The 140061-nt window shown below is 39.5% G+C and overlaps 5 protein-coding genes across 10 annotated transcripts in view; 1 reads left to right on the forward strand and 4 right to left on the reverse strand.

Annotated features, from left to right (window-relative positions):
- Nucleotides 1-25180, reverse strand: part of stox2b (storkhead box 2b) — a 37463-nt gene extending 12283 nt beyond the window's left edge. Inside the window, exons 1-2 of one of the 3 annotated variants that reach the window (XM_046859253.1) lie at nucleotides 23559-25180; nucleotides 339-491 (exon numbers count right to left, since the gene is read on the reverse strand). In XM_046859253.1, coding sequence (XP_046715209.1) covers nucleotides 339-491; nucleotides 23559-23736 — 331 coding nt within the window. In that variant the 5' untranslated portion in view covers nucleotides 23737-25180. Of the gene's footprint in view, nucleotides 1-338; nucleotides 492-5862; nucleotides 6097-6152; nucleotides 6257-23558 lie in introns of those variants that run through there. The other 2 variants (XM_046859255.1, XM_046859254.1) reach the window with 2 other exon arrangements.
- A 14559-nt stretch (nucleotides 25181-39739) lies between these two features.
- LOC124392346 (storkhead-box protein 1-like) lies at nucleotides 39740-50768 on the reverse strand. The gene is made up of 2 exons (XM_046859256.1): nucleotides 49191-50768; nucleotides 39740-39952 (listed from the first exon to the last, which is right to left on the reverse strand). The coding sequence occupies exons 1-2, from the start codon at nucleotides 49516-49518 to the stop codon at nucleotides 39897-39899; spliced, it is 384 nt and encodes a 127-aa protein (XP_046715212.1). The 5' UTR covers nucleotides 49519-50768; the 3' UTR covers nucleotides 39740-39896.
- Nucleotides 50769-50816: 48 nt separating this feature from the next.
- On the reverse strand, nucleotides 50817-69976 carry LOC124392686 (solute carrier family 22 member 4-like). Of its 3 annotated transcripts, none has more exons than XM_046859855.1 (11): nucleotides 69866-69976; nucleotides 69118-69479; nucleotides 63882-63985; nucleotides 62476-62630; nucleotides 60437-60608; nucleotides 60120-60261; nucleotides 59874-59959; nucleotides 59425-59639; nucleotides 56897-57079; nucleotides 53880-54015; nucleotides 50817-51875 (listed from the first exon to the last, which is right to left on the reverse strand). In XM_046859855.1, the coding sequence occupies exons 2-11, from the start codon at nucleotides 69451-69453 to the stop codon at nucleotides 51806-51808; spliced, it is 1599 nt and encodes a 532-aa protein (XP_046715811.1). In that variant the 5' UTR covers nucleotides 69454-69479; nucleotides 69866-69976; the 3' UTR covers nucleotides 50817-51805. The 3 variants fall into 3 exon arrangements, with proteins under 3 accessions (XP_046715811.1, XP_046715813.1, XP_046715812.1); XM_046859857.1 differs by lacking the exon at nucleotides 69866-69976 and adding an exon at nucleotides 69744-69776; XM_046859856.1 differs by lacking the exon at nucleotides 69866-69976 and having other exon boundaries at nucleotides 69118-69643.
- An 8429-nt stretch (nucleotides 69977-78405) lies between these two features.
- Nucleotides 78406-111652, reverse strand: trappc11 (trafficking protein particle complex subunit 11). Of its 2 annotated transcripts, none has more exons than XM_046859259.1 (30): nucleotides 111597-111652; nucleotides 109264-109499; nucleotides 109012-109181; nucleotides 108343-108413; nucleotides 106837-106951; nucleotides 106632-106731; nucleotides 105541-105614; nucleotides 105357-105453; nucleotides 104040-104173; nucleotides 103596-103743; nucleotides 93485-93578; nucleotides 92912-92991; nucleotides 92392-92470; nucleotides 91399-91453; nucleotides 91164-91309; nucleotides 91011-91072; nucleotides 90440-90572; nucleotides 88387-88517; nucleotides 88060-88218; nucleotides 87769-87956; nucleotides 86928-87076; nucleotides 86713-86834; nucleotides 86448-86567; nucleotides 86292-86357; nucleotides 85129-85285; nucleotides 84927-85038; nucleotides 84666-84757; nucleotides 82492-82625; nucleotides 81604-81771; nucleotides 78406-78910 (listed from the first exon to the last, which is right to left on the reverse strand). In XM_046859259.1, exons 2-30 carry the CDS (start codon nucleotides 109465-109467, stop codon nucleotides 78869-78871), a joined length of 3402 nt encoding a protein of 1133 aa, XP_046715215.1. In that variant the 5' UTR covers nucleotides 109468-109499; nucleotides 111597-111652; the 3' UTR covers nucleotides 78406-78868. The 2 variants fall into 2 exon arrangements, with proteins under 2 accessions (XP_046715215.1, XP_046715214.1); XM_046859258.1 differs by lacking the exon at nucleotides 111597-111652 and adding an exon at nucleotides 110607-110762.
- Nucleotides 111653-116170: 4518 nt separating this feature from the next.
- LOC124392827 (histidine--tRNA ligase-like) lies at nucleotides 116171-130297 on the forward strand. Its single transcript, XM_046860064.1, has 13 exons — nucleotides 116171-116327; nucleotides 119610-119651; nucleotides 119759-119878; nucleotides 120968-121063; nucleotides 121736-121861; nucleotides 122032-122139; nucleotides 125252-125350; nucleotides 125932-126025; nucleotides 126105-126232; nucleotides 126747-127013; nucleotides 127478-127594; nucleotides 128812-128958; nucleotides 130157-130297. Exons 1-13 carry the CDS (start codon nucleotides 116274-116276, stop codon nucleotides 130214-130216), a joined length of 1458 nt encoding a protein of 485 aa, XP_046716020.1. The 5' UTR covers nucleotides 116171-116273; the 3' UTR covers nucleotides 130217-130297.
- Nucleotides 130298-140061: the final 9764 nt, after the last annotated feature.

Here is a 140061-nt window from a genome sequence, read left to right on the forward strand (position 1 = left end):
TGAGGTGGCATGTTAAATATCCAGTGATCAATATAAAAGAATTGCAAATTTTAACTGCTCGAATACAAGATACACAAATTTGTATGGTCCTGTCAAGCAGACAAAAACATGAACATGAATAGGACATGTGTGGCTTTGCATTTTTAAAAAACAGCTGTTATTACTTTTGTTGCCAGCTATTTTGACAATAGAAGCTGTATGTTGAGACAGTAAATCTATACTGCTAGTATTGTCCCTTGAGAATATATATATTAAAAATGTTGCTATGATGTGAGGGGTGTACTCACTTTTGTGAGATACTGTAGATATAATAAACTTTAAGCAATATTAAGTAGAACCTGGGAAGCATGTAGCGAGATGTTCAACGAGGGTCTCCTGTGTGACGGTCTTGCGTGCAGAGTTCATGGCCGAGATGGCCAGGCACAGGATGTCCCCCAGTGGGATGAACTGGGACTGACTGATTGGAGACATGCTGATTGGAGACACATCACCTAAAGGACAAAAATAGCAAAAGGTCAGGGATATGCTGAGGTAAAGTGCCATTAATAGCTATATGAATAAAAGTAGTAACATGTTCTCAAACAAAGCAATCAATTAAACAGACATGTGAAGTACACCAAAATTAATTCAGAACAAACACCATTATAACTTTTATTTATATATTTATGAAGTATACATGACAAAAATTAAAAACCATAAATGTAATAACTTTGTGCACAGTTTATATCTAAGCATTGAACATCCATACGTTTTCAAACCAGTGCCAAAACAATGAAAAAGCTACTAATGAAACAGAAAATATTCTGCACAATCATATTAAAAAAACGTTTTTCTTAACACAATGCAAAATGTCCATTCTGACTGAGTCTGCAAAAAGAAATGGAGGGAGGGCAAAAAAAAAAAAAATCAATCTGTGCATGAATTTCAAAACAAACCCAGTACCCCTGTGATGAAAAGGAACAGTGTGTCCAGACTGGTTAAACAAATATTTCACATCATGCACAGAATAATAAATTCCCAATTACTAAACAATGACTAAATGAGCAAAATGAATATGGGGTGAATGAGTCATGGCTGCACATGCTATCTCACTCACCAATGGTGCACTGTGTATAGACTGTTTACCAAGAAAGGTTTTCACCCACTGTGGCTTATGAATCACTATTGGCAGACGAACAGAAACACTAAATGACTACTTTTGTAACCGTCCATTAATATAGTTAAATGTCCATGCCGTGGGTCAAACTTTGAGAAGACACACTGCATACACCAGGTGTCCTTTCGACCAAATGTTACAATGTCTGTTGGAGTCTCATACTACAAGAATTCCATTTGTTAAAGTAGATGCCAAGCTTTTAGTAGAGCCTTTTTGCAGCTGCACCTCAATCCCTCTATCATCACTAAATAGCATGTCAAATTTGAACACCTCCGTTGCTCCCAATACCACGGTGGGCAAAATAAACACAAATGTGTGTGGGTTTTTTTTGTTTTTTAAACTGATGACCTATGGGATGCTTGCTGAACACCACTTCTTGCTCAAATTTACTAGCTTTATCCTGGTCTCAAAATCATGGCAGAAGAATAAGGAACAGATAAGGAAAGAATTAGGAGATCCCAACCTGAAAAATCTGGAACACCACAGTGAGTAGCTCAGTGTGAACCTCAGGATATCAGTCAATCCTTCCACACAGGTTTACCGACAGAAATGCCAAGCTAAAGCACTGAATTTGGCCACAGAAAACAAAAGCTACTGTAAGCTGATTAGCCTGAAACACCCATGTTAGCAGAAAACACAAAGTGTTCTTGGTATGAATAACTGAACTGTGGGTGGCAGAAACCTAAAAACAATCTGAGCCTCTAGAGCCTCCAGGAAGATGATCAAAGATCAGTTTGACAAGGTTGCCAGAAAATGTGTATCTCTGAAAGCCGCCCAATGACTGCTAAAGTCCACTACCAAATATAATGTAATATTTTTACATACATACAACATAAAACAGCATGACAACATAACACCAAGGACATACAATGTTCTTATATAATTATATAAATACAGCATAAATGTGTGAGAATACATCAGTTCACAGACATCATAAATTTTAATATAATAAAATACAGCGCTACAGGACTCTCCATTCAAGGTACTCATGTGATTGATTTTATTTTATATATATATATATATATATATATATATATTTTTTTTTTTTTTTTTTTTTTTTTAAACCACAGTGCAGTTGTCAGAGGGTCTTGATTAATTTTCCATAAAAGCACAGGTTTATATCAAGGCACTATTTTAACACATGAGCATTTATAACAGCCACTTATCCATAGAGTCCACTTCATCCAATAATAAACTGGTTTGTCACAACAACAAAAAAAGCATAGGTCATTCACGTAGTGAATTGAAGAAGAGATCTAGTTGGCATTTCTGGACGGTGTCAAAGGTTTTAGGGTTTTGGTTCTGGGAATACAAATTTGACAGAAACTCAGGAATTATTTAGTGTGAAATCAATGCCTGGTAGATGTAAGTAAGTGATGTAAAAAAAGGAGCTACATAATTGAATGCATGTCCAGCAGCCAACTTGCAGCAGAAAAAGATCCATTCAGAAGCTGCTTGAGTCCATGGGAAAACCCTGGCAACAACACTTGGTGCTGGCTTTCTGGATAATCAGAAATATAATCCTTTATCAAAATGAAAGGTGGCTTTTATTAACAGCTTAGAAGCTGAACAAAAAAGAAAAATGCAACAGTCTCAAGGTCGTGCAACCTTGGATAAGAAATGTACAAGCTCCACTAAAGCAGAAGTTAGAAAATGAATCAGAAATGCCAAATAACATCCATCAGCCTTAGTGCACTAAGGAGGTGATCGATTATAAAATGACCGCAAGTTATTTATACTAACTACTAAAGCATAAACTGTCAAACAGTGGCAGTGATGCTCTGTCCCATGATTCCATTGCTCTTTGCAAAAGACAAAATAGTCCCTCTGCATGCTCACATATTTTTTTTCCTCGTTTCCTGAACTAAAGGACTTCAGATTGCCAGACTGGAACTGAGAAATTAATCACAAAACAGGAAACAGACATCAGACACCAAACACCCTGACTCTCTACTAGTCTGCTACATCCCAATTTACCTACTTATACTGTTAGAATTAAAACTACAGGTGGTCCCCGACTTACAATGAAGATGTGTTCCGATGACCCCATCACAACCTAAAGACGAGACATGGCCTAGCCTACCCAGGAGTCTTTAAAAATGGTGATCAGTATGGGAAATTATACTGTAATTACATAATTTAGCAATAGAGAGCTATTTACAGTACCATATTGTATAAACAATACAGTATATTTGTATGTGGCAGTGAGCACGTGGACGAGCGCCGGTTCGTGTGTGGAGGGCGGAGCATATGCTGCTACATTTGGCTGCTGTGTGAAAATCTAAATTATTACAATTTTGTCGTATCGCCATCACCATCGTCAGATCGAAAAGGACAAATACATGCAAATAATGCGAAAGATAATATTTGTATTTTTCTTTTATATATATATATATATATATATATATATATATATTTATTTCACTGAATTGACCATTCCCTTGATTTATTTTTCAACAAAAATTGTAGACTTTTGGGAAATATTTGCAGAAAAGGTGCTCATACATCCACAGTAGGCCATCTGGGTACCTTCGGGATGCTCATTTCTACAGAACACAATTTGGGACACACTTATTAAGATCTCAGGTACTATTAGACTTATGATTTAAAACAGATAATGATTTTAACAGCCAGCACAATCATTGACTAGGGTTGGGTGTTGATATAATATTTAGATTGTGATAAATGTCTTGATAAACCTTTTCTGAAATATCATTGGGATCTTATATATATATATATATATATATATATATATATATATATATATATATATATATATATATATATATATATATATATATATTTATTTATTTATTTATTTATTTATATATATATATATATATATATATATATATATATATATATATTTCCTCTGAATTCTAATCTCTCTAAAATTAGTTTATTGGACAAATTTTTGCTATCTAATGTATATATCGTGCTACACAATATCCTTGAAATGACATCAAGTATCGTGATATGATATTTTTGTCATTTTGCCCAGCCCCATCATTGATTATTTTTCTGACATATCCAGGTGTTACAATGCAGGATGACTTTAGAATTTAGTGGCTGAAAACTTATTTCTATGGCATGTTACATAAAAAAAAAAAAAAAAAACACACATTTCATGTCCTTCAGAGTCTCGGGTGGCTTGCATCTTACTCGCTAAAAACAAAGTACGCCCATATTCTGGCACTGACGAAGGCAAATCATTCTAATGTCAGTTTACTATTAAACGCCAAACTTTAGAACTTTTAAGTGTTTAATGATGTTATTAATTTGCTGTGCTGTTTGATTAACCACACTTTATTAGTCAGAAACATTTACTGCACTGAAACACCACTACAATATAACTGCCAACATGGAACACCACTGGGATCCTTATGTTACTCAGGTTGGTATCACTGTGAGGAAACGATGACTCCTTAAACACCCCTACATCTTGTTGGAAAAGTATACAGAGTTGTCACAACTCACTGAGGTTTCTGGTGGCAATGTCAACAGGATATGATCAGCAGTACAACAAACACAGAGAGAAAGATAACACTCTCAAAGGACCACAGGCACCTCTCTATGATCAGAAGGTTGCCTGGATTCACTACAAATTCAAACCAGACATGTTTACATGTGCGGCTTTTTTTTATCCAGATTGATTTACTATTTATTCAGGATTCAATCTATTTAGTGGATATAGCAGAGTGCTTAAAGAACAATAAGTAGCAGGTTCCAAGTGTTCACAACAAATTGTCACCTTAGTATTATACTTTTTGTTAAACATGTAAAATCATGTGTTTAAGAATGCTTGCTTTTGATTGGCCAGCAGGTTTTATTACATTGTGTGGCTGATGATGCAAAGTTTTGTTTGGTGTTTATCGATCGTTTTTTGAAAAGCTCAGCGCAAGATGTCAGTGCTTTGCAACCTTTTCTCAACGCGCTATAATCGTCTGAACTTAACGCTTGTTTTTATCTTAAATTCGAGAGAGAGAGAATGAAAAAGCTGGGGATGGAACGATTGGTTACGACTGTATCACAGGGAATAACTTGTTCTTGACTCGTAAGACATTACTGCTTAGGGCCTGCTAACGTATTACATCTTATTAGAGACTAGGAATACAACATGGGGTTATTTTTCTGTAATGTTTACAATCAAATCTAAAAGCTTTTCTTGAGAAAGCACTTCAAATAGGAAACCTAGATCCTGTCTGGTTTGCCAGACCATTCAGGGATCAAACATACTCTCACTCTCTCTCACACACAAACACCACTCAATCCTGATGCAATAAGAGCCAAGATTAAAAAAAGAGCCACCTCAGAAAGCATAGATAGTGAATTATGTGAAGTCTCAGAGAGAGAAAGAGAGAGACTGGCAGACATTTTTATTTTGTCCAGCTCCCTCCCCCTGGGTGGGTGAAGGGGACAGAGGAACAGCTGCAGAGGGAGTTCAAACAGTATTGGGTGCCATTTGAATAACTACATATCCATTAATACCATAAATTCTTCCTTCATGGACAACAACTGCTTCAACAAGCTCTCATGAGACAACCGTAACCTTTCAATGAACGAACCCTCAGCATAAGACGCAACTAAAAGAGACGCGCTAGCTACTGAAAGTCTGTGTGTGTGTGTGTGTGAGAGAGAGAGAGAGAGAGAGAGAGAGAGAGAGAGAGAGAGAGAGAGAGAGAGAGAGAGAGAGAGAGGGGGGAGACCTTGATAGCCAGATTTTCCTGTTCGGTAGTCGCAGCTGTCCCTCGACCATCTCTGAATTTGCTCTGGAAGCCTCAGTCATGCAATAGCAGGAGAGGAGACGCTCGCTCGGCAGTAAACAATCCTGTTCAGCCAGGCTTCTTTGTCCACGCATCTCCCGGCTCAACCCCACCCCCTGCTTTTGTGATTCTGACGACACGGCTCCCGAATCCTCCTCCTGGATGTGCCCTGGAGCACTACAACACACAAACGTAGTGCTGTACAGAAAAGAAAAAGAAAGAGGCTTCTCTACCTTGCTGTTTCCTCTGTAGCCTCGGTTCTTAAATCCAAAACACAACCTTCCAGCTCTCTCCCAACCTCCAGTGCACATTCAGTTAAGCCAGGGCTCCTTACCCAGCATGCTTCACTCCACACAAAGGCAAAGGAGGTGTGACCAATCACATTGTGACTGAACTCATTCCCCCCTATCGCCTCCTCCTCCTTGATCACTCACTCCAGCTGAATTGCCCATTGACACTCGAGCTAGTAGGCAGAGCTTAACCAGATGGTTGTTAGGGCAACGTTTACAATGAACCACATCAACCTGTTTTCTTGGTCAGTTTTGACTTCGTGTCTGGCTCATCACTCCTGAGATCCAGGATTATTTTTAAAATAATTCAGATCTCCTGAAATCTAAGTGGACAAATTATAATCCCAGAAAGTACACTACATCACCCATAGTGCACTGTGAACCGACTGTAAGCGACTGGTGAGAAAAATAAAGCCAGAGATGGTATGAGGACAAAACCTTAAGAAGAACCAGATTTAAAAGGGAACCCATCCTCATTTGGGTGACACCAAATACACATTATTGTTTCCTTATTGTTGAGGTTATCAACTGTTCACGTGCATTGTAGCAAACTTTCTTTTACATTACAGTTCAAATCCATTTTCACCCACATTTTTAGAGGGATTCTGTCAGTTCATTAATCACATTGCAGACACTTTTTCACGAATATACATTTGGAATTGTAAACAGGAAGCTCAATTATACACGTGTTGATAACAGTTTGGCCAAGTAATTAAAAAACGTTGACCATCATTGTCAAGTAGGGACTACTCTGGCAAAATACATTACACACCAGAAGCAGAAAAAAATTAAGGCTACTGATGTTGTTTTCTTGGGATATTTCCTTGCTCAACAAAGAAACATTCTTCCCTTTTCATAGCTTATGCAAAGCAAACAGCAAAAACAGTTAAATGGCTCAGCTATATATGGTTGAAATGACAATAAAAGCTTCTTGACTTGACTTGAAATTAAAATGACAATAACTTCAAATGAAACCAATTAATACGAATTTTTATTGATGTAATAATTACATACAGAATTTTCATCTAACTCATATCAAATGCGTGTTACTGTGAGAAAACCACGTTTCTCCAACAGTATCAATTTCATCAAATCTTTAATCTACAAATCGCTTTACAATGTTACTACGATTTATGCTGTGACGAATGTACAGCTTTGCAATATGCAATCAACTGTATCTTGATCACCCTCGTCTTAGTTCAAACTTGGTTAGATATAAAGCAGGATGTTAAGAAAAACTCAGGTCTTTGCTATCATTATTCTTGCTTTAATATTATTTCTCTTAATAAAAAACTATTTAATACTCTACTATATTTGGCATTAACTGTTCATGATAATCTTTCTGGGCTTTACAGTTTACTGACAATCTAATCTAAACAGAACACACGTGCACACTTTAGTGCAATTTACAAAACTTATACAGAACTGTGCCTCAGCTGCTGTTCATTTGTGGATATGAAAGGACTTGGACATGGTATCAGGAACAGCTTTGCCATACCAGAAAATTAGCTAATGTATTCTCCAAAGTCACTGGAAGTCAGCCGGCATCATTCTGCCCAGTCGCTGAATCTTAATGATCATTTGCAAATCAAAATGTATGGAAGATATTCTGAAGTTATGTCAGAATAGAAAACAATTGCTTACAGAAAGAAGTTTTCTGGTATGGTGTCAGAAACAATATTTTTACACTAAGAAATCAAACAAATTGTAATGGAAATGGATTAAGTCACTTTTTACTTGAATATTTTTGTTTTTATGCAACAAAGATTGAAACTTAATTTTTTTGTACCGATAGATAGATAGATAGATAGATAGATAGATAGATAGATAGATAGATAGATAGATAGATAGATAGATAGATAGATAGATAGATAAAAATAAAACCCCAAAAGAGCAAAAACATGAGCATGTAGAAAAACAATAGAGAGCAGCGATTGGTTGTTGACAATAATGACAAGTCAGTGATGTTTTTTGACAACATCGTGTCACAAATGTGGGTCGAACCGAACCTGTTTTCTCAACTTACAAAAGCAGCCCAATGAAGTGATGAATCAAGTTCAACCTTGTCGCTAACATCTGTTCAAAAAAAGTGAGTACAGTCGTCAAATATTCAGCCCAGCAACAAAGTAGGCAACAATGATCAGCTTAGAAACTGTAGTGAAGCTGTTAAGGTGACAATGGCGTGTGAGAGGAGGAGGGAGGAGCGAGGGAGATGGGGTGAGGTAATAAGATGGCCAAGGGGGTGTTGTATGTGTGTGGGGGAAGGGCAAATCTTCTAAAAGAGACGCTATGTGACACAAAGGTCCTCTGGTTTATTCAGATACTCTTTATGCTGGCCCCCCAAACACACACACACACACACACACACACACACACACACACACACACACACACACACACACACACACACACACACACACACACACACACATCTCCCTATGACTTTATGTTCCCACGCCTGGCTGCCCAAAAAATGAAGTGGGGCCAACAATCAGGAAGCTGAAATTACAAGACAAAACTGGTTTCTTAATGACAATACTATAGTCACTGTGCTCATTACTGTAATTAGCTTCAAACAAAAACAGCCTGATTGGAGTTCGGTGACTTTAAACAGAAACATGCTGATGACGATAAAGATGATGATGATGATATATGGAAGCCCTATCGTAATCTACACCTCATGGACTGTGTAATCTAAAAAACTAAATATTGTACCATTTCTTTCCCTAAACATGGATCACTGTAAATTACGAATTTTAAACGTGTGTACGGAACGGAAGGAAACGGAATGAACCTCTTGGGCGAACTTAGCATAGTTACTGAAAACCAGACAAAAAGGTTAACCATCAATTTTCCAAATTCGAACTATTTAAATGGCACTATAAAAGGACCAAGCGGTGGGCCTCCAATCCATCATGGCTGACAGCGTGTTACGGCAGGGAAATCCTCGGCATGCTGAGCGTATTCCCTCAGCCGTGACTGAGCATGCGCTCTTCCCGCACTCTCTGCACTTTAGGTCGTTACCTCCTGATGTGTGAAAACACAGAGCAGGTGCTGCTTCGACAAATCACCAGCCAAGAGGGAGCGGCTGTAGGCCACCACGCGCCTTCATGATCACAACCTGGAGTTCGTCAGAGTGCTGAGTTTTAACAACCCTCAGAGCTGCATGCACGGTACAAGAGCTGGGGGTTTAGCCAGAGTATTAATTTCTCCTAGAATAAAGAAGGAATTTAGAGAAAAGATAAAGAACTGACTCGTGCTGTAGCAACTCTTATTATGATTAAAAAAAATTGAAAAGTCAGCAAATACAGTAGTGTGCATCTATCACACTACACAGCAATATCACAAATCTAGCTTTGTATTATGATTAATGGGTATAAAGCAAGCAGTCAATTTAGGAGGTGTCTTGAGGGTACAGACATCACCTTAGTTATATCCTAAATTAGACCATGTCATATATTCCATTCTAAATCTTCAGAACACTCGAAACTGGTCATATATAAAGTGCTGGGTCAGTTTTTGATACCATACCAATAGTTATCATTTCTATAGTAACTCGTTCACAGGGATTTGTATGAAATATGAGACACACAATCCAAATCTAATGATAAATATTTAAAATGTATGTATTGTTTAAATAATTTCAATGTGGAATAGGTTTACTTTTTAAAGATCATAGAAAGAGTACTGTATACTGTAAGGAGTCTCCAGTGTCCGGAACAAAGCTGTTTCTTTACATTTTCTACCATGGGAAAGTCTGCAGGACAGACAGCACCGTGCTTTCCAGTTTCTCAGCGGACTACATTTTTGTCTCCAGTTCAAAAGAGAGATGAAAAAGAAAAAGAAAGAGAGCGAGAGAGAGAAAGAGGCTGGTGACTGTTTTTCACTGATATAATGCAAGTGATAACAGGAACTGACTCGCTCACTGGGAATCCAACCACATTGAACGGAATTATAAATAGATGGCAGCAAATCATTCATTCATCAAATTTAATTAAATAATGGTTAGCGTTGGCAAATCTCTCCAGTGAAAGGGAAACTTTTCAACATGCTGTTATACAAAAGTCAAAAATAAGAGGGGCTGTACAAAATGTGCAACAATGAGTACATTTACATTTTAGGGCATTGGTATCTAGAGCAACTTGCAATTGATCTCATTCATACAACTGAGAAGCAAAGTGGCTGAGGGCCTTGCTCAGGGGTCCAGTAGTGTCAGTTTGGTGTGGCTGGGATTTTAACTTGAGGCCAATGCCTTTACCATTAAGCTTGCACCTTCCCATCAGAGTACTCCATCAGCACAATAAACACAAGAAAAAGTAAAGCATTTTCCACATATACATCACCATATCCCTCCTTGTCTACCACCATATTCATCATTGTGCAAATTCAGAGCAAATGTGCAAAATCCCCCGCTTTACCGAGGTTGGAATCTCGCACCCCCGGTTTATCGCGGAATTGCATTTGCCACATAACTAATTAGTTTGGCTGATTTCCCCAGTCTCTCATGGATAGCACTATAGACCAAAAAACTTATAGGGAATTGTTTTTATGGAGTGTAATGTTGAAATAATGAAATGTATTAATAAAAATCGAATTATTAATTATAAAAAGTAGTTAAATGTTAATACTGTACAGTACATGTACTCACTATAAATGTGAGAGTGTACTGTATATCTATGAATTTATACAAAATTCCTCGCTATATTCTTGCAAATGTTTTCTGTGTATAAAGTGTGTGGGAGGATGATTTACAGCTTATACAATAGGAAAAAAAAAGCATTTTAGGAGTGGCATCCGTTTACTGTGGTTTTTCGTTTCTGGAAACTTAACCACCGCGATAAACGTAGGATTACTGTATATTTCATTTATTATTACACTGCCTTAGAGGAAAATCTCGACTCTGATCTGCCCTCTTGTGGAGACTTAAAATCCTACAAATTGTGTGCAAACATCAAGGATAAGCCCAGTAAACATTAACAGCTGGTTTTGATCCGTTTTAGAAAGAAGCTAAGACAACTAAACTAATAAATCTGATCAATGAATTTCTTTAAGGTTCATAACCCTTTTTTGGGTCAACCTTAAACCTAAATTATTTGTTTCAAGTAGCCTCAGAGATGTTAAATTATTCTTTTGCTCTTTGCCTTGTTTAGGTTCTTGACCAGATGTTCATGTTTAGATTTCAAATGGCTTTTAAAGTCGGCCGGCTGCGAACTTTCATTAGAGAAACGCATCAAACTTAGTGTCCATTCTTATAGATTTGCACAAATTCTGTTTGGTTAACTGCATGTACGTTTCCTGATTTGCTTGGATGTTTGCCTCATGATTTTCAACACGTCTGTCCATTTGAAGTATTTATAAGCTGAAGAGTTCTACAGCTAAAGACACTTTTAGACATGTATACTGATTTAGCTAGCCCACAGGCTAAAAGGAATCTCATGACAAACAATGATCAGTCCTGTCTTTTTTTAACATACAATTTACCCGACATTTTTAATCACCGTCTTGTGAACCCCTGAAACAAACCCTACACCATTCCAAACCTGTGTCATCAATGGATCAAAAAGAATATGGGACAAACTATCATATACACTAGCAGCTGCATTTATGTGCTTCAAGTATGTAATGCTACACTCGGTTCATGACACATTTCCTCCCAGTATCAAGGCTGCTGTACATAAAAGCTGTACCCCTTTTGTTCAATCCAGAAAAAAAACAGAACATAAAAATTTCGGATGTCATGTGTCCTTTCAACTATTTGATCGCTGCTCAATGTGTGTTTACATTATCTACATTTAGTCTAGCTACAGTGTATGTTAGCTGTCAATGTTTCTCTTTTAACCACTTAAGTTTTTAGAGTGAAGTCGACTCCGTAGCAGCACTTCCAAGACAAACCCCCAAAAAAAAAAAAAAAAAAACACTTCAGGACATAGCAGCTCCGAAATAACAACTCTCTTCACATTTCCCATTAAATTTCATGATGCACTACGGGCCACAACAACAAACTATTATAAAGCAACCGCATTATTTGCATTGAAACCCAGAGCTCGGGCTTCAGCGTATGCACTTTCATCTGGTTCTGCTTTATTATTCAAATCGGCTTACTGTGCACACACGCTACAGAAACCCCCCATAAACAAACAGCACAGAGTGGCAACGTGATCCCTGAAACTACCTTTTTAGATCTAAAATGAAATACTGAACAGACTGGATTGAAGAGTTCTTCCTACCTGCATTGGGAGGAATCTCTTAAGAGAGAAAACATGTACATTTGTATGAGGGAGATAACCGCGTGGCCGTAATGCAGGACGGACCATAACCCGTAGACAGTTATGCCTGCTATTCTAAACGCAACAAACGCTCAACCGTTAACACGTGGCACACGAACACTCGCATTCAAATTTGTTAACCAAATCGCAACACAAACGCACGCCTCAATATATCGGTTTTCTTAGATCCTTCACAGGTCTTCCCTGGTACAGCAGGTTTAATACAATATTTATTCCTAAAAGACATCCTCCTACATCCGTGTACAAGCAGGACCAAAGTTTCTCAGCATCAAAAGGCAAAGCAGTTTATGTAACCACACAAGTGACACCTCAAACAAAATGCTTTCACAATTTCCACTCAGATTTCCATTAAAAAGTGACAACCACTTTTGTGAACACCATCAAACTGACAAAGTAAAAAGGACACCAGTAAAAACCAGCAGTCACATGTTTAGTTCATTTTTCTAACCAATAGTCAACCAGCACACAAGCTATGCTACATCCAATGTAACAAACTATATTCATTACATGTTAATTCTTTGAAATGAATAATTTTGTGAGATTTGTTACAACGTGTCCCAGCCATTACTTATGATTCTCAAAACGTTTCAGTAAAACAGCATAGAAACACCACCTCCATCTGTACAGAATGGCTCTGTGCCCTGAGAAAGTCATGGAAATAAAATGTAGTTAAACTGTTAAACAAGTTACAAAAATAAAATATATTGCATGCATGCGATTTATGAGGACGTTTCCGTTTTGTAGTCAGACATTTCCTCTCAAGGATGCAGTGAGAAAAGTGTGAGAAAGACAGAGAGGGAAAGAGAGATGAGTGTATATATATATATATATATATATATATATATATATATATATATATATATATATATATATATATATATATATATATATATATATATATATATATATATATATATTTTTTTTTTTTTTTTAACACGCATTTTTTCTTGACGCCAATGCGTGGCGCACCTTCAACTGGCATCCTCCGCCTTTCCCAGACATATCCCTCTCTCGCTCTGTTACATCCTGCGTAAACAGGGCCATTTCTAACCTTTTAGAACCCTGGGCAAGATTCCCATCATCACCCCCAGTGCTCTGCCCTCCCACCGCAATGTTCCACTCCTACACCATACAAATCATTATCAATCTTCTATTAAAAAAGCTTAAACACATTTAATAATAAAGATTTGCCTGAATTCAAGTATGTAAACATGTACTGTATCTTAAACTTCAGCAGAAAAACAGATTAATTATTAAATTGTCGAGGGCAGCGGCAGGGCGTTGTTCGTTTGTTTCGATAAAATGTTTCAAAGATCTTATTTTTGTGAAATTTTGTGTTTTTATTTATTGTTTTATTAAATTCAGCTGTACCTTTGAGAATTTTTATTTTTTTTTACATTAATGCAAACGTTATTTCATTTTGAAAAGCTTTATAGTTTTACAAATACACATTTCAGCATCATCACTAATCTGTGTGCAATTTCCTTGATAACCAATCAAGTGAGCTCATGATACCAATTATTATAACGCAATATTGACCACAATAATCTTAACATGACATTTTTCCCCAAATCGTCCAGCCCTATCATACACGAGTCAAAAAACCAAAGCCTGGTTAGATAATAGGGGAACATTCAAAGAAAAAGGTTAATTTAGATGCCTTAAGCCATATGCCTGCATTTCTAAACAAAAGAAACCTTATACTTGTACATGGTGGAAAGGAAAACACAGATTTCCGTATACATGCATACAACCGACCAGCAAAGCATACCAACGTCATTTTTCACAGCAGTAAACATCCTTGTGAAATTCATACTGAAATGAAATACGTTAGCCAGCCCAACAAATAAGCATGAAATGTTTTCAATGCTTAATATGAAGGTTTCATAAATTCTCCCTGGTCTTCCATTTGTATATTAGAAGTGGGAATTATAAAAATGTTGAAAACTTTACTTTAATTTTAATACTCAAATACGTCCTAAAATAAGGCATTGAAAATTCCCCCCACACACACACTGGGCCATAATTGAGTGCTGAAATCATTATGGATCATGACCATGAGCTGCTATGGTTGACATTTCTGTTTGACTTGTAACTGAAAACAAATTAGCAGCTACTAAGCAATGTGTAACAAGGTTTACATGCTCTATTAGCTTAGAGATCTTCAAGATGGAGCGGATCATTTAATAAAACAGAAAGGAGGTCACTATCGATTATTTTGATATCCATTTCCTTTGACTAATAATCGAGTGGTATATATTATATGGTGTATGTATACTGTAAATGGCATATACAGCTAGATTTTCTCTACATGCATAATACATACAAATGCTATACTTGCTATAGCATACTTCTTATCCCTACATTTTAGCTAAATTACTGCACCTTGTATAATGTATTTACACTTTTTCTAAACAAGGCATCGCTTTCCTGGAGAAATATACCTATCTGAAGTCTTCTGTAAATGATTAAAGGCAGAAACCAAAAAAAATAAAAAAAATAAAAATCTTAATCCAAGTATAAACTAAATCTTAAATATTTTGACTGACACGTGATAGCCAAGTTACATTTTCAACATTTGGCAGGCAACCTTATCCTGAGCGACTTACAATTAATTTATTTATACAACTAAGCAGTTGAGGGTTAAAGTGCCCAGCAGTGACAACCTGGTGGTGGAGAGATTTGAACTCACAACCTTACAATCAGAAGTCCAACACCTTAACTGATGAAGTAGGATGATCCATTAAAACTACGAAAGTAAGGATTTCATATTGTTTTTGTGCATTTAATTTTTTTTTTATTGCTCTTTATAGTTAATTTATAAAATCAATTTTGGAAACCATTGGATTTTTTTCCCACCACGATTCTTAAGAATAAGGGAGATATGCAGACATGCAGTAACTACAGGGGAATAAAGTTGATCAGTCACACCATGAAGTTATGGGAAAGAGTAGTGGAAGCCAGGCTGAGAGAAGAGGTGAACATCTGTGAGTAACAGTATGGTTTCATGCCAAGGAAGAGCACCACAGGTGCATTATTTGCTTTGAGAATTTTGATGTAGAAGTACAGAGAAGGTCAGAAGGAGTTGCATTGTGTGTTTGTGGATTTAGAGAAAGTGTACGACAGAGTTCCAAGAGAGGAGTTGTGGTATTGTATGAGGAAGTCAGGTGTGCCAGAGAAGTATGTGAGGGTGGTGCAGGACATGTATGAGGACAGTGTGACAGCAGTGAAGTGTGCAGTAGGAACAACAGACTGGTTCAAGGTGAAGGTTGGACTGCATCAAGGATCGGCTCTGAACCCTTTCCTGTTTGCAGTGGTGATGGACAGGTTGACGGACGAGGTCAGACAGGAGTCTCCCTGGACTGTGATATCTGCGGATGATATTGTTATTTGTGGTGAGAGTAGGGAGCAGGTTGAGATGAGCCTGGAGAGGTGGATGTACGTGCTGGAGAGGAGGGGACTGAAACTCAGTAGGAGTAAGACAGAGTACATGTGTATGAATGATAAGGAGGGCAGTGGAGTGGTGCAGTTGCAGGGAGAAGAGGTGGAGAGGGTGGAAGAGTTCAGGTACCTGGAGTCAACAGTGCAAAGTAATGGAGAGTATGTTAGAGATGTAAAGAAAAGAGTGCAGGCAGGGTGGAGTGGGTGGAGAAGAGTGACCGGAGTGATTAGTGATAGAAAAGTATGTGAAAGAGTGAAAGGGAAAGTTTATAGGACTGTGGTGAGACCTGCGATGTTGTATGGTTTAGAGACAGTGGCATTGAGTAAAAGACAGGAGGTGGAGCTGGAGGTAGCAGAGCTGAAGATGTTGATGTTTTTGTTGGGAGTGACGAGGATGGACAGGATTAGAAATGAGTTCATTAGAGGGACAGTGCATGTAGGACATTTTGGAGACAAGGTGAGGGAGGTGAGATTGAGATGCTTTGACATGTGCAGAGGAGGGACATGGGGTATATCGATAGAAGAATGCTGAGGATGGAGCCACCAGGAAGGAGGAAAAGAGGAAAAGCCAAGAAGGAGGTTTATGGATGCGGTGAAGGAAGACATGCAGGTAGTTGGTTTAAAAGAGGCAGATGTAGAGGACAGGGGGGTATGGAGACAGATGATCCACTGTGGCGACACCTAATGGAAGAAGCCGACGACTTTGCTTCTGAAATGCTGCCACAAACAACCTTCCCATGGTCAAATTCACTCCATTCTGTTTTGAGGTTTGTTGTAAAAATAAACTTATTTATAGGTATTGCCAAAAGTTTGCAGACACCTGGTCATAAGTACTGTATGTGCTTTTTGAGCATTGCATGTACTGATGTAGTGTGAGGAGGCCCGGGGTACAGTCAGTGTTCACATTTATCACAAAGCTGTTCAAAGGGGTTGAGGTCAGCACTCTATAACAGGCCACTCAAGATCTTCCTCTCCAAATCATGTAAATCATATCTTCATGGAGCTCGCTTTGTGCACAAGGGCAAGTGAATGAAAAATGGTATTATTCCACATCCAAAGCAGTCCTAAACAATTGTGTGCCTTCAGTTTTGACCACCTTTCCTGCTTATGCTAGTAAGACGAAATAGCAAAAAGAGAGATCTAATTTAATACATGCATGAGAAGAGTTCATGCATGTGTAGACACTACACGTTGATATTCCTCCAAACACATAGTGGGAACCAAGCCAAAATGTAATTATCCTGTATAGCACAAAAGACACTCTAAAAACAAGCTTCCGCTGTAAATGTGCATAAAAAATGTTTTTGTCCTGCAGAAAGTTCAAAGTCGGCAACAACAAATATTCTGATACCCAGAACGATTAAAAGGTATGCAAATGAGTCATTATGTAAATCTAAAAGCACTAACAGTTCACACAAGTTTCCCGATCGCTTGAGGAACACAACCCCTACTCTAACATTTTACAATAGAAGTGGGATGATGAACTGCAGGCACTCACGCAACACTGATATGAAAATGGCCCTGCTATTAATCATGCCACATATACGCTTATTAACATTCATAACACGCCATAACATCTTATATTGTCGGGAGCTTTCCACACGGTATACACTACATGATTATTAAACGATTGGTGAGGGAAGAAAAATCAGAATCTGGACATTAAAAAAATGCTGGGAAGACACTCAGCAACCCCAAACAATCCATCTGAAGAAAAAAAAAAAAATACAAATGGAAGTGACAACATTCGTCTCTGCATCAAAACACTTTTGCTTTACGATACTATTTTTCCCCATTGAAGATTAATGTGATTCCTGAGCCAAGGTGTTTTAAAAAAAATAAATAAATAAATAAAAGAAGAAAGCGGCCACAGGATTAATACCATGTCTGCAAGCATCACCCCAGACACGGAGTGTACGCCAGAAGGCAGACGGCTAAGACAGGCCGTGAAGCAGTCACCAAACGCGTCAGTGTTTATAGGGGGATTCTGGAAGTCTAAGAGAAGTATAGCAGATTGCAGGAGGCTCATAAAACGCTGACAGCAATACAATACATTTTTATTATGACTTACAGTCAGCTGGAGGACATGAAGACGGGTCATGGCAGGGAGATGCATTCTGGTGGTTTACTATCGTGAAGTGTACGTTTACATTTATTCGTTTGGCAGAAGCTTTTATCTGAAAAGATTTAAAGCTGAGACACGCTGTATAATGTGAGCATACAGATGAGGTTAAGGGTGTTTACTCAAGGGGGCAATAGCAGCTTTCTAGAAGCACAGGGATTAAAAATAAAAATAAAATAAAAAATGAATAAAAAACAATGGCAAGGAAAGGGGGAGGCGTATGGTTCAAGTTAATATTATACTACATGCAGTGAAATCCGCGCCGCTAATTTGATTGGTAACGCAATGATCTAAAAGTGCCTATACTGTAGTTCCTCCTATGCATTTACCACAAAACAAAAAATTCATTAGAAAAAACCAGGAATATCCAAATCATTGTGAGCTAGCCGAAATGCTATAAATAGAACATGGTTTAACACCAAAGTAAAAATTAACATGTCACCGACTTATTAATTTCTTGTTTATAGACTGAGAGCAAGATCACCTTTGTAATTCAGTATAACCTCACTCTCGCTTTTGTACATTTCTTAAATATGAATTACACTTAGCCAAGCCACCTGTTTTTGTGTGAATTTTTATGTCCTCCCCATGTCCATGTGGTTTTCCTTAGGGTTTGCAACATTAATCTGAGTTGAGGATTGAACCTGGGATCCTGGAGGGGTAAGAAAGAGGTGCGCTGTGCCACCATGCCATCCTAAATGTAATATATTTTTTTTTAACGGCTGAAAAAAATACAGGCGTCGTATTGGGGTTTTTTTTGTTTTGTTTGTTTTTAGTTACTGGCAAAACAAAAAGATAACTTTGTCCAGATTCGAACATGAAGTTTTTATGGATGAGTCGACTGTAATATTTATATTTTTCAGGTGTCTGTAATAAAATAATAAACTCAGACTGTGAATGAGCACAAGCCATAGGTTTTCCAGCAGCTTTCACCCAGATATTCTGTCACAGATGGCAATCACATTATTTGGAAGGTCGACCTAAAGTCAAGGATGGTTTAATGAAAAAAAATGGATTGATTTAAAACAAAAGTGCATTTGACATTTAAACGTGCCCTGTTTAATATTTTTGAAGGGGACTGTCCTTTTGCTAAAAATTAAAATGATCCTGTCTAAAAGTCTGTTTGGTATGAGTATGATGCGCTTGATGAGTCACCGTTGTGATCTGACTAATATTTTAAGCAGTCATTATAGAATTGGTCTAAAATTCCTCTGTGAAGGTTCGATTTGTGTACCCAGTGAGAGAAAAATAAATGAGAAAGCATATGATAAAGAAAGAAAGAGGTCCAGAAAAGTGATCGGAAATTGAAACTGACTTCGGAACATCGCAAATGATGAGCCAACAATTCAGACACGGCCAACCAATGAGAAAACAGCGAAGAAAGGCTCCCTTGTATTTCAGTCAACTTGTCTCTGTGAGGGTTCGGCTCGGAGACAGTGCTCGATTGCTGACGCCAAGCTCGCTACACAGCATCACCGCCAGGTCAAATTACTTCCAGCGTAACTCAATAGTAGCTCAATTCGGCAATGATGACTTTACTGTGTGCTAAGCTAACACACTGTCATCGCAGACGAAACACCGATGACTGAAACCAGAGGAACGCAGCTTCCCCATTCACAACATTGTTAAGACTGTCAGATGCAGTTTTAAGCTTGTTTGACATGGAGCAGACAGTAATGGCGTAAAAATTGACACACACGCTGTCAGTCCCGTGTGTCGTCTTGCCCTAAAATGTACAAATATTTTGATGGATCTGGAATATGCAAAGCTTTCATGATTATTATTTGTTTTCGGAGAACATGAATGAACACATTCTGATCACCTGAAGCGTTCGGTCAAATATGATTATTTGGACAGATGCATGCAGAGATAAAGCATGTTTTTTTTGTCCTGCCTGTGAAAAGTCAAGCGCTACAAGACTTCAAGCCCAGGCAGGCCGCTACTTATACTCAGGATTGCCCTTCAATTTATAAAGGACTTCTACTGTGCATCACTGAAACCACAAAGATGATGGGTTGGGCTCTTTAATGCATGATTGTACACTGTTTAAAAAAAAAAAAGAAAGTAAAGAAAAAAAAATGTATTCAATGTAAAAATAAATGGACGGCTTATTTATTAAATGTTCAAAGCAAGCTTTTTATGCTCAAGAAGTTCAGCTTGGTTCATTTGTTTAAAAGTGAGACTGGATTTTCACATGCAGCTTGTCAAATCCATGGAATCTCCTTATAGGGACATGTGTAAATTTAAAGACAAAGTTTCAGACCGAAACAGGAAAGGATAAAAATGTCCTGAAATAGTCGTGATCGTTCCAGGCCTTCTTCAAGATTCTCTGGCCTTCTTCACAAACCTTTCTCTGGCCATCTGCACAACCACAGACATCCTCCTTACTGCCATGAATTAATGATGCATTCTCAACCTATACATTCCCTCTAGTTCTCTTGCTCGCACAGACACTGTCAATCTTCCTAATGGATCTGGGACCTTCTCCAAAAAGCCCCTGTTTGTATAATTTTAGGTTGTGTGATAGCCAGGTGAGATAACGCAAGCTCAAAAACGCGATGACTGGAAAAATGAAACACCCTCAAAAACCGTTATGCATGCAGACTGGAACACTCTTTGTTCGCTAGAATAGCACAGTGGAGACTCGTTGAAATGTATGCCACAACAGTCCGAAGAACTGCAGCCAAAAGACGTTATTCAAAATAATTACATGGAGATTCTAAAGCTGTATTTCATCAGGCTGCAAGATATCAACCAGTATGGAAACCCAAATATTCTTCGACTTAATCTGGAATCCAGCACTTCCTAAATTGTCTGAGGCCAGCTTTGCCAAAAACAGCCACGCATGATGATCACTGTAGATTAGCATCATTTCGAATATGGTTGTTAAAACCCAGACTATTTTTGAGAGATCTAAACTTAGCCCTAATCAGCAGCATTTAACTCCAAGTTGAAAATCTGCAGATCTAAATGATCATTCAGATCCAAATCTGAATGACCTGCAGAAACCTCCTAAATTGAAATTCAATTCCATTCTATTTGCACAGCTTGAATGATAAACAAAACTGAGATAAAATGACTTTAAAGAAATCAGGATCTAGTTTGAGATCCCAATTGAGCAAGAATCGAAGGCATTACCCAAGATGATACGAGCAAGAACCCTTAACAGGAACCGGACTCAAAAGAGAACCTGTGCTCTCTGGGCAACACAGGACAATGGGGTTAGATCTAGTTATTATACTAAACTGCAGAAAAGTAGAGTCAAACAGTTCAGAGTGTGTTGAAAGGATGCTCAGTACAGATCTGCAGATTGGTGTCCCCTAAAGTTCTTCAGCTTTGCAGGCTCATGAAGAGCTGCAGCTTTAATAAATCCTTAAGATCTACAGATCTGCATACTTCAAAACCTGATGCAGCTAATAAATATTAATGAAAGCAATAACATTAAAAGGCATATCTTATTAGATAGCCAGCTAAATTCTGTGTGTGTGTGTGTGTGTGTGTGTGTGTGTGTGTGTGTGTGTGGAGATAAAAAGAAACCATGCAAAAATGGAATAATTACAGTGATGAGGCAAAGAACAGGATGGAGGTAAGCCTGGTTCACAGCTTGTGTGCTACCCCAGAGCTTGCACTGCTGATCTCGCAACAATGCTGCTGATTGTGTGGTCACTGCTGAACAGATCTTGAGCCAGGAACCTCTTGGCATGGCGCAATGCAAAAGTCACAATCCGTATGCTTACTCGACCAGCAACGCCACCACAGAACCATGTGAGCAAATTCTGACAGATTTATTATGTTGAAGTCATGCCATTTAGCAGGAATTTAATGTTTGCATGGTTTTATTTTAATAGCTACAAAAGAATAGCAACTCTGTTTCTCTTCGGTTTGACCATTATTATTTCACCTCATTCAGAAGTTATATGAAAACAACAGGGCCTTCGATTGCCTTAGAACAAAACTGGCCTCAAGCCCCACTCCCCAATCCAGTTTGGTTGCCAGTTTGAAAAGCAAAACACATGATTATGAACTCAATTTATAGAAATCAATAAATCAAAACTGTGTCTTACTAAACTGTACCTTCCACTCATTGCTCAACAGGAGCAGTTCTGTTTTCAGTCTTCTATCCCCAGTCATTTACTCACATGCTAGTGCTTTGTAATCCAAATCATACTCATTTTCCATAATGGCCACATCATTTAACCTCTCACCCTTAATGTTGCTAGGAAACGTGATGAGTAGCTGAACCAATGTAAACTTGGCAGCTCAGGCTGTGCATCCATTCAGCATTTTTCTCTGTGCTGAAAGTGCCCTCTGAAGCCGAAATCCCTTCTTCCCTATGCTAAAGTAAACTGATCTCTAGCTGTTATGATGCTGCCATGCATACATTTTAGCTGGACATTAACCAGCAACAATTCGTTTTCTGTTGACACTGGGCACAAGTCAAGCGAAAGGCATGGATTTCCAGGCTCAGTGTATGGAATACTGGTGAAAGCATCACTCCTAAAGACAGCACAGGGCACTTTTGGCTCCAAGTTTTAGCTTCAAGCTGACTGCAACAAGAGGGCCTTAAACTTCACTGGTCTCCCATGCATCATGCAAATCAAGCACAAATTAGATAACACCACCAATCTTTTTTCTAGGGCTTATATTTGCAAGAAAGGAACTGTAAATGGTTGGGTTGAATCAAAACAGAAATAGGAGGCTGGTAAAGATTTTTGGTTAAGGTGTGGTTAAACTAAGCTAAGTTTAACCAGAGACCTATGTTTACATTCAATGGTTCACAGTGTAGCTATAATTTTTATTCAGAGAACATGACCTTCATGATTGTATTTGCATCAATGCTAATAAAGCTTTACTAACGCACAACAGAAAACCCTGTATATCTAGATAGATAAAAAAAAAAAATCCGTCTTTGCATGGTACAGGTATACAACAACAAATTGCAATTTAGCATCTACCAGCAATGCAAATAGTAGTTGTTCCAATAAATATGCACATATATGTATAGCGTGTTATAGATGGATCGATAGAGCAAATAAATCTAAAGTTTCTGCAGGTAAAAAATGTGCTAGTGTTGACCACTGTCAGGAAAAAAACAACGAACATGACCTAAATCATGCTTGAGTGAGCGATATCTTGGGTCAATTTTCATACACAAACTTGGCATGAGTTTGTACATGCCATGTCTTACAGCAAATGCTTAAATGCCCTCCATCGTTTGCTGTGCCACACTAACAGATGCTGCAGCTAAGGGAAGGACTACAGACTCCTAAAAGTAGGTGACCTGTATCTCCTGGCCTTGAAAGGCATGCTTATAGCAGAATACCACTGGCAACTAAATCTCCTGATGCCAAATTATTTAGTTTACTTTCTAAACTTATTACCAGTGCTGAATCTTTCCCCAAGAATAAAAATGTACAGCCAGAAATATACAGTAACCTACGAACCAGTAACCTGGAAAAAGCTGCAAAATGCATCATATGGCATCATAAGTAAACCCACCTGTAGGCATGTATATCCGAGGCGATTGTGAGACTGAGTAGGTACTGAAGGGCTTGGGGTAGTGCTTATAAAGTCTGTAGTCCTTCTCGCTGCGGGAACGGGTTCGTTCCGTGGCCCGGTCGGAGAAGTCCGAACTGGGCCAGGCCCTGCGTAGAGTAGTGCTGCGAGTTTTCTTCATGTCCGCTCGCCCCCACCTCCTCCACAGAAGTGGTGCTTTAGCGCTCTCCCTTCCCTCCCGTGCCGCATGCAAGGCGATTCATTCAGACTGCTCAAATCTGAACAATCCTCAATCAGCAAATTGTCCTTGTCTCCTGGTTAAGCGTTAATTTCAAACAGACATCTTCAGCTGCTAAATAGATTCCAAATCCAGGCTTAGAGTTAGAGGTTCACATGCATTTTCAGGCAAAACACACACGCACACTTCAGCGTCTCCACCATAAGAATTGAAGAGGAGGTGTGTAGGGGGATCGGTGGGGACAGATGAGGGGACCAGGGAGGGAGGATGGAGGGGGTGGTCTTGGTTGGTTTAGGGGTTGCAGGGGTGCAGGAGGAGCTCAATGTCTGCAGCGTGAGAGAACTCTGTTCAAACAATAGCTTAATTCAGCAAAGCTACGCTCCACTAGCTGAGCATAGCAAACAAAAGATTCCACTAAAAACAAATTAGACTTAAAAAGAAAAAAAAAAAAACAAATCAACACTAATGTTCCTCCAGCCATTACAGCCGATAAGTATTCTCTCACTAAATAGTCAGCATGGTAACTTTTTGCAGTCCAAAAGGAAGCACTAAATCTCTTCAATCAGACTTCACTGTAGTCCGATAATATTGCATTCCCATGTGAAAGGCAACACCGGGAGGTCCAGAGAGCACTTCCCATGATCCGATGCACTGGTGACAAAAAGCAAAAAACACTGCTACATGCACGTGTGGCTTTCTAAAAACGGACGGGTCTGAAGGCACAGCTGGGTGAAAACAATTCCAAAGCAGTACACACCCCCACGCATGCTCTCTTGCCTTCTCGTTCTTCAGGCTGCCTCGTTTGGTTCAGTGCTGCACTCAATTCTACCAATGCCAGCACACACATCGCTTTGTAGTAGACTTTTATGTAGGAGATTTAGATGCCTTTCTGAGGAACTGTCTCATGTCAGACTTGTTGATCTAGTCAGTCAGTGGTGCTCAAAGTGCTCTACCTCCAGGGTTCCACTGCTGGCTTGGTGCCCAGCCTATAAGAGCGCTGAGCTTTATTTACACACACATGGCCTGTCAGTATGCAGCTACTGACAGCTTGAGTGTTTTAAAAACAGGAAGGCGAGAGTGAAGATAAACCACCTCTGATGCTGCAAAAGACAGGACGCATCAAGCTCCCATGCCATCCACTGCTAGGTTCCCCTTTTGTTCTTTTCTCTTGATTCTGTCTTTCCTCTTTAAACTGGTCGTTCACAAATCCCAACAGTGTCCTTTGGTCCGAAAGCCAGACGCTGCACACGGAGCGAGAATGCTATTGAGATCCGAGCATGAAATGGCGTTAGAAGGTTGCAGAGAGTCAGGAGAGCACCATTTAGAGCGCTTGCTTTTTCTCGCTTTGGCTCTCTCCCTCTCTTTCGTCCTCCCTCCCTCTTTAGAGTTGAGCGCTTTTGTGCAGCTGCTCGAGCCCTCACAGCCAATCACTCTCTGACAGCAGCCTATCGGCTTAGAGCGACAGAGAGAAAGAGAGAGAGAGGGGGAAGGGGAAAACACTAGCCAAACACGTATCCAAACCCACGCTGAATTATTTACTCAGGAATATGCCACGATATCAGAACACAGTGACAGAAAAAATATCTATACAAGTCACTATATTTATTTGGCTACACTTAACCTTCGGTGACCCAACAAGTCTCCCGAGAATATGTCCTGCTTTCTAGGAGAGGTATATCTCACGAGTCCTTAACAAATTTTAGAATTTCACAAGTTAGTGTGCAATGACTAGAAAGCATGAAGTGTATGTGGTTTATTGGAAATGTCAGTATTTTGTGATGAATTACTATTTTATGGATGCATTTTTCACAAGATGTCTGTGTGAGGTTTTCTAAAAATGGACTGCCATAAAAATCTGTGGTTATTAAGTAACTCTACTGGACCAGAAACTTTTCCTCTCTCTTTCCTGCAGCATGCTATTAATCATGTGGTGTACTCGCTTCTTCTGACCAGTCGTCCGAGCGGCAATGAACTAATGTTTTTCCAGTAGGCCACGTGTCAAAGGTCATCAGTATATAATAAAGCAAACCCCTCCATCCTCTCAATCTTTGGGTCCATTCTTTAGTCTCAAATCAGCAAAATCGTGTCCAGCAAGTTCTTGGGAACAATTTCCAGAGCACCCTTAAAATCAACAAAACATGGGAACAGCCATGGCACAGATGGACTATACTGAGGTACATCTGAAGAATTTAAATTAACAGTTGCCTCCACAATTAACACCAGAGGTATCTTGTCTTTGAGAAAGCTGCTTCATATTAGTCAAACAAATTAGCCTTGACCAAGAATTGTTCCTGCATTAGAATTTGGGGCGGTGGAAGATTGGGATCTGAAGCTTCCCAGATGGTAGGTGTTACATTACAGTGCCTTGTAATCGATACACATACAATCCCGGAAGCGAAATATCTGCACTAGCTCAATGTCACTCACCCTAAGCTCCTTTTGCATGTCAGTGCTGTGTTGACTTTTTACCCAGTGAGCTCACTAGTGTGTCTTATTTTTCAAAAGAATTGACAAATTAGGAAAGTAAAATTAAGCATGTGGAAATGTCAATGAATTGCTTGCAGTCTATAACGGTGCATTTTATTCTTTATTGTACAAATGCCATACTGGCATTACCACAGTTTGTATTATGACCAATACACCATTAGTCCTTTCTGACTAGGAAATGTTTTGGATGGAATATAAACTGCAGTCATTTCTTTAGCATGACTGGAACATCCCTGCATATCTATGCAACCATTACATGCCTTGTAACAACCAGAATTTTTTACTCCATGTGTTCCAGAGGTATATTTCTCTTATTCCTGGCCTCCCTTTCCTGACTCTGTTGAGGAACCTCCCCTCGTTATGCTTCATGTCTCCGTGTGGGTTATGTCAGGGCTCTAAGTGATGAAAGGAATGCAGAAAAAGGCCTGGCAAGCAAGTGCAAATTGAAAACAAAGGTGCCAGCTAACAAGAGAAATAACACGTTTGACCCGAGAATACAAGTGTTTCATGTCAGCATTCGTTTTGGGCTAGTTTTAGAGAAACAGCTACGGGAGTCGCACCTCTTACAAGCTGTCCATCAGAAGGATCCATTTGGACTCTGCTTGCACTCAGCTGCTACATGTAGAACCAATGAACTGGGATTACCTTTGGCATTTTGTGCAAAGTGGTACTGTGTTTGACATGCAGGTCATTTTAATCTTCCACCATATCTTCAATGTTTTGAAGACTTGATCATTCCACCTCTGAAATGCCCCATATATCATAAGCCCTCCATGTTTAGACAAGGTCTGGTCCCTCTCTTGAACTGAACTATACATTTGCAGACTGTTTTTTCCTCTCAATCAGAGAAACTCATAACACACATCCTATGTAGACCCCAGACCTCCTCCAGGCTGTAAGAAAATGTGTTTTGAATTATCAACCCTTCCCCCATTTTCCATCTCTCTCCATCTCTCGATCACCACAAGCACCCAGTCCAACCACAGCATGCTGTACTTTAGACCACACTCCCCCCTACATCCCCCACAACTCATTAATGCTATAGAGCTGCACATGCCAAAAAATGTATCAAGCTATATGGCCTACTGAATCCCAGAACCCCTAGAACTCTCTGAGAAACTCAACAAAATTTCTAGAAGACCGGAATTACACTTGATGTTTCCAAATGAACCAACAGATGACCTCATATTATCAGTGTTGGTGTAAGAATTAGTGTGTCAAACCTGAGACAAAACAGACCATCTTTTATTTATTTATTAAATTATTATAATTTTTTTAAATCAATGCTAACAAAAATTTGTGTGAGGTCTAAATGTGAACAAGTAACAGGAAGTGTGTTAGGGTGTAAAACGAATTAACTAGAAATCATATATAATGTGTTAAAAAGTTGCTTGGAAAAAGTGGTTTCTCAAGAATGAACAAAATTCAACATATTCTCTGTAACCGGAAAATTATTCTCCTATCACGTGGAGTCTTAAAAGTCTTTCCTGGCCATGCATTACCTACAGAACCAATGATGCTTAGAATCTGTTCCTGTTGCCATCTTTTAAACATACTTAGAACCCTTAGAAATGGTTTGCTCAAATGTCTCTACTTGAAAATCTCTTTAAAAGGAAGTCACTTTGTTGACAGGTTCTATAGAAGCACCTTTTGAGAGCTAGTTTGAAACCAAAGATTCTAGCTATTTCAGCTCATTTATAAACTCTGATCAAGCACCTTGGTTGAACCATAATATTAATAATAATGGTTTAAGTGAAATGCTTTTTAACACTGGTTAAATTTGGAACATCTTTGGTTCTACACTACATGGTTTAGATCTTAGGAGGAAAAACCCAATGTGTCAAAAACAAAGGAATCGTTATGGCTCTACATGGAGCCCTATTTTTTGTGATTGTAGTCTTCTAATCACCAACTGTGTATGTTCAACAAGCAGCATGCTGGTTTGTTTTGTCCCCGGAAGCAAATAAAACGTGTAATGATATAACCTGAGCAAATTGGTACAACGGTGAAAATTGCATATAAATAAAAAAAATCCATCTTTTTGAGGCTTTAATACATACAAGGTTTAAAACTTTTTTTTAAACACTAAAATGTTAAATCCAAATACATCAGGTTCAAATGAGATATTTTTAAAAGCACCACATGGCTTCTTCAGTGGGTAATAAAATTCTATTGCCAATGAGGTCAGATAGCATCACTTTTCTGCTGTAGCCTAATTTCTGCAAACAGGACACAGTTATGGCTCTTAGCCTAACAAATGCACATCTCATCAAAGCCTTGGCCAAACTACAACTTTATGACCTCCATCCACAACAAAAACCATGCATGAGCCATGCATGATGTAGACATGTAACTAGGGTTTAACTAGACTATGGATTAATGGTGTATCGGTTTGTTTTGAACATTTAAGGGTTAAAACATAACAGGAGGCGGAGCTGGAGTTAGCAGAGCTGAAGATGCTGAGATTTTTAGTGGAAATGACGACGATGGACAAGATGTAGGACATTTTGGAGACAAAGTGAAAGAGGCACAATTGAGATGGTTTGGACATGTGCAGAGGAGGGACATGGGGTATATCAGTAGGAGAATGCTGAGGATGGAGCCACCAGGAAGGAGGAAAAGAGGAAGACCAAGGAGGAGGTTTATGGATGTGGTGAGGGAAGACATGCAGGTAGTTGAGTTGAAAGAGGCAGATATAGAGGACAGGGGGGGTATGGAGACGAATGATCTGCTGTGGCGACCCCTAACAGAAGCAGACGAAAGAAGAAGAAGGGTTAAACAGAGAAGAAACAAAATTGTATACCATTTAAGGCAATTAGTTAATAGGAATTGGAAATAGTTTCAACTTGATTTATACCACCCATGGTATAAAGTTAGTTAAGGTAAAAAAATATATATGTTATAAAAGATTAATGGTAAATATAAACCGTTTTCTTTTCAAGATATCTTCAATAAATCAATTTAAAACAATAACATGCATGCAATTCACCACAATAACGCCGACAGTGCGGAAAAACATGCATTAACTTTAATCTAATTTTCATATGATACACTGGATACATTAAGACAAGGTGTAGAACCACCTCGCAGACATTACGACACCGTTGTTTTCATTGTCGAGGCATATAGTTTAAATCCTTCTTGGATAATAGATTGCAGGAATCGAATGAACGGAACAGTCTGCGTCTGGCTCGCTGCCATTTCCCTAAATGCAGTCTTTGTAGGGGAAATGACAACTGCTATTGCTTTTCTGCGACCCCCTAAAGATCTCACATTCATACCCATTTCCACTGTGTCTCATTCAACAGAACGGCTTGATAGAAGTCATTCTGAAGCCAAGACACCACAGGCAAAAAGACAGCAATTTCGGTCACGTCAATCATTTAAAGTTTTTATTTTTGTATACATCGCATGCATAACATTTCCGTCCTTGCATTTACCTTAATGAAATGAAGTTAGCAATGCTTCCTGAAATGTCAAGTTCTAGGTCATTATGGAATGTCTATCAATTTCCTTTATATACCTTATAATAATTCACAAGGAGAGTGTTTTGCAGCTGAGACAGGGTAGTTGGTACCAGATGGGCTGGATTAAGTGTTGTAGAATGTGCTGATTTCCTGGGATTTTCAAACTCAAACAGGCTGTAGAGTTTACACAGAATGGTGTGAAATACAAAAACAAACAAACAAACAAAAACATCCAGTAAGTGGCGTTACTATGGGTTGATGAGAGAAATATGGCCAGACTTGTATGAGCAGGCAGAGAGGCAACAGTTAACTCAAACACTTAACCGTGGTGAGCTGAAAAGCATCTCAAAACCCACACAATGTTATATATAAAAAAAACAAAAATAAATAAATAAAAAAAATCATGTCTATGCATCTTTCCATTCTTGTCAGTGAAGAACCACAGACTACAGGTGAATTTGAAAGGTGAAGAATAAAATAAATTCTACCTTTTTTACATTACAATCTTAAACAGTCTAGATTTGGGTTGTCATGTTTAGTTATACAAAAAAAAAAAAAAAAAAAAAAAAGCTACTAAGAACGCTTTGGGGGAAAATAAAATGGGGTAGTTCAGTGGTTAAGATGTTGGACTTCTGATCAGAATGTTGATAGTTTAAAACCCCAGCATCACCAAGCGAACACTGCTGGGCCCTTGAGCAAGGCCCTTAATCCTCAACTGCTCAGTTGTATAAATGAGATATGCTTAAGTTGCTCTGGATAAGAGCGTCTGCCAAATGGTGTTAATGTAAAATAAATAAAATAATTAAACTAAAAACAGCACAGTATTTTCCTGGTTAAACAATAAAGAAATGGTTTTCTATCCTTAAGAATCTTCAGTGAAGTCAGTCATATAGTAGATTTATATTTTTATTTTATATATGACAAAAACAGCACTAAATCATGTGCTAAAGGCAATAAATATGAATATATAAAAAAAATACATATAATTAATAAATTACACTTACTAAATATAATGTAGCGGAACCTCGTGTGTGAAAAAACAAACAGCACATGGCATCTTGTAATGAAAGCGTATCGGAAGCCGGAAAAACTATTGGTATGGGTTTTTCCCAATAGTCCAGCAATCAGTCAACCTCTCGTAAGCAGCTGCTGAATAGTAATGGTGACATCTATTGTCTGGCACTACCTGTAATATCTTCCCATAAAAATGTACAAAGTGCAAAGTAGGTGCTTGAACAAATCAGACAACACAAGCAGCTCTAATAATGCATCCAAAAGATCCTCCTATTAAATGCCACAATATTTCCCCACCAAAAGGTTCGCTACTGCAAAAATACGGACACAAAATTCAAAGCTTGTACAAATCCAAGAATAACATCAAACCCGGCGAAAGGTTAAAATGCGGCCACGTTCACAAAGGCACCTCTGTCAGAAGCAAACTTTTCCATCTATAAATTAATCCCTGCCTGGCTGTATGTCTTGCCTGTTTCATCACATCTAAACAGCGCAGACATACTTCACCTGAAAAACGGTCAAAAAAAAAAGATGACATGAGATCAATGGCTGGCATGTTGCTGAACTCTCCTCGAACTCTTCAGCTGAATTTATGCAAGTAGGTCGATGTGTGCCGGAGAGATAAGTTTCACTCGCCGTCGCCTGCTGCTCAAGACGAAGCAGCGCTCTCCGACGCTTCATTAGAGAGCTCTGCGCAAGCATTTCAAACACAATCCATCATACAGAGAGGACTGAAACCCAAGCAATTAGGCAGGACACCCCTCTGTTCCTCAAAGCCGATGAGGAACGACTATAAAGCCGTATCTCTATTACTCATGCCTGAGGAATGGCGGCTATGTCTTCGTCGAGCTCAGCTCTTGCAATCGCTGTGACATTCTGGCTTTGAGTTTGTGGTCTTGGACTGGACTGGCAATAACATCCCAGTGCACTGCAAACTCAGTGCTTAGCTGGTGGGGAAAAAAGTCTCGAGTCTTATTGAGGGCTTTATTTGCTAATAATGATAATGATTATTCTAAGGCAGGGCCTTATCTAGAATATGAAGCATTTATAGAAGCAAAAAAAGACCGTAAACTGAAAATTATAGTCTGTCTAGTGTATTAAAATTTATTCCATCAGCCCACACAGCATCTAATGATGTATAAATAAGGCTTCCTCAGCTAGGGTTACAGACAGCTGGATATCTCTGCCGTTTTCACCATGTCCTCCTCTCAGCGCTGAGCCGTATGTGGGTACTGGCACACTTCCCGTCAAAGAAACATGTCACGATTTGAGCAATATAATATGTTAGTAATTTATTGGTGGTCTGCGAGGCTGTGCGCCGGTCGTGGGCAGATTTAAGAGTCCCCACTCTGCTGTAAGTCAGGTGTGGAAAGACTGGAAGTGGGCACTCTCCACTCAGCTGTGTGTAATTTGGAAACGCATTACAGTGACTGAACGGTGTGACTTGAAATGAAAACAAAGCTCAGTCAGTACCAATTTAAAACAACACATTCCTCCACATTTTCTATATGCTATACACATGTGCGAATGCTCAGGATTCATGAACTCCTTTTAAACTTTTCTTTAAAGTTTCCTGGTCTGGCAAATGTCATCTGAAGCGAAATGCAGGTCATTGTTAGGAAACTGACGAGACTTAAATTCTGAGAGGCAGCATCTGTTTTCCGGGTAAAGGTAAGAGAAAGACGCCACGTTTGGCACGTCTATTGCACACGTGTGAAAGAGTGAAATCAGAGATAGAAGACTGGCAGCACACCTTTTTCTCAATCCCAGCTTTAATTATTTGTAATACACTGTGCAGTGGACTGAGATACAGATTTCTAAAGCAGGGGGTGGACAGATTAAGAAGTGCCAGAGAAAAGTTACTGTATGAAGAGTCTACATATGGATCAGGTTTCATCAGCACTGGTTACCTCGTTGTCCAGATCATCATAATCAACATTATTGTAAATTCTGCCTTGTATACTTGAGCCTAGCCGACCTGAGAAACTCAATAAAAAAAAACCTAAATGATCTGCTCGGATTTCTTTGGTTTTCCTTGCATTCATTCTTGGTTTAACTAGCACTGGTTCTTAGTCTGCACAGCAGTTTTTGGTTTGCTTAGCATTAGTTCTTGCTTTGCTTTTCACTAGTTCTGGGTTTTCTTAGCGCTATCTTAGGTTCCCAGGCAACAGTTCTTAGATTTTAGTGCTATTTCTTTGTTTGATTAGCACGATTTAATGGTTTGCCTAATACTAAATTCACAGAAACTGACAATTTCAATTAACAGAAGCCTCCCACTGACATTACAATGAACCACCTTCTTCTTTCGGCTTCTCCCGTTAGGGGTCACCACAGTGGATCATCTCCAAATATTAGAATTAACCACCTATAAGAGAGAATACACTTGATCGTCTCAAATGCGGAACACACCACACAAAGTTAGACTCGATTTTCCAATCACAGGATACATTTAGGGCTTTTGAAGAAATCTGATTTAAATAAAAGCAAGCAACTCAGAAAATGTGTGATTTGCTTGCCGACAAAAGACAACGCAAACAGTACATACAAAGTGCCAATAGCACAATCGTGTGTATTCACAATAATCTTATCAGGTATTGTATGTAGTATTTTAGTTGTATTATAACATTTACAGCACATTTGGCACCAGTTTGATGATAAACAGGGACAAGATGCAGAACAGTAAAGTGTGTGTGAGATTCATACACAACCATAAGCATTTATAGCACAGTATATAGGCATTTACTGTACAGTGCAGCTAGGACCAGATTTTGGTCCAGATTTGCTGATTACCCTCAATCTGTGGGTCTTAAGTTTCTTAACCTCAAATCTGTTTCTTTGTGCTTATATTGGAAAAAGTTTTTGAAAGACACTCCAAAGTCTTGTTGCTAATTCAGAAAAAAAACCCAAGTGCTAATTCTACAACAGGCCCACACGGGGTCGACTGTGACTGTATATTACAAACCACATATTTGAAAACCATTTTTTAGACCAGTGAGCAGAGACCACACATCATAACCCAAGATGATGCTGGCCTTAGGCAATGAAGCCACCATGACCATTTTTGAGGGTTAGTCCAAGCTTTAAATTACAGCTCTTTATTTTCTTTGTTTTAAATGCAATTTCTGACACCAGGAGGGTACGTTAACTACAACTGTAGAAGCCCACCCACAAGAAGCAACCCTATCACAGAGCAAGGCTCCAAGCCTGCCAGAATATACATTAATCCAAGAAAGCTGGCATGAGAATGTTATGCTAGGTTCGGCTTCCCTTGAGACGCATTGGTTTCATTAAAACCTCATGAATTAACTTGTTCTCACTGTAAATAAATCCACCGAGACAGATTCCTGGTAGAGCCTTGTCAAATGCATTGAATTACCTTATGCTTTATGCTGTAAACTGGAGGTTTTCCAATGTGCAAAACCTCAGTATACATGCACCGATTGACTGGACGCGTAACTCAATTGAGATCAATAATGAAAGTAGGTCAATCATGTTTATTTTTTCCACTCTGCCAGCTCGACTTTGTGTGCTAATATTGAAAAAAGCTTTACAATGAAATGCTTCTTAGCCGATTTAAAGCTCCAGGAAGCAGATACATTTGTCTAAAAATACTACTAAACAACTCCAACCGCTACCATATACACATTTAAGTGACGAATAAAGGGCGAGTACACAATATAGACTGAGTCAGTAATCTTGGAGCTGTTCCTATACAGGCTACACTCATGCTTTTCAGTTTCCTGACAAGGGATTCCAGGTTTTCTGCAAACAGACCATTATGGTTGACATTTTAAATGGTTCAATGGCTTCTGTCAAATTCATCAACATTTGGTTCTAACAGCCTTTTCACGAAGGGTAACTTTGACCCCATTTAACAAGTTTTTGTATTCGGATTATAGATGATTTTAACCACATACACTAAATGTGTCTAAAACTGGCAGGATTCAAATGCAATTAATCCACGTTACTGCAAAATTTGTAACATCAACTCTGACACTTTTTTTTTTTTTTGTTACTTTATGAATAAATGTGTGGCAAGGACTTGATTTCAAAGGACAAACACTGGTGGTTGTTCAACTTAAAAATGAAAATCTGATCGCTTTATTAACGTGGATAATCTCATTACAGATATTCTTCACACCATCAAACATTCCCGACACCTGAAACAGTCATTATTCTATAGCTTTTTTTAATCTGTTTTTCCCCTCATTAGCTATGGTTTTGCTTTAGTTTCCTAAGCCAAAAACTGATATGCCATTAGTCTTGGTTTATCCCACCCAAAATTAAAAAAAATCAAATAGAGATTAAAAGGATGTGTTCAAATCTCAGCAAAGCCAAAGAATCACTGCTGGACACTAAAGTTACACTCAACTTTTAACACTGCACATCTCCTATTTGTATTCTTTACTTCGCATTGATTGAGAGAAAAACTACACTGAGCTTGATCGGTAATGAAAACAGGTCATACATATGGATAGATACGCCGTGTTAAGTGTTGAGACTGCATGAATGCTGTTTTAAAATTCCTCGCTGAGTCTTTACTACACAGGCGGCTCCAGGCTGCAATGTTTGAGCTCTCAGTAAATTGTTACAGATGCTTTCAAATAACAAAATACCCATCAGCCCCGACCACTAACATATACAAGGTGTGCACCATGACCTCAGTTAGTAAACTCGAACCTGTTCCTGTAAAGGAGGTCTTGCTCATATGTATGGTGTAGTAGCATACTTAAGTAGGCAACACCAAGAGTCTATACACACACCAGTAGATATCCTGAAAACTAAGGAAACTTTAATCTATTTCTAATTACTTATTTTGTTAGCCACTAATGACATTACATTCTTATAATGTAAACTGTTCACATTGTTGAATTCCCAACGGAAACTTTCTACTAAAATTATTTTTCTCCCTTAAATGTAGAACAAGCCTGTTTAATGGTTTGCCACAAATTAAGTACAGAAAATGCACAACATAATTGAGGAAAACCAGAGTTTCTGCAGTTTTTATACTAAAACATATGCAATGTGGACTATTATTAAGTGGATTGGTTGGTGTTTAATGATAATGAAGGCGAAGAAAAACATTCTTAGTGAACAACTCAACACAGGATTCAAGAAATAGACTAGAATTGAAGAAACATTAACACTATTCATTTATTTTAATCTTCAGAAATCATGGCCATGGTGGAGCCAGAATTTAAAGAACTGATCACTCGGCTTGTGCTGAAACCACACAGGACCCAGAGCACACACATTTAAAACCTAGGGTCAGATTAGCTTAGCTGACCAACCAAACATACCATCTTGGGAGGAAACTAGAGAACAGGACAATGTAATCTCAAATGATGTTAATTTATTATCTGAACAAAGACGAAAATAATTTTCTCAACCAGGAAGTTAAAACGAAGTTCAAGACCAGACTCCAGCTCACAATGTTGAAAATAAATTATCAAAAGTGTGCATGTTGGTTTTTCACCCACATATGCTTGGATGATGGAATTGCCAAAGATCAGTAATGAAAATAAGACATGCATAATTTTTGCATCATTTCTTGTCACTGGGCTTTGATTGCTGCTGTAAGCTTAAATAAAAAATGTACTATGAAACTTGTGTTAATCCACCAACGTGGTTTCAATTGCAGACTTCAGACTGCTTTAAAAACCCTATTTAGCAAATGTGTCAGTTGATTTAAAATCAACATCAGAAAGGTCTGGACAACGCTGATACTAAACAAGTCCAACCAGTGACATATACAGTGTAACCGCACTCCATGACGTCAATTAATAAACTCCGAGCTGTTCCCACAGTGGCCATAAAGCTTTTCCAGTTCTTGACATGGTTTTGATTTCAAATGGTACACAATTATTTTTCCAATGTGACAGTTAATTTTCAGAAATATGGCACACCAACGTCTTTTTTTAAGAAGCAAAAAGCAGCATAGTTCTTTGAGTCCACCACTTCTTCACCCACATACTCAATGACTTGTGTCCTTGATCCATCAGAAAGCTCAGTTTTTGGGCCTCAGAGTTAGCAAGAAACCATTTCAATCCAAGTACCTCATTTCAGCAACTTTCTCTTGTCCCACTTTAATGGCTGAACAGAAAAATAGCCAGTGCCCCAGTATTCTGACTGATATTGAAGATGGAGATGCCATTTGGAGATGCTAAAGCAGACCATTCAAAATTAGTGGGCAGATAGAATTATGTAAAATGTTTCTCTACTTTTATGCCACATTGTTCTGTAACTGTAACATTCCAGTTATTTCAATCACGTTGTACTTTTTTTATATGATTTTCACTGATCAACCTCATCCACCCAACATACCATGTGATACCATTACATGCTGCATTTTCCTGGTGCCTAAAAAACTGTTCCCTTAAACTGGAAAAGTACAGTGGAACCCGGTTATGTCGATGTCCTAGGGGGTCGCCAAAAAGCATCGAGGTAACCGATGATCGAGATAAACGAAAATCAAAATGGCGGCAGTATATTAACGTGCTTAAAATTTCTTTATGTACATGATGTGCGTTAATAAATGAGAATGTGCATGCACGTGTTTTTGAATGTTTTTTTTTACACAACAGCGTTGCCGCGATTTGTTTGATGAAGGCATGCTATAAAAATACATACAGTACATGTTTATCTGTCAGGAATCCACCTGCCACGCCCCCTTTGGCCCTCTTCAGCGTGTCAGGTGCTTTCTCGGCCGCTTTCTCACATATGGTGCTCGCTTATCATCATCACCAGCTCCTATTTAAACTTCGACACTCTCACTGCCCGTTATTGTTGGTATATGTTGGTTCACGGCGGTCGTTATCGCTCATGCGTTTCCCGGTACGTGTCTTCCCACCGGCACTCTCTCAACGGCTGCGCTTTTCTTTCCAAAGCCGCGCCGCGCCCCTACTAACACTACTAACACTAGCACTAACTAACAGCAGAGATTCACCAGTATACAATACAACACCTGTAGCATCTGTAAGGCTTGATTTTTCCGCCACTTCCGCGAGTCCTTCTGCGGCTGCACGGAGATAACCGACGTTAAATGGCAAATTTTTCTTCCTTCTTGCCAATGAAGGACTTTTTTATATTTAAAAAAATAAAAATAAATAAAAAGTGCAGTGACTTTAGAAACACTTTTTTCTATTCCAGGCTGGGAAGATCAACCCAGATTTGTCGATCCAAAGCTCCAGATTTCAGTTTTTCAGGGAGATCTTTAGACATTGCCAAGCCAAATGCGAGATATAATCTCTCCAGTGGGGCATGAGTTCACAACGGGGTCCTCATCCTGTGGGATATGCTGGGATAGAGCTCAAGCCGAGTTGACCAAGCAGGAGGCACCCTTGAAAGGTCTCAAACACCTTATCTAACTATGCTTAAACTGGCTCTACTACAAGACAGTTATTACTCTAAGGCTTTCCCTACTTTCCTCATCCCATCACATAGATTAAACAAAGAAACCCTGTTGAAGAGCTTCATTTCAGCTAACTGTTCTTGAGAGCTTTTTTTAGTTGTTTCCTACCCACAGATCGTGCCCATAGATGAGGACAGAGGCATGGTTTGACAGTAAAGACATCATAACATATACACCATCATCAGCTCACACATTAACAGCCATGCTTCTTTTTCACACTGATGCGTTTTTACTCAGTAATCACTGTGTGTCAGGAAGAAGGGTGACTCAGCATCCACGAGATTCACTCCATCAGCTGAGAACTGGGTCGTATTCAGCATCAAATAAGAGATTATTCACTAGAGCTGAGAGGATTACACAGTTACACAGCTTTCTGAGAAAAATGTGAACGCATCTGATGTGGACTATTTGGGCTGATCGTTGTCATGTTCATAAAATAAAAAAATAAACATAAAATCACTTTGTTTTAAGCCAGAAAAATTGGGACAAGATTTTAGTTGTTATCTTCGAGACATAACCACATAAGATCTTCAACACTGAAATCTCACACTGACTGATTTGTGAGCACAATCAGTTCGCTCGTGACATAGTGATAAATTCAATTAAAACACTAAATCTAAAAGCAGCAAATAACAGCAGCAGTAAACAATCACATTTTTAGTCACTGTTGTGGTTTTCCACAAATTATGCATTTGTACACCAATGCATTTCTTTTTAAGCCTGTTTGCTGCATTTCTCCATTTCATTCTCTTTTTATAGCATTTGTTTGCTACAACAGTAACAAACATGATTTTTCTGCAGCTTGACTATGTTTAAATGTTTGTATACATTTAATTTATGCATACATTTAATAATTATGTGTTTAATCATTTAATTATATCTTTAAAAACTAAATAAAATGTGTATTTTTTAAGCACGGTTAACTTGCCATCTGCAATTATCATTAAGTACTGATAAGCAAAACATGTAATTGTACGATTGATCGATTATCAAAATAATCATAGTTGCAGCTGTAAAATCCATGACAGAAACAGTATTCTGACGATGGTTTCGTTGAGTAACACAATAATGTGTTAGCCATTTTATAAAACACTGCACATTTCACAATATTCCCTGATGCACTTTCCCCATCATGTGTTCCTGCTGCCAAGCCTGAAGTAAAAATATCCCTGTTCTATTTAACCACAATAACAGGACACCGCCTGTATAATGGATGGAGAGACGTGACTGGCAAACCCTTATGAAATTCACACCTTATGAAGGTAACGGGAGTTTTTGTCTGAAAAATTAAAGGAAACATTTTACGTTCGTATCAATTTCCAATTTCAAAAAGCTCCTCCGACATCTTAATGAAATCGATTTTGCCTCCACATGCCCAGTGACAGTTCTCCTCCAACACTACAGATCCTTCCCCTAAGGGAGCTCCTTTACTGTTATTAACTCGACATCACCTCTTGACAAGCTTAATAAACATGATACGCTGGCGAATTCACATGCCTCTACACTGCACTACTGATTGTGATCATGGGATCATCTCGATTGAAAAAACAACCATCTGCAACAGTTGTACGTTTAGCTCAAGTTGTTTTTATGACTTAAATCAGAAGCTTGACAGTCAATAAACCAAGAGACTTAATTGGGGCTTAATTAAAACACTGCTGTCACCTGACACGTGGGAGGTGGTAGCTCAGTGGTTAAGGTGTTGGACTTCTTCAGCCATTAGTTTAAATCCCTGCACCACCAAGCGGCCACTTCTGGGCCTTAGCACTCGACTGCTGATCTGTAGAAGTAATGAAAGGCTCTAAAATCAGAGTATATGCCTTAAATCTAAATGTTAATTTAGTCTCCTGCTCAATATAAAGGAAAAGTTTGAATAGAACAAAGTTTTGAATAGATTAGAATTGACATTCTGTTTAACACTCGACATTTATAATATTTTAGCTTTTATTAAAAAAACTCTTATCGAGATAAGGTTATACTTAATATTTAATATTATACTTAAAAGTAAATAATAAAAAAAATAAATACTATGTATTTAGACCAACAAAAGCATGTGCTTATATAAAGCAGGAACATAAACAGATGCTTAAGCTCATTTGAATTGGATATATGAATAATTCAGTTTGATGCTTGGTGAAGAGTCCAAGCTACTGCACGTGATGGGAATGAACAAAACGAAAAGCTTCAGTTCTGTGCAACCCTGCACTCTAGTGGTGGAAAAAACAAGCGCACTGATTATCAGCCTGCAATTCCACTGCTGTTGGATCCCAAACAGGGAAAAGATTGAAGTCTTTAAGTCATTAGCAGCTTCATGAAATGGATCAACACACAGAGACTGTACAATAACTCAAATATTGCTCAGGATAATTCATTAATCCTCACCGAAATTTTTCAGTACAGGGCTATCGGTGAAATCCTTTTTTACGTTTGGAACTAGATAGTTAAAATCTGGCTGGGGGAACGCAAGTTTGTTTAGTCTCCGCCTGGCACTTTAAGTTCATCTTCTAAAATTTTTATTAATAAACTTGGAAGAAAGAAAAAAAAAACAATGCCATGGATATAATAAACTAGAGTTAGCAGAGTGTCACCGTGGCTACTCACTCCTACCGAAAATAAGATTTGTATTGCGCATGCATTGAAACACTAAAGAATCAATATCACTAGCTTTAACCGCTAACCAGGAAGTGGCTAACAACTAATGTTAGCGCTATGAATTCTTTAGCATTTTATGTCCAGCTTCAAGAATTTTACTCAGGAGAAAATCCATGCAATTAATTGAAAATTGTTTTAAAAAATGTAAACTGTTGATGTTTACAAATGCTGATAATAATAACCTGCATTAATAAAAAACGACAAGCAACGCTTCAGCTTGAGGTGATGAACAGATGGCTAGAAATTCTCCCTCAGGATTTTTTGGTAAACAGCAGAATTCATGGTTCCATTTATCACAGCAATTTTTCCAGGTCCTAAAGCAGCAAAACAGCCCCAGATCATCACACTACCACCACCATATTTTACTGCTGGTATGATGTTTTTATTTCTGAAATGCAGTGTTACTTTTACACGAGGCGTAATGGGACACACACCTTCCAAAAAAATGTTCAACTTTTGTCTCGTCAGTCCACAAGGTATTTTCCCCAAATGTCTTGGGGATCATCAAGATGTTTTCTGGCAAAACTGAGACGAGCCTTTATGTTCTTTTTGCTCAGCAGCGGTTTTCGTCTTGGAACTCAGACCATTTTTGCCCAGTCTCTTTCTTATGGGGGAGTCATGAACACTGACCTTAACCAAGACAAGTGAGGCCGGCAGTTCTTTGGATGTTGTTGTGGGGTCTTTTGTGACCTCTTGGATAAGTTGTCGCAGTGCTCTTGGGCTAATTTTGGTCGGCCGGCCACTCCTGGGAAGGTTCTCCACTGTTCCATGTTTTTGCCATTTGTCACTGTGGTTTACTGGAGTCCCAAAGCTTTAGAATTGGCTTTATAACCTTTTCCAGACTGATAGATCTCAATTACTTTCTTTCTCATTTGTTTCTAAATTTCTTTGCATCTCAGCATGATGTCTAGCTTCTGAGGATCTTTTGGTCTACTTCACTTTGTCAGGCAGGTCCTATTTAAGAGATTTCTTGATTGTGAACAGGTGTGGCAGTAATCAGGTCTGGGTGTGGGGAGAGAATTTGAACTCAGGGGTGATCAACCACAGTTTTAACAGGGGGGCAAACACTTTCACACGGGACCATGTAGTTTGGGATTTTGTTTTCCCCTCAATAATAAAAACCTTCATTTAAAAACTGCATGTTGTGTTCACTTGTGTTATCTTTTACCAATATTTAAATTAGTTTGATGGTCTGAAACATTGTGACAAACATGCAAAAAAAGAAGAAATCAAGAAAGAACACTGTCACACCACTGTGTAAAATAAATAAATAAATAAAAATAAAAAAGGATTTGATTCACTGCCGTTTTTCATCGTAGGTACACCTTATCTGTGAGACAGAATCTGGGGAAAAAAATCCAGAAAATCATATTGTATGGTTTTAAAATAATTACCATTTTATTTCATGAAATTAGTATTCGATCACCTACCAACCAGCAATAATTCTGTCTCTCACATACCTGTTAATTTGTCTTTAAGAAGCCCTCCTATCCTCCACTCATTACCTGTATTAATTGTTTGAACTAGTTACCTGTATAAAAGGACACCTGTCCACACAATCAGACTCCAACCTCTCCACTATGGGCAAGACCAAAGAGCTGTCTAAGGACACCAGGGACAAAATTGTAGACCTGCACAAAGCTGGGATGGGCTACAGGACAATAGGCAAACAGCTTGGTGAGAAGGGTTAGGGTTAGTAAGTACTTTTGAAAATAGTAAAAATAAAATTAAAATCCAAAAACATGGAGCCCATCAGTGTGTCTACCTGATTAATCCGTGCATCATTACACCATGGATTAGATCATAAGAATTAAAGAGCACCACATCAGGCCAGATTGTGTTACTGCACATCTGCACCAATAGAAGAAACGCGTTCCAATACCACACAGCTGCTAAACCAGAGCTGATACAGAAAAGCCGCCCTGAGTGGATGACATCAGAATTCATCATGAATCACTGCCTTGCCATGACCCCTGGTGAAAGATTGATCACGACGAATCAACTCTGCCATCCTCAACGATTTTCCTAAAGCTGAAGGTAGATACGAGACCAAAATTTCATATCGTGTTATCTGAAGACGTTCACAATATACATGAACCATGAATTTAGTTTTGCCAACAGGAGGCAAATGCAACAAACCTTCAGGAAAAAATAAAAGTAACTAAAGCTTTTAATCTCTTACACACCCTTTGTGAATTTGCTTACAGTTTATAAAATAGCCTGTAGGTTTTGTTTCAGCTTAAAGAAGACCTGGTACAGGTTTGTACACTTTTGTAGACAAGATTCAGAATCGTAATAGATGCAGTTAAGCTGCACTTCTCTATGTGCAATTCAACACTAGTGTCCACAACATATTGATCAGATCAGTGCCAGAAAATGAGTTTTTTCCGAGCAGGACATCAGGCGGAAAAAAAAAAATGTTTTTTAAACAATTAGTAGCAAATAAACATAGGCGGACATTTAAACCACCTTTTTCTCCTCCTCTTTATCATCAATGTTTATTTTAAGAAACCTATTAGAAAGCTAAAGTCCTGACACTTAACAACGGCAAAAAAGAAATCATTCCATGGATAGTTTTTTGCACCGGCACTATAAGATGTCGTCAGGACCGATCTGTGAGGCCATTTATTATTCAACAAAGCATGAGATCATTCGGTTCATCTGGGGGTACTTTGGGGTGGATCTACATGGTAAAGGACGAGTTTGGGGATGTGCCAGTTCTGTAAAGATTGATGCGACAAACCTGAAACCTGCTTCCCGGCATGTATTTATGTGATTTATGTTCTCTCGCCCCCACACTCTCTAGCAGTGATCTGTAGTGTGCGTGCAAGTGAGAGCGAGATGTTGGTAGCGATGAGACGAGACGGCATGGAATTGCAGCAGCACAGAGCAAGCAGAAAAGGAGGTCTTGGACACACTGGGGGACCCCAACAAAATGAACGAGCCTAACCTACTTATATATATATATATATATATATATATATATATATATATATATATATATATATATATATATATATATATATATATATATAAAAAACTAATTTAAAAAGCAGGTCCTCAGTTACTTTTTGGATCAGTATCCAAATTTGGAATAAAACTTGTAATGTTTCGCTATTATTCGGAATAGTGAGTAAACTCTGATATCAGTTCGGCATCGAAAAAGGGACAAAACATTACAAGTGCAAAGATGTTCCTGAAGCGTTTTTAAGGTTCTCATTAAATATGATTCACCGGTGACTAAGATGGAGCCGTCTGTACAACACGCATACCAGCGTCTGCATCCGAATGAGCAAGTCACAAGCTGTTTCCTTAACAACAATAAACATCCCTACGAAACAGTAACCGATGAGGCTTCAAAGTTACATCATGCATCAGACAAGAGAGTGGTGAAAGTCAGGAAGGGACATGCCCTTAAGTGCAGGTGTCACGTTGAAGTCGATTCAGTGCTCAGGCTAAGCGTCTGCTAATTTATGGTTGGGGTAGATTTTTTTTTTTTCTTTCTTTCTTCTGAGATCTGTTTTGTGGAGCTTGTGTGGGATCGGCAGGAGAAAAAAAAATTGTGATGTGTAACTGGAGGATGATTTATGCACAGAGCATTGGGGGCATTTCTATTTTTCTCTTTTCTTCTGCTCGGACCTGTGCAGACACACACACCTGAAACACAGCACTAGTGCAAATATGCAAGAGACGATGACATACACACCTCAGGGTACAACTAGGTCCACACACACACAATCACGTTTTCAGCAGCTCATGTTGCAGAGGCACGTCAGCCAGAATAATGGCCCATTTATACCAGCCTAATCCTCACTCAGCTATAAATACTTTGGAGGCTGTTACAAATTTTTGATGTTAAAAAGAGTCCTTCTTAAAAAAAAAAAAAAAAAAAAAAAAAAAAAAAAAACACACTTGCTTTCAACCGATCTCACTAATCCTCTTCAAATTATCTTGTGCAGGTTTTTATACTGAAATTCTTGGGTGCTTTGAAGCACCTAAAAATGTGACCACTTACTAAATCCCTCTCCTCTCCCGTCTCCCCGTCTCTAAAGATCCATCAGTGTCAGGTTCGAGGCCTCCGCACTACAACACAAAGCCGAGCTTATCGCATGACATGGACACAACGGCTCAGGAAACGTCTCACTTTGCGGACTCGTAACGAGGCGATGTTAATTGTGTAAAATGAGGAATTTTGCGGTAAGGAAAAACAAACAGACAGAGAAGGTCCCTGTCCATTAACGGAATGAGGGAGACGTCCTCGGAGGCATAAATGAGCCGCTCTCGTTCCGCAAGATGAGACAAGCACAAAGACACTGAAACGGCTCTCCAGCCTGCTCCATGCTGATGGAGAGAGGACTGAAAGACGAGACGAGGAAGAAAACCAGCCTGTAGTAACGCTGCGTAATGAAACCTGCTGAGATTTACACAAATGTACTCGTAATGGTTCTGCTGTAGCTGTGTGTCCACTCGCTAATGTAATGGCTGATCTGAGACAATACATGGAGCTTAACAACAACTGACTAGAAACTGTACAACAAACTCTACTAGAGTTTCTGCTCTGATTTGGTAGGAATAAAGAAAGAACATATCGCTGTTATAGACTTTAAAATGTTATGCTAAGATTTTAAAACTAAAAAAATTGCAGGCCACATCCAAAAAACACCGTGTGCTATAAGGCTAAAATAGGCCAGCCGGGTCGTTTTGCTTAGTAACACGAGCTGAAGACTTGGCGTACCACGAGGCCCTGTATTTAAAAGCACCCGTGATTTTTCTAACCTGCTCCAGATCAGCTTATACTTTTAAAAGAAAAACTTCCAGCTTTGATGTTTTAAGTTCTCATTATGCACCTCTCGCTTTATTCCAGATCAGGGATTTTTTTCTTTGTTTTTAATTAATTTTTAAGCACTTTTTGAAACCACACTGAACCTAGTTATTCGGGATTTATTATAGTACATGTCACAATGCATTTTTACTCACTAATTTTACTTCTATTATCCAAGCGATGGTCAAACTATGTATTTTAAAGCAGAATGAGAGAGGATGAAGACATGACAGGTGTCAAGAGAAAAGTACCACAAAATATTTTAAAAATAAAATCATACTTAAAAAAATCATAATATTGCTTTATTTCTCAACACAACTAGACTAATAAGTATTACAATTATCATTTGCATTACCGTGCAACTTGCCTTGGATATTTTTTACCTCATTTCTCTGCACAATGCACCTTTATATTTGCAAATTGCTTTTCACTCAACTACCTCATACCTGCACTTTTATACAACATAATATACTATGTATATTTGCACTCATTGTGTAAAGCCAAGTGCATTTTATTGGCTCTGACAACAATAAACGCATATGTATGTAAACAATTTAAGAAACAAAAATATCAAGGAAAAAACAAAACAAAAACAGCATCGCTACTTCCCCATTACTTACTGTAACCTATGAGAAAAGAATTCGTACAGTGTGCACATGGCGAGTCTATGGTAAAAAAAAAAAATTAGGAAAGAAAACAAACTGGGAAAGCTGTGAGCAAAAATACAAACGCTCCAATCTTTCAGAAACAAATGTCTAACATTAGATTCTCAATCAAATTTAATTCCAGACCACCAAACAAACATTGAGTAAACATATAAAATGAGCACAAGCATGGCTGAACGTGCCAGTCACACATAGGACATGTTTTTCCACACTGTTTTGTTTATGTCTGAAGTCACCCTCACCTCAGGACTAGAAACAAAGAATAACTATTGAACCATCTTGGGTTTATTACTTTAAGTATACACTTAACTTTACCTCAGGATTTTGGTTATTTTAGTACATAAAGCGACAAATCACAAGCAATCGTTCACAAACATTAGCTACATTTAACGCATATACATTTCTTAAAATAATAATGAAAACATTAGCTGGAAAAGAGATCAAGAAAACTGTTTACATTTGACAAGGATTGTGCAGTATTTATGCTAATTTTAGATTTAATCCCAGATAAATAACTGAAAATGCAGGTAGTAGATCGGCATGGATGAACAGACAGACAATTCCTAACATAGTGCTGTAACAGTCTATTCTCTCTACAGCCAACCTGTAATGAAATGCTCTTTGACTTGTGTTGCTCACTAAAGTAACTAGCATATCGATTTGTTGATGGAAAACAGTGTTATTTAAAGTGCACTTAGGAAAAGAAGGCTTGGGCTTCACAGGGCCTGGAAAAGGTAAACCACTGCACAAGTGTTTCAACTGCTTCAGTCATATTTCAATCTTCACGAGGTTCAAAAAATCAATAATCAAAAGATAAACGGCTGAATCGCTGTATGATTTATACAAACTTAACTGACCCAGAACTAAAAAAAAAAAAAGCAGTTATTGAAAGAACAGAAGCAGCTATAACGCCGGTCACTGACTGATTTCATGTTCACATGAACCACAGAATTTCACATAAGATGATCAACATTTATCAAAATCGATATAACTATTGTTCTGAAACAGTGGTAGTTAAAGAGCCTGGTGAGGTGAAAAGGCTGCAGAGATTGTGATTGTGGTTGTGTGGATGTAATTGTAAATGCATGCAAACCGTTTTCTCGAGTCTCCCAATTTATATACACAATACCGACCGGTTAACAAGTTACTTAGACTTTTAATATAATATCCATATTAGTTCAGATCTAAAAACCTTTCTGAAATGCTATCCGTCTACACTTGTGGTTTAAAACGCTTCCCAAAAAAACGCTTGTCCATAGTGAAATGCCTGAAAACGTTTGCATCTCTACACTTAAAACACGTACAAAAGCAAAAAGCCTTGACCTGCAACATTTCCATCGGGGGTAGGTTCCCTTTCATTCTCCTTTATTTGATGCGATTGTGAACACTGGAAAAAACATGCAGCTTGAAGCTTATAGAAAGTGACATTAATCTTTATCGGCCCTAATAAACTGAACAGTAGGCACAACTGCAGTACAAAATCTTCCACCATCTTGTTGAGTTGAATTGGTCAAATGACTAAAAAGGTTCAATATCGTTTTTTCTAAATCGCCGCTTACAACATGAAAACGCTGTTTGCTACATTTCACTTGTTCACTAAAGGAAAAACACTGTCAGTGTTGACTGAAGACCAAAACAGAGAGAGAGAGAGAGAGAGAGAGAGAAAAAAAAAAAAGGCTTACAAATGTGGTTACCAATCGAACCGAGCAAATCTTCTGTCTGTACAATCACAAGTATAGAAAGCAGCAATACTGTAGATTTGCACTAATACATACCACCTATTGGAATGGGTTTTGGAGGTCGGAGCAAACCAGAGAAAACCAAGAAATTCCAAACATGCACAATAAGAACATGGGGAAAATTTCTACACTGATCGAACGAATGAATGAATATGATTGGCATCCATGTACTTGTGCCACCTTTTATCTCCTCATAATCCACTGTGAAGCACAGTGGCCTGGTTCTGATTTCAGCAGGAGCATGAACGCACTCATAAGGCATATTTCATTTGATGATCGTGACCATGCCCCCTGCAAATCCACACCCCCCTGATAAGACAAGGGGAACTGCGAACAATGCCCGAAAGCACCACACTCCATAATAACCCAGATACCTGCTGACCATACACCCCGACAACAGTGTGCTCAAGAACCCCATTCCTGAAGTACCCAGATACCAGCAGACCACGCCACCCAACAACATGCTCAAGGACCACAACTCAAATACCAGTAGGCGTGACCTGTACAGACACCAACACCACCACTAAGTGATTACGTCAGCTCATAGCCCTGATATATGCAGAACACGCCCCCTGACAACAGCATGCACAAGGACTATAATTCTCGATATGTGCAGACCACGCCCCCCGACAACAACAAGCATGCTCGATGACCACGCCCCCTAATAATCCAGATGCCTGTAGACCACGCTCCTTTGCAGCATGCACAAGGACTACAATTATCGATATGTGCAGACCACGCCCCCGGCAACAAGCATGCTCGATGACCACGCCCCCAATAACCCAGATACCTGTAGACCACGCCCCCCACACCCACACACAACAGCACGCTCTAGAACCATAACCAAGATGCCTGTAGACCACGCCCCGGACAACCGCACGCTCAGTGACCACGGCCTCTGACAATCTACGAAAAAAGTCGGGAATTGAGTTTGTGGAAATTTGCAGCAATTCCTCTGTTACGATGAAGCACGTAAACAAAATGGATGACAGAATACGGCTATAAAGGCTGCGGCCTGGTTTCCCCCCCCCCACACACACACACACACACACACGACAAAGCGTCTGCAAAAAAAAGTAATAAAATACACCTGTAAATGTGTTTTAATAAACAGTACCGCGCTGCAGGTGCGCTCATTACCGAGGTACTTGATGTCAAAGCCGCGCGGCGCTTTGAGGGACCTCCGGGTCCAGGCCTCGCGCAGCGCCTCCAGGTGCTCTTCTTTGCCCTGGATGAGCAGCACGTGCTCGTCCAGCCAGCCGAGAAAGAACGTCTCGGCGATGGCGTCTGCTACCATCTTGTTCCAGAAGTGCTCAGTGTTGAGCGCCTTGAACTCGGCAAACACCTCGTAGCCGGTGTGGTGGCGCGGCGGCTCGGCGCTCTCGGTCACACCGCGCGACTCCGCGGGCGCGCGCCGCGACAGCACGATGGCCAGCGAGTGCGGCGCGAGCTGCAGGAACGGCTCCATTCTCCTCCGGGGCTGCGCGCGCGCGCCGACCGGGATCACCACGCGCGCATGTCTCGGGTTGTTTATTTTTTAATTAATTAATCTTTCAATAAATAAATAAATAATTATGAGGAGGATAATTTTTTTTTTACGCCGTTACCGAACAAAGAGCGAGAGAAATAGCGCTGAGTTCATCATATTCGGTGTGCAGGCGCTGGGACATGTTTCCTTTTGGCGGATGCGTTTATTTCAGCGCGTTGCACGGGGGGAAAAAGCACAAATAACAAGCGCGCGGGACAAGGCGTCGTTAATGCGGACAGCGTTACTACGGCTCTCCGTCGATGGCGCTTGATCTCATCCGCCTTCTCACCTTCAGCAGCATCATCGGCACGGACACCGTCAAGCATATCAACATGAATCACCGTGAAGGACGGGCCGCACGACCGCCAGGCCGGAGAGCTACCTCCAAACGCCAAAATGCAAGAGAATGACGGAAAACCGAAATCCAGAGAATTCTTTAATATATATGTCTATAAATAGCTGTTATTCCGACGAAACGGGAGCGCTCGCGCCGGCGCGTGCCTTCGCCTCCCTCCCGGTGAGTCACTTTATCACCTAGGCGCGTGCGCTGTGCCAGGTGTTTGGCTCCACGCGCCCCCTGTCTGTGGCGCATTGCTACTGCAACTGCAACTTTGTTGCTTTTTTTTTTTTTTGCATAAACATCCTGGCAAAATATTCAATTCAGTTTTCTTTTTTATAGATAGATAGAAATTCATTGTAATTGCATGGTACAGGTTAGGGATTTATACATCTCGTTGCATAGCCAACGATTATGATACATTAAATGTACATTTAATAATTGCAGCAGCAACCTATGCGATACAATACGATTCACCCCATTATGTTGCAATGGTCCGATTTTGATTTGATTCAATGCAATACGATGCAATAAAGAAAAACTATACAATACAATATAGTACAGATAGTTCACTTTTATTACTTGGTTCAGACAGACAGCAAATCATAAATGTTCCTAAGTGCCTTCTGAATTCTAATGCATGGCCCTTTCACAAACAGGCCTATGTTGTGTAAAAAAACAAAAACAAAAAAAGATCAAATAAAACCCAGTGGCGGCCCGTGCATTCGGTACCTGGGCCTTCAGTCACCCAACTTAATCCACCTCTTAATACCACCACTATGATGTCGCAATTATAGAAACCATCAATACAATACAAAAACGCGTAGCATTACAGAAAGAGAGAGACATTTCACATATGGAGGGTGAATACCATTTTACTAAAGCAAGAAACCCAGTTAAGACTCAAAACCTCTACACTACAACCACAACTGTGCACCTACATCATCTGGAGCAGTTCAGAATCAATATTTGTCTAATAACATGACAAAAACATAAAAAATGTAAATAAAATACAACCTACTCACCAGCGATGCAGACTCACAATTTGCATCGCTCCTCAGAGTATATACAATATATTTATTGATCGGGATTTCAAAGCACTTTGTAGCCTGCTATGCCAAATGCCTTAAATGTTGATATAAATGCAAAGTTTAATGATAAAATATACTACCGTAAGAAAAAAATAATATTAAGGATTTCGTTTGTTTTGATAGATGAATTGATGTATTAATGGGTGGATGAATGGATGGAAGGGTGAAAGGAAGGAAGAAAGGATCTCTTTAAATAAAAATCAGTGGTTAAGACACTTTGGGCCTCTAATCAGAAGGTTGTGACTTCAAATCCTCAGCACAACAAAGCTGCTGGGCTTTTCAACAAGGCCCTTAACTACTCATTTGTTTAAATTAGATCATTTTAAATTTATTCTGCCCAATGCCATAAATGTGAATGCAAATGCCAAATAGTTATAGACCTCAGGCTGATTATAATTGGAGGTTGTATATGTATAAACAGGACCATGTCACATTAATTTGGGACCAACAACTTCCTTTTATTAACAAGTCTATTTATGTAATCATTTCTCTTTTTTTTTTATATCACCAGCACAATAAAAAATATATACACATATAAAAAGTGTTCTGATCTTCTTTTTATAAAAACATTTGCATAATTATATCCGAATATATTTCAAAATGTGCAAATCTGTGAACTAAAACAGCTGACGGATCACTGTGCAATCTGACATAACAAAAATGCAGAGAAATTGAAAAACATTGTGGTCATCACAGGATGATGGATGGTAGTGTAAACCTACTAAATACTACATAAAATGGGATTTGCATAACGGTCAAGTATCAGAAAGTGCACGTCACGACACAGGGACACTCCAGATCACATCTTTGTTGCCAGACATTCATGTGTTTTCTCTGCTTTCTGACGATTCCTACACGAGCCACAGCACCTGAGTAAGAACACACGTTTTTATCACATAAATGCGCTCGTTCTAATACATCAATTCCATACAAACAGCTCAATCATTTGCACTGTATGGCAGACACGCCTCATAATCCAAACCTTCTAATAAATAAGATATTGTTGATATGAAAACATTATACATTAACATTATTACCGTTATCAGGAATAAAGCTGTTCTGAAATGGGAAACGCTCCAGAACTTTTGCAAATACCACTGTCTTCATCACGTCTGAATTTTTTAAATGCATTTTACTTCAGAGAGATAATGAGTGAGTAGTGAGTTTTATTGCAGCTATAAATGTGATTAAAGAACCGTACTTGTATGAGGACATTCCACATCGTTATTATAGAGAGTGAAAGTATATATTATATACAATCTACAATATGGGTACTTTCAAGCCAAACATTAAAAAAATAAAAAACACAGTTTAGAAGTCTTGAAATCATTCACATGGCTGGATCAAAAGCTGTCACAAGATTGCAGTACATTTCACAAGGAAAGATCATGAGCAATCAGACATTACACTATTTTCTATGTATTTTGATTTTAGATTTTATCCAGGTATATATGCATTGTGTATATATATATATATATATATATATATATATATATATATATATATATATATATATAGGGCTGTTACGATTGATTGCATGTTTGGCATGAGTTAACTCACAATTAATCGCAATTTAATCACACATTTTTTTTCATTTCTGTTCGAAATGTACTTTAAATTAATACTTCAAGTTTTTAAATACTCTAATCAACATGGGCATGGTAAAGCATGGATGCTTTTCGCAAATGTATGTTTAGTATTAGTAAAACCAAATTTAACACAAAGCATAGTTGGTTTATTTAAAAGCAGACGTTTCAAGCTTTCTATTCATATATTTATTATGTCTGTGAGGAGAGTATTCACTGAGTTTTAGGTTGTTTTATTTATGCGTTTGTGAAGGGAGACGACAGAGACGGCAGAGAGCGCCCCCTGTCTGTTTTCTTTATGTTACAAAAGCACAAGTTTTGACGAGTTTGTCGACCACAGAGGGTTAAATGCTGATGTGTGCACACAGAGGGTTAAATCACGGCGGATTTTCTGATTTGAGATTTGGCCCATCAGTAATGCAAATGTTTACTGATTGAAAAAACTTTTTGGGTGGAGTTATTTATTAAATTTTATATCTGAGTAAAGAAAGGATGTTTTAAATAAATGTATGTTGGGTTGAAGGTTTTAATTTTGCCTCTTTATTTATTTATTTATTTATTTTTTTTAAAAAAGGTCAAACAGAAATGAATGCCGTTAAAATTAATTTGCGTTAATTTTGACAGCCCATTCTTCGCTTACAGCTTCCACACCGTCTGCTTAACTATCATGGATTATTACAAACTGTGTGTGTTATATGAAACAATGCAGGCATGTCATGCAGCAGGCAGAGTGCTGCTACCTGTTGAGAGTAATATTCTGCCTCGACCACAGCGATTTGTCAATGATTACGATGTTTGAACTCTTTTTCACCAGAGACCAAAACATCTCACATTTCTTTAAATGCCACACTTTGTAAAAGTGATAAATTGTACATATAGGTTTTAAGGATTTGTAGTTTTAGTTTTTTCAATCAGTGTACTAGGTTTAAATGCTAGAATTTAATTGTCGCTGCTGTATACCCACATTAACATGCTCCTAACCGAACTAGAATCCATGTTTAGAATAAATGCAACGGAAATTTTCACCTAAAAAATCTACAGTTAATGTATGTATAAAAATAAAGGAACCTAGAGGGAATCAGCAATTCAGATCTTGTTTGCCTGACATTTCCGTCCTTTGATATTTCCGTGTGAAATAAACAGGAGTTTAATTGGAGGTTTGATATATGGACGTCAGATTGGCACAAGAAAGAGTTCTTTTCTTCTACAGGTAATAATTACAGCTGAAGGAGCTGCACCTAAGGCTGATTGTACTGGTCTACAGCAGTGTAGAAAAAAGAGACATACCAGTTTAGACTCTGTACTTGTGAGAGGGCCTCGGGGAGGGGAACGCCTCGCGTCTCTGGCATCAGAATGCTCAGGAGTCCGGCAATTACTGTCAGTACTCCCATCAGAATGTAGGGCAGAACTTGATCATAATGACCTGAAAAAAAAAAAAAAAATCAGCACTTTTAGTTTTCCGTTTGCCAGATAATTTTAGCTTCTTGTTATGCAAAACCAGGAGCTCTATAGCAGGAGAGAGTGAATAAAAATAGAGCTCAGAGGCTGAGTTTCTGCCAGCACAGCAACCACAACTATACAGGAGTCTTGGAATCATTAGCAGTGCTCAGGAGATCACCAAGATCAAAACAATAAAACAATACATATCAATACATAAAAGTATTTTCGGACACTGTTATAGTAAAAAGTAGACAAATAAATGTTAGCCTCCTTTTCAATTTGATGAAGTTCAATCCAATTTTATACATTTTTCATTGTCAAATGTAGATTTAGAACAACCCTTAGGCCACAGACACAAGGAGTAACTGTCAGAGATGACACAAGAAAAAGGCGAAGACTCTATAAGTTGGACTGGTACTTTAAGTTCCTGCCAATTTTTGAAACTGCTGTTGTATTTTAAATCCAATGTGAAGGTAATGCAAAGTAAGAACCATTTTTGGTGAGAACTTGAAGCTTATGAATCACTCAGTTAAATTGAACTCATAGTATGTGAATTGGAAAACCATGGGACTGATCGGAAGGCCATGAGCTCAAATCACAGCACCATCAATCTGCCACTGCCACGCTTTAATAAGATCCTATAAGTCACTCTGAATAAGAGCATCCGCCAAATACCATAAATGTAAATATTATGTTCAATCATAAAGGTAAGCTATTTCCCAAACAACACTTAACTGTCTAATACACAAACTTGAATTCAGTTTTGTTGCTTTCAATATAAGCGTCTGCCAAAATGATAATAAGTGTAAGAGATACAAAGGCTCTAAGCATCCATTGCGTTTTGAGCCCATGACTACATGCAGAACCATTGACCGATGGAGATGTAAACGATACACGCTCCTAATGCATTACCTCATGAACCTCAGCGCGAGTGCGCTGAATGTGCAACGTGCTTCCTTTTGTTCAAGAAAAGACATCTCAAATTACCACTAAGTGCTGTGTGTCAGGTCAGCTGAAATTTTAGACCTCAGTATGTTTAAAAAACCAAGGAGATAGAAGCCCTTCATAGATAAATTACACTGGGGAGTGATTTTCAACTTACTGCAGGTAAAAACAGCCCACAAGAATAATTTTCAGTAGGAAATAATAAGCAGTCATGGTTTACAATTGCAACAATCTAAGACATCACATTGTAATGGGTTATTGTTAGGGTTTTTTTGTTTTTTTTTTTTACAGACAAGCTCGTTTTGTCTCATACTAGATTTAATCTGATAACCTTTTGTATTCAGATTATAATCATATTTATATGAAAACCACGAAGTCTTGTGCAAAAAATGAAAAAAGAGGAAAAAAGTACCCTTGAGAGGAACCAGACTTAAAAGGGAACCATCCTAATCTGTGTGACACTGAATGTCTATTTATTATAGATCAATCACTGTAAAAGTAATGAACACTTGAGAGTTTAGCAGCTTTATTTAGCTGGTTTTAGGCATACATTTGTTTAAAGGTGTTTCATATAACAAATACACAAAGCAGAGGTAATATTAGCCAGGGAGGCCAGGTACCATAAAAACTCCCAATCATCTCAAATACAACACAGAAACCCTGATACAAATGAGCAGTGGTGGGTCGTGCATTTGGTACCTGGGCCTTCAGTGGGGACCTCTTAATCCTCCACCTCCTCCACCACTTAATACCACCTATATCACGTTGCGATTATAGAAACCACCAATACTATACTTCACATATGGAGGGTGAATACCATTTTACTAAAGCAAGAAACCCAGTTAAGACAACTCCAAACCTCTACACTACCACCACAACTGAGCTCCGGAGTTAGCCAACCTCGCCTCACGATGTCTAGCTTTTCTTGAAAATTTATTTTTAAGTATGTCCAAGACCAAATCAATTTCTCTCCCTGCCAGGTGTAAAAAAAAGTCTAACTCTGATGTATTCTCTGATGAATTCTCTGACCAACCAATCAGAGGACGGGAAAATTCTGGAGGCGAATTTGAAATCTGATTGGTTAAAGAAACAGACCCGTTGCTAATATTCTCTATGGTCAAATAGCCAGCAGTATTGACTTTGCAGGCTAAAATCTGATTGGACAAAAAATCTAACATCCACATACATGTACTGGAAGCAGTGCAGCCAAGAGAAACGCTACGAAAATGAAGAGAATAAACTGTTGGGAATAAATTAATATAATTTCATGGAACAAATAGTAGATTTTAGGTTGTAAATGTAGGTCAGTGCTTCTGATAGTGTTTGGGCCAGCAGAAAAGGCTTTGCTGACTCTGACCGCCCACAACTGCAAATGAGCATTGAATTATCTAAAAGTTTGTCAGGTTTTGAGAGAGGAAACTGGGCCTGTGATGCACGCATATTTCTGGTGTAAATAGATTATCCGCATAAATCATCTTCTCCTTCTCTCAGTTTTTGCAATATATCTTAGAATAAAAATGGCTCTGTACATCACTGTCTGCACATAAACAATTAAGCTTTGTTTATATAAAATGACATTAGATTTTCAGGTATTTAAAATAAAATAATCTAGTTGACTACTAGTTACCTTACTAGCCAAAATTAGCATACAAAACGCATTACCCTCATTTACTTTTGTTGCAGTTTTCAGTCCACTAGGTGTAGGTATAAAACGACAAAGCCAAATAGAGCAGTTTGCACACTGCCCCATGACTGCACATTGTGTAGAACAGCAAGCAAGTCAGCGGACCATTTGTTTATATTTGTCATTTTAATAACTCTTGCTCAAAATAGAGAATTAGCACCCACTAAAGCTTCACTGTAGCTCAGTCAGTAATGAGTGTAAAGGACATGCATAAATGTATACAAAGGCTATTTACCGAAGTAGGGGAAAAATGGAGAAATGGTGCTGCCGATCTTTGAGCACATGCTGCAGATTCCCATTCCCATCCCACGCACCACTGTGGGGAACTGCTCCGCCGTCGAGATGTAGAGTACGGCAAAAGCCGCTGTGACCCCCAGCTTCCCCAGCATAGCCAACGCTACTGTCGCACTGCCATAATCTGGAATGTAAAGACAGATTTCATCTCCAGGAATTCAATTAAAAATACTAACATGTCATTCTTTTTTAATATACACTATATGGATAAAAGTATTGAGACACCTGACTTTTTCGGTTATATGTGGTTCTTCCTCTAAACTGTTACCACAAAGTTAGAGGCAAACAATTGTATGAGATATCTCTGAATGCAATAGTATTACATTTTTCCTTCACATGAACTAGGAAACCCAAACCTGTTCCAGCATGACAATGCCCCTGTGAAAAAACGACAGGTCCATGAAGATATGCTTTACATGTTTTGGAGTGGTCTTGAGTGGCCTGCTTTAAAGTTCTGACCTCAACCCTGCTGAACATCTTTGGGATGATTTGGAACGCTGACTGCACCCCAGGCCCCCTCACCTCACCTACATCAGAGCTTAACTTTACTAATACCCTTGTCACTGATTGATCACAAATCTCCACAAACACACTTCAAAATCTTCCCTACAGAATGGAGCAAGTGAAGCCTAATGTAGAATGGCTTTTGTTAATGGTGTTAAGGATTGAAAGTAGGTTGATTGAATGTTCTGACCTGGAGGGACGGCCGGAATAAGCAGCAAGGCAGGCCACCGCTCAGCAGCGGGCCTGTAATGAGCGCTCGCCTCGGCACCACCTTAATCAAGAGCCACGTCATGATGTATGCCGCCACCTCGGTTAGAGCCGAGAACAGGCAGTTCAGATCGGGTCTCCGTTCATGTTAGAGTGCTCAGACACAAGCCAAAGTAGCTGATGGTGATGGTGAACCTGAAAAAAAGAAACAATATTTACTATAAGATACTGCAGTTATTGTAGCAATAGTATGATAAGTCCTAAAATTAAATAATGTCCAATTCTAGTTAGTCAATAAAGATAGGGTATGGGGTATGACTACTTCTAAAGGTTAAGGCACCTGTGGAAAAATATGCAAATAAATATATTTATTTATTTATTACATTTTATTAAATATTAATGATAACTGTAATAGAATAATGATTTTACCATACAACACTGTTCAAAAGTGTGATGCTCCTTATTTTCTGAGTTCTGATGAGGTCTAAGTATGTGTACGAGATAGAATTTGCAGACTTCAGACACACAAACACACACACACAAACAGAGAGAGAGAGAGAGAGAGAGAGAGAGAGAGAGAGAGAGAGAGAGAGAGAGCGAGAGAGAAACTACATTAGCATTCATATGATTAATCTTTGCTGTACATTTAAAAAATGATCACACTTCTGACTTCACCTCAGACTTAATCAATTCTGAATCCTTGAATATAACCTCAGGTGGAGTGATACCATTTTTCCTCGCAGCGGCTCTAATGATGTCCTCTGCTTCCTGGACACGGCCTTTAGACAGCAGCCAGCGTGGGGACTCTGGAATAAACCTTTATAATAATGAAACAAAAGAATAGATTAGACAAGTTGTGTGAAATTGAGATGCTTCCAGGAAAGTTTGTGAATAAAATGAGTATCTGTATCCATAACAGAGTCTGAGTTTTATATATAGCATAATTTAGAATATTTAAAATGGGTGCTGCTGTGGCTTTGCTGTCATCCTACCACCAGAGGGGAATGTAGAGCAGTGCGGGCAGAGACAGGGTCATGAGCAGGATCCTCCAACTCCTCAAAAAATAGGCAAATAAGGGAAGTAGAGCATAACCCACTGCATAGAACACACATACACCCATCACAGAAAAGGCCAGGCGCAAATTCTTCCCCAGCAGCTCCGAGCCTGGGAAAGAGGAAAGAAAAAAAAACAGTACTGAAGTCTTTATAACAAAAACCAGAAAGAATCAAATTAGTTACATTCGACCTTGGATTTGTCCACATCACTATCAGAGTGTACTCACTCCCAAAATATTGTTGTCTAGTTCCATAAAAGGATTTATATATACTGTACTTAACATAGAGCATGAAGACTAAATATTCTTGTAAATGTCTGAAAGTAATTATGGTGTTTTAAATCACATGAACTAGGAAACCCAAACCTGTTCCAGCATGACAATGCCCCTGTGAAAAAACGACAGGTCCATGAAGATATGCTTTACATGTTTTGGAGTGGTCTTGAGTGGCCTGCTTTAAAGTTCTGACCTCAACCCTGCTGAACATCTTTGGGATGATTTGGAACGCTGACTGCACCCCAGGCCCCCTCACCTCACCTACATCAGAGCTTAACTTTACTAATACCCTTGTCACTGATTGATCACAAATCTCCACAAACACACTTCAAAATCTTCCCTACAGAATGGAGCAAGTGAAGCCTAATGTAGAATGGCTTTTGTTAATGGTGTTAAGGATTGAAAGTAGGTTGATTGAATGTTCTGACCTGGAGGGACGGCCGGAATAAGCAGCAAGACGAGGCCACCGCTCAGCAGCGGGCCTGTAATGAGCGCTCGCCTCGGCACCACCTTAATCAAGAGCCACGTCATGATGTATGCCGCCACCTCGGTTAGAGCCGAGAACAGGCAGTTCAGATACGGGTCTCCGTTCATGTTAGGAGTGCTCAGACACAAGCCAAAGTAGCTGATGGTGATGGTGAACCTGAAAAAAAGAAACAATATTTACTATAAGATACTGCAGTTATTGTAGCAATAGTATGATAAGTCCTAAAATTAAATAATGTCCAATTCTAGTTAGTCAATAAAGATAGGGTATGGGGTATGACTACTTCTAAAGGTTAAGGCACCTGTGGAAAAATATGCAAATAAATATATTTATTTATTTATTACATTTTATTAAATATTAATGATAACTGTAATAGAATAATGATTTTACCATACAACACTGTTCAAAAGTGTGATGCTCCTTATTTTCTGAGTTCTGATGAGGTCTAAGTATGTGTACGAGATAGAATTTGCAGACTTCAGACACACAAACACACACACACAAACAGAGAGAGAGAGAGAGAGAGAGAGAGAGAGAGAGAGAGAGAGAGAGAGAGAGCGAGAGAGAAACTACATTAGCATTCATATGATTAATCTTTGCTGTACATTTAAAAAATGATCACACTTCTGACTTCACCTCAGACTTAATCAATTCTGAATCCTTGAATATAACCTCAGGTGGAGTGATACCATTTTTCCTCGCAGCGGCTCTAATGATGTCCTCTGCTTCCTGGACACGGCCTTTAGACAGCAGCCAGCGTGGGGACTCTGGAATAAACCTTTATAATAATGAAACAAAAGAATAGATTAGACAAGTTGTGTGAAATTGAGATGCTTCCAGGAAAGTTTGTGAATAAAATGAGTATCTGTATCCATAACAGAGTCTGAGTTTTATATATAGCATAATTTAGAATATTTAAAATGGGTGCTGCTGTGGCTTTGCTGTCATCCTACCACCAGAGGGGAATGTAGAGCAGTGCGGGCAGAGACAGGGTCATGAGCAGGATCCTCCAACTCCTCAAAAAATAGGCAAATAAGGGAAGTAGAGCATAACCCACTGCATAGAACACACATACACCCATCACAGAAAAGGCCAGGCGCAAATTCTTCCCCAGCAGCTCCGAGCCTGGGAAAGAGGAAAGAAAAAAAAACAGTACTGAAGTCTTTATAACAAAAACCAGAAAGAATCAAATTAGTTACATTCGACCTTGGATTTGTCCACATCACTATCAGAGTGTACTCACTCCCAAAATATTGTTGTCTAGTTCCATAAAAGGATTTATATATACTGTACTTAACATAGAGCATGAAGACTAAATATTCTTGTAAATGTCTGAAAGTAATTATGGTGTTTTAAATTACATAAATCATCAGAACACCAAACAGAACCTTTGCTGTTTCCACACGGACGGTTAATGAGGTGATACCGGAGAAACTGTACCTCTTCTAACTTTTATACGTATTAAATAATCAGAGAATATTTGTATGCAATGTGAATATTTGTATGAATAAGTAGACAATTCAAGCTTTCAATCCATATATTTATTATGTCTGTGAAACAAATATTTACTGACATTCAGGTTGTTTTATTTATGTGTCTCTGAAGAGAGATGACAGAGATGGCAGAGAGCGCCCCCTGTATTTAACAAAAGCACAACGTTTTTGTTATTATGAGTGTACAAATAAAAGTAGACCCCTTTACAGATTCGAATGATGTATTGCTCTTATCTGTACGATCGAAGACAGTGTCATTTAAGTTCGTTTCAGCGCTATAAGGGAAAGAAATGCCACAAAGCGCGCCGGTGCATTTGTCGAACCCCAGAGAGTGAATTGTGTGCATCATGTCAGATTTTGGTGCTGATTTGAGACTTGCCGCATCAATAAAAACCAAATGTTTACTGATTAAAGATTATTTTTTGGTGGAGGATCTTTATATATCCTAATACTAATATATAAACGAAAGAAAGGACACCGCAAATAAATGTATGTTGGCTTTAGCCTCTTTTATATTTATTTATAAATATTTTTTATAAAAATGGTCAAAAAGAAATGAATGCTGTGTTAATCGCACGTTAATAAAATGAGTGCCGTTAAATTAATTAGCGTTAATTTATTAAAACTGGCACGCTGAGGCAGGTAGGATTGGTTCGTTAGGAATTATCGGCAATTATCGACTACCCTGAATCCGAATGGTAAATACTGAACCTAATAAGCAGTACAAAGAACACCATTCCTGTCCCTTTAGGAAAAGTTAAATCCCCTGTTAAATATTACTTTAGTAAAAACTCCTCCTTTTACATTTCTTCTTTTAAATGGACTTAATTATCAAAAGTAAAAGTTTCTAAACCTAATCTAAAATTATGTTGTTTTTTTAATCAAAGTCAGTCTTGTAGTTTAATGATTGAAGTACAATCCAGAACTCAGCTACATATTTTATAATATACAATATGTTTCATATTTATCAGTTCGAATGTTTTAGATCATGTAGTGTGGCCCAGGCCTTAGAAAACTAGAAGAAACTTTTTCTCTCATAATTGTAGCACTCTGTGAGCTAGATTAGAATTATCAGAGGACACTGAAAGATTTAAAACACTTTTGTGTTTATGGAAAACCGTGTTAATTCTATTATCAGCTGAAGTACTCCTTTAAATTTTTGCACATTGTCAGCCTTGTTCAAAAGGTGTAACACTAACAATCTTCCACTGTGCCCAATTTTGCAGCAATCAGCTATAATGTGAAGATCTGTTATTTGTCTCTAGATTACAATAAGTCACAGTGTGTGCTAAAACGCAGCACGTTTGCATGATATTTGCATGAGTCTGCATGATATCACTGAGGAACTGGATGTGATTTGAGGGAAGACAATATACCAAGCAAAATTCTGTGAATATAGACTTCTATGACTCTTGACTCATCGACTATATGTTGAAGTGGAAGTTGCTTAAAAAAATATTAAATAAAGATAGTAATAACATGGTTGCCTCTCCACTTGCCTAACACAAAGGCCGCCATGTAGTTGGAGTTCTGTCCGAAGCCAGTGAGGCAGAAGAAAACGATGAACATCTCCCAGTTGACTGAGACGCACTGAAGCAGACTGCAGATCAGCTGAGTGGCCATGGTGGCAAACAGGACCGTCTTACGTCCAAACCTGCAGCGAGACATCATCAAAGACCTACTCATGAACCTTCTTTGATTGCAGTGAATTTCTAGTCTTTGGTCTGGTTTAAGAATTGTAATAGAATAACAAAATGTACTGTATTTAACTGCCCCTGGTTTATTACATCAGCATTACACTCAAAAGCCTGAGATATAAAACTTTGAGATTGTTAGGGATGATGTATTTTAGTTATTTAGCCCACTAAATAAAAATGTAAAAAATAAATTCCTGTCATTTTTCCACAAATAAACTAAAATTCATTATACCATAATAGTGCTGAATTCTCTTTTCTGATTAGAAAAGGGCGGATTTATATTCGATAAAAACACCTTCCCTGGCAAATGCACAAAAAAAGTCTGTAAGTGGTTAATTTATGTTTAAGTTTAAAACTGTGATGTTTTCCTCTGTAATGAGATGCTTTTTTGGGAATTTTGTAAGGAGTCTCCAGTGTCTGCACTTTCTGACAGTAAACCCTAACCTTGACTTAACACAGGAAAGTCTTCAGGACTTTTTAAGGTAACATGACAATCTGTGGTGTTTATTTTAGTAACTGTCCTGTCATGGTGAAGGAACAAACAATAACTTAATCTCTTTGCACTGAATCACTGCATCTCTCTTTACCCTAGACATTTATTTCAACAAATTCCCCAGTATCGCGAAAAGAAGAAAAACAGCAAACTCCAAAGTTTAAGGGCAGTTTAACGTGTAAACAGCAACCTGCATATTCTTGCATATTCAGCTAGTAGAAGAAATAGTATGGTGATCTATTAGTTATTGAAATGCATTACTTTTTGCATCTTTACAGCTTCTACTTTGTAAACAGCAAAAGGTGTTGGACTTCTAATTGGAAGTATGTGAGTTCAAATCCCAGCAACATCAAGCTGACACTGCTGGGCTCCTAAACAAGGCCCTTAACCCCTTAACTGCTCAGGTGTATAACTGACATAATTGTAAGTAGCTTGGGATAAGGGGCGTCTGCCAAATGCCACAAATGTTAATGATTGATGGGGTTATGGAGACCTTATTGAGTTAAAGTGCAATATAATGCATATTAACTCAAAGCCTTGCTGATATCATTGTCTATGTAAGCTCAGCGTCCTCTGAGCAAAGTTTGACCTTTGCCTAGCTTGCCTGACTACACTTCTCACTTGCCATCTTCCTTTATTATGTTTTCCAAATCCTGTGCCTTAAAATTACACCCTTTTGAAATGATGCATTTTTATACCATATCTTTCTTTGTACCTGTCAGACAGTTCTCCGGATATGAACGACCCACTCAGCACTCCCACAAAGAAGATGGACAATGTGAAGGGAACCTTCCAGGCATCTCCGCAAACCAGGTTCCACTGTAAGGATAAATACAGAGACACAGCCATTCAGGGTCAGTTTTAACAGATCACCTGAAGAAAAATCCTATTCGCATTTATATTTATTTATATATTTACAAGATAATGAAACTCATCCAATCTTTTCAATTCGAAATGTATGGGATTTGACAATAAATCTATTATGTATTATACACTGAACAAAATTATAGACGCAACACTTTTGATCTAAGATATGGATCAAAGATCTAAGACTTTTTCTATTTACACAAAAGGCCTATTTCACTCAAATATTGTTCACAAATCTGTCTAAATCTGTGTTAGTGAGCACTTCTGCTTTGTTGAGAGAATCCATCCACCTCACAGGTGTGGCATATTAAGATGCTGATTAGACGGCATGATTATTGCATAGGTGTTCCTTAGGCTGGTCACAATAAAAGGCCACTCTAAAATGTGCAGTTTTACTGTAATGGGGGGGGGGGGACGATGAGGACAACCAGCATGCAGATGAGCTTCCCTGAGATGGTTTCTGACAGTTTAAACAGAAATTATTTGGTTATGCAAACCGATTGTTGCAGCAGCTGTCCGGGTGGCTGGTCTCAGACAACCTTGGAGGTGAAGATGCTGGATGTGGAGGTCCTGGGCTGGTGTGGTCTGCGGTTGTGAGGCCGGTTGGATGTACTGCCAAATTCTCTGAAACGCCTTTGAAAACGGCTTATGGTAGAGAAATATACATTCAATTCACAGCTCTGGTGGACATTCAGTCAGCATGCCAATTGCGTGCTCCCTCAAAACATCTGTGGCATTGTGCTGTGATAAAACTGCCTTTTATTGTGGCCAGCCTAAAGCACACCTGTGCAATAATCATGCTGTCTAATCAGCATCTGACCTGTAAGGTGGATAGATTATCTTGGCAAAGGAGAAGTGCTCACTAACACAGATTTACACAGATTTGTGAACAATATTTGAGAGAAATAGGCCTTTTGTGTACATAGAAAAAGTCTTAGATTTTTGAGTTCAGCTCATGAAAAATGGGGCAAAAACAAAACTGTTGTGTTTATCATTTTGTTCAGTATATATAATATACAATTATCTTGCTTAATCAACTCTGTTTATGTAAAAAAAAAAAAACCTCTAATGTTACTCTAAGCACATAATTTCAAGAATGATATTAATTGGTCAAAAACTGATTTCACAAAAGGTAGAATAATTTACTTTAAAATGTTGTGAAGAAACGGAATTACTTCAGTAAAGTACAGATACGCAAAAAAGCTACTTAATTACAGTAACGAATTACATTACAGTACTTCCTTACTGTCCACCACTGCTAACAATTGAGCTACTTAGCATAATTGGGTGTTTTTGCAAACACTGTGAAGGCAAAGCGACAGTAGAAATTAGGCAAAACCATTGGAAACATTCACAGTTCTTTCAGTTGATTTGTGCTGGTGAATTACTATGAAAAAACTCAGTATGACTAAAATTACACTGTAATTACGCCTAGCATGGACCACAAACCAAACCTCCACCAATGTAAGTTGTTTGTAACTTATAAAGTCACAAACAGAACAACAGTTATCTGTTTGCCAGATTCATGCCACAGGACTATGCTTCCCACAAAAATAATAATAATAATTACTGCCAAACACCATGTTAAATGTTTGTTCTTGCACCCAAAACTTCACACTGAAAAGAACTAATATAAAGATACGCCACACTCTGTGTCTCATGTTTGTCAATGTGGTTGTCTTTGCTCACGTTCAGGTTATGTTTAATTTGTTCATCTATTTAGTCTTTTTTGTGTTTTGTTTCTCGTGCTTGTGTTTAATGTTTGTGCATTGATAGGATTATTTTTATAAACCAAATAATAACGTTTTATAGACATTCCCTGTAGGTTTTTTTTTTTTAACCAAACATTAGCCTTCCCTGAACATTCTGGAAACCAAAAATTGGGTTCCTGCTTAATATGACACTATGGATGTATAAACTTCAAGCAAACATTCATAATACACCATTTCTACTCAGCTAAGTTCATAGTTTGGTTGGTTACATATTTATGTTACTTTGACAGTATATAATTAGTGATGCAGATTAATGAGCATATATAAATTGTACAATATTATACTACCTGTAATGGGGTTCGATGTAGCGCACCTGGTTTTCTAGTAAGTTATAGGGTGTACAGGATTGTTAAGAGCATCTATATTTTATAACATAATGCTTGTATGAAGTAATCAGATTTGTGAAAGGAAACGCTCTGTTTCCTTCAAATCGTAAGACTAGGACAGGTGTGTCTGTGCTGCTGAGGTTCACGGTGCTGTAAAGTTCATATGATACTGTACTTGGGGCGGCATTTCAGAATGTGAGGAATGCGAGGAAGACAACAATGGAGCATCACAACTGCTGGTTGTGCCAGCTTTGCTTCTTCTCATGCTTCCCACCCTGTGTTTTGAAATGCTGTCATTGCAGTCACAGAGTTTCACAAGCCAGTTGTGTAAAGATGCTTACGAGGTCATTGCGTTACATGTTGCACATTTTCAGTCAAATACCAAACGTTGTTTAATAATAGCAATAGCTCACTACAGCAACTGAACACGCTTCATACAAAGGATCCACCTGAATTCTTGTTAAACATGTATGAACTCCTCGTTTGCAATTATCATCTTAAATCAGGTATCTGCCTAACGAATAATTGTACACCTGCTAGAGCAGAGGGCTCTGTGGCAAATGGTTGCGTGACAAGGACTGAATGCATTGAGTTGTATTTATAGTGGACAAAGGGAAGCTTTTAATCACTTAAGTATACAACCGTATGCTTGTTCTAATTTGTTTTGAGGAAAAGTGTCTTTCAAATTTCTTACAATTGATGTAGTTCCTACAGTTGATGCAGGGTATCGTTGAAGGTCTTAAAAGTGATGTTCAAAATTAATTATCTATCTTGCAGAAACCTAGAATTTATTCTCAAATGAGTATCCCTTCCCAATTTGCTTGTGGGTGCAGGTTGGTCTTGCTCTTTGTTCTACATGTGCCTTTGTTTTGCCATGTGCCCCTATTTCCTGCCCAATTGGATCACCTGCAAGTTCCCACTGATCAGCTAGCCAGCTCTCAGCTACCAACTGGTGAACGCTAACACATGCTTTCTCCAAGGTTATATACCAGCCAAGTTAAACTTTTCAAACTGCTTCTCACACTGCATCACAGGGCAGCATAAGACACTCAGGGGATAGCGCTTTATGCATTCTTCTGCAGTCATGATGTGCCGATGATATTGCTCTGATTAACAGAGGAGAAAGAAGTGCATATGTCATCCCTCCCTTGTCTTTTTTGACAGAGGGCTCTGGCAGCTCTAAAATTTAAACCAACAATGACTCTATGATACACTTGATGTTTTTTTTCCTTGCTACTTGCTTTTGTCTTGGCTCTAGTCCAGGCTCTGGTTTGTTCTCTAAATGTTTGCACCTCTTCTATGTTTAGCCCCTATTTTGTCTATTTATTAAGGTGTTTCTTTTCTAAGTCTTATCATGTTTGTTTTGTGCGTGTGTTTGTTTTACCAATAATGGCTCCAGTCTGATGGACATTTTAACATATACAGACACAGCAAACATTGAGAGGTGGTAGCTTAGTGGTTAAGGCATTAGAGCTTGTATTTGAAGGTCATGAGTTCAAATACCAGCCACACCAAGCTGCCACTCCTGGGCCCCTGAGCGAGACCCTTCACCCCATCGCTGCTCAGATGTATGAGTACGATAAATGTAAGTTGCCCTGGATAATGTTTGTCTTCCATGCTGTCATGTTGCATGCTCCAGGTTATGCAAATCTCATTTTATTGTCTTTTGTCATCTTTGATTTTTTTTACACATGCACTTTAATTAAATATGCTACTAGGCAACAACAACCTGAGGAATACTTATAATAAAGTATTCTTATAATAAAAATAAATAAAAATTGTTTTGCATGATACAACGTTGTAGAAAATCATCCAGATGGGTGTTAACCATCGCAAATCAGGCAGTAGATCTAAAATCTATACGCAGATAATAACAGCATTAAGAGTATAATAATTCGCCTTTTATTTCACACAGTCAGGAGGATGGTGAAAGAGAATTAACAGTTCAACAGTTCAGCAGATTCCTGTGCATTTCAGATTTGCAAATAGATTTTAAAATAAAATTTTCAGAACAGCTTGGAAGTGTTACAGACCCCCAACCCTCCCCCCACCCCCCAGAAGAATTTGGTTGTTGTGGCTCAACAAGACCATAATCAAACTACTTTGTCTTCCACACACTCAGCAGGTTCATCAGGTCGTACCATTAAAGTGCACAGAAATGTACGGAAGAGATTTAAACACTTATTAACAGACATAAAATGTAATTGCAGCAAAAAATAGTATTATGCAACAAATGAAACAGTGCATACCATGCTATTGTTGTTGTTGTTGTTTATTGCAGCAAGTGGAACTTTTTTCGAAATGGCCCTCTTCTACCCACAAAATTGGGTTAATTGAACACTGGGGATTTTCCAGTTTGCTCTTCAATATAATATATTTAATTAAATTTCCACTTCCATTCATGTTTATAATATTTGATGTATTTTATAATCGATTATATTATAATTTAAGTACTAATTGTTTTTATTATTATTTATGCCTTATGTACCAATTTACTCAATATTCATACACATCAAATTTATTGCCTGATATTAAGATAGAAAGGTTTTTTTTTTGATGATGCAAAATGCAATTTAAAAAGCATCCAAAGAATCTGGAATTGCTTGAATAATAATTTGGTCTGAAAGTTAAATGAATTAATTATTAACTTAAAATGATATCCACGATATCCCAGGTAAGGACATTATGATCATATATATTTTATATCAATGCCACATAATCATCATCAAATTACTCTCTTGGATCTTATTATTATATTTTATGGATCTCTTGGATCTTGTATCATCATATGCAGTTGATACCTTGGATCTCTTATCGTCATATATTTTGGATCTGTAGACCTGGCTCATATATAACTTGTGAATGAAGGCAATATTAGTTAATACTGACACATACGAACAACAACAGCCAGACATAAAGAAAGCAAGGAAGAAAGGTGTGTGTGTGGTAAGGAGCGCAAGCGCGAGCGCGAGCGCGAGCACCTTACCTCGGTGACTATAGTGTTGTGGTAGCGCTCGGCGCTGTACTCCCAGCCGCTCGCGCACGGCCCGCTGCTACCGTTCACGCGCTCAACGCAGCCGTCCAAGGTGCCAGTGACGTTGGTGGTTGTGGAGGCGCGCGCGCCGCCCTCCGCTTCCGCACGGCTCGCGTTCAGGTGCGGCGACAGGCAACGGAAGTCCGGCGTATCGCCGAGGAAGACCATGGCCATGCCGGCGTATCCGTTGGGCACGATGCTGAGGCTGAGCAGCAGGAAGATGCCGAGCTGAAACGGACCCCATTCTCCAAGAAACGCCGTTACTTCTTCATAGTCCATAGACGCCATGACTCTGAAGAGCGCCGGGCTGCAGGCTGAAAGCGACCACGGGACTATATTAATGAATAACTTCTCTCTATATACACAGCCGAAGAGTTTAATTTATTATTAACAACAACAAGTCACTAATGCATTATTATTATTATTATCATTATAATAAAGCGGAATTGTCATCTCTCTCTCTCTCTCTCTCTCTCTCTCTCTACTTATTTTTCCACAGCAATTTTTTTTTATTTATCAAAAACCAATATCCTTCTATTATAAAAAGCACTAGAATAAACACCATCCCAATAATTCACCGTGTATTCTATGTGCCCATGATGCAGTGCATTACAGAGCAGAAGTGTGTGTAGTCAGTGTTTAACTAAAATAAACTCACTGAGCTGAAATTTGTACAGAGAAAAAGAGACCTGACACTTACTGTCATTAACGGGAGCGCGTGCACGTGAACTTCCGTACTGTCTTCATTTTAACTGAACCAGTGGAGAGGCAGCTTCTCTCCCCATCCCACTACCGATTACCGTAAAATACCGTGTATACACACACACACACACACACACACACACACACAAGAATCTATGAATTCGCACACACATAAACGCACAAAGATACAAAGAGTCGCTCTTACACCTACGCAGCACAAGCACAAAGATATAAACGTGACACATACATGAACAAAGAGACACAAAGTCTCTCACTCTAACACCCTCTAACACACACTTTTCCATTTTGCCCCTATAAATGTATGTGTACACACACACACACACACACACACACACACACACACACACACACACACACATGAAAACTGAAAATAAAATTGCTGATGAGCACAGTGGCACAACCTGCACACTTCAAAGAGTTGGTCATCTAGACTAAGCAAATAGAGGAAAAGTGCTTTACTAAGAGAGGTGACCAAGAACACAATGCTTACTTTGATTAAGCTTCGGAGATCCTGATGGAAATGAGACAATGTTCCAATCTGGGCTTTATGGCAAAGTGGCTAGAAGAAAGCTTCTCCTCGGTGCAAAACTCATGGAAACCTGCTTGGAGTTTGCTAAAAGGCACCTGAATGACTCTCAGACGGTGTGGAACAAGATTCTCTAGTCTGATGAAAACAAGATTAAACTCTTTGGCCTTAATTCTAAATGTTACGTCTAAAAGAAATCAGGCACTTTCCAATACCTTTACAAAAGTGAAGTATGATGGTGGCCGCATCATGATGTGTGGGACTGGGAAATTGGTCAAAATTTAGGGGGAAGCTGAATTAAGCAAGATACAGAGATATCCATAATAAAAACCTGTTCAACAGCGCTCAGGACCTCAGTCTGGGCCAAGGGTTTACCTGCCTACATGACAACAACCCTAAGTGCACAGACAAGACAACACATGAGTGGTTTAGGGACAACTCATGTCCTAGAGTGGCCCAGCCTGAGCCCTGACTTTAACCCTATGGAACATCTCTGGAGAGACCTGAAAATGGCTGTCCACCAACGGCCCAGATCCAACCTTACAGATCTTGAATGGATTTACCATGAAGAGTGACAGAAAATCCCAGAAAAGTGCTTCAACTTCGTATTGAGTAAAGGGTCTAAATACTTGTGTAAAATAAAATTTATTAAAATATTTTACTACAGAAATCAGTGGAACAATGCAAGAGGCCCATGTAGGACAAAAAGTCTAGAGATATAAGTTATGTACATATGCACCATAAAATAAAATAAAAATTAATATAGCATAAATAAAAGTATGTTGAGTGTGTATAACTGTCCAGTAGAATGTGATCAGATCACAGTTTATTATGCTTTTGCTTTGCTTCAAACCTGCTGGAAAATTGTCTTAGAGAAGTTTTTAAAATATATATTTTTTTACATTGATAATATGACCAAACAATTCTGTCACTTTATGTTATTAAATGTATCACAGTGAGGGAAGAAATGTGCTGCAAGATTAGTAAGTTTGAGGTTGAGACAGAGGCACACTCTTTCTTACTTTAGAAGCTAAGATTGCTTCCCCAACACACTCATACACACAAACAATGAAAAGTTTAGTTCATTTTCAGTTCCAATAAAAAACATTCTTTTTTGCAAAACCTTTTTGCACAGAATTTTATATATGCTATAATATAAATTTTAAACTTAATCAATTGATGTGAACGGAAATCAGACTCTGTAACAGCCCAGACTGCATAAAGGAAGAAAGAAACCTAACACTGATTATATCTCCAGAATGGCCCCTGTTAATGGGTGGGACATATTAAGCCTCAAGGGATCATTTTGTCCTCAAAGTTAATATTTAAGAAGCAGGAAAACAATTGGCAAGCATAAGTATTTGAGCGAGTTTGACAAGTACCACATTCTGATGGCTAGACGACTGGGTCAGAAAACACTGTACAAAACTGCAGCTCTTGTGGGATGTTCCTGGTTTGTAGTGGTCAGTATCTATTAAAAGTGGTCCTAGGAAGGAATAGTGGTAAACTGGCAAAAATTCATTCATGCCCATGTGCTCCAATCCAAAAGACAAGCTACTGTAGCTCAAATTGCTGAAGAATTTTATGCTGTTAATGTTTAATGGGTCAGGAATGTATTGGCAGAAAATGGGGGACCCACACAATGTTAGGCAGGTGGGCATAATGTTATGCCTGGCCGGTGTAGGTGGACAAATGAAGTATAAAAAAAAGTTTAATAGAATGGCATTAATGAAAAGCAGGCTGATTTTATATGTTTGCATAATGTTGCCATGATGTTTTTTTTTTTTTTTTTTTTTGTTGTTTATTTTTGAATTCGTTCTTAACATAACCCAGCTTGCTCGGAAACTGGGGTCGGAGTGCAGGGTCGGCCATGAAACGGCGACCCTGGAACACAGAGGTTTAAGGGCCTTTCTCAAGGGCCCAAGAGCGGCAGCTTGGTCGATACTGGGGCATAAACCCCTGATCTTCCAATCAGTAACACAATGCATTACCACTGAGCTACCACTTCCTTATCCATCCATACTGAGTAAACTGTACTCATTTTTACTGTATACTGTATATATACTATACTCTTAAAGTTATTAATATAACAAGATTGCCATACACCCAAAGTGCTTCAGCATGTCAAACTTTTGAAAACAATTACATAGGTGTAGCACATTTACTCACACACCTCCTCTCCATCAGTCAATTATTCTCCAGCTTGCTTATGCACTCTACAGTATCTGCAGTTAAAATTATACTGACACTAATCCTGTTTATCGAAATCATAATAGCTATCTATTAACTAAAGCACTGTGTGATATAAAAGTGACCTGTGATTTCCAGCAAGGAAAATACTTTGGTTTAAGATATGGATTTATAAAGTGTTAGAAATATATTGTTTTAGACTATTCTAAATATGTTCACTGAATATTCTAACGTTAATGTTGTAGCATCTGGAGAATCAAAGTTTTGACCAAAGATCCGTATGAGCAGAAAAGCATCTCAGAACTCAACACTTAAGCATTGAAATTAAGACAATAGGATCATAATTTTACATCAACAGCATGGTGCTGAGAATGTTTCCTTTAAAACAATAATTGATTTTGTACACCGTCTGTGTATCCCTTCTAGGCCACAGATCTTTTTCAGCATGACGATGCACCATGAAACATAGCACAACTTGTCTCGGCACAACTGGTTCCATAAACATGACAATGAGTTCAAAGTACTTTAATGGCTCTTCCCAGTCACATGATCTATATAGGGCGTATGGTAGAATGGAATGTTTGCAGCAGTTATATGATTTCAACATAGACCAGCATCTCAAAGCAAAGTTTCCAACACCTTGGTGAATTCATCTCACAGCATATACTATTGTAGATTTAGCCTCATGATGTGTATTGTGAGTAAATATGTTTAGGGGACTGGTTAAAATAGGGAAATTGTCAACATGTGAAGTTTCTTTAAGCATTGAACAAGATTCCAAATGCAATACAAGTGTGCCAGAAAAATGGGAATATATTATTTCACAAAAGCTCTTTTTATTGATTATATATATTTCAGATATCTTTATATGAGACTCTCACCCTCTCATGTGCTTCCACAGCCATTTACCTCATGCACTGCAAATGAAAGATACAGCATGTAGGCCTGTTTGTTAAAAAGGTTGTTAGAAAGAGTTCGAGCTGCCAGGGGAAGTCGGGCGGGATTTGGCAGAAAATATGTGCAATTTATGTGTAATGTGCCAGATCAGATAAATCAAACAAGATCACGTTGCAAGCATGGGCACAAAAGAAATCCATAGAGAGTGACAGAAAAAAGCCAGCAGAGAGAGTGAGAGGCTACAGAAATAGGAGTCAGAGTGAAGAGTGAATATTATACTATATTATTGGAATAGTTAAGTTTTAACATTCTTCTTGCTGAATACGTTTTTATAATTTCTATGTTATATGCATAACATTATGACCGTTGAGTGAACAGCACTAATTATCTCCATCATAGCACCTTTGTGCTTTAGCTCTATCGTGAATCTACTCTCTTCTGGTAAGGTAGGATTCTAACTTTGTATATCTATTTAACTCAGTTGATTCTATAGTGTTGGTCTGTATAGCTTATTAGTTCTGTCAGGTAATTAATCAAGGGTAGTTTTAGTCTTACTTTAGGTGTGAATTGTGGGAAGGGCTTGCTCACTTATATTGATGGCATAGGTTAAAGGTTGTAGGTAGCCCCACTAAGGCCAGTAATGCTTAGTGTTTATTTAAAATGCATTATATTTTTACTTTTTCTTTTTAAAATTCATACATTGATCTCAAATTGGGAGATCAGTCATGTGTCCTAAACCCATCTATGTAGTCACCTCTTACAGACACAGACGGTCACATCCACAGAACAGAGATCACATTGCCAGTAACCTCATCTACCCTCCTCTGGTGTTTTAATCTCAAACAGTGGTGGTAGGTGGGCTCTGGAATTGCCAGTCTGCTGTAAGGAAAGCTGACTTTATCACAGCCTTGTCTTCCCCTTGCACCTTTGACTTTCTGGCACTTACTAAAACCTGGATATCCCCACAGAACACTGCTACACCAACTGCTCTGTATTCTGCCTATCTTTCTCTCACTCCGAGGAGAAACCGGTAGAGGTGGTGGTACGGGTTTTACACCCCTTCTTTTGTTTCATCTAACCATAATCTTTTAAAGTCCATGCAGTTTAAGTTACCTCTCCAATCAACCTCTTCATCATTGTCATCTACTGCCCTCCTGGTCCCCTTGGAGACTTCCTGGAAGAGATGGACACACTCCTCAGTACTTTCCCTTCTGACAGCACCCCTCTGACAGTTCTCAGTGACTTCAACCTCCCATCTGACAAGCTTCAGTCATCTTGCCTCCTGACTTTTCTGAATACATTCTCCTTGACATTTAACAGCTGCCCTCCAATACACAAGGGAGGAAATGTCCTGGACCTGGTCTTCACCCACCCTACCCCAGCTACAGACATGACTGCCACTCCACTTCCAAACTCTGATCATCACCTGGTTTCCTTTTCAATCTCTCTTCCTATTCTACCGAAAAACAATTTACATGTCTCTCTTATCCGTCCTAACCTTTACTCCATCTCTCCCTTCTCTGTAGCTTCCTGTACTCTTTTATCTCTTTTTGACCCTGACTCCTTTTCCTCTCTACCCTTAGACTTTGCTACTGACTCCTTCCTCTCATCTTTTTCCTCAATCATGGACCTCCTTTGCCCCTTGACTACAAAACCCAAGAAGACTTCTTGTCCCACACCCTGTCTGTGGGACAAGCCAGGGTGCAGCAATCGACGAGAACTCGGATCAGCAGAGAGGAAGTGGTAAAAATCACAACTCGCTGTAGACCTCGCATCTTACCGTGCACTTCTGACCAAGTTTTCTTCGGATGTGACTTCTGCCAAAACTGCCTTCTACAAGGAAAAGCTCAAGGCCTCTGCACAAGATCCTCGTAAGCTTCACATCATCTCTTTACTACTCAACCCCCCCATCACACCTGCTCCATCCTCCCTGACTGCTAATGACTTTGCCTCCTTCTACGATTAAAAGACTTCCTCCCCAACAGTGACTACACAACACAACCAGGAATCTACTACTTCTCTGTTGTCAAGCTTCTCAACCTTAACAGAAGATGAGATACTGCAAGTCATCCAATCTTGCAATCCCACCACCTGTCATCTGGATCCAATCACTTGAACTATGCTTCAGACCATCACACAAGATCTCCTGCCCCTCATCTCCCCAATCATCAATGGGTCCTTAACATCTGGCCATGTGCCAACTACCTTCAAGCAAGTAAGGGTCATTCCCATCTGAAAGAAACCTGCTCTGGACCCACCTTCAACAACTACAGACCGGTATCACTTCTCTCCTTTCTTTCTAAATCCCCGGAACGCACTGTTTTTAACCAACTGTCTGTCTATCTCTCACAGAACAACCTCCATGATCCAAACCAGTGTGGGTTCAAAGCGGCACATTCCACAGAGACGGCCCTTTTGGCTGTTTCTGAGAAACTGCATGCTGCTTGATCAGCCAAACTGTCATCTGTGCTTATCTTCCTGGAACTTTTAGCAGCATTTGACACAGTCAACCATAAGACTTTCTTGTCTACCCTCAAGAGCCTCGGTATCCGCGGAACAGCATAGGAATGGTTTGCTTCCTACCTGGAAGGCCGCTCATACCAGGTAACATTGAGGGGATCCACATCTGCCCCGTGCAGACTCACCACTGGTGTCCCACAAGGCTCAGTACTTGGTCCCCTCCTTTTCTCCCTCTATACCCACTCCATTGGTGAAGTCATATCCTCACATGGGTTTTCTTACCACTGCTATGCAGATGACACTCAACTAATCTTTTCTCTTCCTCCATCTTGATACCACAGCTTTCGCTCGGATCTCGGCATCTTCATGGATAAGTGCTCATCAACTCAAACTCAACCCCAGCAAAACAGAACTGCTGGTCATCCCAGGTTATTCATCTCCAGGTCAAAATCTCACAATAACTATTCATGGCTTTCTGCTCTCCCCTTCAGCCACTGCTTGTGACCTTGGGGTAACTATGGACAATGAACTGTCCTTCTTCCCACATGTCGATAATGTGGCTCGTTCCTGTTGATTTCATCTGTACAACACCTGAATGATTCGACCATTTCTGTCCACACAGGGTGCCCAGGTGCTTGTTCAGTCTCTTGTCATTTCAAGACTTGACTACTGCAACTCTTTGCTGGCAGGTCTTCCCCTGAATGCTATTCGTCCACTGCAAATGATCCAAAACGCAGCTGCACGACTTGGACCACACCACCCCACTGCTGCGCTCCCTTCACTGGCTTTCAGTAGCTGCACGTATTAGATTCAAAACACTGATGCTTGCCAACAAGGCCAAAAATAGACCAGCACCATATACCTAAGAGACCTCATCACATCTGCACTGCACTCTGCTGCCTGAGATCCTCCAGCACTGCTCAACTGGTACCACCTTCTATCGAATGAGAGGTAGGTATACTTTAAGGCTCTTCTCTGTTCTGGCACCGAGGTGGTGGAATGAACTTCCCCTAGATGTCCGTACAGCGGAGTCCCTGGCTATCTTCAAGCGACGATTGAAGACCTACCTCTTCCTGAAACACTTAAATTAGCACTTCACAAGTTTGCTTTGTAGAATTCAAGAGTTATATTTATATTAAGTTTGTTTATATTAAGTTTTTGACCTTTTTAATTTATGAGATTTCGTATTCAAATATATATGAATTTTTTAAATTGGATATTCACATATAAAGTATACAACTCATTCTTAAGTAACATTTGGAACCCTTCCCAGAGGATGAGGGTAATGAACAATTTACAGAGTGACAAATATAAATTACCATTGTGGACTCCGTGCTAGTTTTGTAGTTTTAAAAGATATGTCAATTGTGCAGGATTTTTTTGGGTGCAATTTTAATATTAGCAAAAGGTTGTGACAAGCTAGCACACCGCCACCCCCTGCACACAAACATAGTAATAAAGTGCTATTTAGGTAAATATTCAGAAATTCAACATTCTTTTAAATGGCGGCTTTTACAAAACAAAAAAAAACCTCCAGAACCGTTTTACTGGTAAAGCGACTCTCATTGTGTGAGTGAGATAAAAAGGCTTGGGCAGAGGACACCTGTTATCAGCAAAAACCAAAAAATGTTTGGGCGTGTACTTTTACTTACAATCTTGACAAATTTCCACTGCATACACCAAATTCCAAGAAACTGCAATATTACAGCATACATAGACATTCTGGACAACTGTGTGCTAACTTTGTAGCAACAGTTTGGGCAATAACCACACAGTTGGGTCCACATAATTTAGGACATATGATGGGTTATTACGGTTGGTTATTATAAAGGGGGGGTGGTGTGAAATCAGGAGGCCCTGGAAACCTAGTAAAGATGACATAACAAACATGGACATAAGTTGTAATTGTAAATATAAACATACAAAATATAGCTGCTTGGGGTTTAGTTCGATCTTCCAGCAGAACAATGATATACACTTAAATCCCATTCCACACAATTGTTCAGTCACCACAAGCTTTGACATCCCAAATCTAAACCCTACTGAACATCTGTAAAAGAACAGGCAAAAGTTAGGATTTTTTGCTCTGTCTTCTATCTGATTGAGTAAAAAATTCAGTGGTCAAAGAGAGGTTACTTAAAAGTACTAAATCATGGGGTTCTAATAAGTGACTCTCATGCTGTATTCCCAGTGTTAAATTATGCTACATAAGATCATATTTTTTTGTATATATTCGGTACATTTTTATGTGCTTTGGCTGCTGCTCATTGGCCTTAAAATGACTGAGCTTTTTAATTGATACTTAATGATAAAGCAGATTAAATGATAAAGCAGAAGACTTAGGGAAAATAAAAACTTGTCAATGTCCCAATTTCCAATTCCCTCACCAGTAGCAAAAACCCTTGCAAAAACCCTTTTTTTTGAAGAAGAAGAAAATGATCCTGTGCATGGAATAATCATTTATTTTATCATATAATGAATTTACATTAGTAAAAGTTTAGATTAATTTCAATTAATTCATTACAGCAGCAGAGGCAACACTCTTTAAAGCACACATTTAAATAAAAACCAAACAACAGCAACCAAGCTGATGTACACTACACCGGATACATGTATTACATCATTACACTGACCACATGCTGGATTTTTAGATCTGTGGCCATCACAGTGTAAGAGAAAGGGAATGCCTTCATCTTGCCATAGAGGAGAAATTCTCTGGGAGGAATCATTACAAGTGGCAGATCAGTCTTCAACACAGTCATACAAACATATCCAATCAAATCTTAAAGGTCTGGCTTCACCGTTTTTTTCTAACCAGTTCCCTCCACACTAATTACAGCTTTAATCGTTAGTCAAGACAAATCAAGCTAAACTGGTCTGAGACTTAAAACTTCTGCAGCACATTTGTCAGGCAGCTGCAATCGAAGCATCTCCATTTCTTCCCTGAGGCTGCAAACAAGAAGAGAGAAGATTTGGGGTTTAATATTACAAAGAAAAAATAAATAAATCAACAGTATGCACAATTACTATCACCTTAAAGCAATACACTTTTATTATTAATATAAAGTAAGACATGCCACAGCATAAAGCAAATACAAATATACTGTATACATTTGTGTGAAAAATAATTCACACCCTCTTTCAATTCTATGGTTTTACATATTAGGACATAATATAAATCATTACTTCCTTATCAGGTTGTGTGTCAATACAATAGAATAATTGTTCCCGCACATGGCTTTCCAATTTTAGCTTTCTTTTTTGGTGAAAAAAGCATCTGGACGCTACTTAATTCCTCTTAATACTTATAGAAGGCATAAAGGTGTACCTAGGTGTACCACACAAGATTTTTAGCTTAATGTTTTTCTAAAATAAATAAAGCCACAGTGTAATATATCATTTGTTGTTAATCTGATGTTGTATTTACCCAATTCCAATCCTAATACCTGATTTTGTTTATGTCCCAATAAGTAAATACATAGAATTCAAAGAGGGTGTACTTTCTTTTTCAAATGCCGTGTGTGTGTGTGTGTATTATATATATATATATATATATATATATATATATATATATATATATATATATATATATATATACAGTGGAACCCGCTTATCTCGACCTCGGTTATCTTGACAACCCTATTAAGTCGACGTTTTTGAAGTGGAACCGCCAAATTCTCGCTTTGTCTTAGCATTTTTTATCGGTTATGTTGATTCTTTTATGTCGCCGAACCCTGATATCTCGAGCACAAGGGGGGAAAAATTTGCCATTTAACGTCGGTTATCTCGGTGCAGCCGCAGAAGAACTCACGGAAGTGGCGGAAAAATCAAGGCTTACAGCTGCTTCAGGTGTTGTATTGTATACTGGTGAATCTCTGCTGTTAGTTAGTGCACATATGCCTTTTGTTGTTAAATGTTATGTGATGAACGGGGGGCGAAAGCCGCGCTTGGCGGCGCGGAACGTGGGATAAGCAGCAAAAGCATAGAATAAACACCGGCAGGATCGGGGGGGAATCCGCGGTGCGCTTTGGGAAGAAAAGCGCAGCCGTTGAGAGAGTGCTGGTGGGAAGACACGTACCGGGATACGCATGAGCGATAACAACGACCGCCGTGAACCAACATATACCAACAATAACGGACGGTGAGAGTGTGGAAGTTTAAATAGGAGCTGGTGATGATGCTAAACGAGCACCATATGTGAAAGCGGCCGAGAAAGCACCTGACACGCTGAAGGGGGCCGAAGGGGGCGTGGCAGGTGGATTCCTGACAGATAAACATGTACTGTATGTATTTTTATAGCATGCCTTCATCAAACAAATCGCGCAACGCTGTTGTGTAAAAACCCTTCAAAACACGTGCATGCACATTCTCATTTATTAACGCACATCATGTACATAAAGAAATTTCAAGCACGTTAATATATTGCCGCCATTTTGATTTTCGTTTATCTCGATCATCGGTTATCTCTATGCTTTTTGGCGACCCCCTAGGACATCGACATAACCGGGTTCCACTGTATATATATATATATATATATATATATATATATATATATATATATATATATATATATATATATATATATATATATATATAGGAGTCACCAAACTTTTTGAAACTTAGAGCTACTTCTTGGGTACCAATTAATGTGAAGGGCTACCAGTTTGATACACACTTCTCAAATAACAAATTTGCTCAATTTACCTTTAATTATATGTTAATTAATAATTAATGATATTCATCTATATCTAGTCATCTATATTTTTTAAATTGTCATTTTTAAATTCACACCAATGCAAGTGTGATTTTGTCAGGGAACCACCAGCCACGCCTCCATCCAAGGCTCAAACTCTCACTCAGCCTCTCCCTGCTCTAATCACCTACACCTGTTCCCCACTAGCTTTCCCTTTATAAGCTCCCGATTCCACCTCACTCATGGTCGGATCTACTCATTGCCATGAGAGATCCACCGGAATTCCTACCACTAGAATTTCCCGTACTTCCTACTTAGTTGTTATATACACCGACCAGGCATAACATTATGACCACCTGCCTAATATTATGTTATCCCCTGTTTGCTGTTAAAACAATCCTGACCAATCAAGCATTAACATCTACAGGAGCTCATCTGTTGGATCGGAACCACACTGACCAGCCTTCGCTCCCCACATGCATCAATGAGTCTTCGTCCGCACATGACCCTGTCGCCGGTTCACCATTGTTCCTTCTTGGACCACTTTTAATAAATACTGACCACTGCAGACCAGGAACATCCCACAAGAACTGCAGTTTGGGAGATGCTCTGACTCAGTCATCTAGACATCACAATTGGTCAAACTCACTAAATCCTTATATGCGTGCACATTTTTCCTGCTTTTAACACATCAACATTGAGGGCAAAATTTTCACTTGCTGCCTAATATATTCCATCCATAAACAGTTGCCATGGAAAAAGAGATAATCAGTGTTATTCACTTCAACTATCATAATATTATAATGTTATGCCTGGGCGGTGTAATATACACATGATAAATTGGTCCATAATATAAGCCTGTGATCACAATGACCTGTTTCAGAACATCAATGAACACCTTCAGATTTACTAAATGTAAAGATTCTTCAGGTGTTAATCTGATGCTCACCTTGATGAAGATGCGGGTGGGAAGGAAGCGGCGCAGCAGCTGGCTGGAGATGTTGGGGAAGCGTAACAGGTTGACGTTGAGCACGGGCAGGTTCTGATAACCGGCCATCAGAGGGTAGAAATTGTACACCATTTCCTGCTCTGTGCCTGGCAAAATCCTCATCCGCACCTACAAACACACACACAGTATTGGTACCCTTTCCCTGATATAAGCGTAATGTTAATCCAGTAGTAAAACACTAACAATAAAATCCATTCATTCATTCATTCATTCAAGTGATCAATCATTCAATAACTACACTATACCTCATTAAAAAAAAGCAATCAAAGGTTTATATCACTTGGGACCTTTTAAAAAGAAGTACTCCAGGGCTGGCTGTGATACACACATACAAAAGTATGTGGGCACCTGACTATCAAAGTCATACGTGGGCTGGAATCCTGTAGTGCTACAATTTCCCTTCCCTAGAACCAAGAGCTCCATGAAAAGATGGTCAAAGTTGAAGTGAAATAAATTAAGTGTCCTGCTCAGATTTCAGACCTCAACCTCACTAAACACCTGTGGATTGTAGTGGAATTCAGATCCAACCTCAGATAAGCTTATCTAACTACACTAATGCTCTTGTAGATGGAAGAACACACATACACTTTTGAATCTGGTTTTTCTCAAGGTTTCTTCCTCTTATCATATCAGGGAGTTTTTTCTTGCCACAGTCGCTATTGGCCAATGAAGGTATAAACTTACAAGGAACAAACATTTAGGCACTCAAATTTTTACATACATTCCAACTTCAGAAACGTTTTTATCTGTGTAAAGCTGCTTTGGGACAATGTCCATTATTAAAAGAACTATACAAATGAAGCTGAATATTAATTGGATTGAACTGACCTGCTTGAGTCCAGAGAACATAAAGGCATCGCTGGGCTCCACGGACAGATCCACGTCCTGCACCAGCCCGGTTCGATTCTCAATATGGTAACGCACCGGGAGGGACTCACGAACACGGCCAAATGAGGGCAGGTCTACAATGACACAAATGAAGCAAATAGAATGTGTATACAACAATAAACAAAAGAAAATGCCAATATGATATGAATATTAGGATTGTAATGATTAGTACTTTAAGCAGTAGTATATAGTTATATATATATATATATATATATATATATATATATATATATATATATATATATATATACACACATACACACACACACACACACACACACATATATATATATATATATATATATATATATATATATATATATATATATATATATATATATATATATATATATATATATATATATATATATATATATATATATATACATACACCGTAATTTCCGGACTATAAAGCGCACCCATATATAAGCCACACCCACTGAATTTGACAAAGATTTTTATTTTGAGCATAAATAAGCCACACCTGTGTATAAGCCGCAGGTGTCTACACTGAAACTATTGCACTTTACACAGGCTTTAACGAAAGTGTCTGTTACACGGGGTAATGGGTGAAATATGTTGTGGCTCCTTTAAGAGCAGAGCAGCATTTTGACAATAGGTTGCCGCCGCATTTTTCCAGTATTACTGCATGTGTGCAAGACCGAGGAATATGTCCTTATTATTTTCTGATGCTCATTTCTAAGTTTCTTTGACTAACCCGTAACGCTGTTGCCAAGAAAAATAAAAAAGCACAAGTTTTGGAAACCTGTCTGTGCCTAAATGATTTCTGTTGCAACTGGAGTTAGTGAGTGAGCAGCAGGTCAAACGCAGAGGAACCTCATCCATATTTATGATGTGGTGCGGTCTGATTCAGTGAGAGCGCGTCTGATTTAATATAAAGAGTTTCATTGGTTCACCTTCACCCGTTCCGCAATTTCATTGGTCTAATGCAGGGGTGGCCAACCAGTCAGAGACCGAGAGCCACATTTTTTCCTGTGTTACCGCAAAGAGCCACATCATACACATGGGCACACATGAACACCACCCATCCCTTCCTCTAACACACACACACACACACACACACACACACACACACACACACACGCACCTCTGCTCAGCCAGATTTATTGTAAATGTTACACACCAAAATAATGACAGAAATTGACTCCTACAGTACTAAGACCACAGGACAGTCATTTTCAACAATGAACATTGTTTGCACTGTCTCACACACACACACACACACACACACACACACACACACACACACACACACACACACACACACACACACACAAACTCTCAGTTTAACCAAGTCCACAAACAAAAATATAATAATTTAAAATAGCGTTTTTCTTTTGCTATGCATGTTACTTAGTGGGACTTTTGGCATTCCTTGCCTTGAACAATCCCCTTCAAATCTGGCTCGTATTCCGTTGTTGCCACTCGAAGCAATTCGAAGCAGTCAGAACAGATCGATGCGTTGATTTCACGTGTTTCAGGGTAGAAAACACAGACTTTGTTTGTTTGTTTTTTAATGTGCGTGTTCGCTTCGCTTGAGTTCAATACGGTATTTTCGTCAAATGCGCATGTGCGTGAGATGAATATACCACAAAGTTTCCCAGTAGGGGCAAGCTCATTTAAGTCTTAAAAATACCGTATTGAACTCAAGCGAAGCAAACACGCACATAAAAAAAACACAAACTTTGATATGAACGTAAGAGCCGCATAAAACCAGCCAAAGAGCTGCATGCGGCTCGCGAGCCGCGGGTTGGCCACCCCTGGTCTAATGTTATGGGTCTCAGTTTTTTGGCTTTGAAGCTTGTGAAACCAGGAAAAATCCAGGAAAAATCCATAAATTAGCTGCTTCGTTGTTTAAGCCGCGGGGTTCAAAGCGTGGGAAAAAAGTAGCGGTTTATAGTCTGGAAAATACGGTGTAATATATATATATATATAAAAATTATAAAATTATTGGCATCCTTGGAAATAGTATATGCTTATTATATACTTAAAAAATATATATATTTTTTTTTATTTTCCTAAAATAATGCAAGAATATTAATTATATAGATTATGCAAATTAATATGCTAAGATTAATTAAAATCTGACTTACCAGCATGCACATACAGAGGAATAGTCTCTACGATGACGTGAGGCAGGATCATACTCGTTTTAACAACTGGTGTCTCGGAGCATGCAGATTTCCTTACAAACAAGTACATATAGTATCAAAACCTTTTTTTAAGCTGTTTTGTAAAAAAAAAAAAAAAAAAAAACAGAAATGGAAACACTGCTGACATACAAATTTGCGTAATGGGATTTTATTCGCTGTCATTTGAATGATATGGAGTAAGCTATCGCTGAAAAATCACACCTCTTCCAGGAGATGAGGTAATGTCCTGCTGCAATGGTGCTGGTACCGTTCTGAACAGGAGGACATCTGAGACTGAAGCACTCGCTTGCGCACTCGCCGGTCTGCAGCACCACTACAAACACAAAAAACAAACACACAACACTAAACAGAAGCGGCCACGCTGTATTATTGGTCTTTCAATGATTCAGTGCTGTTTTCTCACCTCCCTCCACCTGGCTCTGGGGCTCATCGACAGCAGCCATGTTGGAAGCCAGCTGTAGCTCACTGCTAACTAAATGCACAGGCCACGGCGATGCGCTCAAAATGTCCGTCATCATCAAGAAGGGCACATCCACGCACACTCGCTCCAGGTGTTCAAACTGGCACAGAGAAATAAAACTGATATAGTGTGTTCATTCAAAACACAAGTTGATTGATAGATAGAGATATATATATATATATATATATATATATATATATATATATATATATATATATATATATATATATATATACACACAAACACACACACACACACACACACACACACATACACACACATACACACACATACACACACATACACACATACACACATACAGACATGGCCCTGTGTGAAAAAATGTTTGCCCCTTAAGCTAATAACTGGTTGGGTTCATTTTCTTTTTCTCCAGCCATTCAGAGGTTTGGTCTTTGGTGTGTTTTGGATCATTGTCCTGCTGCAGAACCCAAGTTCGCTTCAGCTTGAGGTAATGAACAGATGGCCGGACATTCTCCTTCAGGATTTTTTGGTAAACAGCTGAATTCATGGTTCCATTTATCACAGCAAGTCTTCCAGGTCCTGAAGCAGCAAAACAGCCCCAGACCATCACACTACAAGCTTTAGAATTGGCTTTATAACCTTTTCCAGACTGATGGATCTCAATTACTTTCTTTTCTCATTTCTTTCTGAATTTCTTTGGATCTCAGCATGATGTCTAGCTTTTGAGGATCTTTTGGTCTACTTCACTTTGTCAGGCAGGTCCTATTTAAAAAATTTCTTGATTGTGAACAGGTGTGGCAGTAATCAGGTCTGGATGTGGTGAGAAAAATTTAACTCAGGTGTGATAAACCACAGTTTTAACAGGGGGGGGCAAACACTTTTTCACAGAGGACCATGCAGTTTTAGATTTTGTTTTCCATCAATAATAATAAACCTTCATTTAAAAACTGCATGTTGTGTTCACTTGTGTTATCTTTTACTAATATTTAAATTAGCTTCATGATCTGGAACATTAAACTGTGAAAAACATGCAAAAAAAACCCAGGAAGGGGCAAATTTACACAACATTACATTTCTATAGATATTATTAAGTACATTTCAATATTATACTTAGAAAACATTACCTTAGTGGACACAAATTTGAAAGCCACCTCGAATGGAACAACTGTGTCTATGGTCACGGTTTCATCCTGAACAATAACAATGAAGTTAATCGAATTTTGGAGACAAAATTTAATAAAGGAAACTGAAATTGTGCACTTTGGTAAGACGGAGCTCACCTTGTGACACCTGCATGTGATGTCTTTACCCTCCACCGTGGTGCTCATTGCATAAGAGACATGAAAAAGAAAGATTCTGGATCCAGTGCTCACACAGCGGATATACAGCTTCTTTTCAATCTGGTTATTACAAAGTAACACACAAACACAAAATATTACTCACTAAATATGTATATAAAGGCTATTTATAAAAGCCTATTGATTTACTACCATTGATTTATTAGCATGTGATAGTAGTGTGTGTGAGCACTTTTGTTAGTTTTACCTTCTGCCCTGGCTGCAGCTCTCCAATTGAAATATCAGTCAGTAAAGCTGGATGTGCTTCATCACACACCTCTGAGCTATTCAGTGTAACGTAGGTCATTTGTGTGAGATTTGCATCCTGACCTATAACACAGACAGACTTGTTATCCTACAATGCACTACCAAATATGCATCTAACTGCTGTGTGTGTGGGTTTGTGTGTGGGTGGGTGTGTACCAGGTTTGAGGCCAGCAGTGAGACTGACATCCTTAGCAACTGTGTCCTCCTCTGATTGGATGGTGACAGTCATGCAGTACATCTCATTGGTCAGGGCTGGAGGATCGTGACGCAGCTGTACAGAGATTCGGGGAACTCGGGATATGATCCTACACAGAAAAATGTCATTCACTGAGTCTTCACTCATCATGTTGTTATAAAGTGTTCTATGTGGTGCCTAGCAGTGGGAAAGAGGGATGAAAGATGGTTCATATTTTTGCACTATAAAATGCTTTCTCTGAAATAGGAGCAAAATAAAATAAAAATCCAAAACTCCAAAAAACCCCAAGTGAAGTTTGTGTATCAATACCTTAGGCTGTAACAGGTTGTAAAATTTAGAGCAGCATTCAGGAAAAATCAATCAGTAAACACCAGTGTATGTAATGTTGACAAATAACCTATTAGTTACCAAAGTATTTTCATTTGCTCTTGAATATTAACTGGATTCACAACTGCTTTATGTTACATAGCAAACAACTGACAAATTTTAAAACAAAAAAAAAAAATGCATGTACCTGGCAAACTATATAATAACTAGGTTGTAGAATGGAAACCAGCAGAAAATAGATCATGATTATCTTCTAAAAGTAATGTGTTGCCATCTATTTAAAAAAAAAAAAAAAAAAAAAAAAAAAAACACTACACGAGTAAATGTTAAGCTTTATGTGTCAGAAAGCATGCAGGTCTTCCAGCTGTTTCAGAAGTTTAATTGTGTGTGTGTGTGTGTGTGTGTGTGTGTGTGTGTGTGTGTGTGTGTGTGTGTATGATCGAACACATTTGTGTTAAAAAAGGAGTAACCTACATGGTGCTAGCTTGGATGGAAATGGCATCCCAGTCAAGCTGCTGCTCCAGGACACGGGTCCTTCTCTTAAAAGAGCGTGATGCCTGCAGAGCCTCATGGGTAGATGCGGCGTCACCGCCTCCTCCCCTCCAGTTGAGATACACACAACGACCGCTCTCGCTGCCCAGCATCAGGTCCACATGTGTGATCTGAAGCAGAGGAGTCATTAATTACACACAAGTGAATAATATATAAAACATAAATGAATAAATAAATAAATTTTCTTTTACAGAACAATCTCCAATTTTGTACCTCGATCTTTCTTCCGACGTCCTCAGTCTTGGCCACAAATTTGAAGCAGTACTTCCGGGCTTTCCCAGGAACCAGACACATGTTCTGCTGTGTAGATGTTTCTAAAATGTCCTTTTCTTTGCATGACTCTTCATCCACCAGGCAGAACTGGTTATACTCCTAAAAAAATAATAATGACAAGAGCAATTACTTTAATATATACACTTACAGTAGAAGAAAGAGAAAGGGAGAAAGAAATGTATATTATACACACACACACACACACACACACACACACACACACACACACACACACACACACACACACACACACACACACAAACACACCGAGTTGCTGAGGCTGACGCCCAGTTTGGCAAATCGGACAGGATGGGGACAGTCGGCTTTTAAGTACACGTGTAACTGCACGGGCTCATCGACATGAAAACTGGGAGACAGGAACTTGGCCTTGCATTGGACTGAGACAGAAAAAACACATCACCAAAATATATAGGGCTGCAACTAACAATTATTTTGATAATCAATTAATCAGACATTTTTTTTTAATGTTTTGCTTATTATAACTATATAAAACCCTAATTCAGAGTATTTATTTTATAAAAGTGTACATAAAAAAATATAAAGCCACATATTGAGTTTAACTATCTTTAATTGTGACATTTTAAAGCATATAGCGGCTGCTTGTTGATGAGTTCATGGGGGATTTCTCCTCATTCTCCAAATTCACTCATGCTGGCTTGTGTCTTTCTGTAAAAAATAAAAATAAAAAAAACAACAGCATTTGCGTATGCGAAGTGAAGCAATTTGGGTAACTCAATATTTGCATTGTTTTTAATGATAATTGCAGGTGGAAGTTGACAACCATGCTTTGTAATACATTATTTTGACAATTTTTGTTTAAAGTTTGTTAAAAACAAAAACAAAAAAAAAAACACATTTTGTTCAGTTGTGAAGATACAGTATAAGCTATTAGAATACATAAAATTTTGTATAATAATTAAATGATATACGCATAAATTAAATATACAAACATAGAAAACAAGCATTTGAACTTAGTAAAGCCGCTAAAAACAGATAAGTTAACTGTTGTAGTAGATTATAAAAAGAGAATGGATGAAACGCAGCAAGCGAACAGGCTTGATAAAAAAAAAAAAGTGACAATGTGATCTGCTGTTATTTGCTGCTTTTAGATTTAGTGTTTGTTCGCACCGTTTTAATTGAATTTATCACTATGTCACGAGCGAACTGATTGTGCAACCTGATGCGAGTCACGACAGAACAGATCCAGTGTGACTGTGATGAAGTTACAAACAACCACAGTTACACAACAGCACTTCATTACACTACTCAATTTTCACATGATAAATTCTACAGTTTTTACTCACCCTGTTGATGTTTCGTCTTCATCCGGGACTTGGGGGACACACTTTTTCCTGCTGCTGGTTGACCCTGAACTCTATGCCATTTCGCAAGCGGCTGCGTATCTTACTTAGTGTGTATCACACTAAAGCAAAACTTGAGCTGCCCAACTAATCGATAACGACATTCATTATCGATCATTATCGAGTCGTTGTTGCAGCCCTTAAAATATCTAGTGTCCTGCTCCTCACAAAAGCAGACAGACATGTACAATGACTCAGATTTGCCTTTTCAGTTTTTTTAGGCAAATTATTTTAAGTAGTAAGGTGCATTTATTGGCCTGTTCCGCATCATGCACCACTGCATGGTTATATAGAACACTGAGAAAAAAAACTAATTCACCAACATACCCTGTTATACCTGCAGATACTCAGTACCCCTACAGTCCGTTCTGCAATGGAGTGTTCTTTACACTAGCCAGTTTTTTTCTTGAGGTTACAATTTATCATCATGTGTGAAATGAGGAAGTGGACTGGCTGGCAAATGAATCGATAAGAAGCACACATTATATTTCACACTGCGGTATTAAAAGTACTGTAATGAAATACTGGATTCATTGTTGTTGGCTTAATGTGTATTAATGTTTTAGAGCTGCCATATTTATTATTTTATTTATTATATATTTATTTATGCCAATTTTTCAGCATTCAAAATCTAAATGAAATTTTCATAATTTTTACATATTCAAATGCTCATGGACTACTATCGTACTTATAGCTTTAAAACAAGTGACACTTGAATTGCTTCATAGGTCTATTTATAAATAATTAAATTCATCGGGTATCTAAATAAATGTAAAAACAAACAAAACATATGTCCTAAAGTTTTACTAAGTATGTAGAGCACTACATAATTATACAGTGTTATACCCTACACCAGTGGTTCCCAATCGTTTTTTTTTTTCAGGAGACCTCTATTTTGAACATTTGTAACTGCTCACACTATGTGTATCAGTACTCACTGAAGGGCACATAGTCCTGCACTTCAACGGTGAACTCGTTATTGCTGGCCAGTGAGACACGATCACTCCAGAGCACTTGAGCTGCCTTTACAGAGCCTGGGTCACACTCCAGCTCCGGCTCAGGAACCTCGTTCTGAATAGAAACAAACAAACACACATACACATATATATATATATATATATATATATATATATATATATATATATATATATATATATATATATATATATATATATATATATATATAGTTTAATAACACACAATCTGTGGCTTTAATCTGAAATTGTGCAGCAAACAAAAAGGCTAAACTAAAGAATACAAAACAGTGCTACTGTTTTCAGATGGAGATGACCTTCACTGTGATTGGAAAAATTCTTTTTTAAATATTTGTAGAAGATCTACTGAATTTCTCCCCGCATGAGGTAAAGTGATTGGCGTTAGCATTGTGCAAGCTTAATATTGAGCAATCACAAGCTAAATATGACTTGTCCTTCATCCAATCCTGTATGGTATTTTTATTTGCGCTACACATACATAATTTGCTCCAAAATTTCTCCGTGATTCACTCACCATAAGCACTCTGATCAAGTTCTTCTCAATCCTGGACTTTTGTTCGTCACGCAGAGTAGAAGCTAAGCATGGACACAAAGCCAGAGTTTTAAACACACTAATACTGCATGCGCCGGACCTGAAGCAGAAGATGGTAATGAAGGAATGAGCTACCTCTGCCCACCAGCTCCAGTGAGTAGGTGATGTAGTCTTTAATGTGGCCCATCAGGTATGAGCATTTCAGTGCTGTACCCAAGATGGAGGTGAGCAGAGTCCACCAGCGTTCAGTACGATAGTCGACCATCACATAGTCTAGCAGTCTACATGAAACACACACACACTTTCATTCCTACACTTGTTTACCTTATACTACACATAAACAGCACTACAATTAGAACAGGTCACTCACTTTAATGCTTTAGTGTAATCCTTGGCATTGTAATACTCCTCACCCATCTGGACCACTGCAAATACACATACGATTATTACGTCATCTACAACAGACATGCTGAAACCAAGGCCCCGAACAACTTCCGGCCTGCACGGTAATATTATACTTATTATAACTGGCAAAGTGACAAACCTTCACTCTATCCTGAGAGTTGCCCCAGCGCAGAACCAAACATCAAAAATTAATGAACTGACAGCCAAGAAACCCTACTAAGAATCAGCAGAATGCAATGCTTTTATTTACTGCTTTGTTTTTACACTTTATTCCGTATCCTGCCTGTCTTGTTGACTGAGTTTGACCTCCTCTTTAACTGTTTTCGATCAGTGGTGTTAAACTCAATGTTAAATCCTGTTCGTTTTGCTGAAACATCCAATCAATGGAATTATTTCAAATGAATAGTTTTTTGTTTATCGCGGGCGGGTTTGGAACGTGACCACTGCGATAAACAGGGGATTACTGTATATATTTATTCTTTATTACTTGAAGAAAACCAATCAATACTATTGCAGCTTTAAGTACTGTTTTATATATATATATATATATATATATATATATATATATATATATAAAACAAACAAACAAACAAAAACACCTTCTGACCAATCAGATTGGAGAATTCGATATTTCTTTGGTGTCAGTCTAATAAGATTTAACTTTTCAGCTTCCATCAGCAACGAAAAAAAATTGTAAAAGTAGAACCAATTGGTTGTACATTTGGGTTCAGGAGGAAATTCTGCATTCCAGGAACCGGTAAGCAGTGGCATAATTCCACGTGAATAGCATTGCAAACGCAAACCCACATTTGTCGCCAGCACATAGGTGAGCATTTAAGTGAAACAATGTTTAAAGTGTGAATGTAATGTAAAGTGTTTCCGACTGTGAAAGTATAGTTTCTAAATGGTCAAACGGATGTGGAGGAGGTGATGCTTCAGAAACACGTTGCACACTCACTCAGATGGCTCTTCATGCGAGGACACTTGTACTTCTTAAACTGGGCAACGGCATTACTGAGCAATGCAATGATCAACTCCTGTGAAACACACACACACACGCACAATCCTTTATAACCATTCAGTACAAGCTAAAATCATGAACGGACATGTTCTCATATACAAATCATACTGAATTAGAAAATATATATAATTAAATATTATTACAAAATAAATACAATAGGAAAGTACAATATTATCATTATTTATGGCAGGCCCTAACAAAACACTTTATTTTACCCACTAGAAGATAATCACTTATTTTCTTTTCAACAGTTTGCGTGTGAAAGTTGAGTGTGAAAAATGGTCTCTGCATAGTTAAACAGAAAACTTCACCAGAGCAGAATTTATTTAAAAGAGCAGAAGAAATGTAACGATAAGAACCCATGCAACGACAAGAAACAGGAACATCATCAAATGGCTCGAGTGTGAAAAGTGTTTTTTTTAACAGGTGATAAATGCGGATGTAAAAAGAGGCTGACCGAATGCAGTACGTCCTTCTCCTTTAGCTGGAGAGAGTGAATGCCCTGTTTTTCTTTCTCTGCATCAGGTGGATCAATACCTGTAAAAAAAGACATCATGCAGGAATCCTGAGAACCTGAACATACAGATGTGGTGCAAAAGTGCAGATTTATTCATACAGTATTCTATCCTAGATCTAAAAGCCTGTACATGCTACAATAAATGTGTAAATATTTCATTAAACATAGGCAGTGTGTATGCGTGTACATAATGGCTGCCTCACATATGCTGAGATCATTTGTCTTGATGCTTGTGCACTCCCTCAGAAATGATGGCGCTAGAGGAACACCAGTGTCAATAGTGGACAGTAGCGCACGTCACACTACACAATACTACTCTCACACTACTCTTAAAAGGAAACCGAGTATGAAATTGCTAAACCTTACAGACAAACTGGGAGGTTTTGTCTCTTACATGATCTATTGAATGTTGGATCTAATCCTCCAGACTTGCAGAAGATTCGTATGTGAACAATGCTGCTCACTTAGCACCATCAAACTGAAGTACATTCGCAACAAGGTTTAGACACTCACTCTGATGGCCTTGTCTCCATTGTCTCTGTCCATAAAAATCCAGAGCTCCGGTGTTTGTCTCCGAAGGGTCCAATGTGGGGAAACTAACACTGGGCTACAATAAGGATCACAAGTAACAAAAAACAACAGCATTACTATACTGTCTATACATTCTTCACAAATATATGTTGGAAAATAATGCACTAAAACAGATCCAGTATCCAACTGACAGAAATATTAAACAGTTTATATTTACACATATGACATCCTTAAACAGAGCAAGTTTAAAAAGTAAAAATATTTTCATCAAGAAATATATTCTAATGCTGGTTTATTAAGACGACGACTTCTTTCTGCTGCTCCCATTAGGGGCGCCACAGCGCATCATTCGTCTCCATACTACCCTGTCCTCTACATCTGCCTCTTTGAATCCAACTACCTGCATGTCTTCCCTCACCACATCCATAAACCTCCTCCTTGGTCTTCCTCTTTTCTTCCTTCCTGGCGGCTCCATCCTCAGCATTCTCCTACTGATATACCCCATGTTCCTCCTCTGCCCATGTCCAAAATATTTCAATTGGGCCTTTCTCACTTTGTCCCCAAAATGTCCTACATGCACTGTCCCTCTAATAAATTTGTTTCTAATTCTGCCCATCCTCTTCACTCCTAACAAAAATCTTAAACGCTGGTTTATTAGGACATGAACTGAAAATTTGTATAAAACATTTTTGCGAGAAAAAAATAAAAATAAAAAGTTGTTTGAAAGTGCAAGTTTGTTCCACCAGCTAGGTGCCAGAAGAGAGATGAGTCTTAAAGAATGTCTTCTTATACACAGAGAGTGTGGTACAATGCAGAGTGAGAGTGCAGTGCGGTAAATAGGTGCTGTATGACTGTACATTAGACAAGTATACAATCGGTCATGTAAAGAGATTAATACGAGACTACTGGATTTCACATCAGTGGATTTGAGCATTTGGACAAAAAAAAAACAATGTGCATTTTTATTCATGGGGAAAATGGACCCGACATGTGAATCCATACCAGAGCAAAATCCAAGCCATGAGGTCAAATGAACTGTCTGCAGACTTCAAGAGCTGGGGCAAACCACAGACTGAAGTGGCCTCCATAATTCTCAAATGGAAGAAGGCACATCCAGGATTCTTCATAGATCTGGTCACACAGCCAAACTGAGCTATCAGGGGAGACAAGCCTTATGGTCACTCTGACTGAGCTACGGAGATACTGTGTGGAGATGGGACAATGTTCCATTACAACTATCAATGCGCCTTCCACCAATCTGGGCTTTATGGCAGAGTGGCTAGAGAGAAGCCTCTCCTCAGTGCACAACCCATGCTTGGAGTTTGCAAAGCAAAAAAATAAATAAATAAAAGCACTTGGAGGACTCTCAGACTTTGTGGAACAAGATTCTCTGGTCTGATGAAAACAAGATTGAACTGTATGGCCTCAATTCCACATGTCATGTCTGGAGGACAGGACTGGGAGAATGGTCAGGGTTGAGGGAAAGCTGTATTAAGCAACATACAGGGATATTCTAAATAAAAACCTGTTACACAGTGCTCAGAACTTTGGTCTGGGCTGAAGGTTCACCTTTCTACATAACAACAACAACCCTAAGTGCACAGTTAAGACAACACAGGAGTGCCTTAGGTCCTAGAGTGGCCCAGCCTGAGCCCTGACTTGAACCTTTTCAAACATCTCCGGAGAGACCTGAAAGTCCCCATCCAACCTGACCGATCTTGAAAGGATTTGCAAAGAAGAATTTCAGAATTCCCCAATCCAGCTGTGCAAAGCTTGCACCATACCCAAAAAGAAGAGGTGCTTCGACAAAGAACTGTAGTAAATGGTAAATAGTAAATGTAGTAAATGGTCTGAATACTTAGGCACATTTAATAATTTAGTTTTTGTCATTTTAAAAACAAGTACAGAGAATTCTAGAAGTCTGTTTTCACTTCTAGTGCACTAATTGTAGATTAATAAGAAAAAATAAATCTATTTGAACGATTGCAGTATCAGGCTGCAACAAAAAATCGAATATAGTGAAATATATATATATATATATATATATATATATATATATATATATATATATATATATATATATATATATATATATATATATGTAGGGATAGTGTAATTTGCTCTTCCTGCCTTTGGAGGGAGCTGTGTGTTCTTTGTTATTAGTGGATTAAACCTTTATTCGCAAGGGTGGAGCTGTTTCCCCCAGTTCTATTTCCTTTGTAAAAAGGTAAGAAGGATTTTCACTGTTCTCAATAATATATGTTAAATTTATCCAATTAGGTTAGCCATCCATGTTATTCAAAGAAATATATTGTTTTACAAAGGGTTTAATAAAATGTTTGTGAAATTATATTGGATGGATTGTTTTTATATATTTTATTTCTTGCATGTTTTCTGTGTTCCATGTGGTGCAGCATATTTTATGTAATGTCGTGATGTGTTATTCTTTTTATTTTGGCTACAGCCAACATTTGTCTGTTACATGCAGTAGTTTAATTTTGGTTTTCAGTGAATTTGTGAACCATGACTTACTATTTAGCTGTAGCCACATCCATATTTAGTGTGTTATAAATGTGTGTATGTATGTATATGTATCTATGTTGGACATTGTAATGAGCCAGTTCTATTTCCTTTGTGAAAAGGCGGTGTCAGTGTTGGTTCTGCTGTGAAAGTGACTGAGTTGGATAAAGAAGCCTAATTAAAGAAAGCTGCTCTGTTTGACTCAACAATCGTGGTGTCCTCCTCGTTCATCCTTCATTCAAACACAACGCAGAGACAATTGGGGGAGCACACCGGCGAAGAGGGTTACATCTTTGGTGCCGTGACCCGGATTGTTGGTTTTCTATGTCAATGGAAGTAAGCTTTCGGATAATTAGTAAAAAAAAAACAAAAAAAACAAATGTCCTGTATTTAAATAGTATTTAGTATATAGTTAAATCTCTTGAAATGGGTAATTGTATTTCATTGTTTATTTTATTTATTTATTTTTTCTTTTCTCATCCTGTGTGATTTAAAGGTTGATAAAGTTCTTTTTGAGTAGAAAACACATGATAAACACAAACGCATCCACTTACTAAATTGCAATTCATTTAATTATAATTTTGCAAACAATATATATTTAGGATTGTACACTACGTCCACACTGATCTGCACGGGTATTAAATAGTCAAAGAAGTGAAAGAGAAATGCAAGGGCTCCCTGAAACCACCCTCATCGACCACCTCACTGTCTCCAAGTACCATTAAGACAGCCCTTTCAGGCCACCCCATGGTTACCAGCAAAGCAAGACAAAGTCCAAGAAAATCAAATAGGTATGCCTGTCAGTTTGACTATAGGGACTGGGTCCCAGCCAGATGTTAACATTGAACAGTCCGTCAGGCCTAAGTCATCGCAGTTAGCAGTACAACGAAAGAATGTGCCTCACTGGCAACAGTCTGGCAACTGTCCCAAAGCCTATGAACATCAGGCCTCAGCTCACCCACAAGCCCCAGATAATGCCCCTAGTAAACTTCCAACCACCATGCATATGTCTGCAGTTAGTCTGCACCAGCCTAATTTGACGAATGGCCAATTCCAAGCTAACATGAATGACCGGGTCACCAACAGTCATGCTTCACCAAATATGGCTAGCGGAACGACACCTGACCAGGCCCCTTTCCCAAATGACCCACACCCACCCCAAGCATCATCTATGCCACCTAAAGCCAACATTCCTTATTATCCCAATATGTACATTTCCCCAGATTGTCTGAATTTTTCTGAATCAAAGGTTGTTACACCACAAGCTAATTTGACTGGCCATCCAATAGGGATTCCGGCTCCTCAGTCCTCATGCCATGGTGTACCAAATACCATGTACTCAACACCACCTGACCCATTTCTCCCAGCAGTAACGACTGTCTTGACGGATACCAGCTTTTCTCGGGAAATAGACCAAATTAATGTGAACAAAAATTACAATGATCAACAGCACACATTACATTCGAACTGTGGCATTGTGTCAACTTCCTTAACTCCCGTGCATGTTCCTATGACTGTGCCAGTGTATCGTGGTTCACAAATGTATGCCCAACAACCAAATCCCTTGATAAAACCCGGTTTTACTCAGACACACCAGGTACGTAATGTGCAAATATTCAGTGGTGGTCCAGATTGCAGGATTCTTATTGAAGACTGGATACGGGACATGCAGTATCTTATTGATGCAGGAGGGATGCCTGAAAATCTGGGTTTTGCCACAGTGGTGCGACATCTGAGTGGCGAAGCCAGAAGGCTAGTTCTGAATCTCTCTCCCAATGAGCAGAATACCAGCAGAGCTTTTGAAGAACTACGAGCCGAGTATAGTGATATGCAGACATCTCTTGACCCATTAGCTGATTTTTATGAGAGATACCAGTGCACTGGTGAATCTGCATGTTCATACGCCATTGCTTTGGAGGCAACCTTACGTTCAGTGGAAGGGGCACAGTATGAAGGCCGTCCTTTCCCAGATCGAGATAGCAAACTGACTCGTCAGTTTATGAGAGGATTAAATGATGAGGAAGTTTATAACAGGCTGGCTCCAATGATGCCTAGACTCCTAAGTTTTCGTGAACTTCAAACAGAGCTTCGTAACCTTGCTCGAGAGACAAAAAAGTTCCAAACGCAGCCAAAAGCCAAAAAGACATATGCCCAGGCTCAGTTTACGACTGGCTGCAGTAACCAGAATGGAGAAAATCAGATCGCTGAGAAAGTGAACCGACGGAACTCTGTCTGAACTAACTGCCTTGGTAAAGAAACTGGTATGCAGCCAAGAGGATCAAAAGAATAGGTTGATGCAGCTGGAGGCTAGAGTTGGAGCATCGCCATGGACTGTGGTTACTCAGGCCCGGAGATCTCAAGGGGGTAATGACACTGATGCAAGGGGCGTAGTGTGCTATCGCTATGGGAAAACGGGACACATTGCACGTTTGTGTCGGACAGTGATGACAGTGATGTGACAGTCCAGGCTGAAAATGAAGCAGAGACCAGGCAGGATTTAAACATGTAAAGCCTGTGGTTACCGGGGCAACCACAGGCAGGCAACAAAGTCCCCAGCAACATGAGACGGGCAAGTCTAAACTAGCTGATAGCGGGGGCTAGTAAATCCCTGTAATGAAGGGGTGGTTGAAGTGGATGGAGAGATGTGTAAGACTCTCATTGATTCTGGCTCTCAAGTCACGACAATTACTGATGAGTTTTGGCGACAGCATCCTGTTCTGCGTACTCAGGAGTTGAAGCCATCAGACATCCCCATTGAAGGTGCCGCTGGCCAGCCCGTATCTTATGTTGGTGTGCTTTGTATCAACCTAAAGTTTTTGGGGAGGGTGTATTCAAATGTTCCTGTTTTTGTTGTCCCTGTAACAGAATACCGGTCCAGTGTTCCATTGCTAATTGGGACTAATGTGATAAGGGTTTCCAGAAATGATCTCAAAGCATCATATGGCAAAAAATATCTGGCTGAAGTGAAATTGTCTTATCCTGAGTGGCACTCTGCATTCATGGATCTAAATAAGAGTGAGCCTGGTGGGGCTATGGGCAGGGTAGGTCAAGTTCAGTATGCTGGCCACAGAATAAAAATACCGGCTGGTATGGAGCATGATGTTATTGGCAGAGTTATGGGTGGGCCAAAGAAAACAAATTACACAATTCTGGTGGAGGATAAGCTCGAAAAAAAAATACCAGAAGGCCTTATAGTTGCCAGGCTGATTGCTGATGTGAAAAAAGGTTGTGTTCCTGTCCGTGTTTTGAACCTGTCTGGGAAGGATGTCATAGTCAATCCAAGGACCCTGTTGGCAGATGCTTTCCTAGTCCAAAATGTTTTTGAAAGTGGAGACAAGTGCCGACTGCCATATCAAAATCAATTCATGTGTCAGAGTCACTGTGAGAGCTCAGTGTCTTTTCAAAGTCAACAGCAGATAACTAGTGCTGAGTCTGACCATAGTGTGACATGTGGAGTTGATCTCAGACCTGCAGCACTGGAAGGTGAGGAGCAGTTGATATTGCTGAAGGATTTGTTGCGGAGGAATGCTGATGTCTTCTCCAAACACTCCACGGACTATGGACATACCACCACTGTGCAACATGAGATTCCACTAGTAGACCCAAAACCTTTCCGCCTCGCTTATCGGAAAATACCTCCATCTCAGTACCAGGAGGTACGGAAGGCCATATCACAGATGGAAGAAGCTGGAGTCATTCGTCCAAGTAAAAGCCCATATGCATCTCCCATTGTTGTTGTGTCTAAAAAAAGATGGACTACAGGAAATTGAATTCCTGTAGCACCAGAGATGCTTTTCCTCTACCACGAATAGAGGACGCATTGGAGGCATTGGGGCAGGCAAGGTTCTTTTCGACTCTTGATCTCACATCTGGTTACTGGCAAGTTGAGGTGGCTGAGCAGGACAAGCACAAAACTGCTTTCAGTACCCCCATGGGGTTATATGAGGCCAACCGTATGCCATTTGGTCTGCAAAATGGCCCATCAACATTCCAAAGATTGATGACCTGTTGTTTAGGTGACTTGAATTTTGAAAGTCTCTTGATCTATCTTGATGACATAATTATCTTCTCTAGGACCTTTGAAGAGCACCTTGAGCGGTTGGAAGTAGTGTTCAGCCGGCTCCGCAAACATGGTTTGAAGCTAAAGCCTCAAAAGTGCAGCCTGTTGAGAAAGGAAGTTCAGTACCTGGGCCATGTGGTGTCAGCGGAGGGTATTCATACAGATCCTGAGAAGATAAGCAGAGTCAAGGACTGGAAGCGGCCGTCAAATGTGAAGGAGGTGCTGGCGTTTGTTGGTTTCGCTGGGTACTATAGACGGTTCATTGAGGGATATGCAACATTGGTGGCACCCCTGTATAGACTTACTTCTGGTGACCCAAAGAAAAAGAAAAGAGGTTCAAAAGAGCTTATGGACCTGAGAAGCCATTTGAATGGTCCGACGAATGTGAAAAGCTTTTGAAGCATTGAAGGAGATTGACTACTGCACCAGTTCTGGGCTACCCTGACTACAGCTTGCCATTTGTGCTGCAAACGGATGCTTCTGGCGAGGGTCTGGGGGCTGTGCTGGCACAAGTTCAAGACGATGAGGAAAAGGTGATTGCTTATGCCAGCAGAGGATTGAGGCCGCCAGAAACCCGCTACCCGCACACAAATTGGAGTTTTTAGCTCTAAAGTGGGCAGTTACAGAAAAGTTCTATGACCACCTCTATGGACATAAGTTTTCTGTGCTGACTGATAACAACCCTCTTAAATATGTGATGAGCACTGCAAAGTTGGATGCCACGGGCCAGCGCTGGGTGTCGCAACTTGCCATGTTTGACTTTGACATTGAGTATAGGCGAGGGAAGTCTAACTCAAATGCTGACGCACTCTCAAGAATGTCGAGGCAAGAGGTTACAGAAACTCTTCAGTCATGTCCACAGTTAATTTCTTCAACTCAGAGAAACCAGTCCTGGGGAGCTGACTCAGGTGGAAAGCAGGCAGATGATAGTGAGCAAGCAGAGAGAACTGATGAATGCACAGGGGGCGAGTTTGTGCAAGTTATTGATAAGCCAGCTAACCTGTTTGATGGGGCAGGAACTGATGCACTGCCTGTAATGACAAAGTTAGAGATCAGAGGGTATCAAAAAGAGGACCCTGTCATTGGGCCTGTTCTCTACTACAAAACATTGAACAGAAAGCCAAGACGCGGAGAAAGGTTGGAGAAAGGAAGAGATACACTGGTTCTCTTAAAAGAATGGAGGAGACTGATGGTCAAAGATGGAATTCTTTACAGACAAGTTAAACATTCCCAGGGACAGTCCGTGGCCCAGCTGGTGTTACCAGAGAAAATGAGACTTATAGCTAAAACAAGTCTTCATGATGATTCTGGCCATTTGGGATTTGAACGTACTGTGAATCTGGTCCAAGAACGGTTCTTTTGGCCAAGAATGCGTCAAGAGGTAAAGTCCTGGTGTGAGCAGTGTGAAAGATGTTGTCTGAGAAAAACTCCAACAGCTGGAAATAGGGCTCCGTTGGTGAGCATTCACACTAAAGCCCCTATGGAACTGATTTGCATGGATTTTCTTGTCTTGGAAAAGTCTAAGGGAGGAATAGAGAATATTCTGGTGGTAACCGATCATTTCTCGAGATTTGCTCAGGCTTACCCCACAAAAGACCAGAAGGCTGTCACGGTGGCAAAGGTGCTCTGGAAGAATTTCTTCTGCCGATTTGGGTTCCCAACAAGACTCCATGCTGATCAGGGCAGAAATTTTGAAAGTACAGTGGTCAAAGAGTTGTGCAAGTTGACTGGAATCACAAGGACTCATACCAGCCCTTACCACCCACAGGGCAATGGAACCACAGAGAGATTCAACAGAACTCTGATGAATATGCTGGGCACTCTCGATCCTGATCAAAAACCCAGGTGGCATGAATATGTTGATGCACTGACACATGCATACAATTGTACTCAACATGATTCAACTGGTTTCTCGCCATACTTTCTGATGTATGGAAGACATCCACAACTGCCTGTTGATCTTATTTTCGGGCTGACAACTGAAAAACCGCCATGTAAGTACAGTGAATATGTCCAGTCGCTGCGTGAATGCTTGACATACGCTTATGGTGAGGCAGACAGAATGTCGAGGCATGCTAAGGAACTTCAGAAGAAGCACTATGATAGGAAAGCCAGGAGTAATGTGTTTCAACCTGGTGACAGAGTGATGGTGAAATTGTGTTATGTTGAGGGAAAACAGAAGCTGGCTGACAGGTGGGAACCACATCCATATATTGTAGTAAAGAAACAGCCAGACATTCCGGTGTATGTGGTTCGTTCAGAAGATGGTGACAGGGAAAGAGTTATCCACCGAAATCTTCTGGCCCAGTGTATGTTTTTCCCGGTGGGCTCAAAGCACCTAGCTGGAGATGAGTCGGACATTGCAGAAGTGTCTGGGATAGACTCAAGTGATGCTGAGGGAGAAGTGGAAGTGGTGGAAACTGGCGAGAGTGGAGAAAGTGGCAGAATTACACAGTGCACAAGTGTGGGTTTGCAAGATATTGCGGCCGAAGAGTGCAAACAGAATGAGAGTCTGTTGGAAGAGATTGTGGGAGAAAGGACAGCGCAAAATGAGCAGACACCACTGGAAGTCTCGGATCTTGGCTGTCCAGAGAGGAGATATCCTGACCGGAAAAGGTGCCCACCAAGTAGACTCTCTTTAGACATTCATGCCATAAATGGTGAAAGTGACCAGGAGAAGTTAGAGAGAGGAAGAAAATTGTGGGAAGCTGCCAAGGCCAGGAAGACCTGCTTTAGCAACGCTGTTAGTCATGCGCATACTTGATAGTGTCTTAAGTTCTAAATTTGCTTGATTTCAATTATTTAGGTTTAACCTGAGTTTACAGATGACTGGGACGACATCATTTAAGGTGGGGGTGGATGTAGGGATAGTGTAATTTGCTCTTCCTGCCTTTGGAGGGAGCTGTGTGTTCTTTGTTATTAGTGGATTAAACCTTTATTCGCAAGGGTGGAGCTGTTTCCCCAGTTCTATTTCCTTTGTGAAAAGGCGGTGTCAGGGTTGGTTCTGCTGTGAAAGTGACTGAGTTGGATAAAGAAGCCTAATTAAAGAAAGCTGCTCTGTTTGACTCAACAATCGTGGTGTCCTCCTCGTTCATCCTTCATTCAAACACAACGCAGAGACAATTGGGGGAGCACACCGGCAAAGAGGGTTACATATATATATATATATATATATATATATATATATATATATATATATATATATATATATATATATAATATATAGAGAGAGAGAGAGAGAGAGAGAGAGAGAGAGAGAGAGAGTCTCAATACTTTTTGAATGCACTCTAAATGTGATTACAAAAAAAAAAGTCAGATTCAGAAGCAACTTATCAAGAGATCAATGACCTGGTTTTAAAAAACATTATTTTGTAGCTCAACTGAGAAATGAGGAATGAGTATGCTTTGTCATGGTGAGCAAGCTGCTTAGAAAATAAAGTGAGTGCATGATAGAGAGAGTGAGAGAGAGAGAGAGAGAGGTAAAGAGTTGGGAGTGTGTTTTAGTAGCTCTACCTCATGGTTACAGAGTTGGGCGGCTTGCTGCTTGCGTTCCTGGGCGTAACAAGCAGCCTGCTGGTAGTAGAAACCAGGGTTCTGTGTCTGGATGGCTGTGAGGCCCAGTTTAATCGCCTCATCAAACAGATCACCAAATGACTGGAACCTGTAGAGGGAGGGGGGAGGGAAAAGGGAACAACAAAACACACACACACACACACACACACACACACACGTCAAATGTAAAGACTACAGCGATTGTAAAGATTTCCATGATTACGAACTACAACACAATACAATAAGACGTTACGGAAACCAACCCTAAACCCGTTAAAATGATTAATGCTGCATGAACACTACATCATATGCTCTCAGCTAGCAGTAAGGCGATCTTGTTGCTGCGAAAACACTTCAGAAAAACAGAAGAAGAAAAAAAAACAAAAAAAAAAACAATGGTCTTACTGCTTAGACATCCAGGCGGTATGTTCGAAGGCCAGCTCAGCACTCCCGATCTTCTTCTTGCACAAGTCAATGTGTTTCCTGAACTGAGCGATGGCATCCAGTGGGGTGTTGTGCTGAAAACACAGCCTGCAGATCTAAAGTGAGACGCCCGTGGGAGAGAGAGGTGAGATCAACATCGGTTTCACAATTGTGTGTGTGTGTGTGTAAGGTTTTTTTTTTTTTGGCCGGAAACATGACATGTGGCCAGTACTGGTGCACAAAATGTTGTATGTGGTTTTTTAAACTTCAATCGCATGATGGGCAAATGGTAATCAAGATTATATTATTAATGCTGTAGTCCTAATTGTTTTGTTTCTTCTCAAAAATACTCAAATTATTATTACTGATGCCTTTATTTATTTCAATTATAATTTTTTTAAACTGCAGTTTGTAACATCTAGTTCTTTTTTTTAACCTGAAATATATAATACTTTAGCAAAACAGTGCTGCAGTGCAATATATGAGATTTTCTTTGAATTTAAATCCTCGGTTTACATACGCAATAAGGACAAAAGTACTGGGACACCCGACTAAAAATCCAAACCTGTTCCAGCATGACAATGCCCCAGTGCCCAAAGCCAGCTCAATGAAGGTATGCTTTAAATGTGGCTGAATGAGAACAAATCTCGTCCCAAAACATTTTGAGGTGATTATAACAGCTAGTGGGAACTAAATGTGGACTGGACTTTCTGCAGACATGATGGGGTGATTTGGCTGTAAAAGAAACAACGTTGAAACCTGCCATTTCCAATTCCCATAATAATCTATAGAGAAAATACCTTATGAGGAAAAACCTCTTTATAAGGACATTGATGTAAATGGTGTGCGTATTGCTTAGCTAGAGAAGTTATGATAACTCAGCTGCAGCGTGTACATGGCAGATTTATACGTATTTGTTCAGTAACAAAAATTATTTATAATATGTTTTTTTATAAGATATCGTTTCAGATGATGTTCTATGCTCTGAAAAGTTCCTTGTTCATACTCATGTTCGTCATTTACACAAAAAGTCAAACTCAAATAATATGAAACGTTTGTTAATATTTTGTTTCTTTTTTATTTATATTCAAAAGGGAAGGAAGTGAAAAGCAGAGTAGCAGGAAGAAGAAGTCAGTGTACTGAATATGAAACTATTTATATAACTTTTTTATAAAGCTATTTATATTTGTTGTTTGTTAGATTACACTACACCCCGTACCCCATTTTATCATCATTCTATTAATTCAAATCAAACAATATTACTGGAAATAAAAGCTGATGACGATCCTGAAAACACACCTTATAATTGATGAACCCAGCCAAAGTCTTGATCTCCAGCATGTTGGTCTCATGGGCTCGGAGCTCGTGGATGAGACTGTATGCTGTTTTATAGTATCTGTTCAAGAGAAAATATAAATATAAAAAGTTTGTGTGTATTGTTTCTGAAAAAGCCCTATTACAGTGAAAATAGCATGTAACGTACTTGAGAGCATTCTGTGTGTCCTGTTTGAGCTCGCTGAAGAAGCCAGTTTTAAACTGGTGCCTCACAAACAGCAGCTAGGAAACAAACAGGTGAGAAAACCAGCAATGAGAGTCATTTGAAGCTTTTTAATCCCCAAACAGGAGTAAAAATTCTAATAGAAATCTGACTTTTTTTGCAGTTTAGTTCCAAACATCAGTTATAGAATTAATAAACAAAAAGAGGACACACTATAAAAATAAACCAATATATAATCAATTACATGTTGCACCATACAGGAAACCACATAATAATGCCATAGTAATTTGAAAACACCTTGTGCCCCCTAGTGTCTACATTGCGCAAAGCAGTGATGCAGTTTTTTCCCCTCATCCTACACCGCATGTTTTACATTTAATCCCACATGAAGTGACCAAATTTCACAAGAAAAATAACAACAGGCATCTACAATCAGCTTCCAATCAATCGGGTCACAAATTATTAGAGTGCATGTGAGGAGATTAATGTTTTGATGAACTGAAAATATTTCACAGTCAATTTGTCAACATTTACAATGTAGCTAAAAATTAGTGTGGTTATTTCTGGGATATATCAGGTTTATTGTGGCTGCTAACAAAGAAGTCAGACAAGCAGTCACATGTTTTTATATGTAAACCTACAAAAAATGATAAAAACACATGCAAAATGTTTCCAAAAGAAAACCAACTACTAGCATCAAACACCTATTAATCTCCCAATCAAGCAGCTTACAAAATGAGGAACAGAGCTTTTTTTTTAAAGTCACGTTCCTTGTGGCTGCTAATAAACAAGTCACAAATGAAGCTCAAAACCATATCATTTTCTGACTCTTGAAATCGATCACCAGTTACCCTTTCATTCAAGTGCTATAAAAGCTTTATCACATTTCAGACATATAGATTTTATATTGATAATTATATTACTCTAATCCAGATAATGCCCCATAGCTATGAGACCTTTAAAGAGCAAATCCTATGTGCAAGAACAACCCTCTAACACTGACCAAACAGAAACAGAGCAGACTGATTTGGAGCTCAGAGTGAGTCGTGGTGGCTCTTCTAACATCCAGCGAGTACCTGATGAGTGGTTTTATTGAGGAACTCTTTGTGAGACTTCACTCTCCGAATCTCGTTGTAGTAATAGGTCTGCGCGTGCTCGTAAAACGCGTTCTCCAACCTAAACGCGTGCACATGGAGCAAAAAACACAAATATCAAACTACACAACAAACAATTGCAATAATATAACATTCCCTCATTCCTGTGCAATAATTCAATTCTGACCTGATGATGTAGCCCACCAGGTGATCGGTGTGAGGGAGGACAAACAGGGACTTTGCTGAGAGATCGCAGGCATTACACAGAGCCGCAGCTCTCTCTGACGCCACCACATCCTCACCTAACAGAACAGCAAGCCGCAAACGGATGAGTATCAGCAATCAGCAATGTATGACACGGACCATATAAACTAAACTGCTTGTAGATTATATAAAACAATTATTAGCTTAAAATCAAGTGATCGCAGAGCTGTTTTTGTTCCTTGGATATTTGATTATTCAGGATGTGTGTACTGATGGGACACAAATTAGGTCCTTCAATATGTGTATACAGATAGGATAGATATTTGGCCCTTCGGTACATGTATGCAGATGTGGCACAAATTAGGCATTTCACTACGTGTATACAGATGTGATGAATATTTGGTAGGTCCGTATGTGTATACAGATGTGAAATTAGGCGTTTCAGTATGTGTATACAGATGTGATGAATATTTGGTAGGTCAGTACATGTATACAGATGTAAAATTAGGCATTTCAGTACGTGTAAACAGATGTGATGAATATTTGGTAGGTCAGTACGTGTATACAGATGTGATTAATATTTGGTAGGTCAGTATGTGTATACAGATGTGACAAATTAGGCGTTTCAGTACGTGTATACAGATGTGATGAATATTTGGTAGGTCAGTATGTGTATACAGATGTGACAAATTAGGCGTTTCAGTACATGTATACAGATGTGATGAATATTTGGTAGGTCAGTATGTGTATCCAAATGAGCCAAATTAGGCATTTCCGTACATGTATACAGATGTGATAAATACTTGGTAGGTCAGTACGTGTATACAGATGTAAAATTAGGCGTTTCAGTACGTGTAGACAGATGTGATGAATATTTGGTAGGTCAGTACGTGTGTACAGATGCGACAAATTAGACGTTTCAGTACGTGTATACAGATGTGCCAAATTACGTGTTTCAATACATGTATACAGATGTGATAAATATTTGGTAGGTCAGTATGTGTATACAGATGTGACAAATTACGCGTTTCAGTACGTGTATACAGATGTGATATTTGGTAGGTCAGTATGTGTATACAGATGTGCCAAATTAGGCGTTTCAGTACGTGTATACAGATGTGATAAATATTTGGTAGGTTAGTATGTGTATACAGATGTGACAAATTAGGTGTTTCAGCACGTGTAATACAGCCCTGGCAGATATATGGCCCTTCAGAATGTGTATACAAATGTTCACGATATTCTGTGCTTTAGTACACTGATTCAAATGATTCACTCCACCAGATGTTACAGATCGCAGGACAGCCAACTGATTTGTAGCCTTTATTATTGAATTCAGCATGTCAGAGTGTAACAAAAAAAGACCTGTGTTGTAGTTAGGGCCCTCTCACGGGGTACATGTAAAAGAAAAAAAAGAAAAAAAATCTTCCCTGTGTTAGTTTTATAGCTCTAAACACAAACTTTAAAATGTAATAGAATTTAGCCATACCAGGTGGAAGAGGAGTTTTCTTCTGTATTAAAACAACAGCAACTTTAGTGTTTCTGCCCTGCAGACTTGTCCTATATAGCAGAAAAACAAAACAAAATAAGATTAATGTGCTATTATTAATGAAAAGCATTACAGTATGTACTGGGAACACACAAAGTTCAAAGGTGCAGTTTGTAATCTTTTTTCCCCACAAATACTGGAACTGATTAGATGATTTTAAAGGTATTTGGAAAAAAACTGGGATTTTAACAATTTAACACCAGTTGCCTGATTAAACCTTTCTGGCCAAGAAATGAGATCTTTTTCACTAAAACGCACCGTATAACATACACAATTTCAGCTGTGGTTATGGGTAGTGATTGGCACTAGGACAATATAATAGTGATATCAAATAAACCGTAATACTCACGGTTTTCTTTTTTTGCTAAAATATTACATCTTTTACCAGCATTTAATAAGCAACAAGCAATTTTGTGTTAGAAGTTTGTATTGCTGCATCGCCGAGATCATACGAGTTCAATTTTTGCCAACACTACTGTTCTGTTGGATTCTGTTCACAGATCTCTATTTACAATCAAATAAAACATGCTCAAAATATGCTCTTAGAGGAAGAAAAAAGGAATGATCAGGCAGCAATGTGCCCCGAATCCACATCCTATTCACAGCTACCTGACGATTTCCACTTTGGTGGCGCACTCGGACTGCTTCTCCTTCCACTGAGGGTCGTCCCAGTCCAACTCGTAAAACAGCACCACCAGTGCAGGCACAAGGTTTAGGTGCTTATTCATCCAGCCTGTCTTCAGGATACCCTTAGGGATGTACCACTCATAAGAGGTTCTCTGTTCAAATACATCAGAGCATAAAGTCAGCTTTGAGATCTTCTATCAAGGGGACCGTAAGATTGATTCAGTCACTTTTTACCTTGGTTCTGCATTTTGGGTACTCGTGGTCTCCTGGAAGCACTTTAAATGAAATGGGCACTCTGTCGGCCCGTCGGTTGGCGCAGAAGGCGTCCCAGATGGCACGATGGATGGCGTTGTAGATGACGTCAAGGCCTGTCAGAGCCACAAAGGCCATTGGCCTGCAGCACAGCTCGGGCGGGAGCTCCCACTGTGTCGGACTCATTTTCCTCAAGGAGCTGCTGCTTCAACCTACAGCTAAGATGAACAAAGACCCTAAATTACTAGATCATTACTAGATCATTTCTACTTAAAAAAAAATACTACATTTGTTAGACAATATCACAAAAAAAATAACTACATGAGCTGGTTAGATTGTTCATAATTTCTTTGTGAGCGCATCAACATTCCTGCACACCTCCAAATGAAGGGTAACATGGCATTTAGTCTTAGAATCAAAATCAGCTTTATTTTCCTGACAGGTAAAATGTACTGGTAATGTTAAACAGGACATGTAAAAAGTCCTGGAGGATACACTCTTCAGGAATGTACAGCATTATCAAAATCAGATAATTTAACTCAAAACACTGTTTCAGATTTCTACCAGTACCGATAATTTGAGGTCAACAGATTCATCGGTTTTGCCGATTAATCAGCGACGATAGTTGATCGCAGGATCTTGCAAAAATTCAGTAGTGATAGTTTTTCCAGGTTGCGTTATACAGTTTGAATCAAGAAACAAAATGTCCCAATGCCAAGAATATGTAAAGCTGTTATTCATGGGGGTTAATGAAGGGAAGGATTTTAAAATGGAAATAAAGTTTAAAAAAATAAAAATAATAATAAAGTCATCATTTTTTGTTGCATATAACAAACCAAAAACTATTGACAGTCTCCCTCTCACTCTCTCTAAACATAAATATAGAATAGAAGTCATGGTTATTTGAGTAGTAAGGTGTACTGTGTAATGCAAAATAAAATTAAATGTCAAATAAGTTAAATTGTTTTTAAAGGCTTCTCATATACACAGCGTACTTTTTTTTTTTTCTTTTGTATTTTTTTCGAGCCAAAGGAGGACATGAAGAGCTTCAATAGCCTCCATGTCAGTCTTATTACCTCATCATGCTGAAAAAGCCACAGCAGTACTTTATGTACTACACAAACTCTTCAAAAAGACACTAGGAAGCCCGTTGTAAAAGGTCACATTGCGAGTTTAATGTAAATATAATTAAAATACTAACGCTACGGCACTGACTAGTCTTTAGCCCGGTGCAGCTAACGGCTAGTTGGTTCCTTAAACACTTCTTTACTCAAGATCAGTATGGCAGAACTGCAGAACCGAACTGTTCATGATCAGTTACTTACCCGTGTGTGTGTGAATCTGATCAAGGAACAGTGAAACTCCCCGACATTTAAATTATTTCTACACCATGTTTATGTTGGTAGAGCTTCAGGCTAACTGACAACCCATGACCCACGGATCTCTTTTTCGGTGGTGTACTGTTCCCATAGGAAAATACACATTACTGCCATCTGTCGGTTAGGTTGAAAGTATGCAGGAAAAAAACAGGAAAACGTCCAGAAAGAATTTTTAATGTGTACATTACAGCACAGTGATATTCTTTCTTTACATATTACAGCTCGTTAGAAATAACAGAAAGACCAGAATAGCTTTGTTTTATTTTAAGTTCTGTAAATGAGTCTCTTATGAACAGTTCATGGCGCCTCCATCTGTTTCGTTGCAGCACGACTGCACTGTTCTCTTAATGAACAGTGGACGTTGGCGTTTGCATTTACGCTGTTTGCGTAGCGAACTTCTCTAGACTATCTTTTTTAAGCTGTATTTTAGCAACAGCGCCCTCTAGGGTCACAACATACGACGGTCACCGTGGCTCTGTCCCCTGCGCGACCTTTCTGGGATGACCATATCTCAGGTAGGAGAGATGATACCTGGATTTGAGCTTTGTTCCTCCGCATAATGCTTCAGTTCTGTGTCTTTGTAAAATGTGATTTTAATGCCTTCATATTCTCATTGTTAATGTTTAACAATAGATTAAATGAAAAGGGACAAGCGTAAAAATGACGCTCTAAAAATCATTCTAAAAGTCTAAGCCTCAAGCACCGATTTGAGATCACTGTTGGAAAACCTATAATGAATGTATTTTCTGAATTTGTGTACACATCATTAACATGCATTAAAAAAATGAATACTTGAACAATTATTGCAAAAACAGTCACAAACGCATTTTTTGCTCCAAACAATAAATGTGTTATAATTTAGTTGGACCACCCACTAAAAAAATAAAAATAAATAAAAAGTCAAAGAAAGGAAGAATCTCGGGCTTGAATACTCACTCTATATGCAGGTGTAGTGACCTGTTGTTATGCACCACCTATCATTTCAAGCATTTTATTTTCAGCCAGTAGCATTATAGAAGCACAATGATTGACGGAAAATGTAGCCAATGAGTGCCGGATTCTAAAGATATATAGGAGGATTTATTCCCTCTCTAGAAGCTCTTAGTGGTCAAAGAGAGGAGCATGTGCACTGTGATGCACCAAGCAGGAAGTGGATGCAGGTCTCAGCTTGTTTCCAGCCCGTGCTAACTGGGCTTTGTTTCCAAAATAAGAAAACAAAGAAAAAAAAAAATAGACAGTCAAATAACTTTTTTTATCTGAGATTTACACAAAGCAGCGATGGGTAAAATATTTTTGGGGGCGGAGTAACAACAGCGACTTGGTGATCTGCATGGGGATGGAAAATCTGAGCCTATTTTACATCTGGTGGTGTTGTGATTCGAATGGTTGGACATCAATAGGAATGGCCATGACTGTAAAACAATAGCTTGTCTGGCTAACTGCCCATCAATATGAATGCTAAATCAATATCAATAGCCCATCCAGAGTGTATTCTCACCTCATATCCAGTATTCCTGTGATAAGCTCAGGATTCAGTTTGATGCTGACCAGCATAAAGCACTTGAATGAACGAATGAATGAATGACACAAATGTATAAAAAAAATTCTTAAATATTTTTGAATAATTCACCTAGACAAGCTATTATTTTTTATGGTACATATGTCTCTCCTCAGTATCATTCTTCCCAAATGTTTGTTTTACAATGAGATCTTTGAGAGTTATTCTGCTGTTTTATGCTCTGGCACTTCTCACATGTCTGCAGACACACTCCACACCACAGAAACTCAGGTTCTAATGGCTTCTTCCACAGAAAACCTCTGCTCCGGGAGCACATGTGTATGCCATTTTTGTCCTGTTTAATTATTTTCTCTGTATTTGCCCCGCAGGCCGAAGTGCTGTATGAGAAGAACCCCAACCTGACTACTCAACTGTGTTACTGCAGAAAGAAGGCTTTTCAGTTGCTTTGAAGCATTTCTCAGATTAGAAATAAATCTCAATCTCACAATTTCTTAAAATGGATGAACAACCAAGAAACAGACACTGTTACAATACAGTAAAAGACTGAATCCTGTCCGGTCGCTTCCACTATAAATCAAATATGCAATCAATCTCAACCTCGTGTATTTTCAAATACTGACTGTGCACCATCATACTGACAACATGACTAAACATTTTTATGAACTTTTTTGTAAACAATGACCGAAGGATTTGATGTTCTGATGGTGATATGTTCATTAACAGGATGTACTAAGCATTTTGGAAAATGTACATGCTTTTGCACAAAATGTGTTGTGCTGTTTGTATAAATTGTTTTGAGAATGCATTTACTGGTTTGCAAGTATTTAAGGATGATTCGAGAAATGCTCCAAAGCAACGGTTTTTGTCTTTTTTTTGTCAAAGCAAAAAGCTTAGGACCAAATCGTGTTACGAATGATGCTGGAAGCCGGTACCACTGTCGGACGCCGCGGCTAGCGGCGACAGTGCGCATCGGCTTCCGTCCTAGTTTTACAGTACTGTACATATAGCCTACTCTACTTAGGACCAAATCGTGTTACGAATGATGCTGGAAGCCGGTACCACTGTCGGACGCCGCGGCTAGCGGCGACAGTGCGCATCGGCTTCCGTCCTAGTTTTACAGTACTGTACATATAGCCTACTCTACTTAGGACCAAATCGTGTTACGAATGATGCTGGAAGCCGGTACCACTGTCGGACGCCGCGGCTAGCGGCGACAGTGCGCATCGGCTTCCGTCCTAGTTTTACAGTACTGTACATATAGCCTACTCTACTTAGGACCAAATCGTGTTACGAATGATGCTGGAAGCCGGTACCACTGTCGGACGCCGCGGCTAGCGGCGACAGTGCGCATACCGGCTTCCGTCCTAGTTTTACAGTACTGTACATATAGCCTACTCTACTTAGGACCAAATCGTGTTACGAATGATGCTGGAAGCCGGTACCACTGTCGGACGCCGCGGCTAGCGGCGACAGTGCGCATACCGGCTTCCGTCCTAGTTTTACAGTACTGTACATATAGCCTACTCTACTTAGGACCAAATCGTGTTACGAATGATGCTGGAAGCCGGTACCACTGTCGGACGCCGCGGCTAGCGGCGACAGTGCGCATACCGGCTTCCGTCCTAGTTTTACAGTACTGTACATATAGCCTACTCTACTTAGGACCAAATCGTGTTACGAATGATGCTGGAAGCCGGTACCACTGTCGGACGCCGCGGCTAGCGGCGACAGTGCGCATACCGGCTTCCGTCCTAGTTTTACAGTACTGTACATATAGCCTACTCTACTTAGGACCAAATCGTGTTACGAATGATGCTGGAAGCCGGTACCACTGTCGGACGCCGCGGCTAGCGGCGACAGTGCGCATACCGGCTTCCGTCCTAGTTTTACAGTACTGTACATATAGCCTACTCTACTTAGGACCAAATCGTGTTACGAATGATGCTGGAAGCCGGTACCACTGTCGGACGCCGCGGCTAGCGGCGACAGTGCGCATACCGGCTTCCGTCCTAGTTTTACAGTACTGTACATATAGCCTACTCTACTTAGGACCAAATCGTGTTACGAATGATGCTGGAAGCCGGTACCACTGTCGGACGCCGCGGCTAGCGGCGACAGTGCGCATACCGGCTTCCGTCCTAGTTTTACAGTACTGTACATATAGCCTACTCTACTTAGGACCAAATCGTGTTACGAATGATGCTGGAAGCCGGTACCACTGTCGGACGCCGCGGCTAGCGGCGACAGTGCGCATACCGGCTTCCGTCCTAGTTTTACAGTACTGTACATATAGCCTACTCTACTTAGGACCAAATCGTGTTACGAATGATGCTGGAAGCCGGTACCACTGTCGGACGCCGCGGCTAGCGGCGACAGTGCGTACCGGCTTCCGTCCTAGTTTTACAGTACTGTACATATAGCCTACTCTACTTAGGACCAAATCGTGTTACGAATGATGCTGGAAGCCGGTACCACTGTCGGACGCCGCGGCTAGCGGCGACAGTGCGTACCGGCTTCCGTCCTAGTTTTACAGTACTGTACATATAGCCTACTCTACTTAGGACCAAATCGTGTTACGAATGATGCTGGAAGCCGGTACCACTGTCGGACGCCGCGGCTAGCGGCGACAGTGCGTACCGGCTTCCGTCCTAGTTTTACAGTACTGTACATATAGCCTACTCTACTTAGGACCAAATCGTGTTACGAATGATGCTGGAAGCCGGTACCACTGTCGGACGCCGCGGCTAGCGGCGACAGTGCGTACCGGCTTCCGTCCTAGTTTTACAGTACTGTACATATAGCCTACTCTACTTAGGACCAAATCGTGTTACGAATGATGCTGGAAGCCGGTACCACTGTCGGACGCCGCGGCTAGCGGCGACAGTGCGTACCGGCTTCCGTCCTAGTTTTACAGTACTGTACATATAGCCTACTCTACTTAGGACCAAATCGTGTTACGAATGATGCTGGAAGCCGGTACCACTGTCGGACGCCGCGGCTAGCGGCGACAGTGCGTACCGGCTTCCGTCCTAGTTTTACAGTACTGTACATATAGCCTACTCTACTTAGGACCAAATCGTGTTACGAATGATGCTGGAAGCCGGTACCACTGTCGGACGCCGCGGCTAGCGGCGACAGTGCGTACCGGCTTCCGTCCTAGTTTTACAGTACTGTACATATAGCCTACTCTACTTAGGACCAAATCGTGTTACGAATGATGCTGGAAGCCGGTACCACTGTCGGACGCCGCGGCTAGCGGCGACAGTGCGCACCGGCTTCCGTCCTAGTTTTACAGTACTGTACATATAGCCTACTCTACTTAGGACCAAATCGTGTTACGAATGATGCTGGAAGCCGGTACCACTGTCGGACGCCGCGGCTAGCGGCGACAGTGCGCACCGGCTTCCGTCCTAGTTTTACAGTACTGTACATATAGCCTACTCTACTTAGGACCAAATCGTGTTACGAATGATGCTGGAAGCCGGTACCCACTGTCGGACGCCGCGGCTAGCGGCGACAGTGCGTACCAGCTTCCGGCATAATTTCACAGTACTATACATATTGCCTACTCACGACGAAATCGTGTTGCGACCGATCTGTCGGTCCCAATTGTGGTCGTAAGTCAACGACTACCTGTAACTTGTATGTAAATTGATGTATTTGTTGGTAAACATTAGATTTTTTTAACATTTGCTTCAACATGTATCAATAAAAAGAAAAGAAAAGATCCCACTCATGTATTTCTGGCCATACTGTTCTGATTGATACTGTACATGTTCACCTGAATTTAAAAGATGGTTTCAGCCACTAGTTCTGTTCTGTTCTGTTCTTGTGTTGTTTTATGGCGGTTTGGCAGACCAACGAAAAGGTACAATACCGCCACCTACTGATTATCTAGCTCGAAGGACCATGCTTGGTCAAGGCACAGCGACCGTGTGTCTGTGTATGCAAGAGAGTTCTGTGCGCGTGCGCGAGACGGGAGGGGGGGGCTGGTCGTCACAGTGTCGCTAAGCAACTTTTAACAACAAATGACCGAGTATATAAGTAGAGCGGCATGAGTTTTTCTTATTACACGCAGCGAAGCATTGGCAAAAATGGAAGGAGAGGAAAGACGACGAAAGAAGGAGAAAGGTGGAAAGGGAAAGCAGGTAGGGAGTTAAAATGAAAATCAGGATTAGAAAAGGAAGGACATTAGGTACAAGTAGTAATTCGGGTTGGAGTGGAGGAAAAAGTGATGCGTGTACATTGGGGGAACGAGGTGACAAAGAATATAAAGTAGTTATTAAGTTTCAGAAAGAAGGTGAAATAAAAGGTGTAAATCTGCTTAAATTGGAATTAAAGAAAGCGACTGGTAAGAGAAAGGCAGCAAGGATGCTAAATAATTGGAAGTGTATTGATGACTTGTAAACAGGTGGGTCAGAGAGAGCGGGTAGTCGAGCTGGAAAGATTGCTGGGGCAGTTTCAGGTGGAGAGGGTAATAAATAATCAGGGAAAGAAAAAAATGGACTAATGGGTGATGGGCGTGTCTTTGCTAAATACTAAAGACACTGAATTCAATCAGACACGTGACAGTTTTTGTGAACTCAACTGCCATCTTTCCTCATCACCCCTTCATACCTAATGACGTCACACGCATCTTTCCTGATACACGACATCTCCCCTTTGCTAGAGTTAAACACATTTTTTGAACTACTCAGAGAACATTGTGAACAATCAACTTTCCTATTCAGCACATCATCGTGTCACTAAAAACGCAAAAGTGATGTTTTGCAAAAGCAAACATTTGTTTATCTTTCTCTGTTAAATCAAAATATTTCTCTTCTATTTCCATTTTAATCTAAAAACATATTGAGTTCAGATTTCTTTAAAACACATCTTATGAATATAGCAAGAACATTCATCTCACAGTGTTTCGGTGCATGTGATTTTTCTCCTCTGACCTCATTTGTGCAGCTACATTTGTGTAGCTACACCACTATCTAGTGTCTCGCTCTGGATCACTTTCACCTGTCCCTGACTGTTAGTTCTGTCTCTGCTTTCAGTTTGTCTTTCAACTGGGTTGTCATTTGTGTTCTCACTGGAGAATTTCTTCTCAAATGTGGTTTTATATTGTGTTCCATCTGAATCTTTAATGGTCAGAGTGTTTCCTTTTCTGGACACAACAGTTTACAGGACTGTGCTAAATGTGGTTGTTAGTTTGTCCGTCATTTTCTGTCTCATCAGGACTTGATCTCCTACTTCCAGCTGTGAATTCTTTGTCCCGCAGTAGTTTTAAAAAGTTTTAAGCCGTTCACTACTGGGACAAAGAATTCACAGCTGGAAGTAGGAGATCAAGTCTTGTTGACGGACAAACTAACAACCACATTCAGGTTGGCCTTCTGCTCCTTTGGAGCTCCTTGTTCCAGTCTAGGCCTTCTGCCTGAGCAATTCATATGCCTTACTGGACAACAGACACATAAGCATGAAGCTGAAGAATATGTGAGATCTGTGGCTGGGAATGCTACTCCAAGAGCATTTACGAAGAATTGTGGAGGAAGCATCGGCAGCAGATGCTTTGATGAATACAAGTCATACACTCATTAGGGCTGCTCAAGCCTTTGCACTCTTAGTGCTGGTCCCAAACCCGGACAAATGCGGAAGGTTGCATTAAGAAGGGCATCCAGCATAAAACATGTGCCAAATCAAATATGTGGCTTGCGAGGATGATCCGCTGTGGCGACCCATAATGGGAGAAGCCGAAAGAATAAGAAGTCATACACTCCTACTGCCAAGGAGTTAATTTTGATCGGACAGTTAGAATACAGGGGTGCATTTATTACCACAATCACTCCGAGTGAGAGCTCTAAACCAAGCTCATGAAGGACATTTGGGCATAGTAGGCATTAAACAGAACCTAATTTACATCAGTGACATGAAATGACATGCCTCTCTGTGTCCTAATCCATGACCATCATACTTTACTTTTAAGGTTCTGTTTGGTGTTGCTCTTGAAGTTGCATTCCCTGCCACAGATCTCACATATTCTTCAGCTTTATACTTATGTGTTTGTTGTCTATTCTTTCCACAGACAAGTTGTGAAAGCAGGTCTGTTGTGTTTTGTTTGCCGGGAATGTAGAAAACTCGAAAATCATACTGTTGTAGTCTTAAAACCCTCCTCTCTATGTGAGCACATGGATTTGACCGCAGGCCATAGATAGTTTCAAGCGATTTATACTCCGATCAAGTCAAACTTTTTCCATATATTTATGGATCTCACGACAAGTCTCTCACATGTTGATTTTAAAGACAACGATTCACGCTCCGTCTGTGAGTATTTTTGCTCACATTTAGTTAAGCTGAAATTACACATGGGGACTTTTTTATTTTGTACTGTTTTTGAATCAACACGGCTCGGATGCCTACAGGATTTGCATCTAGATTAACCTCAGTATGCGTCACCTTGTCAAAATAAACAAGGGTTCCTACTTCAGCTGGCTTCTGCTTTAGACCTGAGTCTTTGCTCAGGACCAAACGTGGTCATCTTCCTTTATCAGTTTCCCAGATCATATACAACAGATATAATTTAATGTGTAAGAAAATGCTTAAATGTCTTTTAGTATTTTGTGAAATTGTCCAATGTTCTTCAATCAGTCCTTCACATCTGCATATTTTATTTTGTGGGGAATATTAGTGATCACAAAAGTACCACCAATTTTCATTTAATATCCTGAGAATTGTCTACAACCCTACAACATCTTTACATCTCTCTCTCACCATTACATCATAGACTACAGTTTACCTCTGTATATGTTGCACACAATCTACACTCACTATGCCATAATGACCGTGAAAACAGAATTCTAGAAATTATTATTTTTTTTTTATTTAAAAAAACCCAGAAATATCACATGAAATGTATCCCAGGTGCCTCCAATTTCTTTTGATCATTGCTGAGATGTTTCTACACCTTGATTAGCGTCCACCTGTGTAAAAGTTTATTGAGTGGACATGATCTGGAAAGGCACACAGTTTCTATAGTGAGGTGTGTGCTTTTCCAAATCATGTCCAATCGGAGGCCATAATTTTTTATAGTTCTTTACAAATGTGAATAATAACATGGACAACTACTGAATCTACTTCTGCAGGACTTTGCACATGCATTTTCTACATGTTTCCCTCACACACTGGACACGTTCCATATGTAGATACTGTACTATTAAATTGTACACTTTCTGTCTGCACATACTTGCATTTCCACTACAATCATTTCATTAACCTGTTATTTTAAGTCCTGCATCTTTCTGATTTTTCTTTATGTCCACACTGTTTCCGGTACATATGACAATAAACTCTGGATGCCTTGATATCCTACTTCTGTCCTTGTTCTTGATGTCCCACAATTATAAATGTAATTATTATTTGTATTCATTAAGTTTTATTTTTCCTCACAGATCGATGAAGCCAAACAAAAGTTTGTCCTAAAGACAGCGAAGGTAGAAGCAAGAGAGAGTGTGTGTGTATATGTGTGTGTGTTTATGTACAGTAGTGATATACTCTGGTTAGATGGTATATTTGATGTTGTAAATGTTTGTGTGTGTAGGGGACCAGGGATATCAATTCCAAACAGATGATGATAAGAGAGAAGGTGCTAAGTGTTATTGTCAGCTGTTTTGAACGGCATAATGCTGTGACTATCGACACCCCTGTTTTTGAGCTCAAGGTATATACACACACACACACACACACACACACACACACACACACACACACACGCAAAGCTTTGAAGACCTGAACATTTATGTGTAGGCACTAAAGTCACGGTTCTGTATGTACCTCGGATGTTAACTGTTTGGTTTAATTTTGGTACGGTTACTGTAGGGGGAAAAAAATGCAAAACATAAATTAGCTTGTCTTTTTTTTATTAACGCAGTTTATTTTTATTATTTGTGAACATCAACACGTTTAGATTTTTAAAACTTTAAAAAACTGTAAATAAAAAGCCTGTTTAGATAAATAATATATAAAATAATATTAATAAATATATAATATCAAATATATTTTATAAAAAATATAGAATAATTAAAATTAATGCAATCTATTTTTGCAATTCACTCCCTTGATATGTGGACATTTCAGGATTTTCTCCTTTTAACAGAAAGTCTTGAAGCAGGACATAAAACTAAGGAATCCACAAGCGTTAGCCGTTAGTCACTTAGCAGCTAACAGTCTCTGTGCTGTGAATCAGTCAGAGAGAGAAATCTGTAACTTTAAGGTTTCACCCATGAAAGTGTTCAGAACAGATGTTGTGTTTCGTTTGTGGTTTTAATGTAAATCGCACAAATGTGTGAGATTCCCTAAGAGGAGATCACCAGATAATACACCAAATATGGACAAATGTTTATGGACACCTAAACATAAGGTTTGTATGTGCTCTTTGAACATTGTGTTTCACATTTAGTCCCATTTGCTGTTATAATCTCCACTCTTATGGGGAGATGTTCTACTAGATTTTGGAGGTTTGGGTCTCCTAGTTCAAGTGAAAGGAAAATTTCATGCTACCACATCAGAGAAATCCTATACAACTGTGTTACTCCAACTTCTTGGTAACACTTTTGGTCAGAAATGTCAAGTGTCCTAATACTTATAGTGTATGTTTCATTAGTATACAATGTCTACTGTCAACCCTTCTTCATACATGATTGTTTAAATTCATGATTGTTGTACAATGTACAGTATGACTAGACCACGCATGCTGGCAATATTATAATATAATACAGTCTAAATAAATTGTTCTTTTTTTTGTATTTAGGAAACATTGACAGGGATCAATGGTGAAGAATTCAAACTAATCTACAACCTGAAGGACGAGAATGGAGAGCAGCTTTCTCTCAGATACGACCTCACCGTATCCTAGTTTAATGATTGATGCTGACACTGTGCTCTGATTGGCTGTAAATGTTGAATTTTTATTAAGGAAGTCGTTATGGCCTGTTCTCAAATCAGTTTTAAAATAAAATACAAGGCTCCCTAGCTATTATACATAAACACATCCAGTTAAATATTATAATTGTAAATAATCTAGATAAAAATTTAGATTAGAACCAGATGTGGGCTTTATTCATATCCACAGTGGTTATAGTAATGTGTTAATTCAGCTTTATTTAGAAATGGAGCTTGAGCTTCCTGTATTTGTTAGCAATTTTGCAATACTAAAGACATTAAAAACTGTGATATTTCTGGTAGAGATCAACTGATACTGATATCTAGGTTGGATTGTACTTGCAGATAACCAATTAATCAATCGTTTTTAAAATGGATTCTGGATAACAAACCAACTTAACACTCCATGTAAAATGAAACTTTCTACAAACATAAAAAAAGAGCATGAAAATAGGCTCATAATATAATTAAATCATTAATATAAATAAATATATCCCGCATTCTCATGTGTAAAAACAAACAGCACATAACATCAGTGATCGTGATCTCATAATGAAATGACTAATTTATAGAAACTTTTTTTTTGTTTACCATCACTGTTGTGCGTGTTGTGTTTTCTTAACTGGTTACTTTTCAGGTTCCTTTTGCTCGCTACTTGGCCATGAACAATATCACGAACATCAAGCGCTACCACATCGGCAAAGTGTACCGCAGAGACAACCCAGTCATGACCCGGGGCCGCTACCGAGAGTTCTGCCAGTGTGTGAGTGTTTCCTGTACAATACACGTCCTAACACACTGCTGATCTCAAACACCACATGGGAATTTATTTAAATACCGCTTATTTTAAAGCACTGCTTTATCAGTTTAAACTGTTTAGTTGTTGTCACTGATTTCAGATATTGTAACCCCTCTCTCTCCCCTGTGCTACAGGATTTTGACATTGCAGGACAGTACGACCCGATGATCCCTGATGCAGAGTGTTTGCGCATTGTTTACGAGATCCTGCGTGAGCTGGACCTGGGCGACTTCCGCATTAAGGTCAGACTCCTTAAATATACAGATTTATTTGGCATGAATTTTTTTGCCAAAATCCAATTTCTTTTTCACACATATTCGAATTCTATACATTACACCAAGACAACAAAAAAAAAAACGATAATCTGTTTAATAATGTATTTCCAGTTAAACAATGTACTGGAATGAAGTTTTTCAGTAGAACTGTGTTCTCGTCCTTGTTAATAACAGTTTTTTTTACTACAAATCTGTCTTAAGAAATCTCAACCTCCACCGTACAAAACCTCATCATATATATATATATATATATATATATATATATATATATATATATATATATATATATATATATATATATATACACAGTGGAACCCAGTTATCTCGATGTCCTGGGGGTCGCCAAAAAGCATCGAGATAACCGATGATCGAGATAAACGAAAATCAAAATGGCGGCAGTATATTAACGTGCTTGAAATTTCTTTATGTACATGATGTGCGTTAATAAATGAGAATGTGCATGCACGTGTTTTGAAGGGTTTTTACACAACAGCGTTGCGCGATTTGTTTGATGAAGGCATGCTATAAAAATACATACAGTACATGTTTATCTGTCAGAATCCACCTGCCACGCCCTTCGGCGCCCCTTCAGCGTGTCAGGTGCTTTCGGCCGCTTTCTGAAGCTCCCGGCTTCAATCGCGCACATATGGTGCTCGTTTATCATCATCACCAGCTCCTATTTAAACTTCCACACTCTCAACGTCCGTTATTGTTGGTATATGTTGGTTCACGGCGGTCGTTGTTATCGCTCATGTGTATCCCGGTACATGCCTTCCCACCGGCACTCTCTCAACGGCTGCGCTTTTCTTCCCAAAGCGCACCGCGGATTCCCCCCGATCCTGCCGCTGTTCATTTTTTGCTTTTGCTTCTCCCACGTTCCGCGCCGCCAAGCGCGGCTTTCGCCTCCGTTCATCGCATAACATTTAACAACAAAAGGCATATGTGCACTATATATATATATATATATATATATATATATATATATATATATATATATATATAGTGAGGAAAACAAGTATTTGAACATGGAGGGGTCTGAAATTTTCATCGTAGGATGCTGTATCATACAAATAAATAGTTTAAAAATCATATATTGTGATAGCTGGATATCACAATATATGATTTTTAAACTATTTATTTGTATGATACAGCTGCAAATTAGTATTTGAACACCTGTCTATCAGCTAGAATTCTGACCCTCAAAGACCTGTTAGTCTGCCTTTAAAATGTCCACCTCCAATACATTTATTATCCTAAATTAGATGCAGCTGTTTGAGGTCGTTAGCTACATAAAGACACCTGTCCACCCCATACAATCAGTAAGAATCTAACTACAAACATGGCCAAGACCAAAGAGCTGTCCAAAGACACTAGAGACAAAATTGTACACCCCCACAAGGCTGGAAAGGGCTACGGGGAAATTGCCAAGCAGCTTGGTGAAAAAAGGTCCACTGTTGAAGCAATCACTAGAAAATAAAAGAAGCTAAACATGACTGTCAATCTCCCTTGGACTGGGGCTCCATGCAAGATCTCACCTCGTGGGGTCTCAATGATCCTAAGGAAGGTGAGAAATCATGCATGGCACGAAAGGTTCCCCTGCTTAAACCAGCACATGTCCAGGCACGTCTTAAGTTTGCCAATGACCATTTGGATGATCCAGAGGGGTCATGGGAGAAAGTCATGTGGTCAGATGAGACCAAAATAGAACTTTTGGGTCATAATTCCACTAAACGTGTTTGGAGGAAGAAGAATGATGAGTGCCATCCCAAGAACACCATCCCTACTGTGAAGCATGGGGGTGGTAGCATCATGCTTTGGGGGTGTTTTTCTGCACATGGGACAGGGTGACTGCACTGTATTAAGGAGAGGATGACCGGGGCCATGTATTGCGAGATTTTGGGAAACAACCTCCTTCCCTCAGTTAAAGCATTGAAGATGGGTCGAGGCTGGGTCTTCCAACATGACAATGACCCGAAGCACACAGCCAGGATAACCAAGGAGTGGCTCTGTAAGAAGCATATCAAGGTTCTGGCATGGCCTAGCCAGTCTCCAGACCTAAACCCAATAGAGAAGGAGGGAGCTCAAACTCTGTGCTTCTCAGCGACAGGCCAGTACCTGACTGATCTAGAGAAGATCTGTGTGGAGGAGTGGGCCAAAAGCCCCTCCTGCGGTGTGTGCAAACCTGGTGAAAAACTACAGGAAACGTTTGACCTCTGTAATTTCAAACAAAGGCTACTGTACCAAATATTAACATTGACTTTCTCAGGTGTTCAAATACTTATTTGCAGCTGTATCATACAAATAAATAGTTAAAAAAATCATACACTGTGATTTCTGGATTTTTTATTTATTTTTTTTAGATTATGTCTCTCACAGTGGACATGCACCTACGATGACAATTTCCGACCCCTCCATGATTTCTAAGTGGGAAAACTTGCAAAATAGCAGGGTGTTTAAATACTTATTTTCCTCACTGTATATAATTTGTAGATAGAGAGAATTGGAGATGGGGTGATAGACAGACAAAGAGATCGATACGTGTTGGTTATTTTAAAAAACCTGCAATCGCTTTTTTTTCTCCAATTAAAAGAGGTGGTGTAAATTGGACATATTGCCTTCTGTCTTATGTAGCATGAGCTGGACTAAAAAAAAAACATTTTGTTTAGTAACCAACACCACATCATCAATCAACATCAGTTCTCAAATCTGTTAATTTTCCATTGAAAGGTTTATGCTGAATCTCAACACTGCAATTCATTACTTTAAAAAATAAAACAATCCCCAAATTATGATTGTACCATACAGTGTGTTGCATATGTATTGAAACATTTCCACCCAATAGAAATAGACTTAATAAAATTTTTGTTAATGTCTTTGCTTTGGAATGAATTAATCAGTATCTGAATTTTATTTGCATTTATTCCTCTAGTTTCCCTCCCAAGTTGAACAACTTAGACTCATATATATTTACATATAATAACAAAAGGTCTACTATAATATAATGCTGTAAATAACTTTTGCTGACCATTTCAGTAAAATATAACTTACTGAGTGTTACCTGGTTGCCATGGCGTTACAGGTGAATGACCGGCGCATTCTAGACGGTATGTCTGCGGTGTGCGGCGTACCAGATGAAAAATTTTGCACCATCTGCTCAACCGTGGACAAACTGGACAAGGTGAGAAGCTTTATATCATTTAGGTGAAATCAGTGTGAAAAACCATTTAAAAAACACTCCGGTGAAACTGTGTCGATAAAAGCACATGGAGGCATCCAACCGAGTAATTCACTGGCTAATCGCAAATAGCTAAAAAAATATATAATGTTAAATATAAAATGCAGACTGATGCAGCTTTTCGTTCCTCCACAGTAACTGTTCTTACAGAGAATTCAAGAGTAAAAAGGGTAAAAGGGATTTTTACTTGTCACATGTACATTACAACACAGTGAAACTCTTCACATATCCCAGTGATGTTAGGAAGCGGAGGTCAAAATGCAGGTCAACCATGTAAATACAGTATAGTAACAGGGTTAGGGGTCTTGCTCAAGAAATACTTTTGTTGCAATTTCTTAAGTTCCAATACAGGACCATGTTGTGTATGTGCATGTGTAGTGTTTCAGCTCTTAAAGAACAGAACCTGAAAATCTTGTTTGGATTCAAACATGCTTTATGTATTTGGATAATTGTTTTAAATATGCAGTATGTAAATTGACCGTGTGTGTGTGTGTGTGTGTGTGTGTGTGTGTGTGTGTGTGTAGATGCCATGGGAAGATGTAAAAAGTGAACTAATCAACAAAAAAGGTCTTTCCGAGGATGTGGCTGATCAGATTGGGGAGTATGTCAGTATGCAGGGTGAGTTACCTTCTGCTTTAAGGGAACTTCTACCTTGAATCCACTCAAGTAGTGACCTTTGTCCCTTTGTGTGTCACAGGTGGACTGGACCTGGCAGAGAAGCTGCTGCAGGACCCAAAGCTGTCTCAGAATAAGCAGGCGTGTGCCGGCCTAAACGACATGAAACTTCTGTTTGTTTACCTGCAGTGCTTCAAAATCACAGATAAGGTGAGATCAGAGAGAAGACTGGATCATTCCCGACATTTGATTAAATTCAGTTGTATTTGTAAAGCACTTTTAAAAATGAATAAAAAAAGACAGGCCATTAAAGGATCTCTAAATATCAGGTGTTTTAACATAAATTATTGGATTCCAGGTGGATCTCTAATACTAAAAATAAATAAGTACCTGATTAATTGCACAGTGATGTTAAATACGTCTGAAATGTCTGACTTGTTTGCTTGCATAGTGAAGTGTGAATAATATTTTTCTGATGCCATCCTGGTAAATTACACACACAAACACACAGCAGCCTCTGAAAATAATAAAATTGATAGCGTAGTTGAAATCTGCTGTTTCTTAAGCTGAGAAGCTCAGGGATTCATATCAACCCCAATTAATGAGATTTAATTTCATTGTATTTATTGAGGTGAAAAAAATCTGATCAGTTTGTGTTGATTTGTTTTTACAGCAGTGTTTAAACCAGTAACGTTGTAAATCAATTCTCTCGTTGTGTGTGTAGGTGGTGTTTGATCTGAGTCTGGCACGTGGCTTGGATTACTACACCGGTGTAATCTATGAGGCTGTGCTGTGCCAGACTCTGCAGCCAGAGGTGCCAGTTGCCGGGGACAGGGCAGGGGTGAATGCGGGCAGTGTGGGCAGTGTGGCAGGCGGGGGCCGCTATGATGGATTGGTAGGCCAGTGTGACTCCAAGGGGAGGACAGTCCCCTGTGTGGGTCTCAGCATCGGCATTGAAAGGATCCTCTGCATATTGGAGCAGAAGGCGAAGGTGAGCTAAACACATCATACAGTACACAGAAAGAAAGAGAATACTTAAAATTCATACATTATCGTCTGTCTTTTCTGTCTAGCTATCCATTAACCTGTCTGTCTGTTCTATCTGTTCTGTCTATCTATCTGCCTGTCTAAACAATATTACTGTTTGTCTGTCTGTTTAAAAAGATGTCAGTGTTGGATTTAAGGATGTGTTTACATATGCAGTATTTATTTAAACACTGTCACACAAACATTACTTCCTGTTGGAACGCAGGCTGATAATTTGTCTATCACGCTACTTAAATCTGATCTCTGAGTGTATTCTCACCTCATACCCAGTATTCCTGGGATAAGCTCAGAATTCAGTGTGATGCTGACCAGCATAAAGCTGGTCAGCATCCCAAAAAAAACACTGTTTATTCTAAATTAAAAAAACATTCTGTTCATTCTGGTGTTTTCCTCTCTGCTTCTCTCCAGACATCTGCAGAGAAAATCCGCACCACAAAAACACAAGTTCTGGTGGCTTCTGCACAGAAGAATCTCCTGGAGCAGAGACTCAAACTTACAAATGAATTGTGGGATGCAGGAATTAAGGTAAAAAGATCGTAAAAGGCTAAGCTTTAACAAACAATTCAAACATCAAGGTTGCCCAGTTAAAGGGCTGATTCTGCCGGGCCTTTTTCCCCCGATCTGTTAATGAATTAATTTTAAAAAATTAATTGTCATGATTAATTATTCAATAAATTTGTGAAGCCGTGATAAAAAATGTGTAAGTTAATTTCTTCCAAATGAGCAAGCCAGAGGGGAATGTGTCAAGGAAAAACTCTGAGATGGCATGAGGAAGAAATCAAGAGCAACTAGACTCGGGAGGGAACCCGTCCTCATCTGGGTGGCACCGAATGTCATTTTGTTATAGTTCATTGTTGTTGAGGTTTGCAGTGAAAAACATTTACATGCAACTTGTGGTCCTGAGCCATTATAGTAGACTGTAAGTACAGTCCAAATCCATCCTCAAGGCTCATGTGTTACTCCGTAATTTCATGGAACCCCAGTCCACTGATGCAAACAATGTTTGCTGATGTAACAAAGACATGAGGGATCTCTGGGATAAGAGAGAGTTCATCACACCACCATCAGCAAACTTGAGTGAACGTGTGCAATTGGTGGGACGACAACATGCAAATATCCCAGTTCACCGAATATCCATGATCCCTCCAGATCTGCTCCTTTACCCGAGAAAAATCTACTGACAAAAGGCTTGACTATGTTTTCAGCCGTGACTTGAACACTGAGACTGTGTCTGAGTCCCGAACACTAATTGGAAGGCTGTTCCATAACTGTGGGCTTCATAAGAGAAAAATCTGCTACTTGCTTTAGTCTTAATTATTTAAGTTACCAACAAATAGCCTGCACCTTTTGATCTACGTAGGCATGGAGGAACATAATAGTGCAGAAGTTTGCTCAGATACTGCAGCACGAGACCATTCAGTGATTTATATGTCAGTAGTAGTATTTTGAAATCTATGTGAAATGTATTTAGGACACAGATTACACTGAATCTGGTAAGTGCACCCAAACATAAAGTGTTACAGTCATCTAATCGAGATGTAATAAAAGCATGAACTAGTTTTTCTGCAACCTGTTACATCATATTTATTCATTTAGGAATATTTCTAAAGTGAAAGAAGTTTTTTCTTGAAATGTTATTTACTCAAAGGAAAGATTAGTCAATAATCACACCAAGGTCTTTGACTGCTTTATTTCATTAAATTATTTGATTATTAAATTATTTCTCTCACTCTGCCCCACAGGCTGAGGTGCTTTATAAAAAAAACCCCAAGCTGCTGACTCAGCTTCAGCACTGTGAGGAGACAGGCATCCCCTTGGTGGCCATTTTGGGGGAACAGGAAATACAAAATGGAGTAGTCAAACTCCGCAATGTGGCCACCCGAGAAGAGGTAAGAGCTCAGCCATAAAACCATCAGAGCTTTAGAGTCTTTTTAACCTTCCTACATTCGTACTCTTTCCACTCACATGGTGCTGCTTCAGTGAAAATCAGAATCAAATGAATATTGATTTTCCATTAGTTCAAGAGCCGAAATAATTAGATGTCAGTTTTCTAGCAAAAGGCATAAAAATAATTAGTCAGGTCCAGGTGGTTCCATTTCTATCAACAAAAAGCCGCACCCACTGAATTTTACAAAGATTTTTATTTTGAACAAAAATAAGCCGCACCTGTCTATAAGCCGTCTACACTGAAACTAATTAACTTTACACAGGCTTTAACGAAAAACAGTGTCTGTTACACAGCTTGTATCTAAACAGTAGCCTACCAAGAAAGTCATTGTTCACTGTCTTCCTCCTTCCTTTCACAACTATTTCTCTCGAGAGTTTTTTGGCATCGTCGTGTGTTTAAAAATCACCATCGGTGGAAGCTTTTCTCCAATGTCGTGCAGCTCAGAACACAGTTAAAGTAAGTTTTTTCATGTCCGGTTGTTTTCAGCGTGACGATTGATTCTCCTTTCCTGTTGACAGTCCGAGTGAGCGGCAGGTCAAACGTCAGAGTAACATCATCCATATTTATGATGTGGTGCGGCCGGATTCAGTGGGAGCACACCCAATTTTATATAAAGAATTTCATTGGTTCACCTTAACCCATTCAACAATTTCATTGGTCTAATGGTATTGGGTTAGTTTTTTTGGCTTGAAGCTTGTGGAACCAGGAAAAACCCAGGCATCTTTGTCCGTGTAGGATTTGAAATTACCTTCCGATCAGCAATCCAACATTAACAGAATTGTAGAGGCCTGAGTGGACACAATGCTCCCAACATGCTTTACTGTATGGCTGGTGTTCTCAGGGTTTAGCACAAATGCAGCACTGTTTTGCGGAGGCCAAGAAGTTCAGTTCTGCAAACTTATTTTTAGCAAACTCTAGAGTATTTGAAAACAATATAAAATATATTGTATCTGTTCACTACATGGAGTCGGAAGCTCTGTGGTTAATATTTTAAAATTCTGACCATAAGGTTGTGAGGTCAAATCCCAACACCACCTAGCTGTCACTGTTGGGCCCTTGAGCAAGGCCCCTTAACTGCTCAGTTGTATACATTGTCTGCCAAATGCTGTAAAAGTAATGTAAATGTCTGTTCTACACAGGTGGATGTGTCCAGGGACCAAGTGGTTGAAGAAATCAAGAGGCGGATAATAAATCTTTAAATAGTTAAAGTAAGTTGCAATGTTAGTTTTAATAGTTGTAATGTTAGTTGTAATGTTCAATAAAAATGTTCTTTTACATTACTGGTGTCTGGTATTTGCTTTTATTTTGTTTGACTGTAACTTGTATGTAAATTTGTTTTTGTTTTAATCACACTAGCATAACTGTTTTATTTTGGTCTGTTGACAAGTTATCACTAAAGTTAATAAACACAAAACCCCCCCCAAACTACATGATACATAAAGGGAACACTTGATTATGAACCCCTGTAGAACTGCTTGTTAATGTAATTGTGCAATCAGTCGATCATGTGGCAGCAGCTTAATGTAAAATTATACAGGAAGATGCAGATTAAGAGTTTCAATTATTGTTAATATCAGAACGAAAAAATAAAAATCTGATGTGGGTCGTGGTTAAGATATTGGAAATCTGAACAGAAGGTCATGAGTTCAAAACCAAACACCACCAAGCTGCTACTGCTTGTGATTTGATCACACTGATGTGATTTTAGAATGCTCTGCTAAATGCCATAATTGTAAATTGGTTCAGAAATTGCTGTTCTCCATACAGAGGCTCTTCTTCTTCTTTTTCTTTCGGCTGCTCCCATTAGGGGTCGCCACAGCGGATCATCTGTCTCCATACCACCCTGTCCTCTACATCTGCCTCTTTCACACCAACTACCTGCATGTCTTCCCTCACCACATTCATGAACCTCCTCTTTGGCCTTCCTCTTTTCCTCCTGCCTGGTGGCTCCATCCTCAGCATTCTCCTACCAATATAACTCATGTCCCTTCTCTGCACATGTCCAAACCATCTCAATCTCGCCTCCCTCACCGTGAATAATGAACTCATTTCTAATCTTGTCCATCCTGGTCACTCCCAACGAAAACCTCAACATCTTCAGCTCCGCTACCTCCAGCTCCCCCTCCTGTCTTTTACTCACTGCCACTGTCTCTAATCAACATCACAGGTTTTACCACAGTCCTATAAACTTTCCCTTTCATTCTTGCAGATAGTCTTCTATCACAAATCACTCCTTTCACCCTTCTCCACCCACTTTACCCTGCCTGCACTCTTTTCTTTACTTCCCTAACACACTCTCCATTACTTTGCACTGTTGACCCCAGGTACCTTAACTCCTCCACCTTCACCACCTCTTCTCCCTGCAACCGCACCTCTTCACTGCCCTCCCTCTCATTTACTCACATGTACTCTGTCTTACTTCTACTGACTTTCATTTCCCTTCTCTCCAGCGCGTATCTCCACTTCTCCAGGCTCTTCTCCACCTGCTCACTACTCTCACCACAAATAACAACATCATCCGCAAACATCATAGTCCATTGAGACTCCTGTCTGACCTCGTCCGTCAACCTGTCCATCACCACTGCAAACAGGAAAGGGCTCAGGGCCGATCCTTGATGCAGTCCAACCTTCACCTTGAACCAGTCTGTCATTCCTACTGCACACTTCACTGCTGTCACACTGTCCTCATACATGTCCTGCACCACCCTCACATACTTCTCTGACACACCTGACTTCCTCATACAGTACCACAACTCCTCTCTTGGCACCCTGTCGTACGCTTTCTCTAAATCCACAAATACACAATGCAATTCCTTCTGTCCTTCTCTATACTTCTCCATCAACATTCTCAAAGCAAATAATGTGTCTGTGGTGCTCTTCCTCGGCATGAAACCATACTGTTGCTCACAGGTAGTCACCTTTTATCTCAGCCTGGCTTCCACTACTTTTTCCCATAACTTCATGGTGTTCATCAACTTAATTCCCCTGTAGTTACTGCAGGTCTAAACATCTCCCTTATGCTTAAAGATCGGTACCAGCACACTCCTTCTCCATTCCTCAGGCATCCTCTCACCTTCTAGAATCTTGTTAAATAATCTGGCTAAAAACTCCACTGCCATCTCTCCTAAACATCTTCATGCTTCTACCGGTACGTCATCTGGTCCAACCGACTTTCCACTCTTCATCCTCTTAATCGCTGCTCTCACTTCCTCCTTTCCTACTAATCCTTTCCACTTCCTGCTTCACAATCTCCACATCATCACACCAACCTTCTCTCTCTCTCATTTTCCTCGTTCATCAGCTGCTCAAAATACTCCCTACCGCCAACCTCTTTTCCCTTATGCTCTCCTGCACTTCCTTATTCCACCACCATGTCTCTTTGTCTTCCTTTCTATTCCCAGATGTCACACCAAGTACTTTTCTAGCTGCCTCCCTTATCACTCCTGCAGTAGTTTCCCAATCATTTAGCACTTCTTCATCACCACCGAGCCCCTGTCTGACCTCTTCCCTGAACCTCACACTACACTCTTCCTCCTTCAGTTTCCACCATCTTATTCTTCTTTCAGTCCTTACTCTCCTCCTCTTTTTCTTCGCCTCCAAAACCATCCTACAGACCACCATCCAATGCTGTCTAGCTACACTGTCCCCTGCCAACACCTTACAGTCTCCAATCTCCTTCAGGTTGCATCTCCTACATAGAACATAATCCACCTGTGTGCACCTTCCTCCCCACATTCCTTTCCTTAAGGCCATACCTACCCATAACCTCCTCATCACCTCTGTTCCCTTCACCTACATGCCCATTAAAGTCTGCCCCAATCACCAATCGTTAATTTCTAGGTACACCATCTACCACTTCATCTAATTCACTCCAGAATCTTTCCTTCTCCTGCACTTCACAGCCGACTTGTGGAGCATAGGCACTGACGACATTTATCATCATCCCTTCAACTTCCAGCTTCACATTCATCACCCTATCAGAAACTCTCTTCACCTCCACTACACTCTTACTGTACTCTTCCTTTAAAATCACCCCTACACCATTTCTCTTTCCTTCCACACCATGATAGAACAGTTTAAACCCACCTCCAATGTTCCTGGCCTTACTCCCTTTCCACTTGGTCTCCTGAACACAAAACATATCTACCTTTCTCCTCTCTATCATATCAGCTACCTCTCTCCCTTTACCAGTCATCATACCAACATTTAAAGTACCAACCCTAACCTCTACTTCTCCTTTCCTTGCCGTCTCTGTAGATGTCTTCCTCTTCTCCTTCTCCTCCTTCGGCCAACAGTAGCCCAATTTCCACCGGTACCCTGTTGGCAAACGATACCTGTGGCGGTCGTTGTTAACACGGGCCTCGACCGATCCGGTATGAAATTCTTAATCGTGACCCGCATATTCGATTTGGCACATGTTTTACGCTGGATGCCCTTCCTAACGCAACCCTCCCCATTTATCTGGGCTTGGGACCGGCTCTAAGAGTGGCAGAGGCTCTAATAGTCCAAAAAAACATCTATGGGGCAGCGGTTTTGCTGATTACACAATTGCATGAACAAGCAGTTCTACAGGGGTTTCCTAATCAAGTGTTCCCTGTATGTATCATGTAGTTTGGGGTATCATATAGTTTTTACATTACTTTTACAGCATTTGGCAGAATATATATATATATATATATATATATATATATATATATATATATATATATATATATATATATATGGACATGGTCAGCAACAATACTCAGGTAGGCTGTGGCGTTGACACGATGCTCAATTGGTACTAATGGGCCCAAAGTGTGCCAAGAAAATATCCCCCACACCATTACACCACTACCACCAGCTTGAATCGATGATACAAGGCAGGATGGATCCATGCTTTCATGTTGTTTATGCCAAATTCTAACCCTACCATCCAAATGTCACAGCAGAAATCGAGACTCATCAGACCAGGCAACGTTTTTTCAATCTTCTATTGTCCAATTTTGGTAAGCCTGTGCGAAATGAAGCCTCAGTTTCCTGTTCTTAGCTGTCAGGAGTGGCACCCAGTGTGGTCTTCTGCTGCTGTAGCCTATCCGCCTCAAGGTTCAATGTGTTGTGCGTTCAGAGATGCTCTTCTGCATACCTTGGTTGTAACGAGTGGTTATTTGAGTTACTGTTTCCTTTCTATCAGCTCAAACCAGTCTGGTAATTCTCCTCTGACCTCTCGCATCAACAAGGCATTTGCGCCCACAGAACTGCCGCTCACTGGATATTTTCTCTTTTTCGGACCATTCTCTGTAAGCCCTAGAGATGGTTGTGCGTGAAAATTCCAGTAGATCAGCAGTTTCTGAAATACTCAGACCAGCCTGTCTGGCACCACCAACCATGTCACGTTCAAAGTCACTTAAATCACCTTTCTTTCCCATTCTGACACTCGGTTTGAACTGCAGCAGATCGTCTGGACCATGTCTACATGCCTAAAAGCATTAAGCTGCTGCCATGTGATTGGCTGATTAGAAATTTGCGTTAACGAGCAGTTGGACAGGTGTACCTAATAAAGTGGCCGGTGAGTGTGTGTGTGTGTGTGTGTATATATATATATATATATATATATATATATATAAAATGTATATGTATGTAAACATCTGTATAGTGAATAAATATAAAGTCTATTGCAGTGAAGACATGTGAAGACATTGTTGAAAAGTACAAGAAAATAGTTATGTCTATGGCATTGTATAATGTGCAGACATTGTTGTAAAGGTACAACAAGTAGAAGGTTATAAGGATATGGCATTGAAAAAGATTTGCAAAAGCTGAACCAACAAGGAAACTATACACGTAAATGTGAAATATTGGGCAGGATGTACAGCAAGGTATATATAGATACACAAATAAAATAGTGCATATGTATGTATGTAAGGCATACTATGTGTAAAGAATGAGGGGTATAAAAAAATACAGAATCAGAAATAGCTTTTTTACCAAGTATGTTTACACACACAAGGAATTCGACTTGGCGATGGGAGCTTTTAGTGAGGGAGAAAGTACAGACAACAATAGTAAAACAGACATTTAAATAGTGCGATATATATATACAGAAGTAGAAATATTGTTTGAATTAATGTACAGATGTTATTTACAAGTTTACAAATGGACAATTGGATTATATGTATAACTCTTTTGGTTATGTTTGAACAGCAGCACTGTACCTTCGAATAAAATGTCCAACAAAATGCCTAAATAATCAAAAAAACGAAAAATATTGTCTGGGATGTGTTACTTTATGTTAAGGAGTTTGTTTCTGGTAAAACCTATAGAAAACAATATTTAAACACAGAACAAACCAACAAAAACAAAAGAATTGCGGAGCTCTGCGCCATGGCTGCCATTCACGGAACCATCATGCTTGCACAACATGTACATAATTGTACAATGAATATTATTTACAGTGATCTAACGATGTAGTGTGGAGTTCAGTGGGGATGGTGGATGGATAAAAGCTAGCCCTGAACCTACTAGTTCTGTTCAGTATGTTCCTGTGTCTACTTCTTCATGGAAGGAGGTTAAACAGTTTCTGACTGGGACGTAAAGAGCCCTTGATGATATGAGACAGACATCTACTGTGGTGAAGGTGCTCAATGGCAGGTAGTTGGCTGCCAGTGATGCGTTGGGTGATTTTTACCACTCTTTGCAGGGCTTTGCGTTCACAAACAGTGGAGCCTCTGTACTATGCAGTGATGGAGTTGGTCAGGATGCTCTCGATGATGCAGCAGTAAAATCTCGTTAGAATCTCTGGGGACGGGTGAGCTTTCTTAGGACTTCTCAAAAAGTACAGGCGTTGTTGTGCCTTCTTAACCAGAGTTAAGTGTTCTGGTGCCAGGACAGGTCCTCAGAAAACTGAGAAAGACCGTCTCTAGCTCAGTTCCATTGATGTAGACTGGGAAGTGTCTCCTGCTGTTAGATTTCTGAAAGTCCAAAATGAGCTCTTGAGATTTCATGGTGTTGAGGGTCAGGTTGTTGGTGGCACACCATGCTGTCAGGCTTCAGATCTCTTCCCTATAGGCAAATGAAGAAGAAGATGGAGTTATGCAGAGGAGCACAGTCATGGATGTACAGGGAGTAGAGTAGTGGGCTCAGAACACAGCCCTGTGGGATGAGGGTTGAGGATACCTGTTTGCCTAACCTAACAGACTGAGTTTTATTGGTAAAAAAGTGGAGGCGCAGATACCAGGTCACTGAGCTTAGTGATCAGTACAGTGGGGAAGACTGTACTGAGCGCAGAACTGAAGTCAATGAACAACAGTCTTATGTAGGTGTTGTTTTTATCTAGGTGGGTGAGGGCTAAATGAAGAGCAATGGAAACTGCATACTCTGTCAGCCTGTTCAAAGCTGAATAAAGCTGATGGGAGGACTAATGTAGCTGGAATAACCCCTCTTACTTCTGTGGTGAGCAGAAAAGCATCTCGGGACCCACAATAGATTTAAGATTGAGGTGGATGGGTTAAAATAGCAGAAACCCAAAACAGGTTTCAGCCAAGAATGGTAATTTGAGGCTACAGGGGGGAAACAGGATTACTGAAAGCTGAAAATTGGAAGACGCCTTCCCAAAAGCGCTCAACACCTGTTCAGGTTATCATATTTCTTTTTGAATGACCAGAATGACCAGAAATGGTTCACTCATATTGTTTGCCTACCACTGACATTGTTGCCCCTGTATCAAAGAGAAAGGGGTACAACGTGCCATCAATGCAAAGACCAATGTCCCCTCTTACCGCAGTAGTAACATACACTGGGCCGTTTTGGGTTGGAGTTAGCACCAGGCATATTTCCCCTCCCCTTACCTCGGCCTCTTCACGGAAAACCACGGCGAGGCAGGCCACTTGCTTATTCTTTAATATGCCATCACCTTCCATTGTACGAACCCCGAGCTGATACTTCAGGACTTTCTGTACCTCTGGACGACAGTTATGCATAAAAGTCGTGAGGAACAGAGGGTTACTGTCTGCGTCTTCTAACTCCATCACTCCAGATAAAGTCCAAGTCTCCTTATATCGGGTCAAATATTTGGAAGTGGTTTCACCCTTCTCCTGTGTACAGTTAGTTACTTGAGAGAAATCTCTATTGGCCTGTTGCCGCTGGAGTAGGAATTTGGTCAACTCCTTTTTTAACGCCGGGAGAGCATCCTGCTCAGCCCAGTGATGATAATAGTAGGTGGTTTTGCTCTTACTTTTTTTCGACCCTTCCCCCTTGCCTTCCACCTCCGTTTTTGTTTCTATTTTAAACTCATCATTCCTAGGGTGTAAACTGGGCAATAAGCAATAAGCTTTACCTCGTCGTAACTGTATGAAGGATAAAACTATAGTCTCCGCCTGTTAACTGATTATGGTGGGTAGAGCTCATTAACATGTCAATGAAATGCAGAGGACGGAAGAAACCTGATAATGTCTCTAAGTTCCCTGATCGAGGACGGATGTAATTTGAGGCCACGGGCCGACTCTGACCATACGCATACTGCATTAGTGTGGGTTTTGGGCCAGGGAGGAGGATCGATCTCTGGGACCGAAGGAGACACTGACCCGCTACCCCGATAGGGTGGGGGTGGAGCATTTGGCGATAAAGATGGTTTTGGCTTGGCTTTGATTCTTGGCAGAGACTTAAGTTCTCTTTTTGAGTTCGGTATAGGATGATATTCATCCCAGATTGGTTTAATTTCTACCCATTTTTGATAACTATCACCCATGTAAGAATAACCCCAGTTAGGTTCACCCAAACCTTCATAAATTTGGGAATGTGCAGACTTTAGGTAGTCAGACTTAAAGGTACCACCATGAGGATAAGTCAGAAATTGAGGTTGTGATTCAGTCCACCCTGCTAAATTGTCTAGCCAGGGGGTAGTATAAAAGGTGAGACCACAACGATTCATCCAGTCCCGAGGGGCTTCCTCGGGATCTGGTTTAGGATATTTTGATCCAGAATGACCTATGATCCAATATAGGTACAACTGTCTGAGAATGTTAGATACAAAGGTTTGATACAAAGGTTGGAGGCCAGAGATCGAGATAGATAAGGTGGTTTAATACATTTTTCGAGGTCTCAAGTTTCTGTGACTGCAGAGACGGTTCAGCGTGCGCTACACGACGGTGCAACGTCGACAACAAGTTCGCTTACGAATACAAGGTGCGTGCCTACACATTGAGCGGTATGACAAGATACCAAATCAGCACAACACGGATATCAGCATACAAGGTAAGTGCCTACACATTGAACAGTATGACAAGATACCAAATCAGCACCTACCCGAACGCTGATATCCTGGACGAGCCCCCAAGAACTGTAAAGAATTGTTTTATCCTCTGCCATTTGAGCACGATTGCCTTCTGTCCCCTGGACAGGATACCCCTGAATTCAGCCTTTCCCTCTCGATTTCTGCTCTACTACGTATGCGGGGAAGTCTCAATGAAACACACAAGTCAGCTTTTAGAGAGAAGTTTCAAACTTTATTGTCTCACACATAAAGATATACTTCCAAAGAGATGGAGAGAAAAAGGGAGGGCTGCCAGGTGTGTGTGTGTGTGTGTGTGTGTGTGAACAGAAGAGAAAGTTAGCAGAGAGACAACTCCACAAGGTCATGTAGAGCCTGCAAAAGATAATCCTAAAACAGAAATACAGGAACCACTGTGTGTGTACGAGCAAAGTAACACATGCCGGCACTTGAAACCAGAAAGCACTTGAACCAGATAGCATACGGGTGAATGATTGCTGGATAAATTAAAAAATACATGGTCCAAATAGGCATAGCAACAGGAAAACAATGACAGTCGGGATTATCAAAGAAATGTACAGCGCCCAATGACCAAATAGAGTATACAACCATCCCCATCCCGCACCCTGATTACCCTTTTCGTCATCCTTAAGAGCCTGAGCTGTGGCGCATTTTCTCAACTGCCTGACCTATGACTCCGTGTTCATCGTCGTTTTTCATACGCCTCCCTTTTCAGCCAGCAGGATATCTAAAGCTAATCTGTTCTGTAGGGTTGTCAGGCGCAAAGCAGTGAGCGTACGTATACCATCAACAGCGATAAGGGGTTTCATCTAATGAAAGTGGCTAGGCGATAATGTGTGACTTCTATCTGATTCCACAACTTGGTAATACTATATTGTGGGGGAAAAGCGTCCCAAAACCTAGCAGAACGGGATTTGAGCTGATGTTCAGGGGGAGGAAAGGCAGGATCAGAGACAGTGGACCGTGTTCGCTGGGTTTGATTGTGGTGTCTAAATATATATGAGGACGAGCTGAAACCGGTAAGTGCACACACCCCACCCCAATTAGGCGTTAGATACATATATACTTGCTTCCCACACACCCAATACCAATCCTCTGTTCTATATACAGTGCCATTACCAGGGTGAATCAGAGAACAGATATGCGTGTTAGGACATGTTTGATTGGTAAAATACACAGAAAAGGTATGTGCGCAAAGGTGGTCGGGTGTGACCGCGAGGGAAACGGGTCCATCACGGTGGAAGCACAAGGGGAAAACATACTCTTTTGAAATGCGTGGTTTTACAGAGGTAGGACTAAATAGTTCCTCCTCAGAGGAATGGGTCCAGGCTACTGTGACCGCAAGCAGGATGTCTATAATTTTATGAGTCAGTCTATTATGAACGAGAAGACAACGTTCACTATGTGTTAGGTTGTGTATCTGAGAATCTGGGATTAAAGGATCATTCAGACAAAAGGCATTCATACAGGTGGATTCAGCAGCGTTAAGGATTTCAGTCTCATTCCGGGAGTTGGGTATTAGGGACTTGGACCCTACGGAGGATGGTAACCGCTGACACACATAGCATGGACCTGCTGTGCTGACGAGCTGTCCAGTTGGCGTATTGCCAGAAGGTGTTGTCGTGTGGATGAGCCTGGGCGGGAACCCCGGCCCCAAGGCTGACGATTAGGAAAAAAAGGACAACCATACTGGTCACTGGATGTGTTACTTCCCCGGATCGATGAGAGGTTGTTGTTCCGTTCCTCGCAGCTTTCCTTGACACGTCCTGCAGTTGT

Source organism: Silurus meridionalis, chromosome 10, assembly GCF_014805685.1.
Source record: "Silurus meridionalis isolate SWU-2019-XX chromosome 10, ASM1480568v1, whole genome shotgun sequence".
NCBI lineage: Eukaryota > Metazoa > Chordata > Actinopteri > Siluriformes > Siluridae > Silurus > Silurus meridionalis.

Bases quoted from the DNA above. Each gene is read 5' to 3' on its own strand.
- LOC124392346 (XM_046859256.1), bottom strand. From the start codon at position 49,518: ATGGAGCCGTTCCTGCAGCTCGCGCCGCACTCGCTGGCCATCGTGCTG. The intron at 39,953-49,190 runs GTAATGAGCGCA...TTACTTCTACAG, and splicing joins CTTTGACATCAAGTACCTCG to ATCAGCAGTCGAGTGCTAAG.
- LOC124392686 (XM_046859855.1), bottom strand. From the start codon at position 69,453: ATGGCGTCTATGGACTATGAAGAAGTAACGGCGTTTCTTGGAGAATGG. The intron at 59,640-59,873 runs GTAAAATCATTA...TCTTTTTTTCAG, and splicing joins CTTTTGAACAGTGTTGTATG to GTTCACCATCACCATCAGCT. The intron at 54,016-56,896 runs GTAAATAGCCTT...TTTTTTTTTCAG, and splicing joins TCCATTTTTCCCCTACTTCG to GTCATTATGATCAAGTTCTG.
- trappc11 (XM_046859259.1), bottom strand. From the start codon at position 109,467: ATGAGTCCGACACAGTGGGAGCTCCCGCCCGAGCTGTGCTGCAGGCCA. The intron at 92,992-93,484 runs GTGAGTGTCTAA...CTTTTTTTACAG, and splicing joins ATGGAGACAAGGCCATCAGA to GTATTGATCCACCTGATGCA. The intron at 87,077-87,768 runs GTAGGTTACTCC...TTTTCTGTGTAG, and splicing joins TCCATCCAAGCTAGCACCAT to GATCATATCCCGAGTTCCCC.
- LOC124392827 (XM_046860064.1), top strand. From the start codon at position 116,274: ATGGAAGGAGAGGAAAGACGACGAAAGAAGGAGAAAGGTGGAAAGGGA. The intron at 116,328-119,609 runs GTAGGGAGTTAA...TTTTCCTCACAG, and splicing joins AAGGTGGAAAGGGAAAGCAG to ATCGATGAAGCCAAACAAAA. The intron at 125,351-125,931 runs GTGAGAAGCTTT...GTGTGTGTGTAG, and splicing joins CCGTGGACAAACTGGACAAG to ATGCCATGGGAAGATGTAAA.